This window comes from Schistocerca piceifrons, chromosome 2 (genome assembly GCF_021461385.2).
Source record: "Schistocerca piceifrons isolate TAMUIC-IGC-003096 chromosome 2, iqSchPice1.1, whole genome shotgun sequence".
In the NCBI taxonomy this organism is placed as follows: Eukaryota; Metazoa; Arthropoda; class Insecta; order Orthoptera; family Acrididae; genus Schistocerca; species Schistocerca piceifrons.
This window is the reverse complement of record NC_060139.1, coordinates 76,997,245-77,103,789: the sequence shown is the minus strand read 5'-3', so window position 1 is coordinate 77,103,789 and position 106,545 is coordinate 76,997,245. Positions and strand designations below refer to the sequence as shown.

General features: G+C 42.9%; 1 protein-coding gene across 1 annotated transcript; it reads right to left on the bottom strand.

Annotated features, from left to right (window-relative positions):
* Positions 1-8,659: 8,659 nt before the first annotated feature.
* Positions 8,660-80,035, bottom strand: LOC124777393 (serpin B3-like). The gene is made up of 9 exons (XM_047252785.1): positions 79,964-80,035; positions 68,904-68,991; positions 66,443-66,616; positions 57,703-57,910; positions 48,882-49,096; positions 48,313-48,498; positions 27,454-27,595; positions 16,419-16,584; positions 8,660-8,832 (listed from the first exon to the last, which is right to left on the bottom strand). The coding sequence occupies exons 2-8, from the start codon at positions 68,979-68,981 to the stop codon at positions 16,436-16,438; spliced, it is 1,152 nt and encodes a 383-aa protein (XP_047108741.1). The 5' UTR covers positions 68,982-68,991; positions 79,964-80,035; the 3' UTR covers positions 8,660-8,832; positions 16,419-16,435.
* Between the last annotated feature and the right edge of the window lie 26,510 nt (positions 80,036-106,545).

Below are 106,545 nucleotides of genomic sequence, written 5' to 3'. Positions count from 1 at the left end.
CATCCCTGCAAAATTCTGCCATGTCACCTCTTTTCAACTTTTTCTCCTCAGTCACGTGCACATCTCTAATTCTACTACGCGTGATTGTTTCTGTTCCACACCCTCCTTTTTCTCGCAGGACTTCCAACAGTGGAATGGTTGTAAAATATCTGTCAAAGAACAGACAACAATCTCTCCCTAGTGTCTGCATCAGTCGAAGCACAATACTAGGCCCTAGGCCAGAGTTGCTTTCAGGTAGAGATGTTGATTTTCCCTGGTAAATCTCAAAATCTAGGATTAATCTTTTGCTCGTTGCTAAAACAAATTTTTTTAAACCTCCTGGGCGTGGTTCGTTTGATACATATTGCTTCAAGGAACAACGACCAGTAAAAGGTATCATCTGCTCATCGACAAAGTAATGGCCTCTACTGTGGCGAGGCAATTTAACACAGGCATCTTTCGCACAGTCTATTGCAGGTTGTACTTTCCAGAGAGCATTCTTCACGTTCCCTTCTGGAAAACGATTTGTATTAACAACAAGCAACAACTTCAGTATAGAAAAGAAACGATCCCTTGTGATATTGTCTGCTATTAATGGAAGTCGAAATCCATATTCCCAATACATTTTCATACTTGCGTATTTGGTGTTGCCCATTAGAATGAGTGCTCCCAAAACTTGTTTTACTCCTGAAACGTGTACTGTTTTAGATAAAAATAACATGTTCGTGTATGTGGTTGCAATCTCAAAAAATTAATCAGGAAAATTCGTTTGGGCCTCGCAAAGGGGAACGACGTTTCCTCCACAAATGTTTTCTCGCTGTCACTAGATTCAGTTGTTGTGCACACTATGATAGCTGCTCGTTTTGTATTTGCTCTTATCTTCCACTTAAATTTTCTAGCCGCTGGTTCTGAAGTAGGGGCTGCTCCTCGGAGGCATCAGATTCATCACGTGAACTACTACTATCAGCAATTTTCTTCTTAGGTGATGGCTTCCAGGATTGATCAACAATGTCTTCGTCACTGCTAATGTCCTCCACATCTGACTGAACGAGAAGGTATTCAGTCTCTGTATCTGTCAGTGTAACTAGAAGAGACACTTATTAAACTCAACAACTGACATCGGTAAAAACAAATGGAGTAAAAGCCTAACCCACACAGTTGTGTCACTTTGATTATCGAAGCATCTAATGTGGAAACAGTGTTGAACAAACAATCTTTATGCACTGAATTTGATTCATTCATCATTCAACTATACTTATAAATTTTTATGTGCTCTGAAAGCAAGTAGAATATAGTAAAAATTAACAATACCTCCGTGACGTTGTCTCAAGGCCGCCATTGTCAGAGAACTTGAAACGAACTGCTACACAGCGCAGCTCTGTGGAAGAAATACTGACAAAAACGGACTGTAGCGCACTCTATGAAAGATGCACTGTTGTGTGGGCAGGTCTCAACGGGCGCGCTTTAACCATGTCGCTGTAATCTGCCAAAAAATTTACCCACACAACTGTGCATATACGGTCTGAAAGGGATATATATAATATTTCAACAATGTTTCTCTATTATTAAATTTATAAAAAAATATAGTGTGTCAATCTTTCAAAGCATTTGGTCAAAGACTTTCGGAGATTTGCGATTAGGAACGTTTACAGTTTCTCTATAGGTACAAACGTAGATGTTCGTTTCTTCAGAATCTCAAAGCTCCGATAGTTTTTCACGGATTCCTTTAAAACTTCACACAACATAGCATTCGAGTACTCACGTATTTTATATACCTATTATATACTTACCGTAACGCCATCTTGTACTTACCTAATATATATGTAATGAAAGGGGAAACGTTATAAAAATGTAAATCTTGGTTAGTTCAAAATCGCGTATCTCCGACAGTTCTTTGCCGATTGCTTTGAAATTTTGACACAACTTTTACTTCCAATACCTACGTGCTTTTAGGTACCTAGTTCTTTAATATGTAACGTTTTGAGATTTTTTTCTAACAACGTTTTCCTATTATTCAATATATATATAAATTTATGTATTACATATATTTAAAAACAAACAAATGAAAACACTATGTATACCCGTTCAACATTGCGCCAAAATTTCAAGCAATCAGTCGAAAACTTTCGAAGATGTGCAATTAGGAACATCTACATTTTCGATATACATTATGTATTCAAAAGTATCCGCACACCTGGCCGAAAATGACTTACAAATTCGTAGTGCCCTCCATCGGTAATGGTGGAATTCAACAAGGTGTTGGCCCTCCGTTAGCCTTGAAGACAGCTTCCACTCTCGCAGGCATACATTCAGTCACGTGTTGGAAGGTTTCTTGGGGAATGGTAGCCCATTCTTCACGGAGTGCTGCACTGAGGACAGGTATCGATGTCGATCCGTGAGGCCTGGCACGAGGTCGACGTTCGAAAACATCCCAAAGGTGTTCTATAGGATTCAGGTGAGGACTCTATGCAGGCCTGTGTATTACAGAGATGTTAATGTCATGTAACCATTCCGCCACAGGCCGTGCCTTATGAACAGGTGCTCGACCGTGTTGAAAGATGCAATCACCATCCCCGAATTGCTCTTCAACAGTGGGAAGCAATATGGTGCTTAAACATCAATGTAGGCCTGTGCTGTGATAGTGCCACGCAAAACAACAAGGGGTGCAAGCCCCCTCCATGAAAAACATGACCACACCATAACACCACCGCCTCAGAATTTTACTGTTGGCACTACACACGCTGGCAGATGACGTTCACCGGTCATTCGCCACACCCACACTCTGCCATCGGATCGTCACATTGTGTACCGTGGTTCGTCATTCCACACAACGTTTTTCCACTGTTCAATCGTCTAGTGTTTACGCTCATTACACCAAGAAAGGCGTCGTTTGGCATTCAACGACGTGATGTGTGGCTTATGAGCAGCCGCTCGATCGTGAAATCCAAGTTTTCTCACCTCCCGCCCAACTGTCAGAGTACTTACAGTGGATTCTGATGCAGTTTGGAATTTCTGCGTGATGGTCTGGATAGATGTCTGCCTATTACACACTACAACCCTCTTCAACTGTCGGCGGTCTATGTTAAACAACAGACAAGGTCCGTCTGTATGCTTTTGTACTGTACGTGTCCCTTCACGTTTCCACTGCACTATGACATTGGAAACAGTGGACGTAGGGATGTTTAGGAATGTGGAAATCTCGCGTACAGACGTACGGCACAATTGACGCCCCAATCACCTGACGACTTCCGAATTCACTGAGTTCCGCGGAGCGCCCCTTTCTACTCTTTCACGAAGTCTAATGGCTACTGAGGTCGCTGATATGGAGTACCTGGCGGTAGGTGGCAGCACAAAGCACCTAATATGAAAAACGTATTCTTTGGGGGGTGTCCGGATACTTTTGATCACACAGTGTAAGGACAAATCTCGTGTCTTCAAAATCTCAAATCTCCAAAAGTTCTTCATAGACTGCTTTGCAATTTTGAAACAACGTTTCGTTCAAATACTCAAGTGTTTTTATACCTCTTGCAATGATATGTGTAATATATACATAAAAAATCTACAAAAATATAAATTTGGTTTGTTCAAAATCGTTAATCTCCGAAAGTTCTTGACCAATTTGTCTGAAATTTCTATACAACATTCAACTGTTAAACATTGTTACCAAAATTCTCAAAATGTATCATTCGATTGACTTCAAAATTTTACATGTTACTGTAATAAATGTTTGGACACATACAGTCTACATACTTTTTAATGAAGTGTTGTTAACAAACAAGGAAGTTGTATTTATGTGAAACCTGGTAGTCAAGGGAACGCAGGATGCGGTTACGATTGTGGATGGGTCGTCATCAGTTACTACTGGTTGCCTTTTACAGTTACACACAATTTATTTTAAACCAGTAATTCCAGACTCAACAATAAATAAAAATAACACTCGTTATTAATGAAGGAATAAACAACTGTGTAAATAGTATTGTTTTCAGTGAGTTACAATTTAGCAAGTCATCATTAAATACAGATACGGCAGATAATGTTTTGAAAGCAAGCCACTGTGATTTGGGCAGAAGGCCTTACACGCCAGGAATGGCAATAAATTAAGAGTTGCTTAAAACTCGCTGCAACTTACAAATTACAGGTATTGAAATATTAAAGGCAAGTCGCCACAAACACAGCAGAAGGCATCAGACGCCAGGAATGGCAATAAATCAGGTTTTAAATACTTACTGCGTAAATACAAATACCAAATTAGAATTTTAAGGCAAGTGACCACAAACAAGGCTGAAGGCCTTGTATGCCAAGAATGGCAAAAATTTAGAAACCTGCTGTAAAACAGCAAATACAGTAGCAAAGGTTAATTTAAAAAAAGCAACTGATCATCAAACAGGTGAAATAAGATGATGGTAAACTTTGTAACACAATCCTTAACATCCACTGGCGGATAATTGGGGTAGGTTGGGGACACGAAGGTCGCCGAAATGTCATCCAGTAGGATAGCTTGCACCAGGCTGTTGAGCCAGACGAAGTTATTATATATTCTTTATTATATATTCTTTGTGCCCATGCTTCTCTCATTCTTTTGCTGTGGGCTTCTTTTCTTTCTTGAGACCACGGTGTTACAGTCTTCTTGTTTGGTTTCTCGTCTTGGTCAACTTGCCACTCGTGAATTTTGGATCTGAATATTTCCCTGTTTTGGATATCCTCTAGCGTAATTCTTGCTGGTTTCAGATCTCAAAAATGGTTCAAATGGCTCTAAGCACTATGGGACTTAACATTTGACGTCATCAGTCCCCTAGACTTAGAACTACTTAAACCTAAGTAACCTAAGGACATCACACACATCCATGCCCGAGGCAAGATTAGATTTGATTTCGCAAATCCATTTCATTGGGTCTGTGTTAGATTTACTCCTGGTTTGTTTTAGATTTACTCCTGGTTTCATAGAATTCAACTATTTGCTTTGTAAGTCTGTCCGGATTCATTCTTTTGATGTGTCCATAGGATCTTAATCTGCGTTTTCTAATGTCACTGTAAATATTATTGTTTGATTTCCTATTTGCCTCTAAGTCGATACTGTTCATCTACAAGTTTTGGCATATTTTGCCATATTTTGTCTCCGTGAATTTTGGTGCTTGTTTGTTGCAAGTCATATATTCTGTCTTTTCAAAAGATACTAGCAGGCCGACGTTTTCCGCAGTTTCTTTCAGGAGTTCAGTCTGTTTTTTGGCTGTTGAAACATCGCGAGTTAAGATGGCTAGAACGTCTGCAAATAGTTAGCAATCTACTGTTAATTTTCCTCCGCCGAGAGTAATTGGTTGGTAAATCTTGAGGACTGATATCAGTTTGTGCCAGTCTTGTACCACCTTTACAAAGACGCAGTTGAACAGTAGTGGAGAGAGTTCATCTCCTTGTCTTACTCCTGTTTTGATCAGAAAAGGTTCCGAGATTTCTCCCATAAATTTGACTTTAGATTTTGTGTCTATCAATGTCTGTTGCATGATTACAAGTGTTTTCAGATCTTAACCCTGTTCTTTTCATATATGGAATAATGATTGGCGATCAACTGAATTGTAGGCTTTTTTAAAGTCAACAAATGTGCTAACTACATCTTTGTCACTTATTCTCTGATGTCTTAAGATTAGTTTTAAGTTCAGAATTTGCTCTGGACATGAACGGCCTGGTCTGAATCCTGCTTGATATTCTCCAATTTTTGTTTCTAGTTGTTGTTGTGCTCTATCGAGAAGGCACTGGGATAGAATTTTGTAAGCTACTGATATCAATGAGATTCCCCTATAGTTGTTTACATCCGATCTATCTCCTTTCTTGTGTAGAGTGTGAATTAATGCATTTTTTCAGTAGTCCGGAATTCGTCCTGTTTGCCAAATGTCTTGTATTATTTCGGTGATTTCTTTTATAGTATTTGGGCCTGCTGACACGAGGATTTCAGCTACGATTCCATCTTCACCTGCAGCTCTATTGTTTTTAAGTCGTTTGATCTTTTTGGTGATTTCGTCTACATCTGGTGATAATGAGTTTGGGTTTGTGGATTCAGGGTGCTGAAGCGAAAATCTTTGTGTTGGTTCTGGGCAGTTCAGCAGTTTTTCAAAATATCTTGCAAGTTCTTCGCAATTTTCTTGGTTGTTCAGTGCAAGTTGCCCATTTCCTTTCTTGAAGCGAAGATTTTGCAGCTAATATCCTGTGAGTTTTGTTTGGAAATTCTTGTAAATATTTCGCGTGATGTGTCCTTCAGATTAATTGGGCTATCTCTTTCCTCACTGCCAAGAATGTTTTGTAATTCTTCTCAGTCTTTCTGCTGTCACAATTACTGTATGCGTTCTGTCGAGATTGGATTGCTTGTTCACATTCTTCGTTCCACCAAGAGTATTTTTTTTTCTGAGGTATCAGCGTTTGTGCGGTTTCGATTAATTTGCTTCTGAGTTGCTTCCAATTGTTGGAGGGCCTTTTCTCTAACTCTTCTGTGAAAGATGGTTAGATCCAGCTAGTGTCAAATTACGGAATTAGTGGCTTCCTTTCTGTGAGCCTCTGAGGCTTTAACTGTAGTTTGATTTTCGTTACGTATTGGTATGAGTCTACATTTGTACTCTTTCTTACTTGGATATTCATGATTTCTCTGTGGTTTGGATAGGAAATTGGTACATGGTCAATTTGGAATTCATCAATGAGTGAGTTGGGTGATCTCCATGTCATTTGTTTTGATAATTTCTTCTTGAAATACGTTGATATGATTTTAAGGTTGAATATCCTGCTGAATTCGACCAAGTTACTATTATTATTATTATTATTTATAAACATAATTAAGTTTGTACAGAACCCTCAAAGAGCTGCTTATTTCTTTATTCTGTCTGGAAAGATTCCGTTAATAATAAGTAGGTAATAGTTCATCGTGTAACTGACCCGTCAGGTTAGCTGTCAGCGCTAATGTGCTGCTTCCTGGACTCGGGTAGGCGCGACGACCCTGGATCGAATCCGCCTGGCGATTTACCGACGAAGGCCGGTGTGCCAGGCAGCCTGGATGTGGTTTTTAGGCGGCTTTCCACATCCTACTAGGTGAATACCAGGCTGGTCCCGCGTCACGACTCAGCTACACAACTCGCAGACATTTGAACACATTCGCACTATTCCCTGGACTGCACTAGAGGCAGACAGGTGGTGTACACTAATTCCGTCCCAGGGAGGATGGGGGGGGGGGGGGGTATGGGGTGGCGGTAAGAAGAGCATCTGGCCCCCCCTTTAACATTAACCTTGCTAAATCTGAACCTAACCGTGCCCACCCTGCGACACCACAGGATAAAGCCACAAGCAGAAGAAGAAGTTCATTGTGTAACTAAACTTTTCATGTGGAATAATAAAAAAAACCATTGGATATAGCTTATAAAGAACAGGAACATTCATAGTAAAAGAAAAATAATTAATTTATCTCTTTCATAAAGTTTAAATTTCCTCAAGTAAATCGCCGAGTTCAATTATGGCTTCATTCAGCCTCGCATTGGACTAATGCGTTAAGAGTATGATGGCTTGCTTCTATTTCCTCCAGTTCTGCGATAATGCACACATCAAATTATCATAGCTCGTTCGTAAGCGTTACCTTTAATTCTTTACGATTTACTTAAACTTATGGAATGTTTGATGATGTAGTAATATAAAAATTTCTGATTAATCTCGTGTATAATTTTGCTGTAGACGAATTTTGAAATGCTCTGATTGCTCAATGTCAAACACATACATAACTGACTTGTAAAATGGTCCATGATACTTACGATACTTACCATTTCGAAATATCTCTGACATCACACAGATAGTGCCTTTAAAGAATAGGGATTTTTAAATTTGTTAACAACAAATGAGAAATGAAGAACAGAAGTCTCCGCAATCGACGATTGATAGTCCTCGAGAATAATAATCGCTCAGTTACAATAGATTATCAGATGAAACCGACTTCTGCGTACCTAGATGATGATGAGTTTGTGATTAGGCGAAGCTCTGTCGTTATATTTTCATACACCTTCTACTTAATGCTGGATAGTTAACTTAAGTACTTCCGTCAGATATCAGTGTATAACGCTTCTTTAAATTAGCGTTACATTAAAGTTGTAAGAATATTCTATTGTCACTTTGTTCATCTCTTAGTACCTTTTACTGGCTTCCAGTTATTACTTACATTAGCGTACATTCATCACAGACATCTTAGCCATCAAAATCAAAAATCTTGATGAAACAGTGTACCTGTATAGCGATTCTGAGATAGTGACGGCGAAACTTATTTGAGTGTATATTGAAACAGTATTATCATCACTTGCATCAAAGTTCGCTGACGAGCTATCCATCTATTAGGTCGTTTAATGTAAAATATTCATGTCCACTATTTAGACCTTAGGGACTGTTAAAGATTTCACTCACAAGAGTACTAAAATACAAAAAGTTGACCCACAGGCAACATTAAGAAAGCGAGAGATCTAAAATGTGTCGTTTCATTATAAATGTATTTGCTCTCACATTTACGACCATCGAAATATCGCGCAGATATCGCTCATATCAGGCTTTTCCACTTGGAAAGTGACAAAATAAAACACTTCCAATTACCTTGTTTCTTCTCTGACAATGCTTGAAAAATAATGAGTCAAGGATATAGACGTACGAAAATAATACAGTGTTTTGTAATTCGGCAGCATTTTAATCTGTTATTATACATATAAAATGGATATACAAAGAGGCACCACACTGAGAACAGTGTTTGTCGATTTACTTTCAGATAGTTACGCAAATTAGCCACGCAGATTGGCCGCCTCCATGCTAGAGATCTTCGGGTAAGAAAATTCTTCAGGACACGATAAGCTGAAACAGGTAAAGGTAACGTTAGCAAACTGCATGAAATTCAATGAAACTGAATTGAACATCATTAACTGATTCTCTATCGACATAGTCACCAGCTGTTCTCTAATTCAAGTACAGACTGCACTAATTCGATGTACGTTACTGGCCACTAATTGCAACGCCATTGAGTGTACGTTAAAGACGGTGTTACTATCAGTTGCATCAATGTTCACTGACGTACATGTTACATCTTTTAATATAAAATATCCGTGTCCATTATTTAGACCTTAGACAATCCAACAAACGTCAAGTTGGCGTTAAGTGTAGTTCATGCTTGGCTACACAAATTATTTGCAGTGCCGCGAAATCTTACGAAGTAGGTAGGTAAAAGACCATCTGCATTGTTTATATAGGGAAAGATTAAGAAACGAGTTTCTAATTCAAAACCCGCGTTTTAACGTTGTCTGCTTGTGAGAAAGTTGTGCTGCGCTTCGTGTATGAAGCATAAATGACTGCCACTACGTACACCAACCTTGTAGCGACAGGATCATTGGCTATTGAGAATGCGCTTCACCGTTCTGCAGTATTGTTACTCGGGTTGCTTGGAATTCACGACTGTCATGCAAATCCGAAATCGATGGGTTCAGGAGAGTCATAATATCACGCATCGTCTCAACAGCACGATGCGTCTAGCGTCCTAAATGACAGAAACACACTGACGGAAAAAAATCGCTCCGAGAAGGAGTTGTTCGACAAAACGAAAGTCGGTAGGCGTCTTTCTACATCTGTTCAGTTTTCTTATCAGTCGCATAAGGGTGGTTGATGGAAATCAGGTTAACTCTAAATACACTCTGTAACGGTCGTGAGCGTTAGTTACCTTTGAGATTGGACGTAGTGAGTTTATGTTAAGAGTGCGTTAAGGCGACCGAAACCCCATTATCAGGTACCTCACTTAGCTTGAACGAGGTAATGTAATTGGGCTATGAGAAGCTGGGCGTCTCTTCAACGATATTGTAGAAAGTCTCGGCAGGAATGCTGCCACTGTATCTGATTGCTGGCTACGGTGTCACGGAAATGTACGGTCGCAAGAAGACCGTGCTCTGGGCGGCCAAGTACGAGGTGCATTCAAGTTCTAAGGCCTCCGATTTTTTTTCTAATTAACTACTCACTCGAAATCGATGAAACTGGCGTTACTTCTCGACGTAATCGCCCAGCAGACGTACACATTTTTCACAACGCTGACGCCATGATTCCATGGCAGCGGCGAAGGCTTCTTTAGGAGTCTGTTTTGACCACTGGAAAATCGCTGAGGCAATAAATAGCAGCACGGCTGGTGAATGTGCGGCCACGGAGAGTGCCTTTCATTGTTGGAAAAAGCCAAAAGTCACTAGGAGCCAGGTCTGGTGAGTAGGGAGCATGAGGAATCACTTCAAAGTTGTTATCACGAAGAAACTGTTGCGTATCGTTAGCTCGATGTGCGGGTGCGTTGTCTTGGTGAAACAGCACACGCGCAGCTTTTCTCGGACGTTTTTGTTGCAGTGCAGGAAGGAATTTGTTCTTCAAAGCATTTTCTTAGGATGCACCTGTTACCGTAGTGCCCTTTGGAACGCAATGGGTAGCGATTACGCCCTCGCTGTCCCAGAACATGGACACCATCATTTTTTGAGCACTGGCAGTTACCCGAAATTTTTTTGGTGGCGGTGGATGTGTGTGCTTCCATTGAGCTGACTGGCGCCTTGTTTCTGGATTGAAAAATGGCATCCACGTCTCATCCATTGTCACAACCGACGATAAGAAAGTCCCATTCATGCTGTCGTTGCGTGTCAACATTGCTTGGCAACATGCCACACGGGCAGCCGTGTGGTCGTCCGTCAGCATTCGTGGCACCCACCTGGATGACACTTTTCGCATTTTCAGGTCATCATGCAGGATTGTGTGCACAGAACCCACAGAAATGCCAACTCTGGAGGCGATCTGTTCAACAGTCATTCAGCGATCCCCCAAAACAATTCTCTCCACTTTCTCAATCATGTCGTCAGACCGGCTTGTGTGAGCCCGAGGTTGTTTCGGTTTGTTGTCACATGATGTTCTGCTTTCATTAAACTGTCGCACCCACGAACACACTTTCGACACATCCATAACTCCATCACCACATGTCTCCTTCAACTGTCGATGAATTTCAATTGGTTTCACACCACACAAATTCAGAAAACGAATGATTGCACGCTGTTCAAGTAAGGAAAACGTAGCCATTTTAAGTATTTAAAACAGTTCTCATTCTCGCCGCTGGCGGTAAAATTCCATCTGCCGTACGGTGCTGCCATCTCTGGGATGTACTGACAATGAACGTGGCCTCACTTTAAAACAATGCGCATGTTTCTATCTCTTTCCAGTCCGGAGAAAAAAAATCAGAGGCCTTAGAACTTGAATGCACCTCATAGAGAGGGAAGACCATCGTGTTTGGCGTTTGGCGCTGGTGCTTCGTATTGCATTTGCAGCAGCAATAGGGGCAGCAGTGGGCACCGCAGCGAGTCAACGAACTACTGCAAATCAGTTACTTCAAGGGCAGCTCTGAGCCAGTATCGTGTATCCTACCGACCCCAGACCACCGCCATTTGAGACTTCAGTAGTTTCCGACGCTAGTTCTTTGGAGGGCAGGGTGGAGGTCTGTTGTATTTTCTGATGGAAGCTGGATCTGCCTCGCTGCCAGTGATGGCTCAGTGTTATTTAAGAGGAGACCATTTGAAGGCCTGCAACCAATTTGTCTGCGTGCTAGATGCGCTTGACCTACACCTGGAATTATAGTCTGGGGGTGTGATTTCGCGTGACACCAGGAGCACTTCGATGGTTATTCCACGCACCCAGACTGCAAATTACTATAGGTGATTCAACCAGTTGCGCTACCACTTATGAAACAGGGGCTGTTTTCCAAAAGGACAGCGCTCGCCCACATACCGCTTTTGTAACCCAGCATGTTCTACAGAGTGTGAGCATGTAGCTTTGGGCTGCTTGATGACCAGATCTGTCTCCAATCGAGCATGTATGACACATCATCGGACGACAACTGCAGCATCATCCACAAACAGCATTAACCGTTCCTGTATTGACCGACTAAGTGCACCAGGCAGAGAATTTCCCCCCGCAAACTGATATCCGGCACTCACACAACGCAATGCATGCACATTTGCAAGCTTGCACTCAACATTCTGACTGTTCATCGGTTATTAATGTACCAGCATTTTACATCTGCAATGACTTACCTCGTGCTTACAATAACCTGTGATCTTGAATATGTTACCTGGACAAATGTATTCCCAAAATTTCGTTACAATACATTAATAATCTTTCGGTGTTGCGATTTTTTTTTCCGTCAGTGGATTGTCTCGGCCATGCAGCATCGTTCAGCCACGTCATGTACCTTGAGTCATCAAATGGGCTTCTTTGGTACTGGATGTCATGTCCTTTAGCCAGAAAACGTATTATTAAAAGCTTTTATATTTTTCCCTATTCCTATTTACAAATTTATCACCTGGATTTTGAAGAATAAAGAACGTGAAAATGAAAGGTCTGTATAAGGAATTATAGAAAATTGGAAGGTGTGTTTAACGTAGGATACTTTTCACTTGTTTGCCCATCGCTGGAACTGGAAAACCACAGGAAGGAGGCAGAGGGGCCACTAAGAACCGAAATATGACGGTACAACTATTTATGCCGACCGTTAAATTCGACTTCATACGAGGGCTGGAACTTTAATAGTGGCATCTATTTATTTACAGATAGTACAAAATAGACACGTGTTTCAAAGTTTTACTGACCTTCAAAGTAGTCACCAGCACTGTTTATAGCCCGTTGCCAGCGATGTGGAAGTCGTAGGATACTCTTAGCAGTGCCAGTTGTGTTGACAGTTCGAGCGGCGCGGTCTATAGCCAGACGAATTTGTAGCAGTTCTGAAGCGAATGCCTTGAAGTGTTTCCTTCAGTTTAGAAATCGAGTTGAACTCACGAGGGCTTAAGTCAGGGGAGTGCAGTAGGCGGTATAGCACTCAGCAGCCCCATAAGTCAAACAAATTAGTAACAGCTTGCACTGTACATGCTTGAGCATTGTCCTGCAAAATGATGGTCAGTTCCTGCAGAAAGTGTCATCACTATTGTCTCTATGCTGTTCATTTTTGGAACACAACCTGCTACCAGCTTAGAGACGAGCTGTAAATAAATAGTTGCCACTATTAAAGTTTCAACCCTCGTATACCAAACGTATTTTATTTACGAGGGCGGTTCAGAAAGTAACCTCTGATTGGTCACAGTGCGGGTTGTGGGGGGAGTAGCGACGCCATCTGTGCGTTCACACACTCAACAGGTCAGTCGGCATCAAGCCGTGGTCGAGTGAACGTCGTACCTGCGCTAGTTTAGTTTTTGTGGCAGTTTGAAATGTGTGCTGCAATAGAAAACCCAGCCAAATGTGAAGTGCATGCTGTCATAAGGTTTTTTACAGCCAAAGGATATTCTGCAGCAGCTATTCATCGTGAGCTTTGTGCCGTGTACGGACCAAGAGTTATGAGTGAAGGAGTTATCCGTGAATGGATACGTTTATTTAAAAGTGGACGAGAAAACGTTCATGATGAAGAGATGAGTGGTAGACCATTATTGGTGACTGACGAACTCGTTCGTGAAAATCGACGTTTCTCAATGTCGGAGTTGTCTACTGGTTTTCCACAGATTTCTAAGACTCTCTTGTACGAGATAGTGACAGCAAGATTGGGTTACCATAAGTTCTGTGCACGATGGGTGCCCAAAATTCTTACCGACCACCACAAAACTCAAAGAATGGCCTCTGCATTAGACTTTCTGTCACGTTATGAGGACGAAGGAGAACCATTGTTAAACAGAATCGTGACCGGTGACGAAACCTGGATTAAGTACGTGAACCCTGAGACAAAAGAACAATCAAAGATATGGGCACTTTCAAATTCGCCTACCAAACCAAGAAAAGCCTCGCAAGATTTTTCTGCCAGAAAACTGATGGCAACGGTGTTTTGGGATGCCAAAGGGGTGTTGTTGGTTGAATTCATGGAACGTGGTACGACCATTAATCAAGATGTGTACTGTGAAACAATAAAAAAGTTACGACGGGCTATACAGAACAAACGCCGTGGTATGCTGACTTCCGGTATCGTTTTTTTGCACGATAACGTCCGTCCTCACTCTGCTCGCAGAACAACGGCCCTTCTTGAGTCCTTCAAGTGGGACGTTGTCAACCATCCACCTTACAGCCCAGACCTGGCAGCAAGTGATTATCACCTCTTCATGCATTTGAAGAAATGGCTCGGGTCACAGCGGTTTGATGACGACGAAGAGCTCAAAGATGCGGTCACAGGCTGGCTCCAGGCATAAGCGGGTGATTTTTATGCAGAAGGAATTTCAAAGCTTGTGAAGAGATACGATAAGTGCCTCAATCGCTATGGAGACTATGTAGAAAAATAGTGCAAAGACGTAGTTGTAAGATGTATATACTAAAATATTTTTATTTAACTTGGTGTATTTTTTTAAATCAACCGGAGGTTACTTTCTGAACGGCCCTCATATAATGATGTGTTGTGTTACACAATAAAAAAATCGGCAAGGAAAGATTTTGAGTACTGTTGAATGAACGTCTTGTTTCCTGATTTACCAACCTGTGTTTCTTATATTACAATGAAGAGCCAAAGAAACTGGTACACGCGCCTAACATCGCATAGGGTCCCCGCGAGCATGCAGAAGTGCCACAATAGGACGTGGCATGGACTCGACTAATGTCTGACGTAGTGGTCGAGGAATGGGCACCAAGAATCCCGCACGGCTGTCCATAAATCCATAAGAGTACGAAAGGGTGGAGATCTCTTCTCAACAGCAAATTGCAAGGCATCCCAGATACGCTCAATAACGTTCATGTCTGGGGAGTTTGGTGGCCAGCGGAAGTGTTTAAACTCAGAGGTGTGTTCCTGGAGCCACTCTGTGGCAATTCTGGGCGTGTGGCATTGTCCTGCTGGAATTGCTCAAGTCCGTCGGAATGCACAATGGACATGAATGGATGCACGTCATCAGACAGGATGCTTACATATGTGTCACCTGTCAGAGTCGTATCTAGACGTTTATCAAAACTAGACATAATTGTCTGAATGGGAATTTCGCGATCGTTCATTAATAAAATATGACGTCTCAGTCTTCGATCGCTATACTTTATTTTCAATTACCATAAGTGACAGCGAACCGAGTGTTCTGTACGGACAAGTTACTCTGTAACTACAATATGTGATCTGAAGATGGGCAGCTAGCCCGAAACCGGTAATTGAAAATAAAGTATAGCGATCGAAGACTGAAACGTCATATCATATTTTATTGTATCTCGACGTATCAGTCCAACTGCACATGCCCCTTTACAGAGGCTCCAGCAGCTTGAAAGGTCCCTTGCTGATATGCAAGGTCCATGGATTCATCAGGTTGTACCCATACCCGTACACGTCCATCCACTCAATACAATTTGAAACTAGACTCTTTGGACCAGGCAACATATTTCCTTCCATTCATCACAGTGCAATGTCGGTGTTGGCGGGTCCAGGCGAGGCGTAAAGCTTTGTGTCTTGCAGTCATCAAGAGCTCACGAGTGGGCCTTCGTCTCTGAAAGTCAATATTGATGATGTTTCGTTGAAGGGTTCTCACGCTGACACTTGTTGATGGTCCAGCATTGAAATCTGTAGCAATTTGCGGAAGGATTGCACTTCTGTCACATTGAACGATTCTCTTCAGTCGTCATCGGTCCCGTTCTTGCAGGATTTTTCGGAGATCTGATGTTTTACCAGATTCCTGACATTCACGGTACACTCATGAAATGGTCGTACGGGAAAATCTCCACTTCATCACTACCTCGAAGATTCTGTGTCTCATCACTCGTGCGCGAACTATATAACACCATGTTCAAATTCACTTAGATCTTGATAACCTGCCATTGCAGCAGCAGTGACCGATCTAACAACTGTGCCAGACACTTGTTGTCTTACATGGGTGTTGCCGACCGTAGCGCCGTATTCTGTCTGTTTACAAATCTCTTTACCAGTTTCTTTGGAGCTTCAGTGTATTTTGGTTATTTTCTATTCGGATTCCCTATTTCTTGTGGCTATGATCTTATAGTATACTGATGTTATTTGGATCATTATTATCAAATGAAAGTTTTTATATGTGTCAATTCAGTTCATGTAACATTTCATGCTCCTGCAACCAGATAACCAATCTAGTTAGAACAGAGCCATTAGCATTTGGCTCAAAATTCTACGCTTTGAGTAGGCGTTTGAATTCAGTGATTTTAAGTTAGATACGTCTATATTTGCCTTTACAACTATCGTCGACCTGCCGAACTAACAATCTCTTGTTACACGCTTAAACGAAACGGGCGTCATGGCCAACACAATGAGATATTGTCCTGTGGCGCTGTGTCTACCCGTGTAGAGGAACCTTTTGTTGCACACAGCACCAAAGAGTGATCATTAATTAATAATATCACCTACCGTTTAGTGGGCCTGACTTCCTTTTCTGCAAGTAAATTACTGGTACGTTATGATCACTGGAGAAGCTTACCAGCCATTTTTGAGTAGTTAAGGAGGCGGCGAGGAGTAACGTCCGGCGAAGAGAACCAGTCGCGTCTGCTCGTGCAGTATGAAGAACAGGAAGGGGTGGTCGGCCTTAAACACGATCTGCTCCGAACGCCCACCTCCCACAGATGTGACTGATGAGAAACTAACAACTGCAGACAAAAGAATAGAGGAATTAAACAATCTCATTCGTTTAGGATACCATGGTATATAGGAAACACATGGCGGCTGCATCAAATGGTTCAAATGGCTCTGAGCACAATGGGACTTAACATCTGAGGTCATCAGTCCCCTAAACTTAGAACTACTTAAACCTAACTAACCTAAGGACATCACACACATCGATGCTCGAGGCAGGATTCGAACCTGCGACCGTAGAAGTCGCGCGGTTCCGGACTGAAGCGCCTAGAACCGCTCGGCCATCGCGGCCGGCTGCGGCTGCATCACACAAGTAGGCCACCTCAAATGTTTTACAAGTATCGACGCCGATGTTATGATTTATATCGTTACAATGAGTGCTTGCTTGTGATACGAGGGGCGTTCAGAAAGTAAGCTCCGATCGGTCGCGAAATGGAAGCGACTATGAAAATCCGATAAAGCTTTGCACAGATGTGTTGGGTAGTGTCTCTAGTATAACCCCAGTTAGCATCACGTCGCTCTTCTCATTTCTGAGCTCGCAGTGAGTGCGTAAAGATGTCTAGAAAATAGTGTCTGCCGCCAAGTACGAGGGCCTGGTGAGAAATTTCGCCTGAAGCTATGCAGCTAACATTACATAAGTGTCGTGCTGTTTCTTCTTCAAGACAATTCTCAGCCGCATTCTGCAGGGGCAATGAAGATGCTCCTGCATCGTTTTCAAATGGAAATGTGAGATTACCCACAATACAGTCCGCAATTGTCTCCCCCTGAGTTTCATCTCTGGTCACATGAACCGCTGTCTTTGAAGACAACATTTTGACACAGACAACGAGGTGTAGGCCAGCGTGGAGAATTGGCGGAAAGCACTGGCGGCTGCCTTCTATGATGAGGCTATTGAAAAGTTGGTACAACGCTATGACAAAAGTCTAAGTCAGAACGGCGACTACGTAGAGAAGTAGCTGAAAGGTGTAGCTAATTGTTACAAGTAAAACATTTCTGATGTTCACTGTGGTTTCAATTTGGCAATCAATCGGAGCTTACTTTCTGAACAGGCCTCGTATTTTCTGCATTTCTTTTCTAAACATATATATCGTGATTTCTGCCGGTCGTGTCTAAGTCTCATGATAGGGAGCGAGCAGTGAACCACTGCAAAACTCGATGAGTGATTTTAGAGAATTATGTTAGGTCTTGTGAGCCGTATTTTTTTAAATTTTTCCTACTAAGTAGATATTCCAATACTGTTGTACGCCAAGAAACATCTAATGAATGCACGAGAAAGGGAAATCCTTAATATACTACCAAAGCTGTCGAATTTTTCGGAGTGGTGTGCTGATCAGTTCATATGCTAGAAAATTGTTTGCTAAAAATATCACTAACTTCTAACGTATTCCCCCAGTCGTTATGACGCGTCCTTGCCGCTTGCCATGCACAGAGATATCTGACAGATTAAAGTGCCTGTGAACCCAGGTCCTGCAAGGTAAGGAGATCCCGGATGAAGTCACGATTAAACAGAATAACATTCGTCATATATGCCCTCAAATATTTCAGTGAGGAAGGGGTAATCTCTACTCTAGAATACACAAACAACTGTTAACTGTACTAAATCTTTTTACTACAGAATCACCATACACATTGGGGTCAAGTGTGTAGTTGGTGACGTTGGAAAATCCTCTATAAGTAGGAAGATCCTGACAATGAATTCACAAACTAAACGAAAGTAATCGTGATAAACATGAACACGTAACAAACTTTCAAAAGCGTTCCTACATGAGAAAAGAACCCCTAGTGTGACTGTAATCTGGTAGTCAGGGAGAGGCAGGATAAGGCAACGATTGTGGATGGGGCCATGATCAGCTACCATTGGCTACAGTAAACACATACACTTTATTTGAAGAAATAACTTTCAACAGTCATTTTAAAAGATTTTGCTACACTGACGGCTGAAGGCCTTACTAAGAAATAATTAAATTTTTTTTTTTTTTTTTTTTTTTTTTTTTTTTTTTTTTTTTTTTTTTTTTTTTTTTTTAGTCAGGTGACAGCCACAAGCAACTTCAGAATACTCAACAGCTGAAGGCTTGAATTACAAGTGAGGAAGGCAGTTACATACTAACATTTACTAGACATTTTCTTCTTAAATAATCAAAAAACTGTAACAAGCTATAGTAATGGCCTTATTAAGAAAGAATTGCAGATTGTTTGCCGGCTGAAGGCCACAAGCAATGTTACACTCAATCAACGGCTGAAGGCCTGATTAAGAAAAAAATTCAAAATTATTCGTCGCCTGAAGGCCACAAGCAATTTCAGAATACTCAACGGCTTGAAGGCCTGAATTACAAGTAAGAAAGGCAATAACATGTTATAAACACTAAAATCTTTTTTAAACAATCTTAACCAACTGTAACAGGCTATAGTGAAGGCTGCAGACCCTATTAAGACAGAATTGAAAATTATTTGTCAGCTGAAAGCCACAAGCAATGTTACAAACAATTAACAGCTGAAGGCGTGAATTACAAGTGAGAAAGGCAATTGCATGTTATAACATTAGGGTAAATTTTAAACAATTATGACAACTTGACCAAGTAAGATGGAGTGATCCACAGACAGTGCTCCCTGATTCGACCTGGGGAAGGTCACTACAGCTGTGTAAGCGGTGTGACAGGCAGCCAAGAGTAATGTTCCCCTAAGGAGGGCAACTCAAGCTAGAGACGGTTTAAACGTCAATCAACCTTCTTAACAAATCCACCTAACGCCAGATAAACAGTACAAAGGTGCAATAATTCAGACGAGAGCGAAGTGACAGACAGCACTGCGTCTCCAGAATCCGGTGTTTAAAATATCAAAAGGTAGAAGGAACCACGATAACTCAGGTAGACAAGGGAAACAATTATCCATATCCCAATCAAAGAAGCTGTCAAATTACATGCCATGCAAGACAGCATCGGCAAGACGAAGGAATGCACTGCCGCAAAATACGGTAACCTCCAGGGCAGGTAACTGAGGCGTTAGCAGCCACTAGGCAGTAAGTTGCACTTCAGTAATAATAACACTAAATCCAAACTAACACCAAGTGGTAGAAGGCGGCTAACAGCTTCTGCCAACCTGGCAGACTCCACGTGTTGCAATTGGTCTCACCGACCCTGGGTACAACAACATGCAAATAACAGTGAGCTCTCCAACAGTGGAGGTTTCGCTACTGGATACGGTTCACTCAACTTGAAACGTCCTGGGTTCGGTTGTCGGCTACAGCCCCTCGATCCGACAGTGTCTGCACGCCGCCAGCGGTCCCGGCCTGCCCTCGCACTAAGGACCTCCTCGCTGCTCCGCACGATGACCTGGATATACTAGCCGTGGCATCAAAGATAGTGCCACAGTGCTGGCCATCGATAACTGCTCCTGCTGCCACTCGCAGAGAAACAATACTAGCAAACTCAGTGGCGCCATTAACACGAGAAGGAAACGAGACGCCACTATCGCTATTATAAGGCACCAAGTTATGAACGGCAAGAGCACGAACCACACATGGCTCAGTAACTTACAATACAATGACCACAAAGCAATTCACCCTCCAAAGTATTACGCTCACAATACTCCAATATACCCTATTGTCTATGCTATTTCAGCTGGACAATAACGTACACTCCTGGAAATTGAAATAAGAACACCGTGAATTCATTGTCCCAGGAAGGGGAAACTTTATTGACACATTCCTGGGGTCAGATACATCACATGATCACACTGACAGAACCACAGGCACATAGAAACAGGCAACAGAGCATGCACAATGTCGGCACTAGTACAGTGTATATCCACCTTTCGCAGCAATGCAGGCTGCTATTCTCCCATGGAGACGATCGTAGAGATGCTGGATGTAGTCCTGTGGAACGGCTTGCCATGCCATTTCCATCTGGCGCCACAGTTGGACCAGCGTTCGTGCTGGACGTGCAGACCGCGTGAGACGACGCTTCATCCAGTCCCAAACATGCTCCATGGGGGACAGATCCGGAGATCTTGCTGGACAGGGTAGTTGACTTACACCTTCTAGAGCACGTTGGGTGGCACGGGATACATGCGGACGTGCATTGTCCTGTTGGAACAGCAAGTTCCCTTGCCGGTCTAGGAATGGTAGAACGATGGGTTCGATGACGGTTTGGATGTACCATGCACTATTCAGTGTCCCCTCGACGATCACCAGTGGTGTACGGCCAGTGTAGGAGATCGCTCCCCACACCATGATGCCGGGTGTTGGCCCTGTGTGCCTCGGTCGTATGCAGTCCTGATTGTGGCGCTCACCTGCACGGCGCCAAACACGCATACGACCATCATTGGCACCAAGGCAGAAGCGACTCTCATCGCTGAAGACGACACGTCTCCATTCGTCCCTCCATTCACGCCTGTCGCGACACCACTGGAGGCGGGCTGCACGATGTTGGGGCGTGAGCGGAAGACGGCCTAACGGTGTGCGGGACCGTAGCCCAGCTTCATGGAGACGGTTGCGAATGGTCCTCGCCGATACCCCAGGAGCAACAGTGTCCCTAATTTGCTGGGAAGTGGCGGTGCGGTCCCCTACGGCACTGCGTAGGATCCTACGGTCTTGGCGTGCATCCGTGCGTCGCTGCGGTCCAGTCCCAGGTCGACGGGCACGTGCACCTTCCGCCGACCACTGGCGACAACATCGATGTACTGTGGAGACCTCACGCCCCACGTGTTGAGCAATTCGGCGGTACGTCCACCCGGCCTCCCGCATGCCCACTATATGCCCTCGCTCAAAGTCCGTCAACTGCACATACGGTTCACGTCCACGCTGTCGCGGCATGCTACCAGTGTTAAAGACTGCGATGGAGCTCCGTATGCCACGGCAAACTGGCTGACACTGACGGCGGCGGTGCACAAATGCTGCGCAGCTAGCGCCATTCGACGGCCAACACCGCGGTTCCTGGTGTGTCCGCTGTGCCGTGCGTGTGATCATTGCTTGTACAGCCCTCTCGCAGTGTCTGGAGCAAGTATGGTGGGTCTGACACACCGGTGTCAATGTGTTCTTTTTTCCATTTCCAGGAGTGTATATTTACGAATACCTTTCTCGACTTTTAAGCCCTATGAACACAGACACGAGACGTGGCTAGCATGGACAAGAGGGAATGAGAAGAAAATACGTAACACAACTCCAATCTCCAATAGAACTGAAGTGAACACACAAGCTATCGACTCTCTTACTGAGCGCCTGAGCAAACACGGTATTTACCATGCTTTAGCGGCGGCTGCTGTGGTCGGTAGTGGGTTATGGTGATGGCGGCGCATCGACGGTGTGCGGACCTGTAAACCTCAATACTATTCTGGCCTTGACTGCATCAGCTGTCGGTAACTGCCCGAGTTTTCGTAAGGCGAATAACTGTGTTTTTCCCTACCTAAACTATTGGAAATGTCCACTCGCTCTGGCTTAGCGCTGTGTGCATCTCTGAGCTCTTTAATTGTTCCACAGGATGTAACTAACCCGGGTCTAAATCCGTAATCTCCACTCCAGAGATGTTACTAGATTTTCGAGCCCTGTCAACGCAAGTGTTTACTAAAAAGCTCTTCTAGGCCCACAGAACAGGATGTGTTCCGTCTACCATGGCCCTGGTCTGAAGAGGCCTCTCTCCTTTCTACCCATGGCCCTAGTCTGTATACGTTTTTTTGTTCCCCCGCTGTACCTTGCGTTCATCCCCTACCACAAGACGTAGCGGCCAATGTCGATTGTGGTGTGACTTGCGTCGTTTCTAGGCTCAATGAAGCTTGAGAAGCGTATTGGGGGTGGAAACTATTTTCCTTCCGGCCTATAGCATTCACATTTCGCTCCTATACTCTCAGACTCCGCCCATACGCGAGCTGTCCATGTGCAACCTCGTGTTCTCCACGCTTTCATTAAGTGATATGAGAGTATTTGTTAAAAATAGCGATGCTTTCCACTGTGGCCGATTTTCCGTTTTGAAAAAAAAAAAAAGAAACATAGCTACAATATTTTTCGTGCTTTTCAGAGACCTCCCGTTGCGATTATGGCAGCATTCCTTTCCTAGAAGCTTCCCCAGGCATCAGGTGTGGTCTTTCTACGCATGTTCTGTTCCGCCGTCTTTGCCCCGCTGTTAACTTTATTCTGTGCGACTCAACATTTTTCGTAAATGCGAGTTCAGTGTATTGGTCCTCCAAGAGCGGCCAAGCGGCCCCCTGCTATGCTAAAATGTTTCTTTCTGTTCCACGCAGGCGTGAGTCAGAGAAGCTCGCTTAATGGCTTATTGTTAGCTAATGGTGCCTGCCTGCCCGTTGCAAAGGTTCGGCTTTTTTTATGGCCCCTCTAGAAATGCGTTCCGTGTTCTACTTTTCTCGACGGCTGGGAACTCCCTGCATCCACTTCAGTTCAAAGTGATTGCGATACTACGTGACTATTAACCTGCAAGGTAGGGAATGTTTGTTAGTATCGAGTTCATGTCGGCAATTATAGTGCCCCTTTTGACATATTCAACCCGATATATTTGAAGTAACTAATAAAAGGACCCTGAATAATATTATATGGACATAAACGACAAAATTAATTATGAAAATGTATTAAATTAGCTTCAAAGAAAGACTACATCGATTGCGATGTAATAAAAATACATTATTTATATTAGATGAGATCATAGTGCATAACGTTCTCGAAACTAACATTATCTTTGTCATTATATATAAGAGAAAAAAGATATTTAAAATCACTTCGAGTAAGATCATTTCTTCTGCTGTATGTAAGGTACCCTTTCTATTGTAAACCGGTAGCTTTTGTTTTATTTGTTCTCGTACGTAGCAAATAATTCAAGTGTGTATTCTGTGCTTAGTGGAAATATATTTACAAAAAGTAAGTTCAATGTGTTACTTAAAGAACCCACGCAAAAAATTCTTCCTGAATTAATAATTGCAAGAAGTTATTTAGTATTTTCTCAGTCTCTGCGAAGCAAGCAGCGGTGATCTTTGACTGGCAACGATTGGCCGCCATTACGCGGCGTATTTAAATTTTATTTTTTTGTGTAACAAATCACCACAGCCGGAGCAGAAGGAATCATTTCAAGTTATTCAATTAACTAAAATGCAAAGCTTCACTAATTTTATTTCGTCAAAAAATGCATACTTTCAAAGATACGATTTATTCTAGGTCAGTGAACTTAGCCTGCATTACATTTCGCCGAAAGCGTTTGAAATAATTTGTAAGGAGCCGGGCGCTCTTTTGAAACATAATTTAATATTTATCTTTGGCCACCTACAAATCAATATATATATATATATATATATATATATATATATATATATATATATATATATTATCCCTTTCTTGCGTTTCACTTAATAATAATAATAATTAATAACCACAGAAAGGAAGGGATAACATACCACGTATGAATGATTACTCTTTGTACTATGCAGATTAGTATCACTTTACTTGAACTAGAGCATGTGTGAACGTTTCTATATTTAAAATAATATGTTAAGTGCAAAATTATACCGCCAACTTACAAACTTACCATGAGATAAATTGAAATTATTGGTGATATAGGTTATTTAAGTCTTCTCACATGCCATATTTTCTTCCTGCTCAGCAGGATCATAGTGGGCCGGACCAGAATCTTAAAAAAATATGTAATATATGCTTTAGCGTAGCCCTTTTTCCAAAAATTGAAGTTTTACTGCCCACACCCGCTAATCCTGTTCCAGTCTATTTGCCAAATTTCTACTCAGTCGAACAACTACTAGATGGGCCACAAACGCCCTGCAACTGAAAAACAATATAAGTATCTATTAATTTTGTTCAAACAGTGCCTCCGTTGGCAGTGCTGATACACTCGACTACTAGCTTGGGTACTTAAAGATGTGTGCTTCGCTGGGTTCCTCGCCGTCTAATAGAAGACCATAAAGAGCAACGAAGGGCTACATGTGCGTAATTACTCGCTCGTTACGAGGATGATCATGACATTTTTTGTCGAACATCATCACAGGTGATAAGATATGGGTTCACCAGTTCGGACCGAAAACAAGACGGCAGTCCATATAGTATAGTGCCTCCAAACCACTTTTCCTTTGAAGAAGAGGGTCCAAAGCCCTACTATCAGCCGGGAGAGTCATGGCAACGGTCTTGTAAGGCTATGAAGGTGTTATACTGTTTGATATCCTCCCTCATGCTGCAACAATCATCTGGGGAGTGTATTCTGCTATCTTCAGGAAATAGAAGAAACGACTTCGTTGTGTTCATCGCCACAAAAATGCAGACGAACATCTCCTTCTCCATGACTACTCAACGCCTCACATACGTCTGCGCACCCGAGAGGAGCTCACAGTACCTCACTGAACAATTCTTACGATTTGGCACGTGGAATGGCAGGAGCTTGAATGTGGTAGGGAAGCTAGAAAATCTGAAAAGGGACAGATACAGTAGGGGCCAGTGAATGAAATGGAAAGAAACTAAGGATTTCTGTTCAGATGAGTGTAGGGTAATATCAACAGCAGCAGAAAATGGTATAATGGGAACAGGATTCGTTATGAATAGGAAGGTAAGGGCTCAAACTCTGGCAAGATGAAACGAGAGAAATTTTGCAAGTAAAACTCGTTAAAATACAAGATAATTTAATAATTAAAGACCATAGGAACGCAAAGGAAATTAGAGGGCATAATTCAATTTCCAAACACCTTAGGCAAAGAGGTAACAACAGCCTACTCTGTACATGAGAATTGATTGTAATATTAGATGTCAAGGTTGCCGGGGACTCCAATCATCAAGAAATATTTATTACAAAACTTGTAAGTGTAAGGAACATTTGCATGGAGGTAGAGTTATAAAGTCTGGAGTAACACATATGGGAAGAATTTAAATTACAGGCCCAATATTTCAGTGAATATTTTAATGAACCAGTTGAGTCAGATTCAGTTCACTTGGGTCGAACTGGTTGAAACTTTGTCTCTAGGTTTCGGGAACACACTTATAAATATGATTCTGCCCTTGATTGGCATTTATCACAGGATTTATCAGAGGATTTCATGTACCCCATGTTGAGTCTAAAAAGCGAGGGCTGGATATATTAGAGGAATCAGAAATCTTTATAAACCATTCGCGCAACCATCTATGATTTTAAACAAACAGCTGTCTTCTAGAGCCGGCCGCTGCAGTCGAGCGGTTCTAGGCACTTCAGTCCGGAACCACACGGCTGCTACCGGTCGCAGGTTCGAATCCTGCCTCGGGCATGGATGTGTGTGATGTCTTTAGGTTAGTTAGGTTTAAGTAGTTCTAAGTCTAGGGGACTGATGACCTCAGATGTTAAGTCTCATAGTGCTTCTTCTAGACGCAAGTGGTTCTCCAAAATGTTCAGCGAAATATTGGGCCTGTAGTTTCAAGCATTCCATTCGTATTACCCGAGTCTTTCTGTGGTGTCACCGCCAGACACCACACTTGCTAGGTGCTAGCCTTTAAATCGGCCGCGGTCCGTTAGTATACGTCGGACCCGCGTGTCGCCACTATCAGTGATTGTAGACCGAGCGCCGCCACACGGCAGGTCTAGAGAGACTTCCTAGCACTCGCCCCAGTTGTACAGCCGACTTTGCTAGCGATGGTTCACTGACAAAATACGTTCTCATTTGCCGAGACGATAGTTAGCATAGCCTTCAGCTACATCATTTGCTACGACCTAGCAAGGCGCCATTATCAGTTGCTATTGATATTGTAAATAATGTACAGACAAGAGCTACGTTCAACATTAATGGATTAAAGTTAAGTATTCCACCAGCTACATCCTTTTTTTCTAGTCTAACTTCCTTGTCCTGTTCCAGACCTCACGCCAGCCTGCGTGAGCTTAAACGCGTGTCTTTCGGCTTCCTCTACCATTAGTGGGTTGGCTCTCATGCCAATCCACAACAATTTCTATCTCTATTTCCATGCAGCTGCTCCCCATACTTATCAGTTTTGTTACACACATTTCTTGAGGGTTCGAGTCTCCGACATCCTTGATATCTAATATTATAACTACTGACGACGTAGCGAATTGGTTGTTGTTACGACTTAGCCTAATGCATTTGGAAATTTTATTATGTACCCTTTTTTTCTTTGCTTTCCTGTTGTCTTTCATTATTAAATTATTTTATCTTTTGACGAGTTTCACTTGCACGATCTTCCTCGCCTAATCTGGCGAAAGTTTGAGTCCTTGCCCTATCTTAAGACTGACACTCTGCTAACAACTGTAAAAGTTTAATTTTGTATGCTAAATGTCTTATGGAAAAGAACAAAAATGTTTCTGTTTTGTCATTACGTGGCACTACTTTTGTATTTATCACCGCCCTCTCGTGGCCTAAGTCATCTTCCTGGTTGTCGGGTTGTAGCTAGTCAGTTAATTTGCTTTGTTTGTTAGATACTGTCTTTATAGATCTGACGACCAAGATGTACAAGGCGTGTGTTTCAGCTGTTTGATTTCGACGATATTTGCTGTGTATTTCTGGTTTGCAGACAATCTGAGGATGGGTTCTATCCGAAACGTATCAAATGAAGTCATTGGTTTATGAGCTAGTGGCTGCTTGTTTAGTGGCAATACAGCAGCTGTGCAATTCTGATATTGTTTTGTCTGTACTGTGGCTTCCCACAGTCTAGAGATGTAATGGCAGATGGTTATTTCCGTTCTTACGCAAATGGAACAGGTGTTCATCTTGGCTTAAGGGACAACGCTCGATGGCAAATATTTCTTCTCGTTGGTGAAGCTAAAAGAAACGTGTTCAGTGCATGGACATTTATTTAACGTCACGTGGTCTGGATTCATGCTACAGGGCATAAGCAGGGTGAGTCCTCTCATGCAGCACAAATTAGCCCCCACCACCATTCACCAGTGACTCAGACCAGTGAATTAACTCACCTGTAGCAGCCGCTGCCTCCGTTCCTTCTTCGCCGACCTCGATGAAAGCCTTGTGCAAAACCATGTCCACGTGTAGCGGCACACTTCTGGTAATTCCAGTGAAGTTCGCCTTGAGCTCGCTGAACATGTCGGTCATACCAAGCTGAAAACCCATACGTGCAATATTACCTGTACAGCCACAACGAGGATGTACCCTGCAAATATCAATGGCTAACCTATTGTATGGGAGGAAAGCTTCTTGTCTGATACTTAAAATATGGTAGAGTTATTTCATTTTCCATCTCAATCTCATTCCCGAATGCAAATTGTTGAAGTAACTTAAGATTATGTAATAAATGAAGTTACTCATGGCTGATAATATGGAACATAAAATACTACATTTATTACTGCAGTCAGCCTCAAAATCAGGCCAATAGTTTCAGTTTTAATCAGTTTTAAAGGTAGCGCAGCAATGAAATTTAGAGACTAGCACAGGAGCCATTGTCACGAAGAAAATAGACTCTCAAAGTTACGTAGTGCCCATAGGACCAGTTCGAAAACATTTTTCCACAGAATCGGCATATCATTTGGCGCCACTCCTCGCCCTCCCCCCCCCCCCCTTTTCCCTCCTACACTTTCATTCATTCCAGTTTTCGCTATTAATTGTGATACGCATCGTATAAAGGGCGTTATTTTTACACCGGCAATTCCACAATCACATCTGCATTTTGCGACATTGCCGCATTATCATTTGTGCCTTCACGTTTCTATTTTCCCTCTGCATTTGCTATAAACTAAGAGCATCTTCTCGCTCACTGACATCTGCACCTCCGGCTCTTCTGCTACCGCTACTTTTTCACCATTACGGGGGTTGGGTTCTTTGGGGAAGGAGACCAGACAGCGAGGTCATCGGTCTCATCGGACTAGGGAAGGACGGGGAAGGAAGTCGGCCGTGCCCTTTCAAAGGAACCATCCCGGCATTTGCCTGGAGCGATTTAGGGAAATCACGGAAGACCTAAATCAGGATGGCCGGACGTGGGATTGAACCGTCGTCCTCCCGAATGCGAATCCAGTGTCTAACCACTGCGCCACCTCGCTCGGTTTCACCATTACGTGCCATCCCCATGTTTATTATATGGTCTCCTCTTCGTAACCGTTCTTTTGCCCTGCTCTGACTCCTCATCTGCATTCACTGACATTTTATTACAAGAAGTAATTTTGTTCTCACTATACTCAGCAATACATGACATATCAACACTGTATCCCAAACATACCATACACTAATACCTTACCAAAACTTTTGAACGACGACAAACAACCCAGTAGTAAAAATGAGACACAGGAAAGATGCAAAAAAGTGCTGAAAGAGAGCAACACAGGTTTAGTTAAATGCGTCAGCTACTTAAATTAAAGTTATTCAATTTTGTTTTATCTATCGAGGATACGACTCTAAATTAGTTTCTTCTCGTTCAAAAGCCAGCGGTTGCTAGATCGATGGCAGCGTATTTGTTTGACGAATGCTCTATCCTGCTGCGTGAGATTTTGGACAAAAATGCATATTCCGACTACCCATCAGAGTATCTCAAATTAGCGACTCCTGTGCAGGGTAGCCATTTTAAGTAAGACGCCGACTCGATTTAACAAACCTTTCGTTTATTTTTGTGGCGTGTTGTGAGTGGAATGACTGAGGGACAGATCGCTACCCATGAGCTTCAGATATATAATTGAATTTGTTGTGCAATGGATTGCATAATGAACAAAGGCATGCCCTCATAAGTGACTTCTGGGTGTTAAGTCTTACAAAATCATTAATGATTAATAAATGGGGTACGTTATCTATCTACTGGGTTGACAATATTGGTCAAGCTTCATTGTGTACGACTTTGTACTCAACGATAAGGAGAGACCGACTACAGAGTGCCTTTGTTCTTTTTTTCCTTTATTGAATTTCGATTCCCCTCGAAGAGGGCGGGCTGGCAGCAGCTTAGTATGCTCCTCTACAGCCTACAGAATTTGTAAAACATAAGATAAGAGACAATAAAAGCAGACGATAAAACGGTGACATAAATTGCAAAACGGCGGAAAATTGTGGAAAATTAAAACAATAAAACAAAACAAAAGGGAGGGGGCGATGCAAATAAAATACACAGGAATCTGACAGGTAAAATGGTGGACAGACAATTAAAAAAAACCTGCGACAGTCTGGTTGTTCGCAAGAGATATAAAAACCACACTCAGTGACAGCATGATGTCCGTTCGCAACACTTTGGAAAAGATGCACAGCACTTAACATGGCTGGAAACACTGCACTAAAAAGTCGTCACGAAGATGACACAACACAGCAAAGGGCAGATGGGGGGGGGGGGGGGATCTGGACAGATGAGGGGGGAAAATGAGGGAGGAGAGGAAAAACGAAAAGGGGGGGGGGACCGACTAAGGGAGAGGACTCATAATTGGGGGGGGGGGGGGGAGGCAGATCAGACACGAGAGGGAATGGGGAAAGGCAGAGGAGGGAAACACAAAAGGACTTGGGGGAGAGAAGGGAGGCAGAGAGAGGGTAGGTGAGGAAAAAACAGGATGGAAAGGGGGGGGGAGATGGAGCCCAGGAAAAGGACAGAGGATATGTCATGTACTGCTGAGTATAGTGAGGACAAAATTACTTCTTGTAATAAAATGTCAGTGAATGCAGACGAGGAGTCAGAGCAGGGCAAAAGGACAGTTACAAAGAGGAGACTATATAAGAAATATGAGGATGGCACGTAATGGTGAAAAAATAGCGGTAGCAGAAGAGCAGGAGGTGTAGATGGCACTGAGCGAGAAGATGCTCTTAGTTTATAGAGATTGCAGAGGGAAAATAGAAACGTGAAGGCACAAATGATAATGCGGCAATGTCACAAAATGCAGACATGATTGTGGAATTTCCGACGTAAAAATAACACCAGCCCAAATTTTACCACTTCTACTGATCCTCAGTTGAACCAGACCAGCTCAGCATAGGGAAAACCTTTTGAAGAGAAGGATAAGATTGATTTATCACTTGAGGTTATAGTAAAAACGATTGACGAAACATAAGAAATGTTGAGTAAACAGGAAGAAAGTTTGCTTCAACTTGGGCCCCAACTTGAACGCATCTGGATAATGCAGCAGCAGATTAGATGTGTAGAATGTCGGCAAGTGGTGCAAGTGGATCGTGTTGAGAGCGTGAAAAAACGATTAAATATGGAAGAGGAGTGACTTCAGATACCGAAAGATACTGAGAAGATATTGATGATACCGAAGCATGGGAAATTTGAGAGGCAATGAAACAACTGAAGAGCAGCAAGTGAGAAATGCACGTGAAGGTTGCAAGTGTACCATGTCCAGTACCAGCAGCGGAAACCGAGGAAGTACAATTGCTCCTCGCATTTAAACAGCGACAAGAAGGTTTAAATCAATGACAGTGTCAAAGGAGCGAGATTATGACTAACGATATCAGAGATTTGAAGGCAAAAGTCACAAAGGTGTTACACTGGCGAGTAGGCGCCAATGGTGCACCACATACTTGTGTGTAGTCCACATAAAGCAATGCGTATGGAATTGGATTTGTTGGTCCAGGAATCAGCTGTGGACAGGAAGCCTCACGCTAGCACGAGGAAGAAGAATACTCTACAGTCAACAGTCAAACAAGACCACAAGAAGGTGAATCTTTTGACTACAACAACTTCCTTTCGGTGTGAAAATTTCCTGCTCTTAGGAATGATGGAAACCAGTACACCTGAAGTCTTGGACTGATCAATTGCGTGTGGATATCTCGAGGGCGGAACAGCGATGTGTATGCGACGAGTAGCATTATAGTGTACATCGTATAGGAAATTTACGGACCCATACTTAGCTAGTTGTTTGTCTAGTGCAGTGCCAGATTTCACAGGATATAATGATAAGCCTGAATCTAGACGAGTCTAAGTCCAATGAAGCTTTTTGAGGCAATGTTAAGGAAAAAAAAAACTGTCGCCACAACTTTCACCTCTGCAGAGGTTATACTGTCGTGCTATAAGAAGCAAACTGTTTCATTTTGGGCGTTGTAAGGAGGATGCTGAAGCTATCAAAGGTTTGTTGTGAGAGCTGAAGTGTGGCCAAGATGTGAAAACTGTGTCACAATGATTCTGATCGTAAGGTGACGGGCGCTTCCGACTGTAATAGCACAACAGAAGTAGCGCGTACAACGAACGATGCAACAATGGTCATTGGTTTGGCTCGCACTGAGTGGACATTATGGATCTAGACCTTAGGCTGAGATCATTGAAATTCGTTCTCCTGCTCAGTAAGGCAGACACAATACGGAGAATTAATCACCACTATGGCGGGAGTCTGACACGGGAATGGAGATGCAAGAGCCCATGAAAGACCTCAGAACCAGTGACAGAATATGACAAGGTAAGGAAATTACTTTTAAAAAAGAATGGGAGCGCCTTACTCAAAACTTGCATCCAGTAATCACCACATTATAGGTGTTTCATCAATGTGGAGACGTTGTCAGCACCTTGCTTGTACGGACTGACAGGGAAGAAGATGTGCTGGGCATGGGATATAGAAGCCGAATGCTAACTTGTCACTAAAGCGTGCACTCGTGATTGCCTCTATTTTAGCAGATTCTGATTTATCATGTGAGTTCTGCATGACTGCAAGTAGCACCAAAACCGGTCTAGGCATGATTTTGTTTCAAGACGTCGAAGATGATAGATAATAAAGAAAACTATCGCTTTACTAGCGGATTGCTATCAAAATAGGAGATCTACTCCATTACTGAGTTGGAGTACCCTGCCATCGTGTGAGGATTATAGAGTTTCAGTACTTCTCATCTGATCGCAAAACGAAAATTTACACTGACCATAAGCCATTGCAGTTCTTACTAAACACAAAACGTAAATCGATGCCTCACCTGGTAGGTGTTAATCGCCAAGAATTGGACTTCACAATCACACATTTGCCAGGCACTATCAATACTGTAGTGGACACACTATCATGCTTGCCTATTAGTGTAGTTGAGGGGAGGGAAGAAGATATCAAAGAAAGCCATTTTGGACTATACTACCTCAAAAATATTGTATTTGAAAATTAAGTCGCTACCTGTTTCAAGGAAAGAGCAATAGAATAGGACAAATACGCCCACCATTCTGGATTTGGAAAACAAATGTAGAGATAAAGAGGAAATTGCTGTTTGGCAGGGAATGGACCTTCTTTCGTCACAGATATTTGGACGAGTCACTAGTTTTTGTGTACACCAGATGCATTAGTCTTAAATGGTGCATGCACCTAAACTGTGCCCACTTTGTGCCGAAGACGTTTTCCTTGAAGTTGCAAGCTACATGTTATTTCAGTAATATTTGGCAGTGGAGCTACCAAGTTTTGTTCATCTGCAAAGCTTATCAAAAGCCAAAGCCCTGCACCACATCAAATCAGGCACCTTTTTTGCCCATAGTACCAGTGAAATTATGCCACTTGGCAGCAACTGTTACCATGGTTCTCTTTCGAGATTGACGCGTGGTTTCTGTTATAGCTCGGTGGCTGTTGAGTTAAATTCTGCAACTTTGGCTCCACTGTGAAAGGCCACTGCTAGGACTGTGGCAGAAGCATTTTAGGAGAGGTTTTTTTAAAAAAGATTGTGTGGATAAGATGATTTCTGATCATGAACTGTAGGTTTGGTCATGCTGATGGGGCGATGTTGAAATGGCACACGATAAAAAACCAGTCTTCATTTTGACCTATCGTCCATATTAAAACGTGGCTAGACACTGGCCGAAACATAGATTTTTGTAATAAAACCTGATTGCTGCGATCATTTGAGAGTCATATAACAGTCGCTGAGTGCACCCACATTCCTAATGGAAGATAACTTGATATTCAGACCTTGTGGCGAGGATTAGGCAAGAGCTAGGCAGCCTGTATAGATTACACTGTGCCAAACTGCATCTGTCTTGGAATCGACGGTCCTTACACCATAAGCAGAAGGCAACCATAAGACATTACAAAGCGGGTCAGAAGATTTCAGTAAGATCGCAGAGATTATCAAATAAGCGAAATGTGTTGTGCCACAAGTTCTTTTCCTTGTTCATTGGGGTACTACAGATTCGAAGGGTTGTGCGTGTGAACATAGCCAGAGTGGAAACAAGCAAATCAAAGAAGTCATATGGCGTGCATCGTATCGGTAATGAAAAACCTTTTATCGAGTAAAGCATCTAAGATGGTGGGACAACAAAAAACTAAATTTTGAAATGGGTTATATTTGTCTCTGGGGTATAGAATTTATTTCTCTTTCCGGAAGAGTTTCTTTGGTAATCAGTTTGTGATTGTATCTGTGATAAGTTATTATATCACTGAGGGACAGACTTTCACTGCATTTTCCGTCCTGTGCAAAGAGTGTTTTCTGGTAAGCTTTGTTTTCTGCTTAGGTCAAGTGACATGGGAAGACGTTTTAGTGAAGAGTACATTTCCCTATTACACTCCTGGAAATTGAAATAAGAACACCGTGAATTCATTGTCCCAGGAAGGGGAAACTTTATTGACACATTCCTGGGGTCAGATACATCACATGATCACACTGACGGAACCACAGGCACATAGACACAGGCAACAGAGCATGCACAATGTCGGCACTAGTACAGTGTATATCCACCTTTCGCAGCAATGCAGGCTGCTATTCTCCCATGGAGACGATCGTAGAGATGCTGGATGTAGTCCTGTGGAACGGCTTGCCATGCCATTTCCACCTGGCGCCTCAGTTGGACCAGCGTTCGTGCTGGATGTGCAGACCGCGTGAGACGACGCTTCGTCCAGTCCCAAACATGCTCAATGGGGGACAGATCCGGAGATCTTGCTGGCCAGGGTAGTTGACTTACACCTTCTAGAGCACGTTGGGTGGCACGGGATACATGCGGACGTGCATTGTCCTGTTGGAACAGCAAGTTCCCTTGCCGGTCTAGGAATGGTAGAACGATGGGCTCGATGACGTGACGGTTTGGATGTACCGTGCACTATTCAGTGTCCCCTCGACGATCACCAGTGGTGTACGGCCAGTGTAGGAGATCGCTCCCCACACCATGATGCCGGGTGTTGGCCCTGTGTGCCTCGGTCGTATGCAGTCCTGATTGTGGCGCTCACCTGCACGGCGCCAAACACGCATACGACCATCATTGGCACCAAGGCAGAAGCGACTCTCATCGCTGAAGACGACACGTCTCCATTCGTCCCTCCATTCACGCCTGTCGCGACACCACTGGAGGCGGGCTGCACGATGTTGGGGCGTGAGCGGAAGACGGCCTAACGGTGTGCGGGACCGTAGCCCAGCTTCATGGAGACGGTTGCGAATGGTCCTCGCCGATACCCCAGGAGCAACAGTGTCCCTAATTTGCTGGGAAGTGGCGGTGCGGTCCCCTACGGCAGTGCGTAGGGTCCTACGGTCTTGGCGTGCATCCGTGCGTCGCTGCGGTCCGGTCCCAGGTCGACGGGCACGTGCACCTTCCGCCGACCACTGGCGACAACATCGATGTACTGTGGAGACCTCACGCCCCACGTGTTGAGCAATTCGGCGGTACGTCCACCCGGCCTCCCGCATGCCCACTATACGCCCTCGCTCAAAGTCCGTCAACTGCACATACGGTTCACGTCCACGCTGTCGCGGCATGCTACCAGTGTTAAAGACTGCGATGGAGCTCCGTATGCCACGGCAAACTGGCTGACACTGACGGCGGCGGTGCACAAATGCTGCGCAGCTAGCGCCATTCGACGGCCAACACCGCGGTTCCTGGTGTGTCCGCTGTGCCGTGCGTGTGATCATTGCTTGTACAGCCCTCTCGCAGTGTCCGGAGCAAGTATGGTGGGTCTGACACACCGGTGTCAATGTGTTCTTTTTTCCATTTCCAGGAGTGTATATTGCTAAGGCTGGTAAACAAGGAAGGGAGGGTGGACTATGTTCTATATGTTTGTTTGTGACAGTTTTAATCCCAAGCGGATATTTTGTGACAGACTTGACGAGAGAGGTGAAGGTCTTCCGTGATTTTTGATGTTTTGTGGAAGTAGTCAGGTGGAACTTGGAATTTGTCTCAGTCAAATCATTGTGAATGTGGTGAAGTTTTCTCTCAATATTGTATAGGATTCTCGATTTTTCTTGTTTTGTAATGTTCTTACGTGGAGAGAAGAGTTGTTACATCATCATCATTCAGGAAATAGAGAGGTTGTATTACGTTAATGTCCATGTCGGATGCATGTTTGGACCGCAGGTTATATTACTGTCCATGTCTGATGCGCATTGGCACCCTATCATTGGATGGATTAGGGGAGGATTTTGAGATACATTAATGTCCACAATGGATGCACATTTGGACCCTAGACTATGGAAAAGTGGCTTAGGAGCACAGAATAAGTGACAATGTTTGATATTTGCGAGCTGTGTTCTTGCCATGCAGCAATGTGAAAGGATAGCCGTAAAGCAGATAATTTGGAAACTAATCAATGGTCTATAGCTACAACATAATGGAAATGAAGCGGTGATTTGTGTCGAACTAATCTTGGTGTTTTTCTCTCTAAGTTGCTTTATTTGGACAGCCACCAAGCCAAAAAGTAACGAAACCATTGAAGGCCCAATCTTGTAAGTGGAAGAATAATACTGAAGAGTACATGGATTATAGTACCAATATAGGAAATACCGCTAAACAAAAGAAAGTAACTATGAAAGGATTAAAAGTAAGAATAAAGGTTTAAGGTAATGTCACATGAGAATTTAAGTAACATGTTAATGTAAGGATTTTCTTTTGACGTATTTGTTTGTGGCCACTATATGTGAATCTAGGCTACTAAATATGTTGCGTTTTTGCAGATAGTTTCTTTTACCAATCATTTAATTTTGCAATATTGTTCTACATCGCACTGGTATAACGTTACTGTCAGACACAATACAAAATGCTGAGAGGTGAAATAAGTATGATCGAAAGAGGAAAGGGAAATGGACTTACCAAGCAATAATTGGATAGAAGCGTTTGAGGAAAAGTGGCAGAGAATGAGAATCTCGAAAGGAAAACGGAAGCAGTGAGTCGAGAGAAAGCAATTCTTCCGATTTCAGAAATGTATGGATGTGGTCTGGGTTGTAGTTCTCTTTTGTTTTTGTAGCAGTTGAGTATCATATTGCTTAAATTCATATATATGAAAGCATGTTGTTGTGAGGGATGAAGTATGGAGGAAGTAGTTTGGTACCAGAGTGATTAACCATGTAACATGGTTTGAAACTTCCTGGGAGATTAAAACTGTGTGCCCGACCGAGACTCGAACTCGGAACCTTTGCCTTTCGCGGGCAAGTGCTCTACCAACTGAGCTACCGAAGCACGACTCACGCCCGGTACTCACAGCCTTACTTCTGCCAGTACCTCGTCTCCTACCTTCCAAACTTTACAGAAGCTCTCCTGCGAACCTTGCAGAACTAGCACTCCTGAAAGAAAGGATATTGCGGAGACATGGCTTAGCCACAGCCTGGGGGATGTTTCCAGAATGAGATTTTCACTCTGCAGCGGAGTGTGCGCTGATATGAAACTTCCTGACAGATTAAAACTGTGTGCCCGACCGAGACTCGAACTCGGGACCTTTGACTTTCGCGGGCAATTATTTTTTCACAGTTCTACACAACTTCTTCCTGTTTTCTCAATTGATCTGTGTTCGGTTTTTCAAGGCCTATCCACTGTGCCAACTTATAACTAAATCTGAGGGGGGTGCGATGGGGAGGTTCCGTTGTCAGAGCCATTTGAACCATCTACGTCAGATAACTCGTTCCGTTTCCGAATTACGATAACAACTGCATAGTTTTTTCAGCCCCCCCCCCCCCACCCTTCCTCCCCCGACACGCTAAAGCCTCCACTGTCAGTGCTGCCATCTGCCCTCTGTGAGTGGTTATCGCACGTTGCGTTGAAAATAGGAGATGGTCACATTAATTTGACTGAACTATGTATATAAATAGTAGACAGCACTGCAAGTTCCACGAAGCTATTCGCCGATGACACTGTTTTATACAGAAAAGTCGCAAAGCTAGAAGACTGTAGCGAAATGCAGTAAGACCTGCAGAGGATCGACGCTTGCTTCAGGGAATGGCAATGGACCCTTAACATAAACAATTGTAATGCGTTGCAAATACAGAGAAAGAAATACCCATTATTTATGTTTACACGACTGCAGAACAATCACTGGAAGCGGTTACTTCCATTAAATATCTAGGAGTATGACTACGGAGCGATTTAAAGTGGAACGACCACATAAAACTAATCACACGAAAGGCATATGCCAGAGAAAGATTCATTGGAAGATTACTCAGGAAGAGAAGTAGCTTATAAAACTCTCGTTCGACCAATACTTGTTATTGCTCGTCTGGGATTGGTAACAGAAAGGACTGATACAGGGAGTTGGTAAGATCCAAAGCAGAGCAGCACGTTTCATTACAGGCTTATTTAGTGGGCGATTACGGAGAAGATTAACCAATTCCAGACGGTCCGCTGCTCGTGGTCTCGCGGTAGCGTTCTCGCTTCCCGAGCACGGCGTCCCGGGTTGGATTCCCGGCGGGGTCAGGGATTTTTCCTGCCTCGAGATGACTGGGTGTTGTTGTGTCGTCTTCATCATCATCATTCATCCCCATTACGGTCGGAGGAAGGCAATGACAAACCACCTCCACTAGGACCTTGCCTAGTAAGGCGGTGCGGGTCTCCCGCATCGTTCCCCTACGCTCCGTCACGGAGTATGGGACTTCATCATCATCATGAAAATAAGGATTTTGGTAACCAGACTATCATACTGAATAGGTAAGTTATTATTCACGTTTCACTCTGTGATTGTTCGTTAGATTCCTAACTATTCGATGTGCAAAAATAAACAATGTTAGTCACTGTAATGAAAAGTTACATGCAGATGCATGGACACAAAGTGATGCACGCATAGACAAGGACTGGAAGTGGGAGCCTGTGTGACGGAGGTGGACACGAGGAAAGGGGCAGTTCAGCACCGACAGCTGACAGCAGATGGGATACACCACCACTGCAGGACTCCCCACCACAAGTGGGTCAGGGGCTGTCTCTGGCTATCCACGGAGATGGAAACCAACCACACTAAGAAATGGCGATTGGGCAATCCCACTTTCTACGAAGGAAATTAGCCACCCGGACACCTCGCCATATAGAAGACGAGTGGAGACTTAAAGGAGAAACAGTCCTTCATTGACGAATTCCTCAGTGGGCAGTGCTTGCGGCAACCGGTTCACCTCAGCCAGCAAGATAATGTCACGGCTGTACTTGTCTGTCAAGGGGCTGCTTGGTGAGCTATGGCTGCGGCGACCGCAGCTCTTCAGTGGCTCTGAGGCATTTGCCACGGACGAGGACATGTCTGACAAATCTTCGCAACAACAGAGAGCAGTCACGTTAACCTATCTTGTCGCAAGTAAATCCAAGATGGATTCTGTCACTCGGGCATCACAGGAGGCTGCCTCTCCCACAAATGCCTCTGTACAACATTCTAAGCGTAGTAGACTAGTATCAAAATGGTATTTTCTCTTCTTGAGATTAACGATCCCTTGTTAGGCTACTACACCTGGTACAGTTGTACCGAACATCATGTTTTCTCTTCTTGAGAATCAAAGCCCTTGTACACACTACTATATCCGGTAGAGTTGTACCACACATAATATTTTCTCTCCTTGGGGATAAGGAGGTCTGTTACAGCCTATTATACCTGACTGAGTTATACCACACATGATATTATCTGTACCTGAGAATTCAGAGCTGCTGACCACTGACAGAATGGCCACAGAACCTCTTCTTGCTTCGGTCACGGTGCTGACACACCATTTTCAAGGCCCTTGGCTGTGTCTCCTCTACAATAGGCTTGCCATGAGCTTCAGCTTTTGTTCCGATTTCCTGATGCCAGTGAAGCAAATGCAAGAAAATATCAACGCATTGTTGAAACTTTCGGACTTAGAACTCTGTCAGCTACCCATGTTCACGAGTCGGAGAGTGTGAACCATGTGTCGCATCTTGATTGAACAACGTTCAGAACGTACCTTTGGTAACAGGCAGGGGGCATAGGAGTGTCCTATTAGTGTTTCATTACATTTCAGCTGGACTTTATTGGAAAAGAGTGTAAAATTGTGATTCACGTATATGGGTATGTATTTTCTTACCTTTGTTTTTAAATTTGCTGTGTAAAACTTGGGACACACACAAATTCACATTTATATTATTTAACAACATAGCAATAATCCGTTGCCTGGGGATACTGTCCTTGACTGCTAATTAAAACCCACCCCACTTAAATTTTTTGTGAAGATCATCAGCAACGGCTACCGAAGACATCCGGAATAAGAAGTCGCTCCCATTCTGCTGACGACCTTTCTAAAGAGGTCGGAGCAGCAGACAGAGGTTCAGGGCACTCCGTTGACCTTGGCGTGGGAAACTGTCTCTGAAGGTGGAAGAATCATTAGTGATCAACAGCATGAGGATGCAGAAAGCAATGGAAACCACTGCATTAGAGACACATACTGTGTATCCATAGGATATATGGCCTGTAACTGAGAATTGTCAAGATGATCTCTCCATTGGGAAAAAGATTCCCGAATAGTCTTCCGTTCGGATTTTCAGGAGGAGACTGCTTAGGTCGAGGAGACCATGAGAAAAAGACTGAACAGCCAACGAAAGGATAACGTTATACGAGATGGGGCGTGGAACGCCAGAAGTTTGAAAATACTACGGAAACTAGAAAATCTGAAAATGGAGATGCTAAAGTTCAATATAGGTATAGTGGTGATCATTGAAGCCAAATGAAAAGAAGACAAGGATATCTTATCAGAGGAGTGTAAGGTAACAACGGCATCAGCAGAAAACAGTATAAGAGAATAGGGTTTCGTTATGATGACCTCTCCATTGCCGTAAGATTCCTGAACAGTCCCCCGTCGAGTAGACCGTTCGCCGGTTGCAAGTCTTTCGATTTGACGCAACTTCGGAGACTTGCGCGTCGATGGGGATGAAATTATGATGATTAAGACTACACAACACCCAGTACTTGAGTGGAGAAAATCGCCGATCCAGCCGGGAATCGAACCCGGGCCGTGAGGATTCACATTGTGTCGCGCTGACCACTCACCTACCTGGGGCGCACGCTGTAGAGGCTAAGAACGATACAGGAAAACAGGAAATCAGATAATTGAGGGTGTAGGTCGCACGTGCTACTCTGGGATGAAGACATTGGCACAGGACAGGAATTCGTGGTGGGCAGAATCAAACCAGTGAGATGACTGATAACCCATAAAACAAAACGATAACTGAACTTCACACAATTTTTTACAGTGATCCACATGAGAATACTTCGTGACATCTTTTATCACTGTCTCTTTCCCCAGAAAAATTTTTATTTACAGTTTCGTAAATAACGGTGTCTTGGAGATAAACACTGGATGTGTGTAACTGTACACGAGAAACATCACGCGAGTTCTCTCAGTATGTCAAACGGTTCTGTACAGTGTTCAATAACGACGTATGACAACGTTTTCTGTTTGACCTTGTTGTATTCGTTTTGAGGACTTTCAGCCTTGCTTTGTCTGTTTGTGTTTCCTACATTCTGTTAAACAATCAAGGTTAAAAAAAAGTGTATATCGTTTACCTTACGTCCATATCAATTATTTTGTCCCAGTGTTGAAATTTTGTGTGGGTTAGAATGAGAAGTGTTTCCAGCAGACCATTCCATGTTAGGTGAAGAGTGAATCGGGTGCCTAAAGTCTGATTCAGCATGTGACTGCTTGACAAAGAAGTCAGATTGTACAATTAGTAAATGATTTCGCAATTTATTACGCCAAATTTTCACTATTTGCTTCTGACACCGCGTTTCCGATATTTCCAGGAATGGTGGTGTAATCTTGTAACTGAAGCAACCGAGAGGCCGTTGTGTGGTAAATATCTGTAGATCAACTACAGATTCTGCCGTTTCGTGAGCTCAGGATCGTCTGCTATGCCTTCATCGTGCTCTGGAACGGGGTCACAGAGTTAAGAGAAGGGGATCGCAGTAAACGAATTAGTGAATGAATGGAATCAATTTTTAACTGTAATAACAATAATGGTACGAATCTGGAAGACAATGCGGCCTTGACGAGGCTGTTGACGGTGTCTAAGGAATGACTCTGGAATTCAAATGTGCCGGATTGTAGAGTGTGAAAGAGAGACGGTGAAATAAAATGACTATCTTTATAAGGTTTCTTTAAAAGAGTGAATGGGATGTGCTAGATGGTTTCTTTTTTGTAAATGGGAATAAAGCCTTTATGTAAACACATCAGCAGTAAGGGTGAGTAAGTGTTGTTAGCTCTTGGGTTAAGTGAGAGATTTTTGTTAAGCTAATGATGCTTTGGCATGGCTATTCTCCCAGTTTCCAAACTATTCCGTTGTCTTGGGGTAGGGAGGTCCTATACAAACGTGATTAGTTATTTCCCACCATGGTCTACCTAAGTATGCCACCACCCACACATCTGTTTTTTTTTTTTTTTTTTTTTTTTTACGCCTGAAAATCACTAGCCGTGTTTCATATTTCAGTTTTGTTGCACCAATCTGTGCCAATCTGTGTGATAATTGAGTCAGTTTACAAAATTCTGTATTTGTGTCATGAGTAATGATTGTGAGGATCGAGACGCTGACGCCCATCATATTTCATTGTTTAACTAATTATCTAGTTGTCTGTATCTTTAGACCACCTAGGAACAGAGCAGTGCTCTGACCAGTAATCGGCAGGTAGGATCTGTCAGCCACGCCACTTTATCTCAGTGGTGGTGGCAGGTCGCATACAACTCCAGGTCCTTAGAATTGTGAACTTCCTCTGGTACGACTGTGGTGACTCCCTAAAACATTTGGTTTGGGAACTATGTTGTGCGTCCAGAAAAAGCAAAATAAAATTTTAATGGGCCACCATCCCTGTGAAAGAAAACCTTTTGCTGACACCTTTTTTGCTGACAGGCTGAAAAAATTTGAGGGAGATATCCTGGGCAAAAGAAAGAGACCACGCTGTTCTCCTGTGGGAAAGCTACGTTGTGGTAGTTCCCTCCTCCTGCCCCTCCCCCCCCCCCCCCCTCCCTCACACCCGCTGAGTGGATTGAGTGGGTCGCTGACCTATCTCACAGTGTGTGGACACACTTAGAGTGCATGGTGGACCCTATCTGTTCCCAGTCGAACAGCTTTGCCCATGCCAAAACAGAAGGGAAAAGGTCGGACATGGGGTGACAGGTAGCAGTTGTGGGCAACAGGTAGCGGAGACGACGCACCCAAACTGCCGACACAGCCACTAACAAATCGCCTACATGTTGGGGCAGACCTACTCAACTGGGGCAGTTGGTCGATTGATTGGCCCATGAGTGGGTGGCTTCGAAATTTTTCTTCCTTTTGCAGGAGTAGGAATAGCGCAATCCAGACTCTGAATAATGTCAATAACAAGTTTCTCTCTCAAAACTTGAGAAAGCACCTCACTGGCTGGCTTAAAAAGTACCTACTAGGTGGGATGTTCGAGTTTTCTAAAATTTCACTGAAGAATCTTTCACAGAGCTTTCCCACCGGTGAAGCATAGTCTGCACGGACTGTAGTGAGAGACTCTGTAGCAGAGAGATATAGAACATTTTTAGAGACTTGTTTAGGGGATGTGGAGGAGGACACTCGACTGAAAGACGTGGGCGAGGGATACTCTAGTACCTCCTGCCGCGGAAGTCGAACACGCGCCAGAACAAATGGACAGGGCGCCAGCGCTACACCACGTGCAGACCGCGGCCAATAGCCGCTCCCTCCGGTTTCGTATGTTGCTCGTTGTTGACATTTGCCTGGCTCTGGTTCCGAGTGGATTTACTGGTGTTGTGGTTTCTACGAGCCTCCGTTGTTTATCTCTTCCTTGTTGTGTCGGTCGTCGTCGGTTGTTGGTTGTCGTTGGTCTGTCGTCCGACTCGTCCTGTGTTTACCCGGTGGTGCGTGCTCCACCGCCGGCGGCTTCCCATCCTGGCGGCTCCGATCCGCAGCCCAAGGCGTTCCCGCAGTTGGTTTTAGGTACTACAGATACGGAACTGCATTCAAGGATCAGATCATCATCCATGACTGATGAGTTGTTGCTGCCAGTTGGGCATGGGGGATGCAGGCCTTTTCGCTCTGTCGATTCTGGTGAGAGCAGCTCGTAGTGTGTGAAGAGAATGATTAGGGGTTTGTTTCTTTTTACCTTCATTGGAAGTGACTTTCTATTTCGTTTTGCAGCAGAGGGATCATCCATGAGCGGTTTACATGTCTGCCTGTGGAACCAATACCTTGCTTCCTGCTAGGTTCAAAATGGTTCAAATGGCTCTAAGCACTATGGGACTTAACAGCTGTGGTCATCAGTCCCCTAGAACTTAGAGCTACTTAAACCTAACTAACCTATGGACATCACTCACATCCATGCCCGAGGCAGGATTCGAACCTGCGACCGTAGCAGTCGCGCGGGGTCCGGACTGAGCGCCTAGAACCGCTCGGCCACCACGGCCGGTTTTCCTGCTAGGACCGGAGCAATTACGCACCAAGGAGTGATTATGTGTTTTAGGGGGACAACCTGTTGAGTTGATTGCCACTCTTGTTATCCATGCCTTGTGGGCGCTTCAAGCAGATCAACGACTCAATTACATTGCCCTGATGTTCACGGCTTGTATTCCCACTGGCTTTTGTATTTTATCAATTTCATTAATGTATGCTTCCTTTTTGTGTGTGCGAACCCAAACAATAAATAAAATTGGTGTTAATCTGGACCAGTGTTGTCAATTCAGTAGATAGGTAACTAACCCCTGTAAACAGTAACTCATTTGCAAGTACATATATTTTCTCATTGCGTGCTCCAGTGTGCGACAAATTCAGTTATACAGCGGAGTTCGTGGGAAGCGATCTGATTCTGGGTCGGTGCAGCTGGAACAGATCACAAAAAGGACCAAGAAGTTTTTAAGTCGCGTCGGCGTCCTGTACATTTTGCATAAATATTTGAAGGTTATCGAATCTATAGATGCACAAGTCTCTGATATGACAATGCCGTGTAGTAGACAAACAGCAGATTCATGATAATCATAAATGCGATATTATTTGGCAAAATGGTAAACGGTTACTTGGAAAACATGAAGTACTTGTTGTTGTTGTTATCTTCAGTCCTGAGACTGGTTTGATGCAGCTCTCCATGCTCCTCTATCCTGTGCAAGCTTCTTCGTCTCCCAGTACTTACTGCAATCTACATCCTTCTGAATCTGCTTAATGTTTTCATCTCTTGGTCCCCCTATACGATTTTTATCCTCCACGCTGCCCTCCAATGCTAAATTTGTGATCCCTTGATGCCTCAGAACATGCCCTACCAACCGGTCCCTTCTTTTTGTCAAGTTGTGCCACAAACTCCTCTTCTCCCAAATTCTATTCAATACCTCCTCTATAGTTACGTGATCTACCCATCTAATCTTCAGCATTCTTCTGTAGCACCACATTTCGAAAGCTTCTGTTCTCTTCTTGTCCAAACTATTTATCGTCCATTTTTCACTTCCATACATGGCTACACTCCATACAAATACTTTCAGAAACGACTTCCTGACATTTAAATCTATACTCGATGTTAACAAATTTCTCTTCTTCAGAAACGCTTTCCTTGCCATTGCCAGTCTACATTTTATATCCTCTCTACTTCGACCATCATCAGTTATTTTGCTTCCCAAATAGCAAAACTCATTTACTACTTTAAGCGTCTCATTTCCTAATCTAATTCCCTCAGCATCACCTGATTTAATTCGACTACATTCAATGATCTTCGTTTTGCTTTTGTTGATGTTCATCTTATATCCTCCTTTCGAGACACTGTCCATTCCGTTCAACTGCTCTTCCAAGTCCTTTGCTGTCTCTGACATTACTTACATTTTCATATTTCCCTAAACAAAGCTTGCTTTCTTGTTGTGTATTATTCCGTTATTTATCATCAAAGTGGAAAAGCTGAATTTCAGTCAAGCAGAATGGAACAGTTTGTGTCAAAGATTTGCATAAAATGGTCACTAAGGATCTTGACATTGGGCTGCAGTGTAGTATATCCAGATCTTGCGTTCGACAAGTCTGCGTTACTTTTCCATTCCATTGTATTTTAATCCACTTCATTGGGATTCCACATGTACGCTTAGTAAAAGAATAAGGAAAAATGTACAACTTCTATTAAGGGAAATGTATGAACCTTATGACGCTTATATTTTCGAGCAAATGTTTAGAAGTTTGCTAAATAATACCTCATTTATGACTCTTATTAATCGATTGGTCATAATTGCCTGTTATGTGGTATTGTTTCTTCAGCGACTTCTACTTTCGTAGTCTTCATATCCATTAACCTTCAGGTGATTTGCTTGGTGACCTGTTCCACTTCTGCTGTTTCTGATACACTGACGTAGTTGGAAACGCCGAAAATTATTGCCGGAATGCTCGTAAGTTCCGCAGTTTACGCATTGACTATACGCAATACTTTATTTAGGTCAGTGGCTATACACAGTGGTTTCTTTAGACCTTACATGATTCGCTGCCAGTTCAGAGGAATGCGAACAACTCACAGGTGTTACCATTTTAGAAACAGTATTCTCCTTCATCCGAAAGCTGAAGATTACCGTTTGCTACGACTCAAATAATTAGCTTTCTTCATCCTTTACAGCAATGCACACTGGTACACTCTCAAACGTTTAATAATACCTGGTCTGCAACTGCTCAATTGTCTATAAAGTGACATGCACCACTAGCTACAATCAGAAGAGATAACAGCTAAGGTGTCGTCCTACGTGATGTCCAGTGCTGCTGCACCAGACTGATTCATATTAGTGTCATTTGATGACTGTTTTAGATAATTGTTAGTGACAGACACTCCTCAAGATCCCGAACAAAGTAGACTACACTCTAAATCCCCTCAGACGAATATTCCATTTATAGATGTCAAACTACAGGGTGTTTCAAAAATGACCGGTATATTTTAAACGGCAATAAAAACTAAACGAGCAGCGATAGAAATACACCGTTTGTTGCAATATGCTTGGGACAACAATACATTTTCAGGCAGACAAACTTTCGAAATTACAGTAGTTACAATTTTCAACAACAGATGGCGCTGCGGTCTGGGGAACTCTATAGTACGATATTTTCCACATATCCACCATGCGTAGCAATAATATGGCGTAGTCTCTGAATGAAATAACCCGAAACCTTTGACAACGTGTCTGGCGGAATGGCTTCACATGCAGATGAGATGTACTGCTTCAGCTGTTCAATTGTTTCTGGATTCTGGCGGTACACCTGGTCTTTCAAGTGTCCCCACAGAAAGAAGTCACAGGGGTTCATGTCTGGCGAATAGGGAGGCCAATCCACGCCGCCTCCTGTATGTTTCGGATAGCCCAAAGCAATCACACGATCATCGAAATATTCATTCAGGAAATTAAAGACGTCGGCCGTGCGATGTGGCCGGGCACCATCTTGCATAAACCACGAGGTGTGCGCAGTGTCGTCTAAGGCAGTTTGTACCGCCACAAATTCACGAAGAATGTCCAGATAGCGTGATGCAGTAATCGTTTCGGATCTGAAAAATGGGCCAATGATTCCTTTGGAAGAAATGGCGGCCCAGACCAGTACTTTTTGAGGATGCAGGGACGATGGGACTGCAACATGGGGCTTTTCGGTTCCCCATATGCGCCAGTTCTGTTTATTGACGAAGCCGTCCAGGTAAAAATAAGCTTCGTCAGTAAACCAAATGCTGCCCACATGCATATCGCCGTCATCAATCCTGTGCACTATATCGTTAGCGAATGTCTCTCGTGCAGCAATGGTAGCGGCGCTGAGGGATTGCCACGTTTGAATTTTGTATGGATAGAGGAGTAAACTCTGGCGCATGAGACGATACGTGGACGTTGGCGTCATTTGGACCGCAGCTGCAACACGGCAAATGGAAACCCGAGGCTGCTGTTGGATCACCTGCTGCACTAGCTGCGCGTTGCCCTCTGTGGTTGCCGTACGCGGTCGCCCTACCTTTCCAGCACATTCATCCGTCACGTTCCCAGTCCGTTGAAATTTTTCAAACAGATCCTTTATTGTATTGCTTTCGGTCCTTTGGTTACATTAAACCTCCGTTGAAAACTTCGTCTTGTTGCAACAACACTGTGTTCTACGGGGTGGAATTCCAACACCAGAAAAATCCTCTGTTCTAAGGAATAAACCATGTTGTCTACAACACACTTGCGCGTTGTGAACAGCACACGCTTACAGCAGAAAGAAGACGTACAGAATGGCGCACCCACAGACTGCGTTGTCTTCTATATCTTTCACATCACTTGCTGCGCCATCTGTTGTTGAAAATTGTAACTACTCTAATTTCGAAAGTTTGTCCGCCTGAAAATGTACTGTTGTCCCAAGCATATTGCAACAAACGGTGTATTTCTATCGCTGCTCGTTTAGTTTTTATTGCTGTTTCAAATATACCGGTCATTTTTGAAACACCCTGTATATAACTAACGACCTTGACAGCCCACATTCCTTCACAGCCGCATTGTCACCTTCCAGCCCCGATAGGTTCGTGCTGCAACCAACATATGTTCCCATTTTACATAAGCAATGAACTAAGATGACCTGTGCTTTCGTAACTTTCTGGATGGCTAACGCAACTGACGATGTGATGTCGGCATAGGTATGCACTCAATTTCCTACTGCCATTGTAAAATTAACTTATAAATTGACATATTCTCTTCAGTTTTACTATGTCGTTCATAGTAGTTCCTTGGTGTTCAACATGACAACCTTGCTCATATGTTAAAAACTACACGCAATACTTAGAAGAAAAAAAAAGGGTAATACGTACCTGTTGCAATGGTTCATTAAGCTCTTTCTTATACTCCATTTTGAACTTAGGTAAATAGACAAGTACATCATTTTCGTACATATTACTGGTGACATCTCTCAGATTTAACTCTGCAAGTTTACTCTCAAGGTTCCTCAAACCGTCTGCTTGTCTTGGTAGAAATACAAGCATGATGAATTTGTTTCCCTGTTTTGATCAAGAAGAGAGGAATGTAAAATAATTTAGCAGGAGATGCATACGTTCGACAGTACAAAAAGCAAATACATTGTTACTAAAATAACATAATTAACGTTAAAGGATCATGCACAGCGTAATAAAAAATAGTTACAGTAGTTAAAAAGAAGTTCTAAAACTACTCTCGACATTTTTCTTAGCAGAGGCTACTCAATCTGTTTCAGATATTTTACAATCAGAGTTTCCCATGACGCAAGGTAATAAGGTCCTAATTCAGAAACATTGCATTTAATAGCAGGTTTAAAGTTACAAAACGTTACCCCCCAAAATAATATTTTCATAACATAATAGGTTCAGATTTTGTTTGAACATAAATGATTACTTCCGCACAATACCTTATAAGGAAGGGCGAGGACCTGTGCATCCAAATCGTACCTCATTGCGTACTTAAATTTGCTCTGTATCTGCATCATATCAACATTAGTCGCGGGGCCAGCATCCGTGAAGAAACCTCTGGGCGCAGTGTTCATTTTATTAAACTGTTTCTGCCACTCTGCTTTGAAGTAGACTGCATTGACTAGCACCATCAGGGTCTGACCATCCAGAGCTCCTAGAAGAAAGCACGAACTTAATGTAGTCACATTTTGTTTCCTCCATTCTATGAAATGTCAGCAAAAACCAAAAACTAACTTGGACGAGTCTCTTCTCCGTCCTCCAGTTAGATAATGTGTGCGAGATATTGCCCAGCCTGATTTCTGACATTTCTTCCAACTGTATGGTTGGGTCAACTGTGTCACCTCGCAATTTGATATGCTGAAAGGTATCGTAGCTTAGTGTGCTGTGACGATGAATTCACAAGTCTGTGTGCGATTTTTATCTTTTTATTTGCTCATTTTGATCATGTTTGAGGGATACACAAGGCTGGGTAGCTATGGAGGAAGGTTGCGGTTTACCGTGAAGGAAAGTGTATGGGCTGAGTGGCCGTGTAGAGATCCCTGAGTGATCCCAGGAGGTTTGTAACAAACGCTCTGGTGGAAGGGGGCCGAACTCATTGGTGTTGCTGTTCGCGGAATGCGGCTGGTCCCGGCGGAGGTTCGAGTCCTCCTTCGGTCATTGGTGTGTGTGTTTGTCCTTGGGATAATTTAGGTTAAGTGGTGTGTAAGCTTAGGGACTGATGAACTTAGCAGTTAAGTCCCATAAGATTTCACACACACCTGAACAGTTTCTTTTTTTCGCGGAAGCATCTGTAGAAAGCTCCCGGACTGACATTAAGGCTGCGAATGCGGTTTTTGCTGCTTTCAAAGCAGTTGCCGACTAGGCCCCAGAGAATTGTCATACGTAAAGAATTCACCTTCCGGTCTACAAAATGGTTCAAATGGCTCTGAGCACTATGGGACTTAACATCTGAGGTCATCAGTCCCCTAGAACTTAGAACTACTTAAACCTAACCAACCTAAGGACATCACACACATCCATGCCCGAGGCAGGATTCGAACCTGCGACGTAGCGGTCGCGCGGTTCCAGACTGAAGCGCCTAGAACCGATCGGCCACCGCAGCCGCTAGCCTACTGTGGTAAAACTCGTTGCCTTCCCTCCAAAATGCGGTTATCCAATCATGTGAATCTCGTCCGACATCGTGATTTGGTGCGGAGGACTTGGCCAATGAGTGGAACCTGGCTGGGAGTCAGTACCAACCTTCTGCATACTACAATGCATTAACTGAGCCAAGAATGGTAAATTTGTGCAGGGTTCCCGTGTATTCTGGAGAAGAACTCAAGATTATCGCTGGTCACACTGGCAATTCCTGGAGATTCTCCCCTCCGAATTGAATCGTTCGAGATTCAGAGAGGCAGTTGGAAACGATGACATCCGGTGCTGACTGCATTGGGGCACATGTGCGCTGAGTTCTAAATAAGTTTCGCATTTCGTATTTAGAGATGTCCATTATCTGAGCAGCTCACAATTTGCGGGTTTTGCAGCGCAGACTGGGTTACTTGATTACTTATTTGACGAGTCTTGCAATCGATTACTTTGCAGTTTGCGAGATGTGCAGACTGCGAAAGTTTGCTGCGTTTCCCAAATAGTCTTCCAGTTAAATACGACGCAGCCACGGATGTGTCGGGGATAGATTAAGATGTAAATAAGCTTCTAGCGGTGTTCTCCGTTAATGTTCAGAGAACTGATTATTCACGGCAGTAACTGCGTAGTATTAATTATCTTTGGTTCATGTAGAACTTTTTTCACAATAAACTGATATTCTTCAGTGAATCCTTGCTTTGCAGTTATAAACCCGACTACCCTACAACTAATCGTAGGTAGGAAACTCGTAAATAATAAAGACAGTTAGTTACTGGCGTAACTAATTTGGTGTCTCACTGTGACGGTATGCTCAGGCTTTGGAGATTTTGATTAATTTCTTTAAATTAATGTACAATGAGCATTGCACCCACTCGCCTAACATCGCTAAAGTCTTAAGTGAAATAGGCAGAGAGCACATACAGTTGCCAAGGCCCAGCGCAATTTCGACATAATGTCTCAGCCGGACGCTAAAAGTCTAACACCGTAAAAGGGGTAAATTTCAATGTTTAGAAAGTCACTACTTTTCACCGTTTCCGATAACTTTCAGATTTCTCCACTGATCATCCTGAGTATGAGTACGCTTCTGGCCATCAAAATTGCAACTGTATGAGGAATGCTAAACGCTTGGATATGCAGGTGTGTAGAATTTCATCGTAACTGCAGTAATGCCGTCTGCACTGTCTCTGAAAGAATGGTTTTTCAGCGAGCTGTCCTGAACCACCTCGACACAGAAGTCGTTCGACTGTTGCCGTGACCAGCGCGCCCTCCAGGTCTCTGGCCCACTGACAAAACATCTGGTCATGGGCTTCTGTGAGACTGGCTACAGCTGTTGATGAGTTGAAGCAGCGTAGAATGACGTGACCGTTCCTGTCATCTAAGCTCAATTCGACCCAAGCCCCAGCTGGCATTCTGCTGTCCAAGACAGCGTTTCTGAGGTTTAATTGTCGCACTCTGTGTGCCAAATCACTTGCAGATTTAAGATCGTACTTTTCATGCTACACAATATGCGCACAACAAGTAATATTTCGTTATTTGTTATCCTTCCCAGTGATGTAGTTTCAGAGGCCATTAGTGTATGTGTAAAGATTACCTTGGCGCCTCAAAATTTTTTTTCGTTCAGAACACGCCTCAGCCAACCAACATCGTGTCTCTAAGAGTCGTTGTACACTCACTGTACAACAAAAGTACAAAGTTCATCTGTGCTGGGCCCACAGCTTGCATAAAGTCACAATATGACATCTTCTTTGCACTTTTGACAGAATTAGTTGCTAATTGTTTATTTCTTATTGATTACATAGGTTAACGACAAGCTTATTTCGCCGTATCTTCCATTTTTCGCTGACATTACATTTATATAACATTTTATTCTACGTCTATGCGACTATTAATGAAATTGCGTGCATATGGAGTATCGTCTCAGTTGTGTGACTGGATACGTGATTTCCTCTCAGAGAGGTCACAGTTCGTAGTGATAGACGGTAAATCATCGAGTAGAACAGAAGTGATATCTGGCGTTCCGCAAGGTAGTGTCATAGGTCCTCTGCTGTTCCTAATTTACATAAATGATCTAGGTGATAACCTGAGCAGTCCCCTTAGATTGTTTGCAGATGACGCTATAATTTACCGTCAAGTAAAATCATCAGACGATCAATTCCAATTACAAAATGATGTGGAGAGAATCTCTGTACGGTGCGAAAAGTGGCAATTGGCACTGAACAAAGAAAAGTGCGAGGACATCCACATGGGCATTAAAAGACATCGATAAATTTTGGGTATACGATAAATCGCACAAATCTAAGGGCTGTCAATTCGACTGAATGCCTAGGAATTACAATTACGAGCAAATTAAATTGGAAAGACCACATAGATAACATTGTGGGAAAGGCGAAACAAAGACTGTGCTTTGTTGGCAGAATACTTAGAAGATGCGGCAAACCCACTAAAGAGACAGCCTACCTTACACTTGTCCGTCCTCTGCTGGAATATTGCTGCGCGGTGTGGGGTTCTTACCAGGTAAGACTGACGGAGGACATCGAAAAAGTGCAAAGAGGGGCAGCTCGTTTGGTGTTATCGCCCAATAGGGGTGAGAGTGTCACTGATATACGTGAGTTGGGATGGCAGTCACTGAGACAAAGGCGGTTTTCTTTGCGGCGAGATCTATTTACGGAATTTCAATCACCAACTTTGTCTTCCGAATGCGAAAATATTTTGTCGACATCCACCTACGTAGGGAGAAATGATCATTATAATAAAATAAGAGAAATCAGAGCTTGAACGGAAAGATTTAGGTGTTAATTTTTCCCACGCGCTATTCGAGAGTGGAATGGTAGAGAAGTAGTATGAAAATGGTTCGATGAACCCTCTGCCAGGCAGTTAAGTGTGAATTGCAGAGTAACCATGCAGATGTAGATGTAGATATATGTAGCAGGAATATAAGGTTTTATTTTATCTTATAGTTACGTCTAGATTGAGTGAGTCCATAAATCGTCTTAGAACATAAATTCTCTTAGATATAGAAATTAAATACATGACTGATGTTAGAAGCATATTACATGAATGATTTGGATGTGTGTTTCGATCCAACCGCCCTAACTCTAGCGGCTGCCGGATGAACACAAACCACGACCGTTTTAATAAGATAAAATGTCCATCGAGTGATAGTGACAGGCTCACCTGCCATGGATACTCACCGAAATCAAGCACCCCAGTGCTGAGAGGCATCTACATTACCTGACTGATCCCTAGTGGCATAGCATCCAACAGCTGAGGGATAACATCGCCGAGGAAAGAATCGCCGGGGGTGCGGGGTGGAGGGGGGAGTTGGGAGGCGATCAGAGGGCCTTCTCATTAAGTCTGAGAACAGGTTTCGGGCGCAATCTGAGGCTGAAGAAGTCCACGAGCCATGCACAGTCGCTCGGTCTGTGGCAAAGGAAGCCTCTCGGTCCTCAAGATCTGAGCATTTACAGAGGGTGGGATTGCTGGTAGTTGAGAGCTAAAGCGTTTAGGCAGATAATGGGGCCCATAAGGGACATGTCTACCAGGGAGGGGAAGGAATCTAGTGTGCAGTCTGTGTTCATTCCGGAGGAAGTCATTCCAGACGTGGAATGGTTGCTTCTGGATGCAGTGAAGAGCACAGGGCGCAGCCAGCTCACATGGTGGCTCATATCGGATATAACGATGTTAACAAAGTGTGTCGCTTTGAATAGGAAGAGATTCTCTCTGGTGTCAGGTGGCTAGATGAAGTGGTAAATACTGCCAGTCTCGCTTGCGAGATGAAGGCAGAGCTCACTACCCAAAGCATCGTCGACAGGACCAGCTGTGGAACTTGTAGAACCGAGTGTGGGATCTCTGAATCAGTGGCTCAGAGGGTTCTGCCACCATGTCCTCGACTTGCGCCATTGTGTGGTGGGTTTCCATGTTCCGTTTAGTATATTAGGGGCCAAATACACAGAGGAAGTGGTTGTTACACGGTAGTGGGGGCTGTGTGAAGGTGACTTGCGCCATAGGGTGATGGGCTTGTATTTTCTCTTAATAGGTCAGGGGTCCACTACAAAGGGGAAGCGGATACATGGGTAGTCATGAATATTGTAATTACGTTTATGTCATATTTCTTAAGGAGGGTTATCTTCCTATCTTCCTTAGTTTTTCGCTCAACACCAGTGATCATAGCTGCTATAATTGAATAACTGATTTTCAATGTATAAATGGCAGTTTCGCCACAGACAGACTTTTCGATCGTATACTGTAAGAACTCAACAAATCTTTTATATATTACATTGGAATTGTTTTTCACTCATAAGAGAAACACGCAGGCACGGTTCGAAAATGAACGGACTCATTCGAAATTGTTGTTGTTGTTGTTGTGGTCTTCAGTCCTGAGACTGGTTTGATGCAGCTCTCCATGCTACCCTATCCTGTGCAAGCTTCTTCATATCCCAGTACCTACTGCAGCCTACATCCTTCTGAATCTGCTTAGTGTACTCATCTCTTGGTCTCCCTCTACGATTTTTACCGTCCACGCTGCCCTCCAACACAAAATTGGTGATCCCTCGATGTCTCAGAACATATCCTACCAACCGAGCCCTTCTTTTTGTCGCGTTGTGCCACATACTCCTCCCCATTTCTATCCAATACTTCACCATTAGTTATGTGATCTACCCATCCAAACTTCAACATTCTTCTGTAGCACCACATTTCGAAAGTTTCTATTCTCTTCTTGTCCAAACTATTTATCGTCCATGTTTCTCATCCATACATGGCTACACTCCATACAAATACTTTCAGAAACGACTTCCTGACACTTAAATCTATACTCGATGTTAACAAATTTCTCTTCTTCAGAAACGATTTCCTTGCCATTGCCAGTCTACATTTTATATCCTCTCTACTTCGACCATCATCAGTTATTTTGCTCCCCAAATAGCAAAACTCCTTTACTACTTTAAGTGTCTCATTTCCTAATTTAATTCCCTCAGCATCACCTGACTTAATTCGACCACATTCCATTATCCTCGTTTTACTTTTGTTGATGTTCATCTTATATCCTCCTTTCAAGACACTGTCCATTCCGTTCAACTGCTCTTCCAAGTCCTTTGCTGTCTCAGAATTACAATGTCATCGGCGAACCTCAAAGTTTTTATTTCTTCTCCATGGATTATAATACCTACAAATTTTTCTTTTGTTTCCTTTACTGCTTGCTCAATATACAGATTGAATAACATCGGGGAGAGGCTACAACCCTGTCTCACTCCCTTCCCAACCACTGCTTCCCCTTCATGTTCCTCGACTCTTATAACTGCCATCTGGTTTCTGTACAAATTGTAAATAGCCTTTCACTTCCTGTATTTTACCCCTGCCACCTTTAGAATTTGAAAGAGAGTATTCCAGTGAACATTGTCAAAAGCTTTCTCTAAGTCTACAAATGCTAGAAACGTAGGTTTACCTTTCCTTAATATTTTTTCTAAGATAAGTCGTAAGGTCAGTATTGCCTCACGTGTTCCAACATTTCTACGGAATCCAAACTGATCTTCCCCGAGGTCAGCTTATACCAGATTTTCCATTCGTCTGTAAAGAATTCGCGTTAGTATTTTGCAGCTGTGACTTATTAAACTGATAGTTCTGTAATTTTCACATCTGTCAACACATGCTTTCTTTGGGATTGGAATTATTATACTCTTCTTGAAGTCTGAGGGTATTTTGCCTGTCCCATACATCTTGCTCACCAGATGGTAGAGTTTTGTCAGGACTGGCTCTCCCAAGGCCGTTAGTAGTTCTAATGGAATGTTGTCTACTCCCAGGGCCTTGTTTCGACTTAGGTTTTTCAGTGCGCTGTCAAACTCTTCGCGCAGTATCGTATCTCCCATTTCATCTTCATCTATATCTTCTTCCATTTCCATAATATTGTCCTCAAGTACATCGCCCTTGTATAGACCCTCTATATACTCATTCCACCTTTCTGCTTTCCCTTCTTTGCTTAGAACTGGGTTTCCATCTGAGCTCTTGATATTCATACAAATGGTTCTCTTTTCTCCAAAGGTCTCTTTAATTTTCCTGTAGGCTGTATCTATCTTACCCCTAGTGAGATAAGCCTCTACAACCTTACATTTGTCCTCTACGCATGCCTGCTTAGCCATTTTGCACTTCCTGTCGATCTCATTTTTGAGACGTTTGTATTCCTTTTTGCCTGCTTCATTTACTGCATTTTATATTTTCTCCTTTCATCGATTAAGTTCAATATTTCTTTTGTTACCCAAGGTGTTCTACTAGCCCTCGTCTTTTTACCAATTTGATCCTCTGCTGCCTTCACTACTTCGTCCCTCAGAGCTACCCATTCTTCTTCTATTGTTTTTCTTTCCCCCAGTCCTGTCAATTGTTCCCTTATGCTCTCCCTGAAACTCTGTACAATCACTGGTTCTTTCAGTTTATCCAGGTCCCATCTCCTTAAATTCCCACCTTTTTGCAATTTCTTCAGTTTTAATCCACAGTTCATAACCAATAGATTGTGGTCAGAGTCCACATCTGCCCCTGGAAATGTCTTACAATTTAAAACCTGGTTCCTAAATCTCTGTCTTACCATTATATAATCTATCTGATACCTTCTAGTATCTCCAGGATTCTTCCATGTATACAACCTTCTTTCATGATTCTTGAACCAAATGTTAGCTATGATTAAGTTACGCTCTGTGCAAAACTCTACCAGGCGGCTTCCTCTTTCGTTTCTTAACCCCAATCCATATTCACCTACTATGTTTCCTTCTCTCCCTTTTCCTACTCTCGAATTCCAGTCACCCATGACTATTAAATTTTCGTCTCCCTTCACTACCTGAATAATTTCTTTTATCTCATCATACATTTCTTCAATTTCTGCATCATCTGCAGAGGTAGTTGGCATATAAACTTTTACTACTGTAGTAGGCATGGGCTTTGTGTCTATCTTGGCCACAATAATGCGTTCACTATGCTGTTTGTAGTAGCTTACTCGCACTCCTATTTTTTTATTCATTATTAAACCTACTCCTGCATTACCCCTATTTGATTTTGTGTTTATAACCCTGTATTCACCTGACCAAAAGTCCTGTTCCTGCTGCCACCGAACTTCACTAAGTCCCACTATATCTAACTTTAACCTATCCATTTCCCTTTTTAAATTTTCTAATCTACCTGCCCGGTTAAGGGATCTGACGTTCCACGCTCCGATCCGTAGAATGCCAGTTTTCTTTTTCCTGATAACGACGTCCTCCTGAGTAGTCTCCGCCCGGAGATCCGAATGGGGGACTATTTTACCTCCGGAATATTTTACCCAAGAGGACGCCATCATCATTTATCCATACATTCAAAATTAAGCAGCGTTAAAGAATATTTATGCAACTATGGCAGGAAGTAAATAAATAGCAAGACAGAATGTTTCATGAGCACAGCGAGCCATCTGGAATTTTTCATGTTACACGAAACACAAATAGTGGTGTGAGGCACAAATTGGCTGTTCTGCAGTAAAGCTTAGATAATCAGCATTTAAGTTTCAGTTTAATTCGACTTGCATCTGTTAAAAATAATATGCGGGATGTTGGAGACCAAATTTTGAAGTAGACTTTGGTTAACTGCAAGTAGAGCTAAGTCTCCACAAGTTGTGTCTCTTACCTGCAGGGATTAAGTTTTGTATCTTATCATGTGTCTTCTTTGCGACCCAGTCATTTATCGTTTTCCTTGCTACGTCTGATTGATGAAAATTCACTTGTTCGACTCCCGCTATAAATTTATCTGCAGATTGTAGAAATTCTTTCCGTAGTTCAAAACCAGCCTTCAGAAATATTCTATTAGCTATGTCGAGCAGTATGTCATCGGATGCCTGAAAAAGTGTATTCTCAGGGTAATACTGACATAAAATTAATAAACTCTAAAATTTGCACATAACATTAACAAGGACAGACATGTCATGAGGTTACACATTTTTGTTTAACATTTGGTAACTGCTCACAAGGAAAAAGTGGTACTATTGCTGCATACAACATCTTTAAAAATGTACAGACAGAATTCTCCTGAAAATGACACTCACTATAAGGCGCTAAAAAATGCGGGAACAACAGAAGGTACTTGTTAGGAGCACAGAAAAAGAATAATAAGTAGAAAACAACATGGAACCAGCGTGTGCTACGAAACGCGCAATATCTGACATGAAATGCACATGGAGCAAAATTAATTAATGTTTTAATGAATTAAGGATGGGTACACCTTCCTGCAAGTACACAATTTATTGTTTTGTTTTACCATTCAAAAATGTTTCACGACAGGTGTGGCATCCTAAGAGGATTTTTCTTTTTTTTTCTGAAGTAGATGCATACAGGTTATTTTTATTTTAAGGAATATGATACATCAGATTCTGTTGTCGTTTAAATTGTGTGTGCACTTTATGTTTTATTTTACAATGTGTGCAAGCTTTGGCTGTCAACCAAAATCAGTTACAGGTCGAAGTTAGGACACCACGTCAGCTGCAAATATGAGGGATGTTATAAAATCTACATTGATTTTTTAACATCCCTCATGTTTGTAGATGACGTGGTGTCCTAACTTAGACCTATGGCTGCAATGACTTTTTAACATTCCTCCCGTTTGCAGATGACATGGCGTACTAACTTTGACATGTTTTTAATTTTGGTTAACAGCCACAGGACGCGTGCAGTGTAAAATAAAACGTAAACTGCACACACTATTTAAACGACAACCGAATCTGATGTATCATATTCCTTAACCTAAAAATAAGCTCTATTTATGCGTTTCAGGATAATAATAGAAAACCCACTGGGGATATCACAATTGTGGTGAAACATGTTTGGTTGTTAAAGGCAAAGAATAACCTGTGTACTTGTAAAAAGGTGGACCCAACCTTAATTCATTATTATTTTTCTGCAAGTACGGGAATTGAGATCAAAACTTCAATATGATGATTACTATTCGTCATATGTCAACTAAGTTGACCGAAGCCAAATGATATGAAAGCATTCACGAGTAGCAACAATTAGAATATGCTGCTCTGTGTGTATGTCCATAGCAATTCTGTGTTGTAGATGAATTTCAACCAGTTTGTGCGATTTTCTAAGAAGTGTCCCGTGAAGTGCTTCACACCTTAGTTTGAGCATTCGCTCCCACGCCTGGGTTCCCGGGTTCGATTCCCGGCGGGATCTGGGATTTCCTCTGCCTCGTGATGGCTGGGTGTTGTGTGCTGTCCTTAGGTTAGTTAGGTTTAAGTAGTTCTAAGTTCTAGGGGACTGCTGACCATAGATGTTAAGTCCCATAGTGCTCAGAGCCATTTGAACCATTTGAGCATTCGCAAGATCACATATCCCAGCGTTTCTATGGCACAATTCAACCCGAGAGATGACGCTCGTACCATTGCTCTAGTCACCTATATACACACTAGAGGTCCCTAGGATAGTTTCAAAAGTGCTTTATCATTGCGTGGGGAGCATGGGAGCACTCGACAAACGACTGGAAAGCAGCGGAATAAGGCACGTGGCCCGTTCGCCATAGAATAACAAAGTATTAGTCAGTCAGCAGTTCTTCATTATCCACTCTTCCCACCTAATGTATAGAATTCTGCTACACCAACACATTCTGAAGACTGTATTCTCGTCTTCTTAATAATATTTATCGGACGCGTTTCAATACGATTTAAGGCTGCACTTCAGAAGTCAACTTAGCTGAAGTCTTAAACTGAAACAATTCCGTAATAATGACGATTCACAGGTATTTGCAAATACCGGCTGCACTGCGTTTCTGTAGACATTGCACTTTCGAAGGAGATGCAGACATATTTCAGTAATACATTGAGGCGACAAAAGTCATGGCTCAGCGCCTAATATCGTATCGAATCTCCTCTTACCGTGGGCAGTGCAGCAGCTCGACGTGGCATGGACTCAATAAGTCGTTGGAAGTCTCCTGCAGAAATATTCAGCCATGCGGCCTCTCTAGCCGTCCATAATAGCCAAAGTATTACCAGTGCAGGATTTTGTGTACCAACTGACTTCTCGATTACGTACCACAAATGTTCCATGGGATTCACGTCTGGCGATCTGGATGGCCAAATCTATCGCCCGAATTGTCCAAGATGGCGCATTGTCATCCATAAAATTCTGTCGCTGAATGGCTGCAGATGACCACCAAGTAGCTGAACATAACCATTTCCAGTCAATTATCGGTTCAGTTGGTTCAAAGTACCCAGTCTATTCTATGTAAACACAACCCACACTGCCGGCCGGGGTGGCCGAGCGGTTCTAGGCGCTACAGTCTGGCACCGTGCGATTGCTACGGTCGCAAGTTCGAATCCTGCCTCGGGCATGGATGTGTGTGATGTCCTTAGGTTAGTTAGGTTTAAGTAGTTCTAAGTTCGAGGGGACTGATGACCTCACATGTTACGTCCCATAGTGCTCAGAGCCATTTGAAGCATTTTTCCAACGGCCAACGGCCTTGCCGCAGTGGTAACGCCGGTTCCCGTCATATCACTGAAGTTAAGCACTGTCTGGCTGGGCTAGCACTTGGATGGGTGAGCATCCGGTCTGCCGAGCGCTGCTGACAAGCGGGGTGCACTCAGCCCTTGTGAGACAAACTGAGGATCCACTTGATTGAGGAGTAGCGGCTCCGGTCTCGGAAACTGACATACGGCCGGAAGACCGGTGTGCTGACCACATGCTCCTCCATAACCGCATCCAGTGACGCCTATAGGCTGAGAATGACACGGCGGCCGGTCGGTACCGTTCGGCCTTCATGGACTCTTCGAGAGGAGTTTAGTGTCCAACGGATATGGTCACGAGCGCAGGAGAAGTTCTGCAGGCGATGTTGTGCTGTTAGCAAAGGCACTTGCGTCGGTCGTCTGCTGCCATAGCCCATTAACGCCAATTTCGCGGCACTGTCCTAACGGATACGTTCGTCGTACGTCCCACATTGATTTCTGGTGCTAAATCACGCAGTGTTGCTTTTCTTTTAGCACTGACAACCCAACGGAAACTCCCTGTTCTTGATTGTTAAATGAAGACTGCCGGCCACTGCGTTGTCCGTGGTGAGAGGAAATTTTTTGATGTTCTCGGCACACTATTGACACAGTAGATCTCGGAATATTGATTTCCCGCATTTAAAAACTTAATTCCCGTCGTAGGGCCATAATCACGTCGGAAAACGTTTCACGCGAATTATCCGAATACAAATGACAGCTCCACCAATGCACTGCCCTCTTATAGCTTGTCTACGCGATGCTATCGCCATCTGTATATGCACGTATCGCTATTCCGTGACGTTTATCACCTCTGTGTAAGACACCCAAGGAAACTGTGACGAAGGTGAACGTGAGGCAGGTGCCTCTCGTATAACATCAGGCACGTGCACAGACCTTTTGGTTGATCAAGCAGTGTGGAATCAAGAACCAAAGACATTCTTTGCAGAAAGTAGGGTAGAGAAGGAAAATTTGACCAATTAAATTCCATAATCTGAAGCAAGAAGGTTTGTCAAACTCAAAAATCACAGCTTCACCCTCCATTGCCGGTGGTGAACTGGAACCGAGCTCGCGGCCGCAGACTATATGTACCTGGCGCGCCAACGTCCGAGGGCTTCTCCGCGGTCATTTCCGGTGCGGTTCTCCTCTTGCTACCTGCGACGGTCGTTCGCTGCAGTACGGGAAGCCAGGATCCGTTTACCTTAAGGCCTTCCTCTTTCTTGTTGAAACTGTTCGCGTGTTTTTGTATTTCTACAGCTTCTCTGAACAAGCGCGTGTGGTAGTGCTTCTCTAAAGCCAGAATTTCCGTGTCGGCGAATTTTATTACGTGGTCGGTCTCACTCAGTGCGTGCTCTGCCACGGCCGATTTCTCCACCTTGTAACCTCCCCAGAGAAATTTGAAAGACAATATTTAAATGTTAACGAGAATAAAACCTAGTGTAACCTCCCTGCAATTTAAATAATTTATCGACAATGACAATTAAATGAAAAATAGCAATCTGAGCCATGTGTAAGCTCCCCACAAAAATAAAAGTCAATCCAATAAAAATGAAAACTGAGTGACAATGAATGCGCAAATAGACCGAAATGTCGATCTTAGGCCCTGTTCTTACCTCAGTAAAATTGCATCTGCTCTTATTTTTCGCCATAGCTTGGAGGAAATGCATCGCAAAAATTCTTTGAACTTGAGTAATTTTTTCTCTTTAAGGAAATGCATGGGAAATTTTCTTTCAATAAAATGTTTTTGTTAAATTGCTTGGTTTGAAAACAAAATTATTATTGGGGCGATTCTTGAACAAATTAATTACAGTTAAGATACATTACATTCTCAGATGTGCGCAATGCTGCTTCATTACCTTATTTAAAAGATATACCTCGTCCCGAATCTTGACCAGAGCGCCATGTCGACCCCCGCCGATTCCTCACACACAACTCCGACTGTCTCTCGCGCGCTACTAGCACTGACCGAGTGCAACAAGCAACTGCTACTACTGACTCCCTACATGCATCTGAACTCTCGCGCGGTCAAGCGCAGACTAGCAACGATAAATAACTCTCTGGTCAGAGATTCTGTCATGCCTCGCCATCGCTGTACTAAATACATACGCGTTTCAACCTGCCCCAACCTGCAATGTCGCTTCTGCTCTTTGATCCTGGTGTTAATTGATTGAATGGAGGGTGAAACTTTGACAATGCCAGCCACTCGTACTGGCGAAACGTCAGTAAAATCATTAGATAAACGTCGGCGGAAGAACCCGGGACAGAAGCCAATAGTCAGTTTGTCAACAATTGGCACCGACAGCGTTAACAATTTTGTCGAAAATCACATTTTGTATGGGCCTGCGACACATAAAACATGTGAGAAGAAGTACCCGCTTTGCAAAAACGGAGACGTCAAACAGTGGAAAAGCACACACACACACACACACATTCAGGTGTTCATCAAAGGCGAGCCTGTAATCTCTTCTACATGACTAACAAAATTAATATACTTATGCTCAATGATGCCCAACGTATCACGCATAAAGGCAGAGAACAGACTAACAAGTTACGCCCAACTACAAGAACACCATATATCGAAAGTAACCAAAGCTATGAATGTTTACAAAACACTAAATAAAATTCTAAACAACGTGTTCAACAGTAAAAATATCATAGGAATGGATATAAACGAAAGAATAGCGTCAGGGTCAAGTTGTCTGTACTCACTAAGCAACCAACTCAAAAGTAAAGCTTTCTCAATCATCTGCCCCATAGTATTGTACGGTTCAGAAAGTTGGACGCTTACAAAACATGCAAGAGAAAAAGTGAATGTTTTCGAAAGAAAAGTAATGAGAAAAATCTGGGGACCTATGTTGGAGAATGGCGTATGGAGAATTCGAAAGAACAATGAAACTTATCAGTTAATGAAGCAACCGACTATCATCCAGAAATTAAAAAGTAGGAGACTGCAATGGGCTGGACATGTGGCTAGAATGGAAAACGACAGAATCACCAAGAAAGCATTTGAAGGAACTGACCAGGCCACAAGACCATTGGGCAGGTCTAGTAGAAGGTGGAAATATGGCTTAGAGAAGGACATCGCAGCATTAGTAATTTCCGCAGGGTGGAGAGAGACTGCGAGAGACAGAAGTCGATGGAAGCAATTTTGATGCAGCGCGTGGTCTACAGGGCCTTTCAACCCTGAGGAGAGGAAGAAGAAGAAGAATGTGTTACTGCATTTAAACGAACAAGAAGGAGGCCCGTTAACCCAAGGCGTGGACAGTGACACCAATTTGAGGGAATCAACAAGAATCTCTTCCAATAGTCCCGACTATCATAGTGGCCCCAACTCGATGGAATCGTACCATAGGGACAAATAACGCAAGCCCTCACTGTCAACGTGGCTCCTGTACCACAAACTAAACCTACCTGTGTTTCCGGTACAAATGAAAGTTGAGTTATCAATCTATTGACTGGTTTGATGCAGCCTTCCGGAAGTTACCCTTCTCTAACGACCTCTTCATCTCAGAGGCGCACTTGCCGCAAACATCTTCCACTATTTGTAGGATATATTCGATTCCCTGTCTTCCCCTACAATCTTTACTCTCTACAGTTCCCCCTAGTACAATGGAGCGTATTACTCGATGTCTTAACAGATATCCTATCATCCTGTCCCTTCTTCTTTTCAATGTATTCCACATGTTCCACTCCTCACCGATTCTGACAAGGGAAACTCCCCGTCGCACGACCTTCCCCCTCAGATTTATTGGTAAGATGGCCCAATGGAAGGCCCGTCAAAAACTGAACACAGATCAAGCATGAAGATAGGAAGAAGGTGTACCGAACTGGATAAAAATGCAAAATAAAAACAGTGACCGGTCCAGGCTTAGCAACTCCGACAACCAGCGCAGTGCCAGAAGAACGGCGTCGTGTTTAAGTGGTCATGGTGCTGTTTACAAAGCGGCCGAGTCGTGTTCAGTAGTCCCTCGTGCCATATTATTTTTTTCGCAACACTGTGGTCTGCTCGTCCGGTCATTGAAATGATTGGCAATTGTCATACTACACATTGGTTACAGAATATCACTCATGTGGAAAGAATGTGCTGAATAGTGAGAGCAGGCGAGATATCACATTGACATTTCACAGAAATGAACACAACAAATAAACGGTTGTGAACTATGTTGCAAGAAAGGAATTCGAGACTCAAAACTTCCAAAGTGGAACGCAACTTCAAAAACATTAAAAACATATATTTTGACAGACCACAGATAAACTGTTGATTGTGAAACTGTTGCATTCGTTTGCTGCAGCTTACGTGCCAAAGTATTATGCTTTCATTATTTCCTTGGGAGGTATCACATTCACATTCATACGAACAACTAAATCGGGCAAGGAGGCTTATCTCACTCTCACCAGGCTTACAGATTAGGTGCGACGATAAGAGAGTCTTGTCACATGACACACATACTGTCAGTAATGCGGTATATGACACATCAGACGTGATTTCCGCTGGAGGATTCGGTTGACAAATGTTTGCAGCTCCCATTCGAAAGCCACTTCCTTTCGGCTTCTAATGGAATAGTTGCGCTGAATCAACATTTAATATAAGGTCCCCTCCTTACACCTCGCTCTTACAAACGGACCTACACCACGACATACACACAAATTTGAATACAGCGAACACCATAAAATTGGCACGAGGGAGTTTGGAACACGGCTCGCCAGCTTTGTAGTTCAACATCGTGATCACTTCACCATAACGCTGTGGCTCATCCACATAGCTCTATGTAGTACTTCTTTTGCTTGGACCGTTCACTATTTCTATTTTGATTTTTTTTTCACAGTACAGTACACCTTGTCCTGTGCTTCATATGTACTGTATTCAGATTTTGACGAGCTGTCCACTGAGACCTCTTACCATTAAATCTGAGGGGGGGGGGGGGGGGTGATGGTATGTTTCCCTTGTGAAGAGACCCTCCTCATTTCTTATTTTGCTGCTCTACTTAATTTCCAACCCCCTCCTATCGTACCACATCCCTAACGCTTAGATTCCCTTCTTTGCCGGTTTTTGCACAGTGAAGTTTTATATATGATTGTAGGGGACTTATTTTGGCAGGAAATGCTAGTCTGCTTTTTATATCCTTCTTTCGTCATTCATCACATGTTAATTTTCCTCCAATTCAACACAATTCCTTCGCTTCGACTACCACATGATCCTCGATTTATATGCTGTAGTTAGTCTCATTTATCATGTTCGTTTATATTTCCATTCTTTGATTTACTTCGAATCTACATTCTGTGCTCAGTAGACAGTACAGTCCATTCAACAGACTCTTTAATGCGACAGTGACATAAGCATATCGTTGATATCCTTTCACACAGTATTTTCAATCACACATCCATACACCTTAATTTATTTCCTTTAATTACTTTCTGTATACGTTGACCAGTGAAGAAGAACGACTAAGTGCCAGATATGCGCCATTTTTGTACCTTGATTCACATCAGTACAGCACTCTTCATGTACGTTTTCAGGAATTTCTTTGTCAAGGTCTATATTTGATGCTGGTAGATTTTACTTGACTCTTAGTTATTGTATGTTAGACTGATCAGCAACACGGTTGCGGCAGCTAACAAGTGACAGTTCTTGCTTTTATCTGTCGTTTCTAACTTCAGGATTGTGTGTAAGATATTATTCTAAAATAGGCTGACGGCATTTCTTTGGTGTTATAGGCTCTACACACTAAAATCACAATTATTTAGTTGGCACTTACCACAGTGATTTTACAAATTAAAATATTAATGGAACTGTTGCGGATAACAAATATGGGACATAATCAGCAGAAATGTTCAGCGCAACTGCTACATTAAACTGAAGAGTTACAAAGCTTTTACAACCTCGTCTTTTGTACTCACGTTTAACTCACGCATTGTAGTCTCGATGCCTCTCTCTATGACATCGTCGTTACCATGTAAACGGAGACCCTCTCGGATCTGCCGAGCTGTTTCACCTTTTGCACCGAAATATACTAGTGTAAGTATCACATGTATGCTGAGAGGAGAATAAAAGATGTTTCCCGCGTCCATCGTCTAGAAATGATAGAAAACATGAACATAATTAATACTTATTGGCTTGTATTTAAATCGGAATGCCTAAATTAAAGGACGTTGAATTATTTGACATGGGTTGTTCAAATTATTTTTATTATTTACACTTAACTGCGATTGGCAGTTTCGGTCTCTACATAATAATTCAAACACTCGGAATGCATATCAGTAATCTAAAACCAATACTACAATAGCTATGGGAAAACGAAGACAAAAGCACACAGACCTTACACAAAAATTATGTGATAGCTACACAGTGCCATTGACCGTTCACAATCGTTTTTCATTTAACTGTTATTTACATGACCTTTACTTGGTGTGTGTTGGCAACAACTTACCCTGTTTAAGAAAAATCTAAATAAGGCAGCATAAGAACTTGTTTTATAGCAATGTGTACTGCGTACAGTAGAGGAATCATTCGGAGACCTTGACTGCATCGTGGAGACAATCTACTCAGTCATAAACCAGCGTCTGTGAGGTAATGGTTTGTGGACAGTAACATTCCAGAAATGGACTGTCAGCCCAGAGTCTTTATGTCAGCCCAATGGAACGCCTTTGGGATGAATTAGAACGTCGTCTTCTCTCGAGACCCCAGCGTCCAACATCACTACGTTCTCTGGTTTCTGTTCTTGAGGAAGAATCATCTGCCATTCTTCACAGACCTTCAGACACCTTATTGACAGTGTTCCAGGAGGGCACAAGTCTCCAGAAAGGCGAATGGTGAATACACCCCATATTAATGTTCACTAATAGGTATCCTCACTGTCTTGATGAGGTTGTGTAAACCAAGATAGAGAGCATGTCGTTCCAGGATTTGGAAGGAATTTCGTGCTGCATTGGTATAGGTGTGGATGGGACAGGTGATGGTTTTATATGTGTGGATGATGGATGTGGCAGTTAATCCCCATGTTTGTTCAGCTAGGAATTTTAAACTATTGTTGATTTCTTTGGATGGTGATTGGGTGAGGACTGCTGGTTAGTAACACACTGTACAGGGCTATTACAAATGATTGAAGCGATTTCATAAATTCACTGTAGCTCCATTCATTGACATATGGTCACGACACACTACAGATACGTAGAAAAACTCATAAAGTTTTGTTCGGCTGAAGCCGCACTTCAGGTTTCTGCCGCCAGAGCGCTCGAGAGCGCAGTGAGACAAAGTGGCGACAGGAGCCGAGAAAGCGTATGTCGTGCTTGAAATGCACTCACATCAGTCAGTCATAACAGTGCAACGACACTTCAGGACGATGTTCAACAAAGATCCACCAACTGCTAACTCCATTCGGCGATGGTATGCGCAGTTTAAAGCTTCTGGATGCCTCTGTAAGGGGAAATCAACGGGTCGGCCTGCAGTGAGCGAAGAAACGGTTGAACGCGTGCGGGCAAGTTTCACGCGTAGCCCGCGGAAAATTGGCTCATGCCAGAACTGGAGACCGACAGCGCCGACTTCATCTTTCAACAGGATGGTGCTCCACCGCACTTCCATCATGATGTTCGGCATTTCTTAAACAGGAGATTGGAAAACCGATGGATCGGTCGTGGTGGAGATCATGATCAGCAATTCATGTCATGGCCTCCATGCTCTCCCGACTTAACCCCATGCGATTTCTTTCTGTGGGGTTATGTGAAAGATTCAGTGTTTAAACCTCCTCTACCAAAAAACGTGCCAGAACTGCGAGCTCGCATCAACGATGCTTTCGAACTCATTGATGGGGACATGCTGCGCCGAGTGTGGGAGGAACTTGATTATCGGCTTGATGTCTGCCGAATCACTAAAGGGGCACATGTCGAACATTTGTGAATGCCTAAAAAAACTTTTTGAGTTTTTGTATGTGTATGCAAAGCATTGTGAAAATATCTCAAATAATAAAGTTATTGTAGAGCTGTGAAATCGCTTCAATCATTTGTAATAACCCTGTACTTTTCAGTCCGGTAGATGGGTGAAGAATGGAAGCCGGTCTGGAACACATAGGAGATCCAATATTACAGTGAAAATTTGACAGAGCTTCGGAAGACTTGGTATCATATAAGGCAGAAGGCAATCTTGAAATACTATTTTTCGCGTGCTTTCCTTTGCTGAAATGAGGAATTAAAATGAGTTCTTGGAAGTAATGCACTTAAAATTGCATTTAGAAATGCACTGGACCAGTCATAAATATAAGACTTTTGTACTTAGATGACTTTACAATAAGAAACCATATCGCGACTAAATTTCCTTGAGTTGTCATGACGAGAGATTTAACTGTTTCAAAACTATGTAACTTACCTTATGCATGTCGAATGCGAAGTTAACGTTGGATTCTGCCATGGACTGCAGAACGGTATCAACGCTCGCTTGAGCCATTTCTCTGGGCCTGTAAAGAAAAAAAACATTCAGCGAATTCTAGAGTTTACGTCAACCAGAGTACCAACAAACGATATTTAGTAAACACTCTTTCATAGGTTTTTGGAGAAAACTGTTACGAACGGAATCCACATAGGAGTTATAAGATTTGGACGAGTGATTACACTTGTTAAGTATTAGTGCAGTTATTCACTATGCCTGCTTTGTGAGAAACCATCTGTGAAATGGATTGATGTAAGCAAGACAACTGTGTTACTTTTCACATCATTCCTCGTCCAGATCGTCTGCCTTTCGCTTTACTGTTCTATCATAGAAACTCTATTTACTCCTGTTGTTCCCTTCAGAACTCCTCACATTAAATAGTGTGAATATTTCACGAAGAACGATTCATACTTTCCGCAAGGTTTCTCAAACAATTTCTTCCCAGACGGTCAGCAAGACTGGATGCACAGTACTCTGAACAGTAAGCTTAACGGAGCATTCTCTGTATTTGGTACGCATTTGAAAGTAAGCACCTTCTTTAACTGTTTCGTGTAATGGATTAACCACAATCGTCCACGACAGACAGTAAACGGAGCTGCTATGAGTGTATGTACAGAGCGTTTCAAAATTACAGCGACAGGCTTCCAGGGGATGTAGACGGTGTCTTGAAAATGAGTGTAGGAAACTGTGTGCCAGAAAAGTCATCCGTCGACGATACAGGGTCCGAAGTTGTAGGAGTTGGCGCGTGTAAATGTATGTACTCGTATACAGGGTGTTACAAAAAGGTACGGCCAAACTTTCAGGAAACATTCCTCACACACAAATAAAGAAAAGATGTTATGTGGACATGTGTCCGGAAACGCTTAATTTCCATGTTAGAGCTCATTTTAGTTTCGTCAGTATGTACTGTACTTCCTCATTCCAACGTGATCAAATTGTAAATTTTCACAATCAACATGTGTGGGCTGACGAGAATCCGCACGCAATTGTGCAATCACGTCATCAACACAGATTTTCTGTGAACGTTTGGGCAGGCATTGTTGGTGTTGTCTTGATTGGGCCCCATGTTCTTCCACCTACGCTCAATGGAGCACGTTATCAAGATTTCATACCGGATACTCTACCTGTGCTGCTAGAACATGTGCCTTTGCAAGTACGACACAACATGTGGTTCATGCACGATGGAGCTCCTGCACACTTCAGTCGAAGTGTTCGTACGCTTCTCAACAACAGATTCGGTGACCAATGGATTGGTATGGCGGACCAATTACATGGCCCCCACGCTCTCATGACCTCAACCCTCTTGACTTTCATTTATGGGGGCATTTGAAAGCTCTTGTCTACACAACCCCGGTACCAAATGTAGAGACTCTTTGTGCTCGTATTGTGGACAGCTCTGATACAATACGCCATTCTCCAGGGCTGCATCAGCGCATCACGTCTCTGGGCATTGGTTTATGTGTAAAACTTGATCTAAGTCCCCTCTACAACCTCTAGAGGTGTGTAACATGACCTGTGAAAAACTCTGTATATACACATAAATGTTCTGGTGCATGTGACTCTTACACTCTTTAGCGTCATTGGATGACTTCTCTGGACATGGGCTCCTATTCTTATTTTGTTCCTTAAGACACCTTCTACATTCCTTCCAAGTTTGTCGGTGTAATTTTGATACACCCTGTAAATACAAAATTGGAGTTGCAGTAGCAGCAAGGATAGGCAATAACGAAATTTTATTTATTTTGAGTATACAGTAGTGAAGGAAAAATATGATTAAATTCTGTAAGTGATTTGTGGGTATAGAGGTTGCGAAATTTAGCTCACCGAGCAGTCACCCCTGGCAGCAAGTATATCTCTAACGTGGCTGGGTCTAAAGCCAAATGGAGTTTGGATGACAGATACGAGTGTATCTTTCTACAGTGCTTCAGTTCTATGTCAAGGTTCTACAGTCCTAGTGGCTGCCTACTGCTGATATACCAGTCTGTTGGTGGCCATTAACGGGATATTTTCAGTGGATGAGGGATCTGGCCAGGGCAGCAGTCGAACTCTCTCTGCATTGATGTAGCTCAGGACAGCACAGAAAACTTGCAGCCTTGCATTATCTTGTTGAAGGATGATGCCACTGATATCTCTAAGAGAGCGCACAAACACCGATCATAACAAGCCAGATATGTAACGCCCACTATCCAAATTATCGACCATGTGTACCACATGCGACCATGTTTTGTACCCAATAGCATACCACATCATCACATGCAACGCTGGACCTTTACGACAATATCAAATGAAACACTTAGATATTTCCATCGTGATTCTGTATGAACAACCGAGTCTGCTGTGAAAAATTGATGCAGTGCCACTCTTTTTCCCGAGTTCTTGTTGGCCACACCAAAGTTGACGCCTTGCCTCTGCTGCTGCATAAAGCGACAATGGTAGTTGTGCTGAGAGTTGTAGTGTAATAAATATGTAATGTACTGAATCGACTGTGAGAAAGCTAAGTGGCAAAGACGTTATCTGAGAGACTCCATGATAATTATATCATTGACTCGGAATATTACTCTCTCTGTGGTTTACACGTAATTAAGGGTAACTGGAGTTTTCTGTTCGCTTCTTTTGATGTTATGTGGAGAATTGTACAAGAGACACAATAAACTGTTATTATGTCATGAGAACAAAGGTGAGCGTCACGATCTTTATTAGTATTTTTGGAAGTATTGAAACAGCAGAATTGTTTCAGATTGAATGCGACGTGTACGGGAAGAGACGTGGACAACAGCACTCGAACCTGCAATCTCATGTATGAATAGTTGCTAAAAATATCCAGCCTTCTCTCCCAAGACTCTTCACACGCGCAACAAACAGTAATTCTTTTAACAGCACTATCAGAGACAATTTTATCACGTTGTTACGACCTTTTACTGCGAGCATAATACATCGACAACAGACAAACAAAAAAATAGAGATACACATAAAAGAATCTACCACAGAGTCCATGCAGCTCCACGCTGTTGCTGTTGATATTGTATGGCTTCAGAAAAACCTTTCTTCAGTCAAGGTACGTGACGTGACTGTACCATCCCGTATGGCAGAGCTGACGATATGCCAGTCCTCTAGGGCGGCAGTCGCTCAAGGCCACAGAGTTCTTGCGTTGACTGGATATTAACACGAATGACAGAGATATCGACGAAGGCGAACAGCAATACATGTTGTAGAAACGATGAACTGCAGAATCATTGACCACCATCCTGCTGCTGTCGAATTCCGTCAGGTGCTGGCAGAAGTTCCTGCTCACACAAGCCATAACACGATCTTCACACAAATAGCCAACATTCATATGTGATAAACCAGCTATGTTATTTTTCCTTAAATACAGGCTGTAGATGATGTTATGGTGTGGTTGTGCTGAAATGTTAACCTTGAATACACTTCTGCATCTGTTTCAGATTACATAAAATTCTGATTATTCTGAAGAATCTACCCTGCTCTGAAGGGGCAGGAAAGATTTCGGCTTGTGGGCCGAGCCCTGGTATGAGTGCCGCAGCGTTCAGTCTTGTTGTACATTCCCCCCCCCTTCCCCCCTCCACCCCCCACCCCCCACCCCCCCGCCGCACAATGGTCTCTGAGCGCTTCGAAGAGGGGGCCGGGGGGGGGGGGGGGTGAGCAGCAAACACACCACAATTACATGGGCCAGTGCAGTAGCACTGTACGCAACTTAGTCTTATATTTCACATTTCTCAGCAACATAAATCACAAACAAAACGAATTTTCAGTATTATTTAATTATTTTGGCATGCTGAAGACATTATATAATTTCTATCTGGTACAGACCGACAGATGCAGATAGTTTCACAAATGTTCGTACTCAAGTTGCCACTTAATTGTCACTTATTTAGTTTCTTAAAACAAAAAAGGTCTTACACGCAAATATGTCGTTCGAAATATTGTAGCACTTTTGCAACCTCATTATAGAGACATGGAAACTGTATTGTACTCGAACATTATGAATCACGTTGAAGAAAATGACTTATTGATCCATAAACAACACGGATTCGGAAAATATCGTTCTTGTGCAACACAGCTAACTCTTTATTCCCATGAAGTAATGAGTGCTGTCGACAAGGGATCTCAGATCGATTCCATATTCCTAGATTTTCAGAAGACTTTTCATAGCGTTCCTCACAAGCGACTATTAATCAAATTGCGTGCATATGGAGTACCGTCTCAGTTGTGTGACTGGATTCGTGATTTCCTCTCAGAGAGGTCACAGTTCATAGTAATAGGCGGTAAATCATCGAGTAGAACAGAAGTGATATCTGGCGTTCCGCAAGGTAGTGTCATAGGCCCTCTGCTGTTCCTAATTTACATAAATGATCTACGTGATAATATGAGCAGACCCCTCAGTTTTCAGATGACGCTGTAATTTAGCGACTAATAAAATCATCAGACGATCATTTGCAATTACAAAATGATCTGGAGAGAATTTCTGTATGGTGCGAAAATTGACAATTGGCACTAAAGAAAGAAAAGTGCGAGGTCATGCACATGGGTACTGAAAGACATCCGATAAATTGTTGGTATACGATCTGAGGGCTGTCATTTCAACTAAATACCTAGGAGTTACAACTATGGGTAACTTAAATTGGAAAGACCACATAGATTATACTGTGGGGAAGGCGAAACAAAGACTGCGCTTTGTTGGCAGAACACTTAGAAGATACTACAAACCCACTAAAGAGACAGCCTACATTACAGTTGTCCGTCCTCTGCTGGAATATTTCTGTGCGGTGTGGGATTCTTGCCAGGTAGGATTGACAGAGGAGATCGAAAAAGTGCAAAGAACGGCAGCTTGTTTCGTGTTATCGCGCAATAGGGGTGAGAGTGTAACTGATACGATACGCGAGTTGGGGTGGCAGTTACTGGAACGAAGGCAGTCTTCTTTGCGGCGAGGTCTATTTACGAAATTTCAATCACCAACTTTCTCTTCAGAATCTAAAATATTTTGTTGACACCCACCTACGTAGGGAGAAATGATCATCATAATAAAATAAGAGTAATCAGAGCTCGAACGGAAAGATTTAGGTGTTCCTTTTTCCCACGCGTCATTTGAGAGTATGTAGTATGAGAAGTAGTATGAAAATAGTTCGATGAACCCTCTGCCAGGCACTTATGTATGAATTGCAGATTAACCATGTGGATGTAGACGTAGAAATAGCCGGCCGCCGTGGTCTAGCGGTTCTAGGCGCTCAGTCCGGAACCGCGCGACTGCTACGGTCGCAGGTTCGAATCCCGCCTCGGGCATGGATGTGTGTGATGTCCTTAGGTTAGTTAGGTTTATGTAGTTCTAAGTTCTAGGGGACTGATGACCACAGATGTTAAGTCCCATAGTGTTCAGAGCCATTTGAACCATTTGAACGTAGAAACTACCTGTGGAAAACAATGTAGAATTCCTGGACAGTTTTAACATAAAAGAATATGTGATTAAAATGGGAATTACCTTTCAGGTCAGTCAAGTACATCGCCATGTGCTCAAGGGCGCTTTCAATTGAAACGGCAAGCTGTCTTGGAAACAGCTCTAAAACAGAAGTTAGAGTGACAGTGTCCTCAAAACGTTTAGGAAGCTATTCGAATTTTTCAAGTATTGCGATTTTCTTTAATGGCAGTGAGCACTGTCTTTCAAGGAAACTGATCCAGGCATGGGTATTCAAATACAAAGATATGTAAAGAGGCAGAATACGGCGCTACAGTTGACAACACCTATATAAGACAACTGTCAGGCGCAGTTGTTAGATCGGTTACTACTGCTACAATGGCAGGTTATCAAGACTGAAGTGAATTGAGCGTTGTGTTATAGTCGGCGCACGAGCGATGGGACACAGCATCTCCCAGGTAGCGATGAAGTGGGGATTTTTCCACACGATCACCTCACGAGTGTACTGTGAATATCAGGAATCCAGTAAAACATCAAATCTCCGACATCGCTGCGGCCGTAAAAAGATCCTGCAAGAACGGGACCAACGACGATTGAAGAGAATCGTTCAACCTGACGAAAGCGCAAACCTTCCGCAAATTTCTGCAGATTTCAATGCTGGGGCATCAACAAGTGTCAGCATGCCAACCATTCAACGAAACATCATCGATATGGGCTTTCGGAGCGAAAGATCGATTCGTGTACCCTTGATGACTGCATGACACAAAGCTTTACGCCTCGCCTGGGCCCGTCAAGACCGATATTGAACAGTTGATGACTGGAAACATGTTGCCTGGTCGGACGAGTCTCGTTTCAAATTGTAACGAGAGGATGGACGTGCACAGGTATGGAGACAACCTCACGCATCCATTTACCCTGCATGTCAGCAGGGGACTCTTCAAGCTGGTGGAGGCTCTGTAATGGTGAGGGGCGTGTGCAGATGGAGTGATATGGGACCCCTGATACGTCTAGATACGACTCTGATAGGTGACACGTACGTAAGCATACTATCTGATCACCTGCATTTATTAATCTCCAGTGTGAATTCCGACACACTTCCAGAATTGCTACAGAGTGGCTCCAGGAACACTTTTCTGAGTTTAAACACTTCCGCTGACCGCCAAATTCCACAGACATGGGATGCCTTGCAATGTACTGTTCAGAAGAGATCTCCATCCTTTCGTACGCTTACGAATTTGTGGACAGCCCTGCAGGATTCATAGTGTCAGTTCTTTCCAGTACTTCTTCAGACATTAATCGAGTCCATGCCACGTCGTGTCCGGCCATTCTGCTTGCTCGCTGTGTCCCTAACGATATTAGGTAGGTGTACCAGTTTCTTTGGCTCTTCGGGGTATATCTCCGTGCTCATCGTTCAATTCCATAGAAAACTGAAAATGACTAATGCGTACGACTTCATAAATTTTGCTATTCCTACCACAAAGTTCTTCATATGCTGCGAACCCGAAAATTTAGAACAAAGTTCTTCTTGGTGTACTGAACAATGAATCCCGACAGTCGATCATTGTAATTTTTTGCTCTTTAATTTTTAACTAAATCTTTAAATTACTTCTGCTTGATATTGTGATATCGTTTCACAGTACATTTGCAGTATCTTAGGCTTATGCGACTGCATAATAGATACTGAGAATTCTCATCCCTCTCTTCTGTCATTCCCATTCATTTTTAAAAGGCTTGTGATGATAGCTCGCTAGACTTCCCTTTTTTTTTTTTTTTTTTTTTTTTACGGTCCCTGGACGAATGAACATCCTTCGTTCCGTGAACAGATACCAAAGGATAAACAGCGCTGACATCGAGATTCGCGGGATAGAAGAGAGTTGTGCCGACCGAAAAATGCCACACGCTGAAATTCTAAATGAAATGTCGTGCTATACCGAATACTTCCAGGAAGGAGCTAGCAAAGCGGAGACAGGCTGAGCCGTGGTGTGCACGCGGTTCGTAAACTCGGCCCATGTGTTTGACAGCCCTGACCTACATGGTCGCATCACTACGTCAAAAGATTCACTTTCAACCGTCAATGCAAGTTGCAGCAGTATACAGGGTGGTCCATTGATAGTGACGGGGCCAAATATCTCACGAAATAAGCATCAAACGAAAAAACTGCAAAGAACGAAACTCGTCCAGCTTGAAGGGGGAAACCAGATGGCGCTATGATTGGCCCGCTAGATGGCGCTGCCGTACGTCAAACGGATATCAACTGCGTTTTTTAAATAGGAACCCCCATTTTTATTACATATTCGTATAGTACGTAAAGAAATATGAATGTTTTAGTTGGGCCACTTTTTTCGCTTTATGATAGATGGCGCTGTAATAGTCACAAAAGCATAAGTAGGCCTACGTGGTATGACGTAACATTTCGCCAGTGCGGATATCAACTGCGTTTTTTTAAATAGGAACCCCCATTTTTATTACATATTCGTATAGTACGTAAAGAAATATGAATGTTTTAGTTGGGCCACTTTTTTCGCTTTGTGATAGATGGCGCTGTAATAGTCACAAAAGCATAAGTAGGCCTACGTGGTATGACGTAACATTTCGCCAATGCGGACGGTATTTGCTTCGTGATACATTACCCGTGTTAAAATGGACCGTTTACCAATTGCGGAAAAGGTCGATATAGTGTTAATATACGGCTATTGTGAACAAAATGCCCAACGGGCTTGTGCTATGTATGCTGCTCGCTATTCTGGACGACATCATCCAAGTGTCCGGACCGTTCGCCGGATGGTTACGTTATTTAAGGAAACAGGAAGTGTTCAGTCACATGTGAAACGTCAACCACAACCTGCAACAAATGAGGATGGCCAAGTTGGTGTTTTAGCTGCTTTCGCGGCTAATCCGCACATCAGTAGCAGACAAATTGCGCGAGAATCGGGAATCTCAAAAACGTCGGCGTTGAGAATGCTATATCAACATCGATCGCACCCGTACCATATTTCTATGCACCAGGAATTGCATGGCGACGACTTTGAACGTCGTGTACAGTTCTGCCACTGGGCACAAGAGAAATTACGGGACGATTACAGTATTTTTGCACGCGTTCTATTTAGCGACGAAGCGTCATTCAGCAACAGCGGTAACGTAAACCGGCATAATATGCACTATTGGGCAACGGAAAATCCACGATGGCTGCGACAAGTGGAACATCAGCGACCTTGGCGGGTTAATATACGGTGCGGCATTATGGGACGAAGGATAATTGGCCCCCATTTTATCGATGGAAATTTAAATGGTGCAGTGTATGCTGATTTCCTACGTAATGGTCTACCGATGTTACTACAAGATGTGTCACTCCATGACAGAATGGAGATGTACTTCCAACATGATGGATGTCGTTACACGTATTGCCCAATGCACTGAGGTTGACGGACATAATTATGAGCATTTATTGCATTAATGTGGTATTTACAGGCAATCACGCTGTAACAGCATGCATTCTCAGAAATTGTAAGTTCACAAAGGTACATGTATCACATTGGAACAACCGAAATAAAATGTTCAAACGTACCTAAGTTCTATACTTTAATTTAAAAAACCTACCTGTTACCAACTATTCGTCTAAAATTGTGAGCCATATGTTTGTGATTATTACAGCGCCATCTATCACAAAGCGAAAAAAGTGGTCCAACTAAAACATTCATTTTCTTTACGTACTACACGAATAGGTAATAAAACATCGGGATTCCTACCTAAAAACACGCAGTTAATATCCGTTTGTCCTATGGCAGCGCTATCTAGCGGGCCAACCATAGCGCCATCTGGTTTCCCGCTTCAAACTAGACAAGTTTCGATCTTTGTAGTTTTTTCGTTTGACGCTAATTTCGTGAGATATATGGCTCGGTCACGATCAATGGACCACCCTGTATAACTTTTGGGTGAGAAGGGAAGGGGATTGCAGATGATCAAAACCAACATTTTATTTGACGAAATGGTGAACCATGAGCTGCGACTGTACCACTACTAGCGACCCGCCTCGTCTTCGCAACGCTAACACTGAACTTGTAAGACCGGGCGACTTGTCTGGCGTAGATACAAACGGTCTCGCGAAACAGTCTACCTATTAGTGAAAACCGTATCAAAATTCATGCAGTGGTTCCTGAGATTAGAAGAACACGGCGTGGGGACTTTTATTTGTGATATGTCTACAGAGAGTCCCAGAAATGATGCGACTAACTTCTAGGGGAGGTGTGGTGCATCGTAAGGATCAAGAATTGCACAGCAACCGCTGGCCACAAACGACATCGTACGCCGCTAGCTGATGCTGTACACGAGAATACTGCCATCACCCTCACCGGATTTATCGAGTCCTAATTCCTGTATATCACGAGCCATGAGCTCTCTCGCGTATCGCGATCCTGTCGAGACTGAAATGGATCTCGTAGCAAGAATTGTCTATGAAGCTGGTGCAATCAAAGAAAGTTCTGGTGTCTTCTAATACGGTGGGCAATCAATCCTCCGTCGGTGTCAGGCATGCATGGTGTCCGTTCTGACATTACAATTATATTGACGTCGTACGCTATTGTGTACTTATTTTGTCCAATAAATATGTCAAACGAACAACGCCTTTGTTTCCTTTCCGATCTTCGGCCTCTGCTACCACTTACCGCTGACCTTTACGACCATGGGATGTTCTCGGTCCTTACGATGTGCCCCACCTCTAATAGAAGTTTGTCGCGTCATTTCTGGGACACCCTGTAGGTGCTACTAGTGTGTATACGTTATGCGGCCAGCCATTAGTTGAAACAGGAAAATTTTATTTTTTATCCCGCGTCCGGCCATCCTGATTTAGGTTTTCCGTGATTTCCCTAAACCGCTCCAGGCAAATGCCGGGATGGTTCCTCTGAAAGGGCACGGCCGACTTCCTTCCCTAATCCGATGAGACCGATGACCTCGCTGTTTGGTCTCTTCCCCCAACCAATCCAATTCAATCTTATTTTTTATTAAACAATTACGACACTCCACATTCAATCACCAAAATGGTGCAATAATTAAGTTGTACACGGGTGAAAACTAGAAACGCCTATTAACTTAAATAAACTTGCGAATAGTTGCTACACTAACTCCACAAAACTACAACGTCCCTAAAAAAGCTACTTATTTGACCCTCAGAATTCCCTCTGAACTCTTCTGCCACAGATACTCCTCAGTAGAAACGAGTTGAAAATGGAAATATTGGCAATGAAATGGGAAATCACACTCACATGAAGAAATGAACGGAGTGTCAAAGTGCAGATTGTGATCCGTTCGTCGGGCGAGTGTATCAATCTTGCGATGTGATAGGAGTAGACTGTTTGCCGGCAATGCATTCGCCATCTCCCTTCTCTGTCGTTATCGACAGAGTAAACACAGCACTGTGAACGAAATCATCTACTTCACACCCTATGATCATAGCAATCCACACTGAACACTTAATATACGCGAAGAAGGAAAAGAATTCGTATTCGGAGACTAAACCTGTCTCTCAGATGTTTGGCCAACAATACTGCTTTATGTAGCAAGACGTGTTAGTACGTACCGATGTGCAAAACTGCACGAGCTGGTCTGCCTACACGGAACACGACTGAGGCGCGCTGAACTACACCTGTATTTAAGCATCCTCTCACTCGTTGGCTCTGCCGTTTCACGCCAGTAATCGTGACGTCATCCGTTCCCGCGAACTGTCAAGGTCGAGGGTTCTCGACCGCGAAAAACATTCATTTGCCTTTTAGAAATCGCGTTGTCAGCGTCCACAGTACTCTTAAAGACCTGAACGTTCCAAGTTATACACTATGAGATCCAAAATATAACGTCGTTGAGTTTTCTGCAGCCACAGGGCTGTATTTATAGCGAAACAGCTTCACCAAAGAGGTAATGGACAAGTTGAAGCAATAGTTAATTCTCTGAAACTGTATTGGGCATTCGTCAAATTTTTAGGTTTTCCGTGTTATCTTGATGCTACCGAAGTGAAGAGTCGGGATGGCTCTTTCGGAAACGCCATGGTCGTTTTAATTCCCCATCCCTACCCTATTCGCGTTGTGTTTCACCTCTAACAACCTTGCCGCCTATGGTAAGTTAGGCACTATTCCTCTTCTTCCTCTTCGTCGTGAGCAAACAGAGCTGAATTTGTTCAGTGGAGGTGACAATTTATTGAGATGTATTTATTAAGACCTTTTGTTAGCCACAACTACCATATTGTACCGGCCCATAATTTGTGCCACTGCTTTGAGATTCATATCATTCGTATTAACCGGTACTTAGTGACGTCAACCTGAGCTAGGTGCTTTCAGGGCTCATACTGCTAGATGGAACTCTGAGTTTTTTGTAAAGATCGTCTGAGGACAGAGTTAACTTCATTGCGGGTTTCATCTAAAGATTTATGTACGTGGCAAAGTGAATTACTGTTGTAAGTTAAGTGGAAACGTAACGTTTCATTGATGGGTCAATATAATTTTAGTTTTCAGACAGTCATGTATCTGTATTCATTGTGATTAGTTTTTAAGAAGCCGACAAAGAGAGAATACCAAAGTTGCCAATAATCTTTTGCTATAAGTTTCCGGTATCGTCCCTGTACAATAAGAGAAACTTGCTCATACAGTGAGCTTCAAAAATGCGTTTAAAGTATTAGTACAACATACACTGAGTTGCAAACGCCATGACATACCTCCTAATATCGTGTCGGACCTCCATTTGCTCGGCGTAGTGAGGCTGCTCGACGTGAAATGGGCTCAACAAGTCTACTGTGTCAGACACCGCGTTACTGACAGTATGTGTGCCATATGACAATAATCTCTTATCGACGCATCTAATCTGTAAGCCCGGTGAGAGTGAGATAAGCCTCCCTGCCCGATTTAGTTGTTCGTGTAAATGTGATACTACCACTCGATATTTAATGGATTTCAGCATAGTAACATCGTATAAGTGACCTCTAAGCTAATTGGACCGATTGTAACTTCAGTTTATATTATTCGCGACCGTGGCTTTTCGCGTAACCACAACCAACTTGTATGGTACTTGACATCTTGTGGACAACGTAGCTCCTTGTACAGAGAGCAATAAACGTCGTACGCTGTCGACGATGAAATTCAATACCGAAGTAGAATAGACGTCGTAGGAATTGTTGTATCGAATTTAGCTATTGCGTTCCACTTTGGAAGTTTTGACTCTTGAATTCCTTTCTTGTAACATAGTTCACACCCGTTTATTTGTTGTGTTCATTTCTGTGAAATGTCTATGTGATATCTCGCCTGCTGTCACTATTCGGCACATTCTTACCACATGACTGATGTTCTGTAACCAATGTGTAGGATGACAATTGCCAATAATTTCAGTGACCGGACGAGCAGTTCATAGTGATGCGAAAAAAATAATATAAAAGTAAATGGCACGAGGGACTACTGAACACGACTCGGCCGCTTTGCAGTGAGCACCATGACCACTTAAACAGGACGCCGTGGCTCTGGCACTGCGCTCAATGTTGGACTAGCTAAGTTTGGACCGTTCACTGTTTCTATTTTGCATTTTATCCAGTTCAGTACACCTTGTAGGGGAAGACAGGGAATGGTATATATCCTACAAATAGTGGAAGATGTTTGCGGCAAGTGTGCCTGTGAGATGAAGAGACTGTTAGAGAAGGGTAACTTTTGGAAGGCTGCATCAAACCAGTCAATAGATTGATAACTCAACCTTCATTTGTACAGGAAACCCAGGCATGTTTCGTTTGTTGTACAGGAGCCACGTTGCCAGTGAGGGCCTGCGTTATTTGTCCCTACGTTACGATTTCATCGAGTTGGGGGCACAGTGACAGTCGAGGCTATTGGAAGAGATTCTTGTTGATTCCCTCAAGCTGATGTCACTGTCAACGCCTTTGGTTAACGGGCCTCCTTCTAGGTCGTTTAAATCCAGTAACACTTTCTTCTTCTTCTCCTTAGCGACCAAAGGCCCTGTAGACCACGCGCTGCATCAACGATGCTTCCATCGCCTTCTATCTCTCGCAGTCTATCTCCACCCTGCGGAAATTCCTAATGCTGCGATGTCCTTCTCTATGCCATCTTTCCACCTTGTACGAGGTCGGCCCAATGGTCTTGCTGCCTGGACAGTTTCTTCAAATGCTTTCTTGGTGATTCTGTTGTTTCCCATTCTAGACACAAGTCCAGCCCATTGCAGTCTCCTACTTTTTAATTTCTGGATGATGGTCGGTTGCTTCATTAACTGATAAATTTCATTGTTCTTTCGAATTCTCCATACGCCAAACATAGGTCCCCAGACATTTCTCATTACTTTTCTTTCGAAAACATTCACTTTTTCTCTTGCATTCTTTGTAAGCGTCCAAATTTCTGAACCATACAGTACTATGGGGCAGATCGTAATGTTGTATATCTTCATCTTTGTGGTGATGACAAAGCTTTACTTTTGAGTGGGTTGCTTAGTGAGTACAGACATCTTGACCCTGAGGCTATTCTTTCGTTTATATCCATTCTTATGATAAAATGGCTCTGAGCACTATGGGACTTAACATCTGTGGTCATCAGTCCCCTAGAACGTAGAACTACTTAAACCTAACTAACCTAAGGACATCACACACATCCATGCCCGAGGCAGGACTCAAACCTGCGACCGTAGCGGTTACGCGGTTCCAGATTGAAGCGCCTAGATCCGCATGGCCACACCGGCCGGCTCTTATGATATTTTTACTGTTGAAAACATGGTTTTGAAGTTTATTTAGCGTTGGACGAACATATTCATTAGGACATTTCGGTGAAATTTGGCTTGCACCGTAGACGACTGGAAAATCGTGGATTGGTCAGCTGAGTACTGATTAGAGTCGGTAAGAGCGAATGGCAGGGTCTGAGTGTAACGCAGGCACCATGAAGCCATTGACCTAAGTTGTCAACACGGCACGGTGCTAGGAGATGATGGATCCATGATGGTGAGGACTGTGTTTACATGGAGTGGACTGGGTCCCCTAGCCCACTAAACGCAAATGGTTCTGTTACGTGGAGACCAGTTGCAGCCATTTATGGACTTCATGTTCCCAAAAAAAGACTAAATTTTTATGGATGCCAATGCGCCATATCACCAAGCCACAATTGTTCGCGATTGGTCTAAAGAATGTTCTCGAGAGTTGGAGCGAATGAAATGGCAACACAAATTGCCCATCGGTCATTTATGGAACATAATCAAGAAGGCAGTTCGGGCTTAGAATCCTCCACAGGCAAACATATGCAAAATGGTTCAAATAGCTCTGAGAACTATGGGACACAACGTCTGAGGTCATCAGTCCCCTAGAACTTAGAACTACCTAAACCTAACTAACCTAAGGACATCACACACACCCATGCCTAAGGCTCCAGACTGTAGCGCCTAGAACTGCTCGACCAGTCCGGCCGGCAAACATATGCAATTATGAGCGGCTACAGAAATAACATAAATGACTACTATGTAGGAATCAACATGGATTCCGGAAACAGCGATCGTGTGAGACCCAACTCGCCTTATTTGTTCATGAGACCCAGAAAATACACTCCTGGAAATTGAAATAAGAACACCGTGAATTCATTGTCCCAGGAAGGGGAAACTTTATTGACACATTCCTGGTGTCAGATACATCACATGATCACACTGACAGAACCACAGGCACATAGACACAGGCAACAGAGCATGCACAATGTCGGCACTAGTACAGTGTATATCCACCTTTCGCAGCAATGCAGGCTGCTATTCTCCCATGGAGACGATTGTAGAGATGCTGGATGTAGTCCTGTGGAACGGCTTGCCATGCCATTTCCACCTGGCGCCTCAGTTGGACCAGCGTTCGTGCTGGACGTGCAGACCGCGTGAGACGACGCTTCATCCAGTCCCAAACATGCTCAATGGGGGACAGATCCGGAGATCTTGCTGGCCAGGGAAGTTGACGTACACCTTCTAGAGCACGTTGGGTGGCACGGGATACATGCGGACGTGCATTGTCCTGTTGGAACAGCAAGTTCCCTTGCCGGTCTAGGAATGGTAGAACGATGGGTTCGATGACGGTTTGGATGTACCGTGCACTATTCAGTGTCCCCTCGACGATCGCCAGTGGTGTACGGCCAGTGTAGGAGATCGCTCCCCACACCATGATGCCGGGTGTTGGCCCTGTGTGCCTCGGTCGTATGCAGTCCTGATTGTGGCGCTCACCTGTACGGCGCCAAACACGCATACGACCATCATTGGCTCCAAGGCAGAAGCGACTCTCATCGCTGAAGACGACACGTCTCCATTCGTCCCTCCATTCACGCCTGTCGCGACACCACTGGAGGCGGGCTGCACGATGTTGGGGCGTGAGCGGAAGACGGCCTAACGGTGTGCGGGACCGTAGCCCAGCTTCATGGAGACGGTTGCGAATGGTCCTCACCGATACCCCAGGAGCAACAGTGTCCCTAATTTGCTGGAAAGTGGCGGTGCAGTCCCCTACGGCACTGCGTAGGATCCTACGGTCTTGGCGTGCATCCGTGCGTCGCTGCGGTCCGGTCCCAGGTCGACGGGCACGTGCACCTTCCGCCGACCACTGGCGACAACATCGATGTACTGTGGAGACCTCACGCCCCACGTGTTGAGCAATTCGGCGGTACGTCCACCCGGCCTCCCGCATGCCCACTATACGCCCTCGCTCAAAGTCCGTCAACTGCACATACGGTTCACGTCCACGCTGTCGCGGCATGCTACCAGTGTTAAAGACTGCGATGGAGCTCCGTATGCCACGGCAAACTGGCTGACACTGACGGCAGCGGTGCACAAATGCTGCGCAGCTAGCGCCATTCGACGGCCAACACCGCGGTTCCTGGTGTGTCCGCTGTGCCGTGCGTGTGATCATTGCTTGTACAGCCCTCTCGCAGTGTCCGGAGCAAGTATGGTGGGTCTGACACACCGGTGTCAATGTGTTCTTTTTTCCATTTCCAGGAGTGTATTAGATGCAGGCTCCCAGGTAGATGATATTTTTCTTGACTTCCGGAAGGCGTTCGATACAGTTCCGCACTGTCGCCTGATAAACAAAGTAAGAGCTGTGTGGCTGGATTGAAGAGTTTTTAGCAAACAGAACACAGCATGTTGTTATCAATGGAGAGACGTCTACAGACGTTAAAGTAACCTCTGGCGTGCCACAGGGGAGTGTTATGGGACCATTGCTTTTTACAATATATATAAATGACTTAGTAGATAGTGTCGGAAGTTCCATGCGGCTTTTCGCGGATGATGCTGTAGTATACAGAGAAGTTGCAGCATTAGAAAATTGTAGCGAAATGCAGGAAGATCTGCAGCGGATAGGCACTTGGTGCAGGGAGTGGCAACTGACCCTTAACATAGACAAATGTAATGTATTGCGGATACATAGAAAGAAGGATGCCATATTGTATGATTATATGATAGCGGAACAAACACTGGTAGCAGTTACTTCTGTAAAATATCTGGGAGTATGCGTGCGGAGCGATTTGAAGTGGAATGATCATATAAAATTAATTGTTGATAAGGCGGGTACCAGGTTGAGATTCATTGGAAGAGTGCTTAGAAAATGTAGTCCATCAACAAAGGAGGTGGCTTACAAAACACTCGTTCGACCTATACTTGAGTATTGCTCATCAGTGTGGGATCCGTACCAGATCGGTCTGACGGAGGAGATCGAGATGATCCAAAGAAGAGCGGCGCGTTTCGTCACAGGGTTATTTGGCAACCGTGATAGCGCTACGGAGATGTTTAATAAACTCAAGTGGCAGACTCTGCAAGAGAGGCGCTCTGCATCGCGGTGTAGCTTGCTCGCCAGGTTTCGAGAGGGTGCGTTTCTGGATGAGGTATCGAATATGTTGCTTCCCCCTACTTATACCTCCCGAGGAGATCACGAATGTAAAATTAGAGAGATTAGAGCGCGCACGGAGGCCTTCAGACAGTCGTTCTTCCCGCGAACCATACGCGACTGGAACAGGAAAGGGAGGTAATGACAGTGGCACATAAAGTGCCCTCCGCCGCACACCGTTGGGTGGCTTGCGGAGTATCAATGTAGATGTAGATGTAGACTTATAAGTCAATAACCGGACATCACCCATTGGGATATTTTGTGATCTCTCAAAGGCTCTTGATTGTGTGAATAAGGAAATTCTTCTAGATAAGCTTAAATATTGTGGTATGAGTGGGACAGTGCACAAATGGTTTAATTCATATTTAACTGGAAGAATGCAGAAGGTTAAAATTAACAGTACCGATAGTCTGCAAAAATCTACAGAGTCCTCTAACTTGGGAGGTATCAAGAATGGGGTCCCACACGGTTCAGTCTTGTCTCCCTTATTGTTGTTGTTGTCGTGGTTTTCAGTCCTGAGACTGGTTTGATGCAGCTCTCCATGCTACTATATCCTGTGCGAGCTTCTTCATCTCCCAGTACCTACTGCAACCTACATCCTTCTGAATCTGCTTGGTGTATTCATCTCTTGGTCTCCCTCTACGATTTTTACCCTCTACGCTGCCCTCCAATACTAAATTGGTGATCCCTTGACGCCTCAGAACATGTCCTACCAACCGATCCCTTCTTCTAGTCAAGTTGTGCCACAAACTTCTCTTCTTCCCAATCCTATTCAACACCTGCTCATTAGTTATGTGATCTACCCATCTAAATTTCATTATTCTTCTGTAGCACCACATTTCGAAAGCATCTATTGTCTTCTTGTCTAAACTATTTATCGTCCATGTTTCACTTCCATACATGGCTACACTCCATACAAATACTTTCAGAAACGACTTCCTGACACTTAAATCTATACTAGATGTTAACAAATTTCTCTTCTTCAGAAACGCTTTCCTTCCCATTGCCAGTCTACATTTTTTATCCTCTCTACTTCGACCATCATCAGTTATTTTGCTCCCCAAATAGCAAAACTCCTTTACTACTTTAAGTGTCTCATTTCCTAATCTAATTCCCTCAGCATCACCCGACTTAATTCAACTACATTCCATTATCCTCGTTTCGCTTTTGTTGATGTTCATCTTATATCCTCCTTTCAAGACACTATCCATTCCGTTCAACTGCTCTTCCAAGTCCTTTGCTGTCTCTGACAGAATTACAATGTCATCGGCGAATCTCAAAGTTTTTGTTTCTTCTCCATGAATTTTAATACCTACTCCGAATTTTTCTTTTGTTTCCGTTACTGCTTGCTCAATGTACAGATTGAATAACATCAGGGAGAGGCTACAACCCTGTCTCACTCCCTTCCCAACCACGGCTTCCCTTTCATGCCCCTCAACTCTTATAACTGCCATCTGGTTTCTATACAAATGGTAAATAGCCTTTCGCTCCCTGTATTTTACCCCTGCCACCTTCAGAATTTGAAAGAGAGTATTCCAGTGAACATTGTCAAAAGCTTTCTCTAAGTCTACAAATGCTAGAAACGTAGGTTTCCCTTTCCCTCATCTACCTTCTAAGATATGTCGTAGGGTCAGTATTGCCTCACGTGATCCAATATTTCTACGGAATCCAAACTGATCTTCCCCTAGGTGAGCTTCTAGTAGTTTTTCCATTCGTCTGTAAATAATTCGCGTTAGTATATTGCAGTCGTGACTTATTAAACTGATAGTTCGGTAATTTTCAATTTGTCAACACCTGCTTTCTTTGGGATTGGAATTATTATATTCTTCGCCTGTCTCATACATCTTGCTCACCAGAGTTTTGTCAGTACTGGTTCTCCCAAGGCCGTCAGTAGTTCTAATGGAATGTTGTCTACTCCCGGGGCCTTGTTTCGACTTAGGTCTTTCAGTGCTCTGACAAACTCTTCACGCAGTATCATATCTCCCATTTCATCTTCATCTACATCCTCTTCCATTTCCAAAATATTGTCCTCAAGTACATCGCCCTTGTATAGACCCTCTATATACTCCTTCCACCTTTCTGCTTTCCCTTCTTTGCTTAGAACTGGGTTTCCATCTGAGCTCTTAATATTCACACAAGTGGTTCTCTTTTCTCCAAAGCTCTCTTTAACTTTCCTGTAGGCAGTATCTATCTTACCCCTAGTGAGATAAGCCTCTACATCATTACATTTATCCTCTAACCATCCCAGATTAGCCATTTTGCACTTCCTGTCGATCTCATTTTTGAGACGTTTGTATTCCTTTTTGCCTGTTTCATTTATCGCATTTTTATATTTTCTCCTTTCATCAATTAAATTCAATATTTCTCTGTTACCCAAGGATTTCTACTAGCCCTCGTCTTTTTACATACTTGATCCTCTGCTGCCTTCACTACTTCATCCCTCAAAGCTACCCATTCTTCTTCTACTGTATTTCTTTCCCCCATTCCTGTCAATTGTTCCCTTATGCTCTCCCTGAAATTCTGTACAACCTGTGGTTCTTTCAGTTTATCCAGGTCCCATCTCCTTAAATTCCCACCTTTTTGCAGTTTCTTCAGTTTTAATCTAGGGTTCATAACCAATAGATTGTGGTCAGAGTCCACATCTGCCCCTGGAAATGTCTTACAATTTAAAACCTGGTTCCTAAATCTCTGTCTTACCATTATATAATCTATCTGAAATCTGTCAGTATCTCGAGACTTCTTCCATGTATACAACCTTCTTTTATGATTCTTGAACGAAGTGTTAGCTATGATTAAGGTGTGCTCTGCGCAAAATTCTACCAGGCGGCTTCCTCTTTCACTTCTTAGCCCCAATCCATATTCACCTACTACGTTTCCTTCTCTCCTTTTTCCTACTACTGAATTCCAGTCAACCATGACTATTAAATTTTCGGCTCCCTTCACTGTCTGAATAATTTCGTTTATTTCGTCATACATTTCTTCAATTTCTTCGTCATCTGCAGAGCTAGTTGGCATATAAACTTGTACTACTGTAGTAGGCGTGGGCTTCATGTCTATCTTGGCCACAATAATGCGTTCACTATGTTGTTGGTAGTAGCTTACCCGCATTCCTATTTTTTTATTCATTATCAAACCTACTCCTGCATCACCCCTATTTGACTTTGTATTTAAAACCCTGTATTCGCCTGTCCAAAAGTCTTGTTCCTCCTGCCACCGAACTTCGCAAATTCCCACTATATCTAACTTTAACCGATCCATTTCCCTTTTTAAATTTTCTAAACTACCTGCCCGATTAAAGCATCTGACATTCCACGCTCCGATCCGTAGAACGTCAGTTTTCTTGCTGCTGATAACGACGTCCTCTTGAGTAGTCCCCGCCCGGAGATCCGAATGGGGGACTATTTTACCTCCGGAATATTTTACCCAAGAGGACGCCATCATCATTAACCATACAGTAAAGCTGCATGCCCTCGTGAAAAATAACGGCTATAGTTTCCCCTTGCTTTCAACCGTTCGCAGTACCAGCACAGCGAGGCTGTTTTGGTTAGTGTTATAAGGCCATATCAGTCAATCAACCAGACTGTTGCCCCTGCAACTACTGAAAAGGCTGCTGCCCCTCTTCAGTAACCACGCGTTTGTCTGGCCTCTCGACAGATACCCCTCCGTTGTGGTTGCACCTACGGTACAGCTATCTGTATCGCTGAGGCATGCAAGCCTCCCCACCAACGGCAAGGTCCATGGTTCATGGGGGGGGGGGGGGGGGTTCTTAATATAGAGTATATTAACGACTTGCCACCCTGTATTAATGAAGATGCAAAGCTACTTAATTTTGATGATGATACAAGTATAGTAATCATATCCAACACACAAGAATCAGCTGAGGAAATTGTAAATAATGTCTTTCAGAGAATCATTAAGTGATTCTTTGCAAATGGGCTCTCACTAAATTTTGAGAAAACTCAGTATATGCAATTCTGTACTGTAAATGGTGTAACACCATTGATAAATATAGACTATGGACAGAAGCCTGTACCTAGGGCAGAATATTCCAAATTTCTGTGTGTGTACATTGACGAGAAGTTGAATTGGAAGTAACACATCTATCATCTGCTGAAACAGTTAGGTTCATCTACTTACGCTAACAGGGTTCTTGCAACTTTTGGTGTCAAACATATCAGTGAATTAGCCTACTATGTCTATTTTCATTCATTGCTTTCATATGACATGATATTTTGGGGTAATTCATTATTAAAAGAAAGAGTATTCGTTGCGCAAATTCGTGTAATCAGAATAATAGCTGGAGCCCACCGAAGGTCACTTGCAGACATTTATTGAAGGAACTCGGGATATTCACAGCACCTTCGCAATACATATATTCACTTATGAAAATTGTTATTAATAACCAATCCCAATTAAAAAATAACTGCAAAGTGCACAGCTACAACACTAGAAGAAAGGTTGATCTTAAATCTGACTTTGGCACAGAAAGGGGTGAATTATGCTGCCACAAAAATTTTTGGTCATTTGCCAAATGGTATTAAAAGTCTGACAGATAGACAACTAACATTTAAAAACAAATTAAAAGAATTTCTGAATGACAACTCCTTCTACTCAAAAGATGAATTTTTAGATATGAAGCAATAACGATAAAAAATGAATTATTTTATGTAAAGAAAACTTATATTAAAGTAACAAGTTCCACATGGTTACGAAATGTCGTTTTCATTATCTGTGGGACAAGTCTTAATATATGTATTTCAATGTATATATGTATGTACGTATGTAGTAATTTCAACGCCCTCCAGGGTTGATCTACTCCAAGATATCACGCCCAACTGCTGACTGAATGGGTACCACAGTGCAAAAAGCCCCATGCAGAGATAGCCGCCGCTGTTTAAGCCCTTGCGTTGATATTAGCCAAGCGCACACACTTCCAACTTCTCATCATATTTAAAAGTATATATTTAATGTTAAATACATTTATCATATCTGAAGTTTCACATAAATTTCCTCAGCTTTCCAGTGAGGTTCATAGTTTTCCTCTAAGTTAACTAGGTACACTCGTACATTCTATCCATGTCTACTTATTAATGCTGCGGCTATTTACAAAGTTTCACATCTTATTTATACGAAAATTGTGGTTCTTAAGCGTGGAATGTACATTCCGGCTTGTAATTGAAAATAGGTAATGTTTGTAAAAATTGCTAAAGGTGTTGTCGAGGTATTCACTTTTCAAGTTCATTATATAAGTTACATAAAACATCCAGTTTGAAATGACTTGAAACCTATACTTCGCCCTCTAGGGCGCGTTTTCATCCACGCACTCGTCATAATTTTGTCATTGCGTCCATGTTACTGTCACTATCACTAGTTTTGTTGGATTTGGTCTTATTTGTTATTACATTCTGGTCGCTCAATCCAGGCATGGTCGCCCCCCCCCCCCCCCCTCACCCTGTATGTTTCACACTAGTATTTCACTTCATTTCATTTATCGTATATTTTAAGAAACGCTGCCTGATATTTCAAAAAGCAAGTCTTATATAATAAAGTTAACATACGATAGTACATAGTTCCACATTACTAGCAAAATTAGTTTTGACCAATAAAACAAGGGTAATAACGATGAGTTACCCAGGAAATTAAATTAGCTATAGGAAATCGAGTGGCGAGAAAATTTTATACCTAGTGAAGCTACTATGGCAGAGATTAAAGCTTTAGTGACAGTCTTGAATGTCTGGGTCATATATCTGAGATCACCATTGCTGAAAGTTATATTCAAAAGTTTCTTCCTACAATTTCAAGTAAGCAGGAATGAGTCGAATGGATAGTTAAGAAAAGCTAGAACACATGATCAGAGGTACTGAACGCAATAGCTAAGTTCAATACAACAATTCCTACGACATCTATTCTACTTCGGTATTGAATTTCATCGTCGACAGCATCCGTCGTTTATTGCTCTCTGTGCAAGGAGCTACGTTGTCCACAAGATGTCAAGTACCAAACACAGGTTGTGGTTACGGGAAAAGCCACGGTCACTAATAATATAAACTCAAGTTACATTCGGTCCAATTAGCTTAGAGGTCACTTCTACGATGTTACTTTGCAGAAATCCATTAAATATCGAGTGGTAGTGCCCGAGGCTGCGTAGACCTAGTATAACTAGCTAGAAAAGGTATTTTGTGGCACACACATTATCTCGGACACTCCTAATTGTGTTAGCCCCTCATTCAGTTGCTCATTCATCTCGTTCATCTACACGGGGCCCAGATAACATCCCCATTAATCTTCGAAAGACGCTCACTCACAATGCAGCTTTGCTCTTAATGTCGTCGTTAGAAATGAGGTATGCTATCCTGTTATGAAGACTGCACATGTCATTTCACGATATGGCCTCCAGGAAACAACGCATGTGAAATTTATTAGGCGCTGGTACAGGCATGATTTTTTCGCATTAACTATAAACGCGACAGAAGATATTTTGAAGCGAGTTTACGATATCTTTACATATCATATGTTTCTGATGATCTTATTTCCTAGAGTTAAAGAGATAATGTAGTTTTAAAGCCAAATTTACTTATCTCGCGATAACCATGACACTACAGCGACTTGTAGAGAATAACGAGCTTCACATTTTGTTCCAAGATTATGTGAATAAGGAGAGAGGGAAGACGGAACAAATATTCCTCAGCAGAACAGAAATATGTGTTATCTTTAGTATTTCGAAAAATGTCTTTAGGGCACCACAAAAGAATGAAAGGGCCAGGTGTATTCTACGTATGTCGGCACAAATATTGCCGACTTTGACTCCAGGCTTCTTGCGGAACGAAACATTAGAATGTTGTTCTCGGGGTGGCTGGGAATCCCACCTCAGCCTGTCTTCTCTTGCTACAGTGCTAATATTCTTGGAAATCCCTAATAACGTCTACTGGCTGCACGGATGACTATACACAGGAATTGCATGAAACGTAGTCGCAGCTGCGAATATAGACAACCATCAGCTGTGTAATGGAACGATGACAGTGAAAATTTGTGCCTGGCCGGGATTCGAACCCGGATTTCCGGCTTATCATGAGCGGTTGTCTTACCTTCCCTTTTTTTTACCTTCAGGCTACTCGATTAGAGCTCACAGCCACCCCTAAAATTCCATGTGTCGTCAGCCTTGTGTGTACAACCAGCACTGTAGATTAATTATATATGTTACCGTAGAGGGGAGATACTTTAATTGAAAATCGCTTGCCCGATGCCTTCATGCATGTCCGAAGGAAAATTGCAACGTATTTCTGAACAACACAAGCACTGCACTATCGTAATTACAAAGGTTGGTGTATTTACCTGGTTCAGGTAAAATAAATAAAGTGATCAGGTAGCTACATTAACGTTAGTGGGCGGTACAGATTCACACAAGAAGTTTCTAAAGGCGAGTTTTGCTGATCCTCGTCTTAGTTTCAAGTGCGCACATTCCTGTACTGCCAATGGAAGTGTTGAGCCATTAAACAGGCAAGCAGCAACAATTTCAGTGTTACTGGAACTCAGAAATGATTATGTAATGTCTTTCAGGTTTCTAGGTGTTGTGATTATCTTTAAAGTATTTCACGTAGTAGTTCGCTAAATCAAACATTACTTTGCAACGGTTGTTTGAAAGTAACTTTACTGAACTTTATTGTATCGTTTTGATGATGGTGTGTCTTTAAATAATTGTTGTCAAATAATACCTTAACGTTAACTCCATAGTCATAAGTGCTTGTTCTGCTGAACAGTATGTTAGTTTCAACTACACAGGGTATAGTTTGCAGTGTACCACAGTGTTGTACGAGAAGTCGAGGCGAACAGTTTGATATAAGGCCCTTGCGGTCTGTTAAGCTGGTACACGAACCCAAATTGGACTACAAAAGCCACGTAAGCTACAGAGCATACGCGCCGCAAGCGATTTCAGCTAAAATCGTCCTTGAATGTTAAAACTACTTGTCCTTGCAGTTGCAAAACGCAAAATTGGCGTTTGCGTAAACTGTAACTCACGATTTTGTAAATTAATATTTATTTCTGGAATTCTGATTTCCGTCAGGCGACCATCTTCAAGACTCAGCCTAAAACTGCATCAAGTATGAGGAAGCTACCTTGGAGACAAACAAATAAATGTTGTTTAGTTGCAATACTTGTACATACACTTGCATGTATTATACATTTTCCAGCAGCCAGAAAGTGCAAAAATCTGCAGTCTATTGTGGTGTAAAGCATGTTGTTTGGTCATGTTCTTGATTCTATGATGTGTCCCATACAGGTTAGTCCTAAAACAGCGTGGCTCAAAACCCGTGACGTTAACTGGTAGCAAGACAGAGGAATGTGGAGGTGTGACGCCTTATATCGCCTCTGTGTAGAGCCTGTGTATCGTCAGAATGACTCATGCGTGCTCAGTGGCAGGTGGTCTGAAGCGGGTTCAGTCGAGTATGTAGTTCTAATTTGCACCTGCTAGAGAACGGTAGCGGGGAGGACTAAACAGAAAGAACGATAATGTAGTTACGAATTTTGACCGGCTGAGTCCAGCAGTGCACAGAGACGTTCGAGAAACAGGTCAAGAGCATGTTTCTGTGAATTCTTCTGTTTATTTCTTGAAGGCTTTTTTGTTTATTTAAGTTTGTAAAGTTTTGTATATGGTTTCAGTAGTGTGAATAATGCTTGAATGTGGTCTAAAGTAAATATATAGGTCATTGTTCTACTAATGAACGCTGTACCAACTAGTGTGAGAAAGTCTTAAGACAGTGTGAATTAGAGTTGGGCAACACGATTCTTTTTCCCGTTATTCCTACGATTCAATCTCACATTGCGAATCGATTCCTACTATTCATTCACGATTCTTTCACGATTCATTCTAGTCTGCGATGGCACGATTCTTACGAAATGCAAAAAGTTCTACGTCTTACTCACAGATGGCAGGACATGTCTGAAATCGTGTGTATTGGGAGCTGTGTACTCGCTGTATATCGTTTCTGTCATCACTAGTTCGTGTACGACTCGCGCAAACTAAGCTGACGTCGGCGCGGAGGCTGATGGTAGCGATAGTAAATGGGAAATGCCTTTACGCTCGTTCCCGTCAGCCACCGCCAAATGTCAGCTTGGTTTTCACGAGTAGTTATTACGACCTACGAATTTCCTTTGTTCGTTCCGAGCTTCCTTTGTTCACACGCATTCTCCACTTCACTGCCACCTGGCGGTCGTAATCATTCGGCACGACTCGGCATGATTCGGAAGTTGCCTTCGAAGCATAGCGTACTAACAAGGGAACCTCCCCATCGCACCCCCCCCCCCCCCCCTCAGATTTAGTTATAAGTTGGCACAGTGGATAGGCCTTGAAAAACTGAACACAGATCGATCGAGAAAACAGAATGAAGTTGTATGGAACTATGAGAAAATAAGCAAAACATACAAACCGGGTAGTCCCTGTGCAAGATAGGCAATATCTAGGCAAATGTAAACAGTGGAGTGCCGTGGTCCCGTGGTTTGCGTGAGCAGCTGCGGAACGAAAGGTCCTTCCCTCGAGTGATAATTTTAATTTTTTATTTTCGGTTTACATGACAAACTCTTATGTTTTCATCACTTTTTTGGGAGTGACTATCACATCCACAAGAAAACCTAAATCGGGCAACGTAGAAGAATCTTTTTACCCATTCGCGAAGTGTATAAGTTAGGTGGGTCGACAACATATTCCTGTCGTGTGACGCACATGCCGTCACCAGTGTCGTATAGAATATATCAGACGTGTTTTCCTGTGGAGGAATCGGTTGACCTATGACCTTGCGATCAAATGTTTTCGGTTCCCATTGGAGAGGCACGTCCTTTCGTCTACTAATCGCACAGTACTGCGGTGCGGTCGCAAAACACAGACACTAAACTTATTACAGTGAACAGAGACGTCAATGAACAAACGGACAGATCATAACTTTGCGAAAATAAAATTTTCACTCGAGAGTTGACTTGAACCCAGGACCTTTCGGTTTGCAGTTGCTCACGCAACCCACGAGACCACGGCGCTCCTGAGTTTATATCATCCTTAATGTTGCCTATCATACGCATGGGCTATTCAGTTTGTATATTTTGCTTATTTTTTCATAGTTCCACACAACTTCTTCCTGTTTTCTCGATTGATCTGTGTTCAGTTTTTCAAGGCCTATCCACTGTGCCACCTTATAACTAAATGTGAGGGGGGTGCGATGGGGAAGTTCCCTTGTAAGAATCGATGAATCGTTGGAACTTGGAATCGTCACGACTCGGAAACAGGCAATCGTTCTTACGATTCTTTTGAACGACGATTCGTCCGTATCACGATTCGATTCTTATGATTCTTTATTTAGAGTCGTTCAAATGAACGACTCATTCACGAATCACCACAACTCTAGTGTGAATGCAGACGACGGGGAATTGTGTATCAGAACTTGCTAAGTAAGTTTATGGCAAAAGGAAAGCTAATTCGATTGCAAATGAAAATAGTTAATAACGTAAAGTATAAACAAAATATCAGAATATTACATATTTATTTCAGGAAAAAGTAGAATTCGAAAGTGTGTTTTTTGTTGATTGGTTGATCATGAAAATCGCGGACTAGCGCGGGAGAATAATGTTTTTCTATAAGTCTTTAAGAAAAACGACCAATCAGAACGGAGTATTCCTCTCGCGTCTTGGACATACAGAATACTGAAAACAGTCTAAGAGAGTCGGAGCCCATCTCAGAACGGTACGGTCGTGTGAAGTATGGGCTCCGAAGGAAGTTATAATTTGCCGGTTTTAGTTGTGCTACATGTTTCAAAAGTGTTTTAAAGTGAAGGCATACTTATTCTAGCGTTTTTTTATTTTTTTTTAGTTTAGCAGATCGGTGACTAAAAACTTGAGTGCATTAGACACCGATAAACTTAATAGTATGGCGATCATTTTCATTTAAGAACAATCCTTTCTTAGTAGCTGTTCAGATTTCGGAAAATCCGTTACCATAAACTTGCTAACGTGAATGAAAGGTTAAGGTTTTGTACATGACTGCGTTAAGATTAGCACGGGCTTGGCAATGAACGTGTACAACTCAAGGTTCAGAATATACCGAAGTTTTGCCAGTATTTTCACCTTTTATTCGAAATTAAGACTTTTTCCCGATTCTTAGGATAGTTACGTTGAATGCAGCCTGGTGCGAGTTGCAGTACGGTAGGTTTCTGCTCGGCTTTCCCACCGGCGATCTGCTGCAAGAGTTCACAGGTAGGTGCAGGTAATGGACGAACATAACCGCACCGCCGCAATGTCTCCCACAATTTGACAGTCTTCCAATGATTTCACCTTGATTACGGTTGTATGATCTTTGGGTCTGAAGGTTATAATAGCTGCAAATACTGCAGCCATGAAGAGAAAAAGAGGATGGGAACAGGTGTGATTAACACAAGATCTATTAGCAGCCAACTTCTGTCCTGACAGTGGTGGGGCATAAACTTCTCACATTATGACAAACATTTATTATTCCGTAATACAAGCGTTTTCATATCATCCCGGTCTTGTCCACCCATGGCACGACTCACCTTGTTCAGTCGCTGTTCCCTTGGTCTTTAGGAGTCGGCCCTAAAATGAGTTTTCAGAGTAATCTCAGGATCTGTTGTCTCGAGGAATAGCAAATGGGGCTTAACAAGTGAAGAACTCCCTCGTAAGTTTCTGGTCGCTTATTGTTCTCCAAGTGAGGCAAAATGTAGCGTACATAAAACTGATTCGTAGCTTTTGTGGCGGGGAGTTCACGCCCCCACCAGCACAGAGGCAGAGTCCAAATCTGGTGCCGATGGCGAGGGACCGAAACGGCAGCGCCTACACCGTTTGCTGGCGTTTGATGGGCTGCGGGGTGAGGGGTTGGGTGGGAGGGGGGTGTAAAGGGTGGGGAGCACATCGGCAGCGATGCCCGCGTCCGTAGCTCGTGATCTAGTGGATAGCGTTACTGCCTCTGGTTCACGGGTCCCGGGTTCGATTCCCTGTTGGGCTGGAGATTTCCTCTGCTCAGGGACTGAGTGTTTGTGTTGTCCTCATCATTTCACCACCATCATCGTTCGTGACAATGGCTAGATTCGACAGTGTAAAAACTGGACTGCGTACAGCAAGGTACTTAAAGCTTGTTCCCCACAGATAAGTAGGATTCTCAGCCATGTATGTAATAGCTCTTTGGAGCAGGGGTGTTTTCCTCAATACACTGAAATATGCCATTGTAAATCGTTGCATAAAAAGGGGGATATGTCGGATGTCAACAACTACCGCCCAATCTCTCTTCTGACAGCTCTATCAAAAATTTTTGAGAAAGTAATGTATTCAAGAATAGTCTCCCATATTTGTAAAAATAAAGTACTAACAAAATGTCAGTTTGGTTTTCAGAAAGGCTTTTCAACAGAAAATGCTATATACGCTTTCACTGATCAAATATTAAATGCTCTGAATAACCGCACATCACTCACTGGTATTTTTTGTGAGCTCTCAAAGGCCTTTGATTTTGTAAATCATGGAATTCTTTTAGATAAGCTAAATCATTATGGTTTGAGTGGGGCAGTGCACAAATGGTTTAATTCATACTTAACTGGAATAATGCAGAAAGTTGAAATAAGTGGTTCATGTAATGTTAAAACAACAGCTGATTCCTCAAACTGGGGGCTATCAAGTACGGGGTCCCAAAGGGTTCGGTCTTAGGTCCTTTACTGTTCTTGATATACATTAATGACTTACCATTCCACATTGATGAAGATGCAAAGTTAGTTCTTTTTGCTGATGATACATCCAAAAACCAAGAACTAAGTGATGTAATTGTAAATGATGTTTTTCACAAAATTATTAAGTGGTTCTCAGCAAACGGACTCTCTTTAAATTTTGATAAAACACAGTATATACAGTTCTGTACAGTAAATGCCACAACTCAAGTAATAAATATAGACTTTGAACAGAAGTCTGTAGCTAACGTAGAATCTTCAAAATTTTTAGGTGTGTCCATTGATGAGAGGTTAAACTGGAAGCAACACATTGATGGTCTGCTGAAACATCTGAGTTCAGCTACGTACGCTATTAGTGATAAGAATCTCAGTAAATTAGCTTACTATGCCTACTTTCATTCACTGCTTTTGTATGGCGGCATATTCTGGGGTAATTCATAGTTGAGTAGAAAAGTATTCATTGCTCAAAAACGTGTAATCAGAATAATTGCTGGAGCCCACCCACGGTCATCCTGCAGACATCTATTTAAGGATCTAGGGATCCTCACAGTAATCTCACAGTATATGTATTCACTTATGAAATTTATAATCCAACCCAGTTCAAAAGTATTAGCAGTGTGCATTGCTATAACACCAGGAGAAAGGATGATCTTCGCTATACAGGGTTAAATCTGACTCTGACACAGAGAGGGATAAATTATGCTGCCACAAAAGTCTTTGGTCACCTACCAAACAGCATCAAAAGCCTGACAGATAGCCAACTAACATTTAAAAATAAATTAAAAGAATTTCTAGATGACAACTCCTTCTACTCATTGGTTGAATTTTTAGATATAAATTAAGGGAAAAGAACTTGAACACTAGTGTCATGCAATATTTTGTGTAATGTAATATCTTGTACAGACATCTTTTATTAACCTGAAACGTTCCACATCATTACGAAGTGTCGTATTCATGATCTATGGAACAAGTATTAAACTAATCTAATCTAATCTACAAATTGGGACTTTGTACAGACACTGATGACCGCGCAGCTTAGCGCCCCTAAAACAAACAAACAAACAGCGCGGCCCGTTCTCTCTCTCTCAACTTTCGCTCTTCACGAAGGTTAACTTCTCATTAGGACTGTTCCGTGATACGTTATGACGAACTGTGCTGGTTACTGAACTTGGCCTGGACTGTTCTCACACTGTTATTTGTTCACTTGTGTGTGTGTGTGTGTGTGTGTATATACACATTAATGTTCTATCACTACTATTGTACAGTGTTCATTGTTATCCATAAGTACGAGGCGCGTTCGTTAAGTAATGCAACGCTTCTTTTTTCTGACAGCAGCTCGCTTTTATTCAAGATTCCAATACTACACATTATTCACCACTGATGTGGCTGCAAAACCGTATTCTTCGACATAATCTACGTTCAATGCGACGCGTTTACGCCTCCTTACTGGGAGGGCCTGTATTCTCGCATGGTGCCACTCCACTCGCCGACATCAGAGCCAATGTTTTGCTGCATCGATAACCTGTCCATCATTCACCTACTGCTTCCTGCGGAGCTCATCCTTCATTCACTGGGCCAGCAGATGTGAGACGCCCTGCTAAACCCGCAGGATAGGACAGGTAGTTTAAGTTGTGGAAAGGGGCCAAAATATGCGGCTGTCAGTTACGCTCGAACATACAATCTTTTATTTGATCAAACATTACAAGAGTCAAGAAAAAAAACCACACACAGCTTAAGTTTTGTAACTTAAATAGCGGCTGAATGCGCCGTACAATCTCATGCCTTAAGGGCAGAACCACTTTAATTTAAAAACGGCTAAAAGCCAATAACTCAAAGCTAAAAAAAAAAAAAAAAAAAATAAAAAAATAAAAAAAAAATCAGAAATTTAAAAATTTAAAAGGCAAAGCCTTATCTTAAAACACTTCCTTAATTAGTCTGAAGACCCAAAGAATCTGACTCTTTAAGAGCAAACAACTTAAGTTAAAAATCAGCTGAAGGCCCAACACTTAAGACTCAATAACACTAATTTTAAAAATGCCAAAGGCCTTACATAAAACAGTTCTTAAATTAGGCTGAAGACCCAAACCATCTGACGCCTTAAGGGCAAAACAACTCTAATCTAAAAATCCACTAGAAGCCATACAAGTACAAACAAGAAAAGGCAGTACACCCAAGGACGCTCAGAAGTCCTGAGGGTCGGCCTGGAATTCAAACACTAATGCTCACTTAGGTGAGACAGGCAGTCGGCCCAACCATTCTCGATCCGACGACAACCCAACAGACAGACAGCCAACGGATCCACCGACAAGATAATCTCCGCTTCACATGACCAGCACACAACAGGGAGTTCAATGGAACATCGTAGATGGTATTGGCACCCACAACCAATTATACAGTACTGGCCATTAAAATTGCTACACCACGAAGATGACGTGCTACAGACGCAAAATTTAACCGACAGGAAGAAGATGCTGTCATTTGCAAATGATTAGCTTTTCAGAGTATTCACACAAGTTTGGCGACGGTGGCGACACCTACAACGTGCTGACATGAGGAAAGTTTCCAACCGATTTCTCATACATAAACAGCAGTTGACCGGCGTTGCCTGGTGAACCGTCGTTGTGATGCCTCATGTAAGGAGAAGAAATGCGTACCATCACGTTTCCGACTTCGATAAAGGTCGGATTGTAGCCTATTGCGATTGCGGTTTATCGTATCGCAACATTGCTGCTCGCGTTGGTCGAGATCCAATGACTGTTAGCAGAATATGCAATTGGTGGGTTCAGAAGGGTAATACGGAACGCCATGCTGGATCCCAACGGCCTCGTATCACTAGCAGTCGAGACGACATCGTGATGATCGCATCCGTGTTTGGCGACATCGCGGTGAACGCACATTGGAAGCGTGTATTCGTCATCGCCATACTGGCGTATCACCCGGCGTGATGGTATGGGGTGCCATTGGTTACACGTCTCAGTTACCTCTAGTTCGCACTGACGGCACTATGAACAGTGGACGTTACATTTCAGATGTGTTACGATCCGTGGCTCTACCCTTCATTCGATCCCTGCGAAACCCTACATTTCAGCAGGATAATGCACGACCGCATGTTGCAGGTCCTGTACGGACCTTTCTAGATACAGAAAATGATCGACTGCTGCCCTGGCCAGCACATTCTCCAGATCTCTCACCAATTGAAAACGTCTGGTCAATGGTGGCCGAGCAACTGGCCTGTCACAATACGCCAGTCATTACTCTTGATGAACTGTGGTATCGTGTTGAAGCTGCATAGGCAGCTGTACCTGTACACGCCATCCAAGCTCTGTTTGACTCAATGCCCAGGCGTATCAAGGCCATTATTACGGCCAGAGGTGGTTGTTCTGGGTACTGATTTCTCAGGATCTATCCACCGAAATTGCGTGAAAATGTAATCACATGTCAGTTGTAGTATAATATATTTGTCCAATGAATACCTGTTTATAATATGCATTCCTTCTTGGTGCAGCAATTTTATTGGCTAGTAGTGTACATTGAGCTGTCAAACTACACACCGTGCTGGACAGCGACAACAATGAGGAAAATACACTGCCTGAATTTACGACAATGGCCAGGACAGGTAACCGGAACGTTAACGGCCACAAGGCAGAAGATTCCGCTGGTGCACTTCAATTTAAATAACCAAGTACAGTTAAACTCCCCTGGAGGGTGGTTAAAATTTGCCAACTTGAAAACAGTCGTTGTGGCTTGTGGGAATATCCCAGCAGCCGACAACGAACTCCAAACGACACAATGTGATCAGTCGTGACTTGCTGGTAGATTAATTGAGAACTCAACTTTCATGTCCAAGATCGGTGAGTCACGAACCTTGTAGCTATGGGAGCAGCACCACACACTCCGACACCACATAGAGGCCACCAGTGGGCCTGGTCAAACTACGCGCCACGGAGGTTTCCTCGCTGCTCCACGCCAACCGACCAACTACTCGCACACAGCCCAGTCAGAAACTATAAGCGCCAGGTCAAAGATAATACAAGGTGTGAATATCGATACACACCGCTGTTGCCACCCGTGGAAAGAGAGCATAACAGCATAATCGCGATAACCGTGGGAGACTAATCACAGAATAGCAACCAAGGTTCAATCCAACGCATAGCATGAGCCAGCCACGGCTCAATATGGAAGTCGGAAGGTGGGGCATCTCGTTTTAGGGTGGCTGATGAAGAACAGTTGATGTTTTGTGAGCTCCTCTGAGGTGCGCAGACTTGTATGACGTCTTGCATTATCATGAAGAGGGAGAGGTTCGTTTGCATTTCTATGGCGAGAACATGTTGAAGTCGTTCCTTCAATTAGGATTTAGTGGGACATTGTTCCAGGTAATACAGCTATCTATTAACATTATAACTTATTTAAAAGAAACACAGTCGTGATCACATTTAAGTTATTAATTTTCATCTTGTAGATGGCCGGTTTCGAGCTTCTGGAACAGATCCGTCCGTGCTGGCGTGGAGAACACTGCAGTCTTCCCCCCTCAACGTATTTTTTCCAAATGTCTGCTCTCTCCTCTTAACAGTGGAATTCACATCACACTCTTAATGTTACCACCATTGCTATTAATTTCACTGAACGTTATTCTTACTTCTCTGTATACCGAGTCAGTCCTGCTGATGGTCATTTCTTTTTCTATTTCTTCATATTTTCCTGCAGCCATTTCCTCTGCACTTCCTATTTATGTCATTCTTCAGTGACTTGTATTTCTGTATTCTTGAATATCCCTCAACATTATTGTTCTTCATTTTTTCATCGACCAACTCAAGTATTTTATCTGTTACTCACGGTTTCTTCGCAGTTACCTTCCTTTTACCTATATTTTTCTTTCCATCTTCTGTGATTGTCCTTTATGAGAGATGTCTAGACTATTCATCTTCAGCTGAACTACCTATTGAGCTATTACTTATCGCTGTAGGTGGGCCCTCAGAGAACTTCAAGAGTAGCTCTTCGTTCTTTAGTGCTTCCTTTTCCCATTCTTTTGATTCTTCCTGACTAGTCTCTTAAACTTCGGCCTGCTCTCCGTTACTACTAAATTGTAATCTCAGTCTATTTCCGTTCTTAAGTATCTGATTTCGGAATCGCTGCCTGAACCTGATGTAATCTGAGTTCTTCCCGTATCTCCCGGTCTGTTCCAAGTATATCTCCTCCTCTTGTGATCCTCTTGTGATCCTTGAATAGAATATCTACTGTTACTAGCTGCAATTTATTGGAGAACTCAATTAGTCTTAGTCCTCTCTCATTCCTGTCTACAAGCCCATATTCCCTCGTAATCCTTTCTGCTTCCCCTACAACCACATTACATCTCCTTCTACTTACTGAATTACCCGATCAACATCCTCGTGTACTTTTTCTACCTCTTCGTCTTCCGCTTGCGACGTCGACATGTATACATGAACAACCGTCGATGTTAGCTTATTGTCGAGTCTGACGAGAACGATCGTCCCACTGGAATGGCGACAGTAACTCACTCGCTAAACTACTCCCTTTACACCATTTCCTGCTGCTGTTGATATTACCTTATATTCATCTGACCAGAAGTTCTTGTCTTCTTTCCATTTCATTTCACTGACTCCAACTGTATCTTTATTGAGCTTCGTGATTTGCCTTTTCAGGTCTTCTGGCTTCCCCACCACATTCAAATTTCTGTCAGTCCACCTTCCGGCTCGTAGAGCGGTATCCTCCAATTGTTTATTCAATGTTTTTCTCATGTCCACCTCCCCCTTGGCAGTCCCCTCCTCGAGATCTGAAAGGAGGTGTAACCCGGAATCTTTTGCCAATGGAGATATTATCAAGACACTTTTTCAGTTACAGGCCATATGTCCCGTGGATACACATTATATGTCTTCAGTGCAATGGTTTCCATTGCCTTCTGCATCCTCATGTCGGTGATCATTTCTGACTCTTCCACCTTTAGGGGCAGTTTCCTACTACGAGAGAAAGAGAGTGCCTTTCGCTGAACGAGAGAGTCTACTTATGATGGAAGTCTTCGGCCGCCTTTACTGATAATTTTTATTCAAAATGTAATCAGTGGTGGGGGTTCGAACCCGGCACTGAGAATGTCTTTACAGCTACTCAAAGACACTGTCACCCCTTTTTTTTTTAAATCTCATTTTGTTCATTGCATTTGTTCCGGGCGGACGTCCCATGACATACGTTCAAGTTCTTCCTGGATCAATTCACTCAGATTTTTTTCTTACAGAAGGCAGATGACCCTCTACCGAACATGTTGAGCTACCATTCCGCCTCCCCTAGACCATGGATGCTTTTAAACGCTTCGTGTGATTTCAACTAAAGATACGTCAGATGACAGTATTGCACTATAGCTATCATATCTAAAAGCTACTCATTTCTACCTAATTTATTTATTGATGTGTTACGTATTTGTATTTTTTTATTATTCAAATTTTTCTCATAATGTCGTTTCCATCAGAACAACACAGTAAATGAATTCAGCATGAAAACCTAGTATCTTGTCACACTTGTATAGTTATTAAAAATGTGGTATTATTTTCCCTAGTAACTTTACTGAAATGTAATTACAGCCAATATGAAGAAATCCAATGTAATTTAAAAATGGTCAATCGCATGTGTTAACTACGACCACTATTGAAAAGATGTCAGAAGACGCTTGTATCAAGTAAAAATAAATAATTGTTTAAATAATATTTAACGACAGTCCTTGTCATTTAATTCTGGGTATTAATAACCGCTCCAGCTGTATTTGGTCCTTTATTACTGTATCATTACCGATTTCGTGGCGCTAAAAGCCACGTCTTCATGTTCGCCGCTAGTGATACAGTAGTAAAGGACCAAATACAGCTAAAGCGGTTATTAATACCCAGGGTGGATACTCATAGCTGAGTCTGCTCCACCTACAAGGTCGTCTGCTTGCCATTTAATGTAAGTGCACTTGCACCAGAACACTAGCTTATTTATCTATAAACCAAACTATTATTTTTATTTATTGTAAATGATTTGAGTGTGACCAAGTGTTTACAACATTTATTCGTTTCAATAGTGTTTTAATAGTTTTGTTTAGAGCGGAAAGTGGTCAAGTTTAGTCGAAATCATGTCTGTAGAACATAAGAAAGATGTGTTTTCGGCGGGGATAACCTTCAGCCAACGAGAGTCCGACAGTGGCGGAACACTAGTGGAGTCAAACGGAGACAGATTCTTTTAGAGACATTTTACGTTGTGATCTGGTGGAAGGAAGACCTGTCTGTGGTAACGTGGGTTATTCAGTCGTGTCGGCTATAGATTCAGTGTGGTGTACAGCTGGTACAATATTTTAATTTTTGAAGGGACTCTAGCTTTCGCGAGATCTAAATGTACTCCAGTATTACCACCCAACCTTTGTAGGCGGTGATCTGGGCATCCTTAAGACAAGGATGAAGATTAGGAGATGGAGAGGCAGATTAGGGATTTCGTTTCGAGCTGCAGTTGGTAAGCCAGCACGGAATACTCTGCAAAGGTTCCTCGCATTGAAAGTGAACAATCAGCCCATCGAGAGGACGTACGTCAATTAGGTCTATGTGGGGCGTT

Bases quoted from the DNA above. Each gene is read 5' to 3' on its own strand.
- LOC124777393 (XM_047252785.1), bottom strand. From the start codon at position 68,981: ATGGCTCAAGCGAGCGTTGATACCGTTCTGCAGTCCATGGCAGAATCC. The intron at 66,617-68,903 runs GTAAGTTACATA...TATCATTTCTAG, and splicing joins TCGCATTCGACATGCATAAG to ACGATGGACGCGGGAAACAT. The intron at 16,585-27,453 runs GTGAGTTAATTC...TTTTGTCTGCAG, and splicing joins GGAGGCAGCGGCTGCTACAG to TTGTTAGTTTCTCATCAGTC.